Raw genomic sequence first — 120,521 nt, 5'->3', positions numbered from 1 at the left:
GACCCCAAAGAACTTCTCTGTTCATCCTAGGCAGGTGAAGCAGGAGTCAGGAGCAGAGCCATTCAGCACATTGTGAAATGAAATGCACAGAAACCCCATGTAACTACACTGGAAGGAGGAATTTTTTAAATAGCAACGTCCTTATAACTGGTTCCAAAGGAAGCAACACCAAACGCTTCAAGTACCAGCCCGAGAATACGTACTCACTCCACGCACTTTCTGCTTTTAAAAGCTTCTTCGATAGCTTCTGCTTCCACCACAGCTGTACTGACGCGACAAAACTCATTCTGCAAAGCTGTATTTAGATCATAAAAGAACAGATATGGATAAGAAGACAGAAATTAACAAAGTCTCTGCTGGGCTATTTTTGTTGATGTGTATACACACACATATAAATAATAAGTCTTGGGTTAAGTAAGGAGATTGGGGAGAGGGAAAGCCGACAAGAGTGCTGGAAGGGCTATCCAGGCAACTCCAGACACACCATTCTACAAAGAGACGTGACCAAAACCAGTGGCAGCGTGCACCCACCATCAACAGTAGCAGGAAGGGACGTAACGTGGGTAGACAAAGTGGGTACGTATCAAGGCAAGTTACACATGCATGAGACAAACATCAGCACAGAGGCAACAGACAGCATGAACCACAAGACCAAGTTGGTTTGCAGTACATACATCCTAAATTATTGATAGTTTTGGGACAACAAAATACAGCAGGGAAAAAAAAAATCTCGTTTCAATTTAGCTTAAAGTTTGAGACAAACCAGAATCTCCGGTGAAAGAGTTGTTTCCATGGCTGGGAGCATCTTCCTAAGTACTCCAGTACCTTCTGTTTTAAGGATGTAATTAGGACAAACAGCCAGGCAATTCAGAACTCAAAGGAAATCAGGGAGAAAAACCTCAGGTTTGCCATAAACACAGCCTTTCACATGAGCATTACAACTTGTTTAAGTGTATGGGAAGGTTTATGAGACAGAGTGCTAAATCTGATATAGTTTGAGTTCTGAAGAGACCTTAATCCATAGAAATCTCCCGAGGAACTCCAAGAACGTAGCTTCCAGAAGTCACAGTGGTCCCTACCATATGTCTTTCCCTAACAACACATCTCAGACTTTTTATGTTTTACTAAGTGGCAAATATGTGCCTTGTTAGCAAAACTAAGAATCTCCACCAACCCAACAGGGGCATCTCAATACACACAACAATAAATGCATTGTACAAACATACCATAGATAAAAATCTAGGCAGGTTTTATAAGGCATGAACATGAAATTGAAATCAGATTCTGTTTTGCACTAGAATCACTCCCTTTAAAACACTGGGATTTGAATCAATTTAAAATCATTGAAACAGATTGCACTTTTGAAATCAGAATCAGCCACGCTGAGTAAACATACAAAGTCACAACACGTAGAATGCCCTGAATACAAATGTATTTGCTGAAAACAACTGGTGAAAACTGTGCTACGCAAAGCTTCACTAAAAGTATTTTTAGACTGAAAATTTTAAAAACCTAGAAATAAGGGCTCTGTCTGGCCTGTCCTTTCTCTTTATTCAAAGTCAATGTTAATTTGGCCAAATCACTCGTAAGCTGGAACATCCATAACACTAAGTGTCTTGCATTACCAACCAATAAAAACATAAACTAAAATTCTAGCCTTCACATTTTCAACACAACCCTCGAGGTTTCCATACGGTTAAGGGCTATCACGTTCACTGTTTGCTTCCCCTGGACTCCCACCCTTTCACTTTCTCATCTGAAAAAGCCTTTGTCGCAGAGAATTGTTCCCCAAAATGGACACATTCTTCAAACACTGCAGCTTTTGTCCTTTGAAGTATCACATCTTCTAAAAGATTAGTCACCTTCCCTCTTGTACAGAAGAGAAAATGTTGTTATGATCCTTTGGAAACTTTGCTCCATCCTTTCCCTTTCCAAGTCAAGCTCAAATTTATCAATTTATTGCAATTAAAGCATTTTAGAGAACAATGCTTTACCTGGGAACCCACGGTGTAGATCATGCAAGGAAGATTACCCTTTACCAATGTGGAATATATTCCCCAAAATCTCTCTTACAGAGAACACAGGCAGAGAATGGAAAGTGAGGAAAGGCTTCAGGGAGCAGGACAGAGCAGCAGCAAGGAAATCACATTCATACACCTGCATTCAACTGATCTCTGTCTTGCACCAAGTGCTGTGACATTCTATCACGCTACGAAGGACACATACAGTACTTTGGGCAGAGAAGCGGCTGCTGGAGCCTGATTGAGCTTAATTCCCAAACCAGTGCTGGAAAAGCAGTCGGAGGTTGTGAAGTTCCTACATACAGAAACAAGTCACCGATATCATACCAGCCTCCAAATGCCTAAATCAAAGAACAGAGCTAAACATTGACTGATGTTAGATCTGAGAGCGTATCCTTGCTAACAGGAGAATACAGGAAGAGACAAAAAAGGGGCACTTTCCCTACAGCCATACACCAAGAGTGTCCTTGTGGATCCAGCTGCTGGACAAGGGGTTTGGTAAAAGGCTTGAGACGCCAGTCAAGGTCCCTTACGGCTTGAATGGATCCCATTTCTCCCCATAAACCTACTAACCCCTGTTTTCCCAAGACACAGGGCTCCCTCATCTGGGTCTTCTACTAATTGAAGTAACAGAGAAAGAGTGTTTGTGCACAGCCATCCATATCCAAATTAAAATAATTAGGCTTTGATTCGGGATCATTGATCGCAGTAGTTACACTGTGTGTACCTGGGAAAGGAAAGCCAGAAGGAACAGATCTCACACAAAGGGACAGACCTGCCCATCAATGCCAGCACATTAGGCAGGCAAACGTGCTTGTGAGTAGAGCACAAGGAGCTTCTTTTCAACAAGAAGGATCAAAATTAGAATTATGGGCTCTAAATTCAGCTTGAGAAGAATCCAAGAATGGTTGCCCAGATATTGTACCACTCTGTTCCTTTTTTTTGTTGAAATAACTTATGTCAAATAAATAAATACACCTCCTTTGCTAGCATCAATAAGCACAAACATCTTTCAAGCAGATTCTGCCCTGCCAAAAGCATTCAGAGAAACAGCAGGATACTTTCTAGAGGCACGGTACCTTGGGTGAGAGAGAAGAATGCGTAGAGAACTGATACAAGCAGACAGCTGACATGCACTCAAACAGAATGAATCCCCCTTTTCATTTGTTCATGCATAAGGACTGAAGGAGTCCTCTCTGCATGAGAAATGAGGACTACAGGGGAGAGAGGAGTCTTTTCAGAGCAGTGAGCAGCAAAAGAATGAGGGGTGGGTGTCAAAAGAGTGTAAAAGAAATCAGGAGAGAGACGGAGAAAGAAGAGAGAGAGGAGAAAATGGTAGAAAAGAAAGCAAAAACACGCAGGAGAGAAGGGGAAGGCAGACAGGCAGTTTGCAGGGGCTGTTTTGTTCTTCAAAAGCTGTCAACACATTTACAATGTGCTTTCCATCCCCCTCGTTATTTACTGGTCCGTGCACACAAAGGAGCTGGAAAGCAATCACACAGGGGCTGCCGAAGATTCGCTTAGACACAGAACAGAGGTGCCCTAAGAGAAAGGAAACTGCTTAGCGACCCGTGTACAACAAACCATGATGGGAGTGTTACAGCCCTAGAAAGTCTAGAGAGAGGGTTGGGAGAAAACCTGCAGAGAGCAGCCTCTTCCCACAGAGATCACGCTCAGGACTTACAGGCAGCACAAATACAGGAGAGGAGCGAGTCAAACTGCATGGGGATACAGCTGCATATAAAAACATACATATACATAAGCAGCTTGTCAGCGAATTCTTTAAAGGAAGAGCCCAAGTGATTCAGGCAGAGATAAAATTTTTGAAAGTATCAGTTGCAATTTGCACATAAACCGAGCATCTAAGGCTCAGGAGCTCAGCCACGTTACAGTGACTTAATATCCCCTCACGAGCCTGTACTAGAACAGTCCGTCTTGTGTCACGTTTCTGGCAGGTATCAAAGCTTGCCTGACGTACGCTCGCTCATTAAGCTGCACAATGGGATCACATCTGAGCCTACAGATTTCTAAATGCTGTCAAGGTTAAAGTAGTATTTACAGCCCGAGTAAGGTACCCCCAGCTTTGATTGAACTGTTTCAGTTTCTGCTTTTGTTTAAGACTATAGCAAGTCTGAAAATGGAAATTAGAGGCCAAAATAATTAAGGCATTGTTTTTAAATCTTAGTCTCTGCTATGCAGAGTTTTTATTCCTACAAGACAGTAAACTGAGAAGCAGAGAAATCATAGAAACACAGAATTGTTAAGTGTAAAAGACCTTAGAGTCTTTTTAAAAAAAGATAGAGTTGAACCATAAAGTGAATGAAACAGCATCACAATATGCCCTTTACCAAGCGTTGTTTATGTTCTTCAATACCTCCCTTGCCAGCTGTGCTTACTTAGGAGTCACTCACCCAGGTCTAACAGCTCCATGCAGATCTTGGGAATCTTGTGCCGAAAACCACATCACTACACGCTAAGAGCGTTGTAAAAGACCTTCTTAATCAAAAGCAAAGTTTGGTGAAATCAAACCATCATCAGACCAAAGTCATTACTTTTACTCTAAAAAGCAGATCCATAATGAAGGAAAGCCATCAGTACAACATAAATCATCTTTCCTGGAAGAAAATACTTAAAGACACCGTTCTTTCAAGGTACTCATCCTCCAGAGCAAGCTTGTTGCCAGTACCTTCTGTGCTTCACCCAGACTAGATGTGTCCTCTGACTAAAGAGCACATACAGAGCTTCCTCACACACTCTCTCAGGAGCCCCAGCGTTACAAATAAAAGCAGTCCAGTGTGTATTATTAATGACAAGTTATCAGAGGGTCTAGGACCACAGCTAGATTTTCACCATGCTGTGATTCTGCAGAGAAGGTGGACCCCTTAGCCAGATCAGATCCATCATTTTCCCTTATTCTTTTCTCCTCTGTGGAAAGATTCGTGATAAACCATTTTGTCACAGCAGCTGGGAGGCGATTGCCCTGACCCAAAGGGCTCATGACTGAGCTTTAACTACATGACAAAGGGAGCCAAGTGAGGAGGCAGCACTGGGCAGAGGCACAAAACCCAAACATTATATAAAAGGCACGAAGCAAATTTTATTTTGGTACCAGTTAAACGTTATTAGAAGAGTTCTGGAGTATGCCATTAGCAGTTATTAGAGCTGTAGTACAAGCCTCAGAGGTTCGGTTTTCTGAGTGGCTATGGCTTTACCACCTTCTAAATCCTTGGGTCCTGATTTATTCATAGCATCAGGAATGCAAAATGCAAGCATAGGGAAGTAGGCCAACAAGAGAATAGAAAGCAGGGACACAGAGGAACCAGTTACTTCATTCCAGCTGAAAACAGGTTGAAATCATTAACTCTTTCAGAGCAAGCTCTCTCCAAAAGAGCAACACTGCTCAATACACAAAAATGCATAAATAAGTCTCTCCTCACAAAATAAAATGATGATTAACAGAAACACAATGCACAGACGGCTTCAGAAAAAGAATTCGGTTTAACTCTAGCCCAAGGTATTTGCATTTTCAGATGCATTCAGGCCAATGTATCTGACAGGGGAGGGGTTACTGGCTTTGGCTGTGTAAACCGTGGACCAGATGTTCAGCTGGTGAGACTCAACATAGATCCGTTAGAAATTAGTAGAGCTATGCTTGCCTACCCTAGACAGGATTCTGGCCCTGTACTTTGAAATCCTATCTAATATCCCAACTCAGATTTTTCTAAAGGGAAAGGCTTCACTTTCTGGAAGCACATACCCAAGCTATTAGAAAAGCTGCCAAATGTGGTTGAGCTGGAGCAACTGCTGCCCTGACCTGCTGGTAATATCACAAATCCCCCAAACTGAAAGCATGTAGAAGCCTCCTGAGAAGGGAGGCCAGGCAGACATCAGAGCAAGTCATTGACTTTTACTCATGTGGAAACAGGAAACAAACTAGCATTCCCAAAGATCAACTGATACTAGAAATTTGGACACTGAAACAGCATCCTCTAGAATGGAAAAAAACACTCGAGCAGACTCAAGTGACACAAAAACAGGTTCACAGAATTACAGAATCACCAGGTTGGAAAGGACCCACTGGATCATCGAGTCCAACCATTCCTAACACTCCCTAAACCATGTCCCTAAGCACTTCATCCACCCTTTCCTTAAACACCTCCAGGGAAGGCGACTCGACCACCTCCCTGGGCAGCCTGTTCCAGTGCCCGATGACTCTTACAGTGAAGAATTTTTTTCTGATATCCAACCTGAACCTCCCCTGGCGGAGCTTCAGGCCATTCCCTCTTGTCCTGTCCTCTGTCACTTGGGAAAGTGGGCCAAGGAAGAAGGAAGAGGTACAGCAGCACATTCCTCCCCAAAGGGCCATTCTTCCATTGAAGTGGAACGTTAGTGAAGTCAGATATTTAGAGAAAAACAAAGAAAATGTGTCCAGATGCGAAAGAAGACAAGAACCACCAAGGCATATAAAGAAGCTAAAAGTCATCTCAAGTGGTCAGTAATACTAGGCATTTCCTTGCTGCATAGGAAGGAGTTTAAACAGCCATCTTGACCCACAAAACTGACATTAAAGGAAAGTTACTTGCCGTGTTACTTTACTTCTGCACCTCTAAGCACCCAGCGTGTGCATTTGAATGACAATTTGAATGACAATTTGTTTAAAGACTTTTTTAACCCAGGACATGAGACTTGTGATGCTGCAACAGCATAACATGATTCCATGTTTTCTCAACCAAATATCATCATCAAAGGAAAACTGATCTCAGGGACCAATAGCTATACAGCATTCAGTATATCCTGAAGGATTTTGCTATAAGCCTCTTTAAATACATTTACATACATCACACACACTCTCTTAAGAATCAAGGCACCTTTCACAACTGAAATTAAGTACTTTCCAGCCTGACAGGAATGTTACAGATCTCTGCTCCTTCCAAAAACTCCAAACAGTTAACACGAACTCTGTCTTTCTGGCTAGAACTAAATGCTTCTTTGAGATGTTCGGTATTTGCTGCCTTCCCTACTGAATAAGTCTGCCATAAAGAGATCTACATCCATGTCTTCACCTCATGTTTTCCTAGGGCTGTCAATCCCTCCAGACCTCTTCCTATCCAGAATCCCAGTGCAGCAATATGGAAGTACAAGTCTGGTCAACATCTGAAGACAATTGTATGGTGCAAGGACAAAAGGTAAGGATTAAGTTGTCCTTAAGGAATGCAGTACACAGGCTTTCCAGCATAAGTGCTGCCATTTCCAGTACCTTTTTAAAGGCAGCTTTATAGAAAAACTGCAAAACCAAACATCCCTTCTTGGGCCTTTAGACAAAACCTTTAATGAGTCTAACAAACAGTAGGCAGCACTAGGATAGGGATTTCCAGCCCGTGGTGTTGGGATAGTCCTCAGTCAACAAGCTGAGCTGGTCCAAAACAACAGTACCATCCTTTAAAGTAGATAACTAACTGGTTACATGTTAGGGCCACATCTTGAAACATCCACTTGGAGGCACTTGTAATTTAAGATTTCCCTCGTTGAGAAAATAGAATCAAAATTCTTGAAGATCTGATTCTCTTGACAGAAATTGGCAAGCAGCACTCGTGCTTGCTGGAATAAGGCAGCCAGACCAGAAAGGGCAACACTGTAGTCTAAGCGGATCTCTCCCAAACCTCCCTTTCAAAGTCTTCACTGAAAGATTTTATTATTCTCTGGACAGAATATATATACACATAAAAATATACAAATATAAATATATATTTACATATATTAACCAGATTGTCTATTTGAGTCGAGAAGTATAGTACCCAACCTGCAGTCAGTCTGATTTCAAGGGATGAAGAAGCCAAACATATCCTTAGTGGCTCTGGAATCACTCTCGTGACTGATTCCTTTACTGGTTCAAAGTACAGACTCACACTATAAAATTCAGTATACGCTTACTCATCTTTCAAGTGGTTACCATCTCATTTTACAGCAGCTCACTCAAATTTTAGAAACCCGATTTCAGCTCCTCCCAACTTGTACTCTGCTAAAATGAGGTGACAGGAGAATACATATTTTGTAGTGGAGTTCTTTTAAAATGGCATGTTGGAAACATTTTACAGAATATAAATTGTATCTATGTACACATATACAACACATACAGAGCTAGCAACATGAAAAGGAAAGCTACATTTGCACTTATAAATAGAAAATGGAAAGCTGGCAGTAACACTGTTCAAATGCTTAATTCATCAATAAACTATCAACAGAACAGCAAGTTTTCCAGCTACATTAGAATGTAAGAGATATTGGCAAAAAGTCTCTTTTGGAAGCTTCATAATGAAAATGAAGTTCAGGAAGGTCAGTTTGGTCAGCCTGTTAAAAGCCAGCATACTCACAGTACAACAGGCAACTGGGAAAACTCCCAGGGCTCCAGTCCAGCACGTCTACAGTATCCCTGAAGGGCTGATTAAATTGTTTCTCATTACCAGCTGTTGAGGAAGGGAAAGCAGGTCAGGGATCAACATTACTTATACACGAAGCCGCACTGCTCACTGCAGTTTTGAGATTGAGTTTTTGTTGCTCAGTCAAAGCAGATATTCCAACAGAGGAAAATGAGGATGAAAACTGTGGATGATACATAACAGATGAGCTCAGCAGCTTCAGACCAGAGAAGTTCAGCACGAACAAGAAGGGGTTTAGTGTTAGTGAACCAAGCCAGCCTAAGAATTCCTTCCATATATTCACTTTCCCAAAACAGATGTCAGTACAAAAATGCAAACGAGTAACTGCTTTGTTTCTTTACTCCGAGAAAGGAAGAATCAGCAAGAGTCTCCATTACATTCTGCCTTCCTGTTCCAGATGATAAAAAGGCTCCAATGAGAACTAGGGTCCTTCTTGCACATTCCCTGCTTTCCTGTGAGAGGCCTGGGAAACACGATTGATGCTGCTTTCAATAAAGAGCTTCAGGCCCTTTAAACCTTGTCCATAGAGATATTCCAGATACCAGTCCCACTTCTTTCCCTATAAAACCAGAAAGAATAGTCAGATGTGCAGGACACAGCCTTATCTCTTTCTTAGACCAATCTGAAAAGGTCTGCAAATATTGCCTTCCACACTTTGACAACATCCATCCATCTGTAAATACCCACAGGCATCCAGGGTTCAAAGAGAGAACAAAGCTACATCCATCTCAGAAATTTCATTTTAAAGTTCATTGATAAAAGAAATTCTGCTTCAAGGACACCAAAAAAAATAACGTTTTCTGGAGCCGGCAGAGGACAATAAATAGCTTCGTTCTGATACTGCACTGACTCATGAAGGAAATATATAAAAACCTCAGACCACTACCCACAGACGGCTAGGTACGCAAATTCTCAGGTGTTGATGTCTTCATGTTTGGCCCTGTTAAGAGATTGAACACAAGTCTACAGCTGGAATCTTCCTCCTTTCAAAGTTTTTATAGAGCATTTGTGGAATTGGTGAATATTAATGACCTCACCCTCTTCTACACACCTGCTGAAAACTGCCTGTTTTCACTTCACTAAAACAAGAAATCTTACCTTAATTAAACTGAAGTTGAAGCTGGTATCATCTGGCCAAGCCTTAGGGAAAGGAAATAAAAAATAGTATCAAGTCAAATAAAAAGTATGTCCAGAGTTACTGGGCCTCTGCTTAGTCCCCTACTAAACCAGGAATAGCAGGTGTGCAAAGAAATTCAGACACTTTTAATTATGCTCCAGAACAAGCTTCCAGCATCATACTATGTCCATGAGTGGCAAGGAAAAACAGAGACCCTTTTGCCCTGCACTGCAGCACTACTGGATAACATTATTTATAGGTATCTTTAACCATTGTCTCTCTACGGTGTGAAAGTTAACCCCCAAAACATCAGGCAGATAATTCCCAGCAATGAGAAAGAGCAAGAAGGGAGAACCTACTGACACTTAAGACTATTGTCTGTGCTACCAGGTGTGCTGCAGAGCAGTGCCCTCTGGTGCTCAGCACCAAAGTGGTTAAGAAAAGATGGCACTGCAGACTTTTTCCTGTCTTAAGACACACTTGTATCTTACGATAGCAAAATGTCTATCTTGGTTCTGCAGTAGGAAACCTCTTTACTCACAAAAGTTAAAGAAGAATCAGGAAGCCTCAGAATGGCAAAGACTTAAACAAAAGATATGAAAAACTACTCCTGCTAGAACCACAGAAAGACCAAGGAAAGAAGTTGTTTACAACAAAAATAAAAGAGCTTCCTCTGGCAAAGACAAGACTTGGGTTTAATCAGCAGTAAGATACAAACTACTTAGATTCAGGTCACTGAGTATATAAATGACGTCAAATTTGCGAAGAGTTCCTAACCTGCATTTGCTTTAACGTGAACCTTAGGTTGCCGTTGCTTCATCGCAGGAGCCACACTTACACATGCCTTCAGTCTGCAGCATTCCTCACCACAAAAAAGCACCCTTGTGCACCCCCTGGATAGGCTACAAAGCTGATTTCTCCAAGCAGCATCAACATCTTGGAACAATAACAATTCTGGCAAGCTGCTGCCTCCACTATTCAGCAGCAGCATTGAACACGGGATGGCACCCGCAATTCAAAACAGTACTAGCAGAACTCTCAGCAGACAATACGAGACAGCACTTTATTTTACTTGTGTACTTGAAGTAGCTGCTTGTATTTCATTAATAAAAGCCATTCCAAAAGCTACTGCGAGAGCCAGAAGGCACTGCTAGAAGTTCTATTGTGCACGCCTGTTTACAATTTAACTACACATTTCTTGACTTTCTGGAGTTTAAATATTCAGGTCTCACTTCATATTTTGTAGGGCAGGATGCAGTATTCAGAAGCTTTTACTGAATTAGTCATTTATTTCATTATCCTCAAAATGGTCATAAGTGTAAACGCACATCTAAACCTTTTACATTCATGCTTTCATACCATGCCAAGATTATTCATACTGAGCCACAGATAGGAAACAAACGGAATGCATTTCTTGCTTTTGAAAGCTCAGTTTGCTCTACAGGTCAGCCAGTACACCGAGACACTTCTCCAGAGACACTGTCAAGCTAGAATACCTGGTGCTGGCACAGGCCCAAAGGCTGGCCTGTAGCATTACCTGCTGCAGGAAGTGGATAGCATAGCCCAACATGGCTGGGTGGTGGACAATGTTCAAGCTGGTTTTGTATTCGTGCACTGTAGTTTTCTTCAGCAGTTCATCATCCATACGGAGACCTTGAGGATGAGCATCCTTCTGGAATGCATTGGATGTCCACAAACAGCCCACCATAGCCGACAGGTACTGGTTGTACTCCTGGTATGTCTGGCTACTGAACTTGAATTGTAGTATTTTCTAAGGGACAAAAAAAACAAACAAAAAAATAGCATCCTCAAAGCAGTCCCTTAATAGGATGCCCTCAGAACACCTCTCCTCCATTCAACCCAACTTCTTGCTCAGGTCAGTTCTATCTGTTCTATCACACAGATTTGTCCACGATACCTTTTTACTCAGCTCATTTTCCTTTGCAGCCACCAAGTTGGTTCGATACCTCAAAAAACAAACAAAAGCAAAAGTTAAGTGCCCATATGTAAAAGAGCTGGAGAGATGTATTAAGAAAGCTTATTTCCTCCACAAGAGATCAAACTTCACTGGTAAAAAAAAATACATTAAAAGAATCCAAAGGGATTTTATCTCTTGGCACAGACCCACCCTCTCCAGACAGAGTTGGAGGGCACTCAATAAATCCACCTCTTAAATAATTAAGACATGACCAGTTTGCCTGAAACAGTCACCTTCATGAAGGCAATATGCAAGAACTGAGGTACAGCCTTCAAATCAGCAGAAAAACACAGTGTTTTTTTAAGAAGAGAGACTTCCGTTCACTAAGCAGAGAAACAGAAGCCACTGGAAGTAATGCAACTTGACAGTTGTTCTATATAATAAGCACTAGCTCCTCTTATTTCCCAGAAACCATCCTGTCATGTTAATAACTCTGCAGACTCCTTAGAGAAAAAGCCACATGGAGAGCCCTGTGCCAGCTGTCAGCAATTGGGCACTCTTCTCAGATGCGGCCACTGGAAGTAACGAGGCCAAGAACAGCAGCCACATTGCTGGGTTCCACAGAGCTGAACAGAGCTGCCTTCAGACCTGCAGGCAGCACAAGGCAGTCCCAAATTCCCAGAGTTTGAACGTGGCAGAAGTGATTCCTCCTCAGCCCACCACAGAATTTCTAAGGAAAAGCTTGTCTAGTTGTCAAAGCACAGGAGTGAAAAGTTATATATTAACTACTAGCGATTCCAGCTGGCTTACTAAGTTCTTTCGAAACAATATAGGAACTCCTTCCTCCACATATCAAAAGGTATAATGCTAGGAAAGGGGTCAGAATCCTGCTATTTAGGATAACATACTGAAAAAAAGAACAGGAACTAAAGCTCTAAAATCATAGCACAGAATCATAAAGGTTGGAAAAGACCACTAAAATCATCTAGTCCAACTGTCAGCCCAACAAATCCTGTGTCATGAAAGCTGGGCACAACTCGAATTTTCACCTTTGCTTTGCATGGTAAGAAAAAGTAGACTTCAGATTTTACACCAAAGTGATTTCATTTCCAAAAGACTGAAAGAGAAGAGAGGAGTCCCTGCAACCCACACCATTTGTAGTACCTGTGCATAATGTAGCAGAGCTGATTCAAGTTGACAGAATCCATGCTGAGAAGCGCTGGGTAGAAAATTCCAGCAGGAGGCATTATCAGTAGAGGCAGACCATACCTCAGATAGATGTCACACACCTGCAGGAATGAAGCAAATCCAGGCAGATTATTACTGCCACTAACAAACCCCAAAGCATCTAAAAGCAAAAGAGAGCACAGCACTGCATTCCAGCCCGTTCCATCAACCTCACATAGGAGGGAAAGCCAGGGTAAAGCAATTCCATTTGTTGCCTTCTCAGTACAAGATATCAGTTCATATCTCCGCCACCGCTTCCACCAATTAGGTACACCATATGTTTTGACATGGGTACTCGTTGAGTCAAATCTACCCAGATGCCTGTAAAAAAGCAGCAACCATTTTCTTCTGATCTTTTTGATCATTCTGACATACACAGCTGGGATTGCACTAGTCCTGACCTTGTTCCTAGCCTGGTTTGCTCACACCAAACAAGTCATACATTTAACCGGGAAATTAAATCTTTCTGTTTGACCTTGCTAGAATTGCATGAACACACAATAAAGCTCTCCTCTAAGAAAAGAGAATATGGCCATATAAGATGGGTTTATTATCAGACCCACGTCTAGAATTTAACGTTGAGTTTCAACTAAAAAAAGACATTCTAAAATTTCCGCAAATTTAACCAGAACTTCCACTATGACAGCCTTAAAGCATGGATAAATACTTGGGAGCAATATTGCTGTAACTTAACACATTACTGTCCACTTCAGCTTAGCCATAGTAACTATTCCAAAAGTTACACTCTTTGGGAAGGTATGCACCATTGTCAGAAGAGCAGTGGTCTAAGATTACAAGTATCTAATTATCACAGCTCAGACCACAAACAATTAGACTGCGACAGCCTGCCATCCCAAGGGTGAATACCTTTTACATTTTGCTAAGTTAGGCACAACTACTGGTTTAGGACTCCTTTCCCTGATATCATAACAGACATTTCACTAAAGATTGTTTGGCAGACTTTCACCTTTCCTCTTGCCCTCAACACAGCTGTTAACATGTAAGGTACAGGCAGATACTTGTACATAACTGACTTACTGGGATTTTCAGAAATCTGAAGTCTTTTATCTCAGATGCATGATTTTAGAAATCTCTGGAGCTCTCAAAATGTAAGCAAAACACCAAGAAAAAAATTCAAATCCTAGTTGTCTGCTAGAGCCCCAATAATCGTCTATCAAAAGGTGCATGATTCTCTGTATATTCCCATAAAATGATCATTTACTTATTTTAAACACAGTCTTGTACAGCTGTGGTTGCCCATTAGTTTTGGACATTTTCAATGAATATTTTAGTTACAATTGGATCCCAGAACTATCTTTTTTTTCAACTCGACAATTTGTATAGATTGTGAAGGAGCAGCAACAGCATGGCTGGAGCTCACAAGGCAGTAAGCACATGTAGAGAGGAGGTTTAGGCCTGTCTGATGATGCTCATTTTGTCTGCAGGACAAACTGGGGAAAAACTCCTTCACTTAAGGAAAAATGTAAAGAAAAAAATATCAGGATTATTTTTCAAATTGAACTGAACATTGTTCTTTTCTATAAATTAGCATTAAAAAACTATGTTAGACTATCTTGTTACTTCTCTTTCCACAGTTCACCTCTGACATAAGAGCAACCACTTTCCAGTGGTGCTTAGTTCTGCCCATGGATGTAACACCTGTAGGATCTACCAGGTACTTGGAACATCCCTGCATTTAATCACAAAGTTCTGTAAACTCCTAATGAGGAAGGTGTTTTCATGCTCGAGCTTAAAAAAAAAGCAAATAGCCCGCGAGCACTAAGATTCTGAAAGCCAAAATGAATGGGATACATACGGTCTCATAGAAATTCAGGATGAAGTATAGTAATAACATAGAATTGTTTTCCAAACGCAACGCAACAGTGGAGATATGTCCAACAAAGTGGATCAGTTCAGCCACCGTGTCAACTACTCCAGAAAAGGTGGTGTTCCTGCAATGACACAGTGCAACATTCACACATACACCTTTTTGCAAACGATAGATAAGGAAAACTGGTGAAAAATAAATTGATGTTTATCCTTCTGCCTCACCAAACATTCCACAACATACTTTTGTTTTTCAATATACCCAGTATATCCTTCCCAATACTGTCAGTGTTACAGGTTTTGACTCTGGACATTTCAACTTTCAATACCAATAGAAACACTTTTAAAGAGAAAGAACAGGATTGACAAGGTAGCTTACAAACAGCAGAAACATTACAGCTGCATTAAACTTTTAGATGTCCTTTATGCTAAGTAGTAGGGCTAGAATACAAATCTAAATACACTAGCGAACAACACAGAGAACACTGTATTGCATTCATTTCAGATCAACTTACAAAAGATGGTCTTGAGAGTCAGACTCTGAAGCCAGATGAATCGCATGGCAATTTAACCAGTTCTGCAACAGTTCTTTCAGGCTCTCAAGAACACTGCACTGCGAGAGGCAAAGAGAAAACAGGCTGATGACAATTTATGTAAGTGAATAATACTAAAAAAAAAATGCCAGAAGAATTGATGTATACAGGGAAAGATATCACAAGTTTCTCGTGACCATAAATAATAGCAAGATAATGGCATGTCCCCTCGAACTGAACGTATGCATTATTACGTAGCTTTTCCTGGAGAATGAAAGTTTCAAATACTGAGTTAAAATTGCAATAAAACAAACCAAATATTGTCTTATGTGCTGTCCATTCCTTTTATTTCCAATGCCCAAGGTTAATTCCAGTCAAAAAGGCACTCAAATTCCCAAAGAGTTTACGTTGCAAGTATATGTTTCACCCTCATTCGTGCACAGACTTCCCCAAAAGAAGTCCCCTTTACAATCCCTCAGACTGCTACACTTGACATAAGTGCAGACAGCAATATCAACTAGAAGCAAACAGCCACAGTACTCACTTAAAATTACCTTAAAGTAAAGGGATGATGTGAGAAAGAGCTGTGCCAGCGGATCACAGAGACGCGATTTAATTTCTGAAACAAATTAGAAAACAGCATGACTGCACACAAATCCTATCCCACAAGAGAAGACACTGTCCAACCTCAGCCAGAGGATCTGCAACACATACCAGAGGAGCCTCTGAGGGGCATCCAGCTCAGAAGTCTGAGGACTTGTGACCGGCAGCATGAGCCATCCCAGAGAGGAAGGCTCCTATACAGGAATTCTTCACAGGAAGAAAACCCCTCCTACAAAGCAGAAGATGAACATTCAAAAACTCATCTCATAGGCCTGCACCTTGCCATGCTCTATTCACCCTGGAGAAAGAAAGAGGCTTACACCTCATTCTTGCCATACCATTCATCAGGACATTCAAATTATCAAACTATCTTCCCTGCAGAAAACAAGGCCATTGGCAGAATACTGACTCCTTATATACAGGAATATGTATATTTATTACTTGAGACATTATCACATCTCAGAGATACTACAAGAAACACGTAAGTCCCAAAAGCATTTTAAGGGAAGAATTCAGAAACTTTTGGCTTTCACAAAAAAAAAGAAGTTTCTTACCTGCAAGAGACACTCTGCCTTGTAGATAGATTCCAAGAAGTCCTTGAATTCTTCTTCATTTTGGTAATTATCAGCTACACACCAGGTGCATTCTAAACAGGAGAGAATACTGTATTCAGATTTGAGCACAGCAAGAACAAGCACAATCGGAAACTAAATTCAGTTCTCCAGTAGGTCTTTTAACACTGGTTATTGCTAAAAATCTGAACAACAAAGTACCATTATTGAAAGGTGAAAAGCCTCAGATATCCTTTAGTATTACCCTGCATGGTAGGGAAGCAAATTCCTACCTTCCTGAAGAGTCTGGCTCATCCAATAGTAGAGCCTCATGTGAACAGATTCATCTTTGATGTAATTCATATAGTGAAGCAATAAAGGGTTTGTTAGCACTGAACCCATCTGGGAAGGTAACTACAAGAGAAATCAAGAAAAAACTTATTCAGTATTTACATCAGCAAATTTTCAGACAATCTTTTATCAGGGTTGTCCAATCCTTTTACCAGCAAAAAGGCCACGTCCCAGACTCATCCATCACCCCCAGGTAGGACTAGATGCTGTCAGAAGTAGGTAGCCCACACAATATTCACAAATAATCAAGGCATAGAAGAATATCCTTTGACCTCTCAAAACATTCAGAGCTTACTGAGACCTTCCTGAAACTCACCTCTAGACGGTGGATATTTTCTAGGAGCTGAGAAAAGGTCTGCACCTGCTCCACTGGAAGAGACTCATTCGTACTGAACAGAGAAACACTGTTCTTTCCCCTGTCCTTTTCTAAAATATTTCTGCTTGCACTGCTTGCAGGTATAATCAACTGGCTATTCCATTTCTGCAGAAAAAAAAGACAGAAGAATTCACAATGGCTCGGTTTCCTATAAAAACCTTGTTTTGCCAAAAAGGAATCTAGGCTTTCATTATAATGGTAATGCTGCATTTCTGTAGAGTTACTCCACTCTTCCCAGTGCTGAAATAAAGTCTGACATCCTTTATTTGCCAATATTCATAATGAAAACAGCTGCTTGGCAACTTCTAGGGTCTACATTAGGCTCATAACCTACCCTTTTTCGTGACTGAGCTTGAGCTGTGCTTAGAAACAGTGGCCGTGACACTGCAGAGTTTTCCTGGTTTCTCTGCCTTACTGCGTTGATCGCTGCTTTCCACGGGCCATCTGGATTCTTGAAGTAAATCTGAAAACATCAATCAGACATCTAGGCAAGAAGTCGAACAAAGCAACTCAAATATCAGTTTCTACCCCAACATAGATCACATTGTTGATATTTATACACTCAAATTTGACCAAAAGACTACAAGGCCAGGTTTCACAGCACAGAACTCTTGTCATTAATCAGTTTTATTACCTGTTGACTATAGTTCAACAGTTATGCTTTTATTTCCTTCTGAAAGGCTGCCCCCTTTTTCAGATCTCCATCACTTCTGATTTATAACCCTTGTTCAGATTAATCAAAGACTAAATCTCAAGTATATACATTAAAATAAAATATGACGAAAGTATGTTTATCAAGTTACCAAGAAAGCTTTTCAAATTCAGCAAGAGTGATATCCACCAAAAAGAACAATGAGATGAGTAACTGAATTCTTAAGTTAATGTAGATACTACAGCTAAAAAGAAAACTGGAAAAAAATAAATCCAACACCTTTTCTGAACAAAACATTTTTTGTCACTTCAATTGCAATCAGTTCTTAAATCCTAATCAAGTGCCAAACAACTGCAAAAGTGTTCAGATTGGTTTGGGTCTAGGTCATCAAGCTTTTATGACAAAAATTAAACACAGTGTGTTCATAAAAACAGTTGAACATGTATTTGGGTTGCAAATTCTCCAACAGACTACTGTGTGGCACAATGCAAAGTGAAATGAAGCAAATTGTCTCTTTTTTTAGAAAAACAACTTGCCTACCTATAAATTAAATGGCTCCTATGAAAAAACAAATTCAAACCCCAAGTCTAGCCCACTGAAGTACAAAAAAAGAAAAAGCTGTTGCAGAATTTAGGTCTCGCCTGCTGCTGTTTTCTGTTATATATATTCCACTTGGTCAAAGAGCTAAGCATACACATACGCCTCTCTAAAGCAGTCATTTTTTTACCGTTACCCCGAGGTTCTGACAAATCAGCTTACCCATTTTTCCTCATTTTTTTTTCTTTCCTATGACAGACTTAACAAGTGGGGAAATTACTGATTTCGATTGTTACTTGTACTTGAAAAAGTCAGCAGTTTGGTCAATGCCTTGTACAAATAAGGAAGTTTGTTTCCTGAAGAACTTAAACTTGTGTGAAACAAGCAAAAAAACAGCAATAACACCAACAGGAGGATTAAAGTAAGCCTCTTAAAATAAAGACAGATGTCATTCCAAATCATCTCATTGCGCTGAAGAGAAAGCAAAATGCAAGGCAAGAATCCTCATCTAAACCTGATTTTACTCAGTGAAAAGTGGAAACAGACTTAATCTTCATCATTAAATCATCCTATCACTCAAATGGAAAGCTTAGTACAAATACTGTCATAAGCACTGGTTCCAAAGAGATTAAATCTAATTCCTTACCTTCGTTTTCCCAGGGAGAGTTATGGTTATCAGCTCAGGACAGAAGAATTTGTAAAGTGATAGTAAAGCCTGCAGATAAGGCTGCATTCCCTGGCAAACAGCAGACCAAGACAAAAAACATGTGAGGTTTGTTTTTAATACAAAAACTAAATACTGTATTCTAGAAGGAAAAAAACCCAGAGATTACTAAAAGTTTTCTAAAGCCACATGTCAGTAAGTAACCATAGATGATCAGCTGAAAATGAAAGGAAGAAGAGAAACTGTCAATGAAATACCATAGGAAGGGGATGGAAGGAACTTTCTGAAGTTATAATTCTAATAAAAAGGAATTTAACAATCAAAACTACGAAAAACGTCATCGGCTGTCTAAACACGCAAAGTGTAGAGCCACAGTTTTTTCTTACAAAAAAGGGAGCAAAATCCTCTACCGTTTCATATTTCCCAGTTGGTTTTCATACCACTTGAAAAAGGAAGATGAACAGAAAAATAAAGATGGTAATAGACAAACGAAGATGCCTGCTGCTTCAGAGATTTTACCACATTCAGCCATAAACTTACAGCTTTGTGCACGTCATTAAATGTACTCATGGAACAAAAATGGAAATTAGGGGTGCACAAGCACAACAGAGAAGCCTTGATGCTACAAAGACTACAACATACAATTCTAAGCCTAAGCCTGTCCTGAGACACTAGCCACTCTTCTCCATCCTGCAAGGACACAAGACTTAAACTGAAGTATTAACCACAGCTCAAGCCCTACAAGATTTGAAATAAACTCACCATTTTTGCTTGGAGATCAAGCAGTTTCCTAATCCGAAAAGGCTTGACTGGACATAAAAGAAGAACACAATGGATTTAAAAAAAACAATGTAGCAGGCACTTAAGCTAAAATACAATATCACTTTTATTAGAGAAAGCAAACAGGACCAATCAGTGACTTCTATGCTAACAGACAGCTTCCCATTCAGAAGGACATTATACAAATCAGGCTGAACTCTCATTTCCTTGCCTTAAAAGCTAAATATGGGCTAGTCGTTGTATCAGCTCCATCAAAACAAAAGGCAGTGCCAGCAAACAGTAAGAAACAGAACAGTATTCCACCTTGTAGCGGTGGGCAGACTCACCGTTTTCTCTCCTAGTCAGCAGGTAGAGCAGGTGGCAGGCGTACGGGCACTGCAAAGACAAGGCAGCAATGAACTATCCTGCTAACCAGGATACACCAAAAGCAATATACAGGCTTCAAAGCTAAGACTGTTTCTTTCAGCTGGCTGCCTCAAGTCACCACTCCATCCCCCCCGGGGGAGAGCAAACCTTCCTTCCCTTGGGAATTAGCACGTTTTTAATGTCACATATGAGAATCTTACTTCGAAACCATGTCTGTACTACGAGCAGTCCCCACAGTAGTCAGGCTATGTAACAAGCTTGGATCTTGCTTTTTGGAACATGGTTTAGATATTTCAGAAGCCAGCAGTAAAAAATACAACTACATTTTCAAAGCGAAAGCCATCTTTGAATCAAAATAATGGATTAGAATATCTAGCTGCAGCTGAGACTGTTCACACCAATGCTGCTGCACTTTCCAATTGGCCCATCATGCCTGAAAATGCTATTTAAACAGCAAGAACTTAAATCCAGTTTTAATAATAGATTGTACCTAATGTTAGCCCAAAACCATTAAAAACTTCGCAAGCAATGTAACTCAGAACTTTGGGAACTTTAAAAGCCTCAACCACAAAATATCCTAACCTGAAAGAACATTAATAATTTCATATCTAATACGACTGCCAAGATCATCTCAATATGGACTGGATCCAAAAACTTTAATATTCCAGCACCTGGATTTTAGCTGCCATGTAGCAGAAATCTCCTGACTGCTTGTTCCCATTCAAGCTACATTTCAAACCAACTAAATAGAAGAGCATTCCGAGCCTCCCACCTTTAAATAAACACTTGCGTGAAAGGTTTTTAATTTTTGCCCAAGATACACCCAGTCAGTTTCTCCCCGAGAGTGGGAGACTTCACCTGCCTGTATCTGACACCAAAGGCAATCCCAGAGACCGCATTGTCATAGTTATTCTACAGAATTTAGACAGAATGTACCATCAGTCATATGCAGAATAGCAACTCTTGGAAAGACGTTTGAACAGCCAGACCACAGCAGTGCAACTAAACTAAACCTAGAGTACTTCACTGTTCCTGAATCTGAATTATCCAGCAATCTTAGAACACAAAATTAAAAAAGAAACATTCCAGCTATCAGAAAGAGTTCTCTAACCAACAGCTACTCCAGATTCATTCTAGCATTACTATGCACACTACTAATAAACATTTAGGTTTATTTTGTCAGTTCCATGTATTTTTCAGCTCTTCTTACCATCCTTTCATATTGCAGGAGGAAAAAGAAGAAACCATAGAGGGCATGAATTTGTTCCTTGTGATCAATGAAGTCAAACACTGTGATCAGCCATTTTAAAAAAAGCATCTGCAGATAGGAGAAAAAGCCGTATTACATTAAAGAATGGGTAAAAGCAAGACAGAGCAGTTACCAGCCAATTTAAGAGAGATAGTCATTAAGGATACATGCCACTTTCAAGGACAAGGTGGCAGAACCATTCCTAAGGAATTCAGAGATACAAAACAAGCAGGAACTGTACAAATTTCCAGTCATATTTAGTGTCCCTCGGTTCCCATCGCCCTTCCTGCAGTGGGGTATCTCTGCCAATCTTTTTAAATTACAGTATCTTATGCAAGAACCTTGTATATGAAAATCCTAGGATCTTTGCTTCCTTAAAATAATCCGTCCTCATCATTCCTGTGCAGAAGCAGTAACTATTGTAAATATTTACTAAATTACCTGGACTTTGTCTGAGCATTTGCTGACACAAAGCCAAGATACAGATGAAACCACAGAAGTCTCTGGTATTACTGAGGCTGGAATCAGGCTCTTCAGTAAACGAGTATTCACTGTATCAGCTGGAAAACAAAATTTAAAGTAAGATGGTGCTTATGTACCAAGTTCCTTGATGTGGTCTTGCAGCTTAGGTCAAAATTCCCTCTGGACAAGATTATTCATAGCTTTGTGGCTCAAAGTACAAGTGCACAAGAATCTAGCGGGGACCTAAGTAGACTTCAAAAAAAAATGTGAGAAGTATTTCTTTCCAGCTTAAAGAAAGAAAATGGGTTATCAAGTATTTTAGTACTGAAATAACCCTCAGACTCTTGGCAAGACAACCAAAACTAACACAACTCTCTGATAATATTAAAGAGCCAACTCCTTCAGAAAATAGGTATACGACTGTCAGCCAAACACCAGCAGACTCATGTTTTGGAGATAAGCTAGTAATTTTAAATCAAGAAAAACACTTGCAGACTGGGGAAAGAATCCTGTGTGCTCCTCTTGGATTGGAGAGTGAAGAAAGCTTAGGGTTTTCTCATCAAATATTTCATTATTTAGAAGTATAAATGGTGGGTACCATCTCTAAAAAAGTATCAGGAAGGCTGCACTGATCCTGCTGAACTGATTGTTAAGATGATATTTTGATTTTAGCAAGTTTCACTAATACAACTATGTCAGCTTGTTCAATTATTTTGATCTTAGGGGAAAGAAACCTACGCAAAGTTACAACAATGGAAATACACAATGGTTGCTAAGGACACACTGTGAGCCTTTGAGAGACCTGCAAGTTCATACAAAGGAAATTAGCTTTTCAAAAAATATTTGTAACTACTCATAATATTTTTCTGGGTATCACTCTCCTATAGCAAGAACTGAGTTTTTTTAGTAGGAACTCAGAAATCACACTGAAGCATTCCAGAAAGATTAAATTAACGCTAAAGAACCCAACAATACTGTCACCAGAAATTCATTATCTCAAATTGGTTTGATCAGAGGGGAGAGAGACATTTACAGAAGACACGCTAGCGGTACATAAACATTTTACCAAGTTTGCCACTGAGTGCCACGTTTAGCAATATGTTGAATGCTTTGGGGGGTAACCCTCTCTGCAAGGCAATGGTTTCCACAGCAGTCAAGCTTTCCTGCAGAACACTGTTCTTTTTCAGCGAGACATGATCTTCAACTAGGAAAGAAGAGACAAACAGAAGGATGAAACAACATCTGAACTGAAAATAAACTATTCTAAACTTTTCTGAACTGTCCCTACATATACTCCTTTCTGTTGGGTTCTTTATATAGTAATAGAGAGGAAAAGCCTTTCAAGACATTAAAGAAATATTACAAAGCTCAGGCATTGAAGATGCAGGAAAACAGCAGGTAAAATTGGGTATTTTTAAAATTATTATCGTTAAGGATGCATTTGTCTTTTCAGTCCTAGGTAGCTTGCCTTAAAACTGTTCTTACCATTCTCGAAGTAGCTCAAAGCTTGTTCAAGGGAGTCCTGCTTGCTGTCATTTTTCTGGTTGATAGGAGTTTGATGACTTTTGACACTTTTTTCAGGATCAATTCTCACTCCTTTTCGCCATGCAGAGAGATCAGTTTGATTTTTATGCTGAACTAGCGGAGGCCTCTTTGGGGTCTTAGAATTTGATCTTCGCTCCATCTTTTCAGGCTCACGGTTGAGACTGGAGAATTTTACTCATTTGTGACGTAGGTTCCAATCCTTCTTTACAAAGGGGCAGGAAAATAGATCAGCTTCCAACAGCTCAAGAAACAGAGAGCCAGTTCCCTGACAGAAAAGAAAAACGTATTTTTCTGACAATCAGATTTTAGAGGGAACCCATATAACGTAACAGAGTAGCTTCAGAGGAAATCATTTAGAGCTGCCTGCACCCAGAAAGATCAGACAACAGTGCACAAAAAATCCATTTTTTTCATTAAAAAAGGGAAGAAAAAAAAAAATCACACCTAAAAATTTAAAAAATAGCTGATAAGATTTAGTATAGCATTCTGATCCAAAGCTCAACAGAACCAGAAAGTTAGCAAAACACAGTAGACGATTTCATTCTGAGCTTACATTGGTGTACAGAACGCAACTAATGAAACTGATAATACACTTATTTTGTGCATTACCAGTTTCATTAGTTACATCGTGTACTCCAATGTAATCAATCAACAAGTCATGCCTTCCTGCAAGGTAAGGCACAGATTTTGAAGGATCACAATGATACACTGTCTTCTTATTCTACAAGAACTTGATTTTGCCACAATTTCCTGCATTTTTTTTTAGCATATGCATGCATGTCCCTGGATTGCTGGAGCCTATCTTTTGCTTCCCAGTTTTCCTGACACAATAATTTTCAATTCATCCTCCATCTTCAGCCATTACTTCCTTAAGAGGTTAGAACCACTCCTATTTTCCCATAGGTTTGTTTGTCATCAGCTTCCCTGTGTAGCATCCCCAGAATAAAGCCCTGGCCAGCAGTGTCAGGACCCCTTCTGACCACACACAGGTGGACAGGATCTATACATTCACATTGAAAAACAGCTCTCCTGACCTCAGGTGAAATGCACCCCTCAGTGCAACTGAAAGGCAATACCAAGAACATCACAACTTCTGCGGAGATGCTCTGTATGACAGTGACCAACAATCATAGAACGGTATGGGTTGGAAGGGACCTTAAAGCCCACCCAGTTCCACCCTCCCTGCCATGGGCAGGGACACTTCCCACCAATCAGGCTGTTCAAGGTCTCATCCAAGTAGCCTTGAAGACTTCCAGAGAGGGAGCATCCACAACTTCCCTGGGCAAGTCTGAATCGCGGAGCGACTGCAAACAGCACTACAATGACCAAGATGCTTCAAAATGGTGACGATTCCCAACAGCAACAACAGACTGACAAGATCTGGACTGATGTGTAAGAGCTGCAGAACACCCCAAGAGATGTGGAACTCCACTTGTTGCCTCTGGCATCACCCGAGCAGGCTGCAAGCGGCTCAAAAAGCAGATGGAGCTGACAATCCTCAGCTACGACACTCCGGGGCACAACAGCAGCTTTCCCACAGATCCCTTAGCGTCTGCTCTACATGGCTTTGTTATTTTCTTTTATTCTGGTCTTGAGGAGTTCTACCAGAGAGGTTTGGTGGGGGAGGGGGTGCCACCAGCCCTGAGAGCAGAGCAGACAGATTGGGATCCCACCTTTACTCGCGGGGAGCCCTTCAGCACTGACCCATCTGTAGGGGCACGGGGCACATCGACCCCTACTTCCCCCCTACCACCATCTTTCCCTCTTCCCATCTTCCACTTTTCTCCCTTTCCACCTTTCCTTTTACCTTTCACCCTCTTCCCTTCCCTTTCACTTTCCCTTTCCTTCCCCACCTTAGATTCCCAAGGATTTTCCCCCCTTCCCCCTCCTCTTTCCCCACAGCTCTTTCCCCTCCCCTTCTCCTCTTCCCTTTCCCCCCTTCTCTTTCCCCCTTTCCTTTCCATTTCCACCTTCCCTTTTCCGCCTCTCCCCGTTACCTGCCCCCAGCACCGCCTCCGTTCCCGGCTCCAACTGCTGCGCGATTCAAACCCCCGCGCCCCGCCCGCGCATGCGCACTGAACGCCGCGCAACCCACGGACACCGCCCCCTGGCCTCCCCTGTGCATGCGCGTGGGAGACCCCGCCTCTGGTGCATGCGCTGACCTCATGGCCTATTGGCACCACCAACCCCCGCTCCTTCTGCGCATGCGCTGTCCGCAGCGACCCCGGGGCATCGCCCTTTCGCGCATGCGCACTGAGCGCCGCGCCGGGCAGCGGCCCCGCCTGCCGTACACGCGCAGCACTGCCCTGACGCCACTCGCCCCAGCACTTCCGCCCCGCCTCGAGCCGGGGGATGCTGGGGCGGCCTGTCAGGGAACCATAGGATGGTTTGAGTTGGAAGGGACCTTAAAGCCCATGCAGTTCCACACCTCCCACCAGACCAGGCTGCTCAAGGTCTCGCCCAGCCTATTCTTGAACACCTCCAGGGATGGGGCATCCACAGCTTCCCTGGGCAGTCTGTGCCAGGTCTTCCCCACCCTCAGCGCGAAGAATTTCTTCCTAATGTCTAATCTAAATCTTACCCCTCTAATTTAAAGCCATCCCCTTCATCGTATTGCTCCATGCCCTTGTAAAGTCCCTCTCCACTTTTCTTGTACTCCTTCCCCAGCCTTCGGGTACCAGAAGCTGCTCTAAGGTCTCCCCAGAGCCTTCTCCAGGCTGAACAACCCCAACTCTCTTAGCCTGTCCTCATAGCAGAGGTGCTCCAGCCCTCGGATCATCATTTGTAGCCTCCTCTGGACACGTTCCAACAGTTCCACATCCATACATTGGGAATTCCAGACTGGAAGAGAAGTTTTGACTAGCTATCAGGAAGAAATTCTTCATGTTGAGAGTGATAAAACACTTGCACAGATTGCCCAGAGAGGTGGTAAATGCCCCATCCATGGAAACATTCAAGGTTAGGTTGGATGGGGCTTTGAGCAAACTGATCCAGTTGAAGATGTCCCTGCTTACTACAGAAGAGTTGGACTGGATGACCTATAAAGGTCCTTTCCAACCCAAACCATTCTATGAGACTGATGGGAATTGAATTATGGGCTCAGAGATAAAAAGAAGAAAGAAAAGTGTGTGGGGGTTATGAATGATAGGAATGGAAAATTAGCATTGTCATCTTACAAAAGGACTAAATCTGTTCCTGGTGCCTTATCACCTCTAGAGATGACTGCTGGCCTCCAAAAATAGTTTGCTCATGCTGGGGGCAATGATGGAGGTCAACCCAATATAGATACACAGAGAATTATTCTTACTAGGCTCCAAGGAGTGTCTGGGCTTCCTCTGTGATTTAAAAATATGTAGCCACCTCTGCTAATCATAGATAATAGATCATAGAATGGTTTGGATTGGAAGACACCGTGAAAGTCATCTAGTCCAACCCCCCTGCAGTGAGCAGGGACATCTTCAACTCAATCAGGCGGCTCAGAACCCCGTCCAAGCTGACCTTGAATGTTTGCAGAGATGGGACTTCTCAGAATTCACACACACTCTGAAGTTTTTGCAGGGATAAGCTTTGCTATGTCAAATATTTTACATTTATTATTATGACATCTATACAGGTGTCAGTGAAGACCATTACAAAAGACAAACACAAACACTTGTTTCCAAAAGTTTACTGAGTTAGATGAACATGCGAGAGGCTGCTGAGCAAAAGTCTGCGGCAACGTAGTTGTGAGTACTTTGTGTAGGAACACACACCACCGTGTGGTTGTGAGTCAGTGGTACTTTTATTTGGTTTTGGATGAAAAAGTGATTAATAACTCCAGTCAGGGCATGGTAGATATCTTTAGGGGAGTAAAGCAAATACTATATACATTCAGGATGACCTTGGGTTAGTCTGTAAAGACAAGAGATTGTCTATCAGAGGTGGACTGTTGGTAATTTCCTTTGTTCAGGGCGCACATCTGATAATTAGGCACTCTTTGGGGCTCTGGGAGGAGGACTTTTCAGCATATATATATATACACGTATATACTTGGGACTGCACCTGTTTCAGCAGCAAACTTAACATAAGAAGAAAACTGGGTGTACTGCACATGAGTATCCCATCATTTTATTCTATGGAGAGAAAATACTGATATTTTACTGGAGTTTTAATATCTTCTTTCACTGTCGTGTTGTACTGACGCAGAAATTCATCTGAGACTGTTTCACAAAAATGTTCAAACACCTCTTTTAAATGCCTGTGGTTGTTAATATCTGGCCCAGCAGGGTTCAGATGGCTTCCATTGTGCATCACCTTGTCTTTCTCTGACATTCCCCTGACACCGTGCTGCCAATGTGAAGTGCAGTGTTTGAGCACAGGAAAAATATTTTCAGAGCCTTCTCTCAAGAAAGAAATTTGTTTCTGTCAAGACATTTTTCTCCAAATTTCAAAAAGTTTATTTTCATGAATAATTAAGAAAATAAGGAAAAGGTGAAAACAGACAAACATCAAGAAAAACAAACTCAGAGGTAACACGTGCTTCTTCTGATGCTCTGTAAGATTTCAAACACAACACACAGGGATTCAGGCTCTGGTGAGAGGACTTCCCCCAGCTCACCAAAGCCATATGCAGGATGAACAGTGAGGTACACGGACAAGTTGGGACCCTCATCTATCAGCAATAACTGACAATTCTATACAGTTTCAGTAGATACGGGAAAAGGGATTATTTTTTTTTTCCTTGCAAGGAAATAGGGAGCATGATGCTATTTGCCAACAGCAGACAGGTATTTTGGAGTTCTTTGGGCAGTTCTGCTCTCCATCCCCTCACCAGGGATCCTTACTCTCTGCCAAGAGGGGTAAGGAGATATTATTGCCTCTTGCGAAGCAGGCCACTGTCGCAGTTTTAGAGTCTCTGCAAAGTGTGGAAATCCAGGAAGGTGTAAATAGTTAAATCCCATGTTTTCCCTAGATAGCCACTCCAAAGAAAGGACTGGACACAGAGGCAGCAAAGGACAAAGGATCCCTCCCTCAAACACAACAAACCGCACTTTTATGCTCAGTAGGGTCCTTTCCCGCCTTAACTATGGAAAAGGAAACGTATATTCGTGGATGAGGCTGCACAAGCCAGCACAGGGACACTGGTTATGTTCTGCCCAGCTGCTGTTGCCAAGACTGCCATGTAGCAGAATTGCATCCAGGCTGGGTTTCAGCTGGCACAGGGCTTGGGGCTGATACTCTGGGACTAATCTCCCCACTGCACAGTGCTGAATTAGCATGACTGCCTGCCCAAATCTTTGCCGGTCCTCTCAGGTTGGTTTTGCAGCTCTCGCTGAGGCCAGCGCTACTCCAGCCAGGCTGCTAATTGCCTCCAAGCTGTCCTGCTGAAAGCTAGCTTGTATTTATCTACATGTCAGGGCACCAGCAAAAGCAAGACTACAGTGTAGACATACCATGTGTCTCTCAGACCCCAAGTGCAACTTTATTTAGACAGACAAAAAATATAAATAGGTAAATTAAAAAAAAAAAACAAACAACAAATTTTGCAGGTGATTTTGGAGAGAGATGCCTCGAGGGTCCGTATTTCTCATATGCACTCAACTAGGATACCTTCATTTTGCCTTTCTCAGGAGCTGCTTCGTGGATGAGTGGCTGCTCATCCCCGTTCACTGACAGGATCCTCTTTTCGGGGGGCTGCTCCTCAGGCTGGCGGGCAATCAGCAGACGACAGGTAAGCAGGATCCCAAAGACTAGAGCATGGGCATAACGCTTGAGTGGATCCCCTACTAGCTGGTGGAAAAAGAGCACAGCCAGCACGAGGAGAAGCAGAAGGAAGTTGGCCACGTCTTTGGGGCGACCAGGCACCAGTGTCATGACAATGCCACATGCCACTTCTAGGGCACCAATGCTCTTGCGGAGAAGGATGGAGCTGACTCCCATCTTCTTTAGCATGGGGAGGGCCCGCACATAGCTTTTGTATGCTCGTTTCTGAAATCAAACAGTAATAGTGAAGAACAACATAATGAGAGAATGTAAAAGCAAAGCTGACTTCCACTGGAACAGACTGATGCCCAGTATGACCTAAAGATCACTTCAGGCACCCTTCTGGCACAATATCCAATCTATACCCCTAAAGCTTCTGTTGGAGGAATATTAACACCAGCAACCTGCAATTCACCCTTTATAAGGTGTTGTCTCCCCACTCGAAAACAGTTCTGCAACCTAGCACCCATCTTTGGAGGTAAGACCTGGCCCAGTGCACCTTCTCCTGACATCCAAAATTATGACTGCTAGAATTAGCAATGCAGAACAATGTTGTTAAAAAGCAGTACCCCTCTCTAAGGACAGCTTGTCCTTTATAATCGAAACAGCTAGTCCCTGCAAAGCCAAGGCACAGCAAGTAAAAACACAAGTCTCTTTTTGCCTCAAAGCAACTTAGAATATCCCTATGTTTATGGGCAGTACAATCGTAGCATGGGACTGTACATCAGAGCTGAGATTCACCGACCCTATCCTATGCTTACATACCTTTATGATCCTTTCTTTCCTCAGATGAAAGCAAACTGACATTTCACATCCTTTGCTCCCTGATTTATGCTCGATTTACAAGCAGTTTAAGTTGCAAGACTCAGCCTCCTTACATGGCTGCCTCATTGTTTCAGGGAAGAAACAACCTCTGTCCTTATACTCGCTCCAGTTCTTGCGTTTGAGCATTAGGTGCTCATGGGCTTATTGTCTGTTAGGGTTTTTTTTTTCCAGTCAACTATTTCCTTCCTTTATATATTTTAATAAACCTCCTAGTTACTGGAGACACTGAAATTATTTCCACTCACACTTGAATGTTCTACCCCTGCAGCTATTTTTGCCATTGTGTTCTCTGCTTTCTGATCCGGGAGAGGGAAATGGAAGCCAAATCTCAGGTACAGAGTTCTTCAGCTCTCACAGGCACTAATCAGATTGTAGATTTTCTTCCATGTGATTTTGGAAACTGGCACCACAGGCACATAAAAATTCCCCACTTCTCTGTAAATTTTGCTGCTTCTTTCTAGGAGGAGGTGACACTTCGCATGTGATTAAAAAACACGCAGCATTGTCATTTTTACTACTAAATAACTGAAGATCTTATGGCGCATTTACTCTTAAGTGTATGCATTGTAAGGATGCATTTTAAACCTGTGAATAAAATCTCTCCTCGGTGCAGAGTGTTTTTAAATACTTGTGAGAAATACAGCTTTATAAAGGAACGTCCTATCAGCGTGTCCCAGAGTACTCCGGTATTTTAATAGACAAACTAGTGTGCCTGGGTTTTGATGAATGAAAACCTGCAAGTTTGGTGTTTGGTAGATAAAGGGAGGTTCTCGATTTGCTTGGGGCAAGAAGTCATGCGTATTGATTGGCAAGATCAGGTTTTCACTAACCCGTCTCCATTACATGACAGACCACCCGGGTACGCAGCACAGCACACGCAGGAAAGCCTAATGAGCCATGACCGTGTTACAATATGGGCTATTAGGAATGACGGTGCTCTGTAATATCCGAGTGCCTCTACTTTCTCTTCGGAAAAACGGAGATTATTCCTACCTGTAGGCCTGACTCTTAGTAAATCAGAGAGGGACAGAGAGGCGAAATACTTTACAGAGGAGGGATTTTGTAGTGCTTCTAATGTCTCAGTGCTTTTTTCTGTCCCTTACATAGCAGAAACTAAAGAGCTTTGTTTCACAGGCATTTTACCTCGGTCTCTTGCTCCTGAGCTACTTCTTGGCGATTCATCCCTGTGAGGTCCCTGTGCTGCAGACACACTGCGATTCAGATGTTATTTGAGAGCTAAGGAAAAGCAGCTGGGCAGGTGGAGCAAAGGGAGAGAACAGAATGTGCTGGAAACTTCCAGCAGTATTTTTTTTCAGTGCACAAAAATTATACCAACACTTTTCAGCCACTGCAATAAATATAACGGAGGGCGGGGACAGAATGACGGCAAGAGAATAAACAAACATAGCCAAGGAAGCCAAAGGTGGCAGGCGGTCAGCCGGCAGAGCTCTGCAGCAGGGCTGCTCCTGGGCACAGAGGAGCACAAACAGCTGAGAAATCCACACAGTGACTTCTCCTTCCTTTCCTCACCCCGTTCCCGTTAGGCAGGAGGAGGAAAGGCTCGTTTCCCACAATGAAAATAATAATAAAGGGACTATTAACAATACCTGCTTCTGCCAGCTAAGAATCTCAAAGCGTTTCACGGTCATGAATTAATCCCTGCACAAGTCTGGTGAGGTCGGGACAGGCTTTATCCTTGCTTTAAAGCACAGAATTTTGAGGATGATGGTCTGGCTGCCAAAGCAGGCATTTGCTTTTCCTTCCCCTGGTCCAGGGGCAGGTATTCACCCAGGAATCAGCTGTACCTTCCTGGCTCTTCTTCAGTCCTTGCTTTTCAGAAATCTTTGCATCCCCATCTTTTTGCGGGCATTGGTGTGCTGCGCTGCCTTCCCATCCCTATCCACATGGGATTTCTCCATGGATAGGCTCAGGATAGGGCTTCCAGGATGTCCTTAACACTGTGTATTATTTGCTTCCCTCCGTGCCCATCACAGAAGGAGACAGATAAGCGTCTTCCCTCTCCCTCCCATCGCTCAGGGCTCCGGAGCCGTTCCCTTCTGCGGATCCCGCTGCAAACAACGCTCCTGTTGCAAAGGTTGTGGGGAGAGAGCCCTAATGCGTCTTGGCTGTACTCACCATCTCGTTGTAGGCATCTCTGCTGAGCCGAGGGGTCAGTTTGATGGTCCCCATAAAGACGAAGAAGAGCCCCAGGGCCACCGAGAGGGCGATGATGGTGATGGTCCTGGGAGATGCCATCCCGGGAACCGGCCTAACGAGGCCTCCGCGCTCCGGCTGGGAGGTAGTCAGTCACCATTGAAGGAGATGAGGAATAAAGCTGCAGAGGATGGAGCGGGAGGGGATTCAGACTCCTCCACGCGGCGCCCGCCGGGTCCTAATGCCCCGCGGCAGCTCCAGCCCCCGCCGAGCCAGGAGCATCCTCGCCGGGGAGTCGCCCTCTCTTTCCTTGCACAGCTCCTAAAGGACACACGCAAAGCTGGAACCGAGCTGGCTGGAGGGAGGCAGGGTCGCAGCCAGGCCCCTTGCACAGGTGTTCATTAGTGGGAAAACAAAGACATGTTAGCAGAGGGCTAACAGAGTCTCCTGCTGCGGAGGAAAAGCGGTTGGTGGTCTCTTGTTGGTGGCCCCTGAAACGGGCCAAACTCAATAATCAACGCCAGTTTAATTATTAAGCAGGTATGGCTTTAAAAATACATAATGACACCGGAAACACGGGGAGTTATTTCACCTTATTTGTGTGTCCATTGAGGCAGGACTTTTATACCGGTTAAACATACACATCCATATAGATTGCAAGAAACATTGGTTAAACATACATAGAACTTACCATTGCATTGGTTAAAACATACATAAAACTCATGATCACATTGGTTAAACATACATAAAACTCATTATCACATCTTATCACCCCCTCTGTATGTGCATCACAGTTCCTTTGTGTTTTCAGAATCCTCTTATGCTCTTTATCTTATCTCCTTCCTCATTGTGTCCTCTTGGTGAGCTTGTTCTTTGCTTCTGCATTTTCCTCGGCTTGGAGCATCAGTCAGAGATAAGTTTCTTTAAGATACACAATACTTGATTTGTTGCTTGTTTCAACTCGTAAACAAGTTAAACTCCTATTACAATTATATTCTTTCTTACTGCAAGCTGGTCAAGACTTGATTCTTATTATTCTTATTATTGCTTAAGCTAATTCATTCTCTTAACATAATGATTTAGTCCTTCCTTCAGTAGGCAGCTTTCAGTTACAGATGCTAGAAGCTGATACACAGCAAACAACATAGTGCTTAATATATTTACCCCAGAAAAGCAAAAACAAAGATGTCTTGTTGCTGTGGCTCTCCTGGAACCTGATGCCAAAAAGGGACAGTGAGGCCATTTGTGCCACCCTTCCCCTTTGCAGGAAAAACCTGTCCTGTATGCTCAGCTCTCCAAAGGCTAGTGGAAAGGTTTTCTGATCCTCAGTTCCTTCCTGATTTAAAGTCATTATCTGTCCCCCTCTAATTGCAAGAAATTTCCTTTTGAGAAAAGCATAGCCCGGCCAAGCAAAAATCCATTCAGATCTCGCAGCAAGAAGCCAAGGTATAATTACACAAAACAGAAATGCTAAAAAAACACATCCCTCACTATAAACAGAAAACAAGAGGCTTTAACTGTGCAAAAATCTTACACTCCTGGCATAGTCTTAAGAGTGATACATCCTATGCCCATCAGAATCTCCCCATCACTTCCCTTTCTGGTGGTGTAGTAAGTCTCAAGTCCCAATGTATTTTAAGCCACTATGGCTTGAGAACTGGTGGTTGTTGTTATTATTCCAAGCTCAGGGTTCCTTAGGACTGGAAATAAAAGTCTGAAAAACACAGACAGCGCTGTCTGTTTCCTTGGGAGTTTATCAGCCTTGATTCACCCAAATCAGATAAGGAACTACTCTGTCACAAGAAAGAGTCAGTTTTAATACTCTGGGTGTAGAAATGTGTCCTGATACCGGTCTGGCCTATGCGATGAGGATAAACCAAAAGGTAACTTCAATACAACATAAAAGTTAAAATTCAAAAATAAGACAAACCCTCGAAACAAGTTGACAAAACACGAGGGAACTCCGCTCATTCAGACCCTCCTCCAGGTTGTAGCAGCTCCACCTTTGGAATTGCTGGAGGAAACTTCACATAGCATCAATATTTAAACTTGCCAGTCAGAGAGTATGGCAGGACAGATACAAAACACACCAAATTCTTTAATTAGTTGTTGCAGAGCAGCCTTATGAGGAAATAACTTGTTACTGCTGGCATTTTCTCAGGGCACTTCAGATTTATATATCAGCAACCATTAGCAAAGAAAGAGGAGGCAGGTGTGGAAGGAGAGACACTGAAATCGGGTCTTTGTTTTGTTTTATAGAAGAATTTTTCTTGTTGCCCCCAACTTATCCACATGACTCATTGCAACCGAATATTGGGTTTGGAAGTTTATACGTGAAATATTTCCCTGACCTCAAAAGTCACATTTTCCTAGTGCAGCATAAGTATTTCTAGTTCCTGGGGTTTCTTTGTAGTGAGTTTACTGTCAACTTGAAAACCACCTGAAATATCATTGAAACAAGCAGAGAACTAATGGCATGGCAGTATTAGAAAATACAGCGGATTTTAGTGCTTTGTATTTGCAGTTGATGGTAAAACCCCACAATACCAGGGAGACAGTATTTTCCAGGCTGCTTTAACCAGCAGCCCAAGAATAGGTTTGCAGGGGAGGGAAGGGTAATGAGATGCTACAGAGAGCCTTTTCACCCAAGAAATCCAAGTGTTTTCTTGCAGAGCAGTGTAGTTGGGCAACCCAAAGTAAGAGCGAAAGCAAAATTATTTATTTTTATACAACTTTCAAGAAAATAAGTTAAAATCGTAGCTACACTGGCTCCAGTCTTCAGGACAGTAGGCGTTTGCTTCCCGGGCTCTCAGAGCTGTCTCCTTGTCAGCGGGTGAACAGCAGCACCATCTCACAGTGAAGTGTATGGGGAAACATGTCAAAGGGTATAGCCAACGTGGGGGCAAATGGCTCTCCTGCCAGCTTCTTCCCTGGGTTGGGTGGGCAGCACAGCCTGTGGAAAGCAAAGAAAGCATCCTTTAGACCAGCAGCAGGAGCCTTCCCACCAGTATCAGTAGCACTGTAGCACAGACAATGCGCTAAGGAGGTCTTGTGTGTTTGGCTAACACCCCTCAGAGTCTGCAGCGGTCACTGGCTGAGGGCTGGAACCATCAACACCGAATCCCAAACCAGCTCTGAACCTCACAGACAAGCTGAAGAGCCAGTGGCAGGTTTAAAGCTCCCTTTCTCACAAGCCATCCCAGCTGAAAGATACTTAATACCTTTAGGAAATAATCCTCAGTTTCACACTACCTCTGTTGGTGACCTGTAGGCAGATTTGCCACCCACACGCAGGCCTGCCCCAAATAGACTTCACTCTGTGCTTAACCCTGGGCAGGTGACTAATCTCCTTGGCTTCACTTCACTGGCTGGGGGCCAGCCTTTCTCCAGTGAACCCACTGGACTCTGTATCCCACATCCAGATGTGCTGTTTTGCTGGAGAAGGATGTGTAATGCCATTATAGTATATTTGCATTGTTTTCTATTTCTTACTGATGCATTAAAGCATCCTGCTGGAACGTAAGCCCCGAAGAATACCTGCTACCTTAAAAAACCAGTGAGTGCAGCTTGCCGGTAAACCCAAAGTAACGCAGAAACATAAACTGCATCTGACCGTGCACTGCCCAGTCCTGGATCACCTCTGTAGAACTCACTCGGTGAAATTCAGTTGCAACAAAAACCTTCCTAAACCAAGGTCAGATTGTCTGGACAGAATAGGGTCTATCACTCAGGGCAGTGGTAAGGAAGAGAGGAGGCTGCTCACTCAAGAAAGTTCCTCATAGCTTCACCCTCTGGCTTGCAGGAGATGTAGAGCAGCCTTCGGATGGACTTGCAGTTTCGGATAGCTCGCACAACCCTGTAATCTGCAAAAAAAATAAAAGATACTGTGCTTTTCCAGTGATGCACCACCACCATGAGCTCTCCAGAATGAGTGATTGCACAGCAAGGACCACAGAACTGCATTGAACTGTTGAAAACACAGGGAAAAAAATCATATACACTTTTTTTCCATGTCCTGTCTCAGATGCAGGCTCTTAGGAGGCCAGGGATGCAACTCACGTTGCTAACAGCTCAGGGGATTTGGCAGAGAAGAGCAGCAGGAGAATCACTCTGCTTCCCAGGGGGATGAAGCATCAGAGAAAAAGTGTTACTTAATTAAGCAGAGGCACATAAAACCTTCTACACAGTTGTGAAACTGCATCCGAGCACCAGCACCAGTTTGGGACTTCCCAGTACACACTGGAGCAAGTCCATCAGAGTCCGCTAAGACAGTTAGAGGGCAGGCACATGGCATGCTCAAGGAGAGTGTGAGGGTTGGGATTGTTCACCCTTGGGAAGAGAAGGTAGGCAGGGATCTGTTTGATATCCTCAGGGGCTTCAGAGGGGATTACAAAGATGGAGTTAGAATCTTCTGAGAGAAGCATGAGAAGAAAATGAGAGTCAATAGATGCACTGCAGCAAGGGGAAATTTTGATTGAATATATTAGGGTAATCATTTTCAGGAGAGGTATCCACCCCTGGACACATTCTCAACTGGACTTTATAGCCCTGTGCAACCTTATGCAGCTCTGAAGTTGGCCTTGCTTTAGTTGGAAGGTTGCATCATAGACCCTCAGAGGCTCCTTCTCTCCTAAATAATTCTGTGCGCCTATGAAAGATAACAGAAAAGATTAAAGCTGTCTGTTTTAAAGAGAAAGCATGATAAAGATACTGAAAACACAGACTCTGGGAATGTAGCTGCTGTTAGAAAAAGGTGAGAAACTAAATACAGAGTGAGCAGAGGGTCTGGAGCCAGCGTAACAGGTGTCACAGAAAAGGTCTCTTTCTTGTTCAAAATTCTCTGTTTTCAAGATGAAAATAAATAACACATTCTCTTACGGAGCCCGGCTCGGGATGGGTTCACCACAGCAACAAGGGCTTGAGAATCCTCCCACGATGACAGGAGTTGTGGTAACACGGCCTCTGCCTTTCCACTGTGAAACTCACAGTTTGAAATTCCTGTGAAACAAAAAGCAACCAGATGAACCGAGTGGAGTCAGTCTTACCAGACCTAAGGCATAACGCAAAGCACCACCCTTTGCTATGCGGAGGTAACTCGTTAGGATCACTCTGCTCACTTCTGCCTCTGATTTTTCATCAGTTAGTTTGAAACTTTCTGCCACAGCAAACTTGAACTCACCATTGAATGCTGCGTTCCACCTGGCATCCTCTACTGCTTTCTCCACCACCTCAATACCAATAATCTTGGACACTTGGTGAGCCAGAGAGAGACCAATTGTGCCTGGAAACAAGGAATACAAAAATATTCCATACAGCCCTGCTGAAGAAACAAGCCTAGAGAAAGTGGTGCCCCTGCTCACCTGTTCCGCAGCAAATGTCGAGGAGGACAGTGTCCCCGCCAGCCTGACTCAGCTCCCTGACCGCCTGGTACAGAACTTCTGCTCCACCTGTGTTTACTTGGAAAAAGGCATCTGGAGAGATGCGAAACTTCAGGCCGAGCACTTCTTCAAAGATGTGCGGTTCTCCATGAAGGAGCTGGAAGGGGGACTGCTCGTGAGAGCAGCGTGTCATGGTGCTAGCAGAGCACACAAAAACCAGCTGTTAGAAGGCAGCAGAAAGACAGCCGATTTCCATTTCCACTCCCGGGATGCAAGGGAGGATGGTTTTCCCCCTACCAACTTTTATTTCATGTGAGCCTTTCAACAGGATCAAGGAATTTTGATTTTTTGTGAGAGTACTGTCTAGAAGCACAGCCTAGAATTCTTTAAAAGGATGAGAAGGACTTTGCAGAAGGCTGCGGGTCTAGGCTGTATTCCCCAGTTTTGCTGCTAATGCAATTTACTGTTGTGGGAAAATCATTGCAGGTTTTTTCCTTTAGTTTCCCAGGCTCAGAACTCCCATGAGGTAGAGCCATAGAGCAAGTATTGCAAGTCTGGAAAAACAAAAGCTGTGGCCATCTTAAAACCACTTCTGCGAGAGGCATCCAAACATCTGTCATCCTCTCCAAGCACTCTCTGGACTGGTAGAATTTGAATTTAATCAGAGCGGGAGAAGAAAAAGGAGATGGCTTTATTGCCACTCTTTCTCTATGTCAAGACATATACCTCTCTTGGAAATAAAGTGAAGTCAAGGCACAGACTGCTCCAGGTCCACACGTGAAGAACTCCTTCAGCAATGCTTTCTGAGTAGCCAGTGCCTCCTGTCAAGAGGAAGAAAGGAAGACCTGGCTGTTTGGATATTCTGATTAGACACCTCCCCAGTGACACAGCCAGCAAGCTCAGGTCAGCCAGACACCTTATTTGCCTCTTGCCCGGAGCCTTGTGCTGCACATTCTCACCTGGCCCAGCTCCTGGGGGTGGAAGGTGATGATAGCCATGGTGTGGCCACGGCTGGTGGTGCGTACCACGAGCTCCCGCCAGTGTCCACCTTCATGGAACAGGAGGCAGGGATCCAGGGGTGAGCAACGGATGAACTCCTCGTACCACTGAGCAGAGGGGAAACAGCACTTGTAGGGCAGTGGAGAACCTGGTCTGTGCATAACTCTGTGCTCCCCAAGCGGGTGGCCCTTCCACCAGTATCATCTGTTTTTTTCTGTTTGATTTCAATACACAGAGTGAAAGCTCTTTCCAAGTTCTTGGAAGACAAGGCATTTTAATAATTTCCATTTGTGATTCTGACGTATTTTAATAGATTGGCAGGAATTCATTGCCACTTGATTAATTTTGTTCTTTGGGACAGCTTAGAGGCTGCAACATTAACATGGAAGTTTTAAAACAATATATATTCATCAACCAGCATCAAGCCTGAAACTTTTCAGAAGATGAAAATGGACATGAAAACTCAGTGTGAATAAAATTACAATGTTCTCCCAAATAACAGCTATGGCAGTCCCCCTATTCCAGTACAGGAACAGACATGACTTATTTACCTGGGCTACTTCTTTGTGTTTTGGGGGTATGTTCTCCACGTGGTTGGCTTTCACGCAGACAATATTTCTTGCTGGAGAGGGACAGACAGGTATTTAATTGTTTTGTTCAGGGCACGTAAACCACTGTAGTATCTGACAGGATAAACTGTGGAAAGGCCTTTCCCCTGAATTCTCCCATAGTTTGTTTGGGTATTTTTTAAAAAAAAAGAAGAAAAAATAAAAACCTGGTGTCTAAGTGCCCCAGTAAATCCTGTAACATTCGGGGTACGTGCAGTCTGCAGGACCTGCCGGAATTCCCTTTGCCAGTGATTACTGTCACTAACTTCCATGAAGAAGTTGGAGCTCCAGGAGCTTTTTGAAATGAATCTATGGGATTATTTTCCAATGAGAAAAATACACAGCAACCACCCCAGCGGCTCTTGCTCTGGGTGCTGAGTAGCAGAACCTAGTATCAATGGTGTGAGCCAGTTCACCGCTGAGCAGCCTGCCAGGAGCACACAGCTCACATCTTCATTGCACCAACACAAACTGCCTCACATCCCAAATGCTCCAACATTGCTCTGCTACCTAGGAACGTCCACCACCACCACCACCACCCCTTGTGCCCTCCCTGCTCAGTACAGGCTCCCGGAACACACCAAAACCACAGGAACAGCGGAATTAAGGATAACAAAGCTAAATCCTGGAGGAGGTGCTGCTACAGCTGTTGTCCTTACTGCTGTATTTGGCAAATTAGAAGCTGGTGTTTCTTAAAAAGGTAATGAGCTGAAGTTCTCAAATTGTTGCCCTGGATGTGGCAGTGTTTCTGTTGGCATCCCCCAGCGTTCAGGTTTCTCAGAGCCGCATCACAACCCAGCCCATGCCAGCAGTTTTCTACCCAGCTCCTTGTCGTGTGCTGACCTCTGCCAGTTCCCACGTACAACCCCACAGTTTTGGGGTTCCCGTCCGGTCCTTGGTTCACGGAGAAAGTAGATTTGTTTCGGTAGCCATTAATGACGGGCTGAGGCAGAAAAGAAGGAAAAGTGAAGCCTTGGATCAAAAGAAAAACTAATGGAGGAAAGCCAAGTCCCCATCTGGTTGCTCTGTTTGTGGCATGGGAAGATACACGTGAATGTGCAAAGTGTGGAAATGAAGCTTTTGCATGAAACCCGCGGTTCTTCTCTACGGGAAGAAGAAATGGCTGTGACAGAATGGTGGCAGGTTTATCAGGGAAAGCTTGGGCACAAAAGTTTCACAATCTCTGGGCATATTTCACTCTGCAGCAGTCACAGGCTGCAAAGCAGAAGCCAGCAGGGGCTGCCACAGACACGTTCTCTGCAACCAGGTAATCCCACACTTTGGAAGTCAAGAGAGGGGCTGTGAGTGGCTCAGAGGGGACAGCATTCCCACAGGATTCTTACCGAAGGGACTACAGGCCGGAGAGGACAGCAGAGTCCATCAGGTTTCTGCGCATCTATTCCCAGCTCCTCAAGACGAGATGTCAGTGTCTGCAAAATCTTCCTCTGGCTTTCATATTTCACCTGCAGAGGCGTCCCAAACCAGATGACCACATGATGGTGGGCAGCTCTTCACCCCCCACCTCTGGGAAAGCCAACAGGAGGGAATACTGCAAGGGGAAATATAGCCCCAGAGGAACTCTGCCTTTCTCTGCAGCTGCTTGGAGCAACAAGGAGAGAGAGAAATCTTGTGTCCATGGTCCCCAAGTGCTGGCTTGGAGCACTTGGTCCAACCTGAAGCCCCAGTAAGCCAGCTGTCCCACGCTGGATGGGATCACTGCCCATCCTCTGCGCTGTTGGTGATCACACACACTACCCACAGGGACCCTCCCAGTTCTATCCTTCACTGTTGCTGAAGAATTAAAGCAGCAGTAAATGGCATCTGAAGACTTTACAGCGTTAAGCAACTGAGATGCTAGAGGCTGTTGCTAAAGGGCAGTAGGAGGTAGAGTTGGGGCAACACAGCAGAGAAAAGTCTAAGTAAGTACATCTTACCTGCAGCTGCTCTTGATAAGGAAGTCTCCACAGTGGAGTCACCGCATTTGCTAGCCTGGAAAGCACAACGTTGTATTTGTTAGCGCCCAGAGGCTCCTCACCTCATGGTACTTACAGCATAAGAATCCTGCCAGCTGCTTCATGGCCAGGACCATTCTAGTACAGGCTCTGCACCAGAGATGGCTATGAACATCTAAACTCCTTTTTCATGTACTTTCCTAGCGCTTAATGTTTGTGGCTGAAAGGAGGACCCAGAAACCACAGCAACCAGCTCTTCAGAGGACGGGCTCAGCCTTTGGCAGATTGACCAGTGACACCTGCACATCCTGGGTAATCCATATATCTTTCTGATCCCTCCCTTTAGAGGACAGGGCCAGGAACAGTGTTTTCTCCACACAGATCCAAAGAGGCCCCGCTGAGCCCTGAGCAAGATTACCAGACTCCATCTGGTAATGCCAGGGGGATGAATATTTGAACGTTACTCGGGTCAGAGGGAAATAAAAAACCCAAAGTGTGAGAAGAGAAGGGGGAAAAAAAAGAGATCACGTTGTAGCTTCATATGGGGTTTGTTGTTTTCTCCCACTGAATCAGAGGCTTTGGCCATTTGTTGCTGCTCTGGGACACACCAAGTCCTGCCTCCTGGGAGTTTTCCCCTAAAAAAGTAAGGTGCTTCTCTCATCACTCAATGCATCCATCCCACACTATCTCCCTGCTCACATCTCCACACATTACTACATCTTTCTTGTTAATGCTTTCTTGCTGTGCTAGATTAAATCCACCATGGTGAAATGCACAGTTTGTGTGTCGATGGCCAGGAATTACAGGCTGTCCCCTCTCCCTGACCCAGCCACCCAGCAGCAGCAATTTAGATAAACCTCAGCAGTTGCTGCTACTCTGACCTGAGGCCAGGCAAGCAAGAACAAAACACATGAAATCTCATTTAAAAAAAAAACAAAAACAACAAACCCACAAAAAACAAAAGCACAGAAAAGACAGAATAAGGGGAGAGGTGGATCTGATCCAAATCGTCATAACCATCCATCAGCTACTGACTCACTGAGCCCATGGAGAACCCCACCCCACAGAGGAATAAGCTGCTGTTATTGCTTACTGCGTTTCTTGGAGCTGCCTCCAAAGCACCTGCTGCCAACTACTTTCAAGCACAGAACTGAAACTCAAATGGACTATTCCTTTTTGCTTGCCAGCACGTCAGCTGCTGTTTCTGATCCTTTCCTCTTCAACCTTTACATTTGTCTTTTCCATTATTCCTGCCCACAGGCCAAGCTCCAGAGAAGCCAGCTGAGCCCTGGCTCTTCTCTTCCATCCGGGGAAAGAGAGCTGGGTAGAAGCAAAATGCCAAAGCCACTGCTTTAACCACCTCACACACACACTGTGCTTTGCTAGAGTGTTTGGTCATTTTGGAAGATCCGTACCTCTCCTCCCAGGAGGAACCTGGTAGGCTGCAGCCCTCCCTGACCTTTTTCTTCTCCTTCCACTTTGCTGCTATCTTCTTATTGTTCAGCACACCACGGTCCTGACCAGGCAGGCTGCTCAGGGGAGCATTCGATGGGCGAAGGTGCCAGTGCAGTAGCCTCAATGCACAGGAGAGAGCCATGGTGGGAAGAAAAGGGGCTGCACCCCTGTGAGCAGCACAGCGAGTCCACTGCCGGCCTCCCAGAGAGCAGCACATCACCTGTGCACCTTGAGAAGAACAGCACGCTGGTAGCCAGCTCTGCTCCAGGAGGTAAACCACTGTATTTGAAAATGCCTACAGCCGCCTGGCACAGTGGATGCCGTTGGACTTTGCTTGGAGACCCCGGCTGGTGCCTGCAGAGCTGTGAGTGCCCCTGCCCAGGGCTGGGAGAGGAGCGCGGCGGAAGTGACAGCAAACAGCGGAGCGTCCTTCCTTGGCCGTGGAGCAAACAGTGGAGCGTCCTTCCTTGGCCGTGGCCGGCGGGCTGCCAGCAGCCAGCACGCTGGGACTCGCTCTGCAGAGCCCGCTGCCAGCCCAGCATGCCCTGGGCTCTGCCGCTGCTTTCGTAGCGTGGCTCTGCTCTCGCGTGATGAAAAGCTCGCTCCTTCCGCTCGCAGCCAATGGCCTCCCCAAGCCTTTGGGCCTCCTGTGGTGGGATAAGCCGTGTTTCCACCGCCTTGGGCAGCTCAGAGCTGGCTCCCGCCACCCTACGGGTGCCTCTGCTCGGTGGTGAGCCCCACTACACTCTGGGGGCTGGTGCCTTACTTCCTAGTGTAGACTAATGAAATACTAGAAGAAAACGAGCACCAGAAACACTTCTGGAATGAGTATGATATTTACTTTAGAAATAAGAAAGATAAGACCTAAGGGATTACTCAGACTTTGTGAGATAACACTGAAAAAAAAGAAACAGGGCGGCACCGTGAAGCCACCAAGCAAGGACATAAACAATATAAGCACAAGGGATCAAATAAAATGACTAATGAAGCTAGAAATTTTGGTGAATTATCCTCATTAACATGTAATTAAAATAGAAGAAAACACCTCCCTGGGAAAAATTACCTGCCTCCTCAAAAAGACTCTCATGCACTGAGCATGCAGACAGAAATTTTTGTGTGGAGGCTCCTTTAAATCGAAGCGAGGAAAGAAACGACCAATAAGAACCTTAGGAAGGGGTAATCTAATTGAATATTCATGTTTCATCAACATAAATACCGCACTAACACTAGCACCCATCCTCTGTTCTACAGAAAAGGTAGCCAGCCCTCACCACCGGTCCCAGACAAACATTTGCAGGTCAGTGACCAACTCCTTTTGTCCTCCACAAGAACCAAATGCATGGCCACATGTTGGCTGCAGAGTCTTTTGTTTTCCAAAAGCAAACAAACTCCAAAAGCAGCCTAGTTACTGATAACACCCCCACCAGGCTGCTCTCACCAATGCAGTTAATTCAGCCCCTTGGGAACTTACCAGGAGTTGTAGAGGTTCTGCTTCAAGTACTTCTAAGTTTCTCACCACTGCATAGCCTGTGTGTCATTTTCCACTCATATAAGATGATGATCCATGGGTGAAAATGGATAGATCCGAGTTCTCTAGAGGCTGATCCACACATCTTCCCGTAGGCAGTTGCAGCCTGACACTACCTTAGCACCATCAGGATGCAGCTCACTGTCAGAGGGAGCAGGCAGTGAAGTTGCCAGATTCCAAACATTGCCCCTTTTTAAAGCAATATCTGCATTTAAAATCATTAATTCATAATGAGGTGCTCCTGGTGGGGACAATGCTTATGTAGCACAGTGCTTTAAGAATCAGTTCTAATTCACGCAGGACATACCTGGTTGTTGGGTGACCCAGGACTAATGATCTGCCTCTTTTTATGACAGTGTCTTTCGCTGCTACTACTCACACAGGAGTTATTCCCTGCCTGTACAGGATCCAGCTGGGCTGAGCAAAAACCGCAGGGCGGCAGTGCATAACCAGCTTTTGAGAAAGGACTCTGCTGGCTGCTCTTTTGTTCTTAGTCACAAATAACCCCCGCCAGTCCATGTGCTGGAGCAGAAGCTAAAGCTCCTTTTAAAGCTTGGAAAGCCTTTTCTCTCCCTGGACCCCACTGCACGGGCTCCCCTGCCTAGGCAGCTCTTCTCAACAGCCAAACCTGCAATCCCGGAGGTTTTGGGGTTTCCTTACACTGCACTTCCACGCTGCTGCTAGAGGAGCTCCCCAGGCTGCCCAAGGCTGAAGTTGCCCTAAGTAATAGAAGAAAAAAGAGGGTGTAAATCCCTTGAGAAAGGAAACAGGAAAGCAGGGGAATAAGAGGAGAAAAAGAGAAGAAAGATCCATCACGTTCTAACAGCAAGTTTCTCCTGCCTGTGGGAATAAAACTGCCCCTGACTCAGAAAGCCCTGAGTGCTGTAGAGATGTGGGAAAGAGATGTGGGAGCTGCAGGAACTGCCAGGAGGAAAGAGCCCCAGCATCCCAGCCTGGGCAGGGAGTGAGGGGAGAGCTCTGCTGCAGCGAGGCAGCCCATGGTTGTTGGGTGACCCAGGACTAATGGTCTGCTTTTTCTAAGTTTCTACAGCGGTCTTCAGCCCAGGGCTGCCCCGTCAAGCTAGCAGTCCACTCCCTTCTCCTCCACAGCAGATACACCAAGTGGATGGGGATTAAGAGGCAGAAACCCATGGATCTGCTGCTCAGGGGTGGCTGGAGGGGGCAGTCAGGGAGGTCTGGCTCTTTCCACTAGTCTCTCTTCTGTACCAGGTATTGCTCACTTAGGTGGGAGCATGTGGCTCAAGTGTTCTACATCATCCACATCTAGCTCCAGATCCACTTCCTGCCTCCTACTGCCCAGCTGGGAGGTGTCCTGAGGCTTTTTTGAGGTAACTGTGCCACCATCAACAGCGCTGAGTAAACCAGTGGTTTATTTACCGACACACAGAGCAGCTCGAGGTGGAGGCTCTCCAGAGAGGGACCCTGAACACAGAAATCCCTGGGCGCTTGTACCCTCACAATCTGAACTCCCCACCCCTCACACAACAGTTCCCACCAGCAGCAAGTCAGGTCTGGAGTCTCCCCATTGTTCAGCGGGTCCCTTTGTTGTCTCTAGGCCAGCTTCGCTCCGAGGTCGCTTCCTCCAGGGCCTTCTTTACAGAAACAGGGAAAAGTTGAGCACATCTGGGTGATAGTTCACAGCTGGCAGCCTCAGGATCCAGCAAATTCAGTTAAGCAACTTCTGTAGAAGCAGCATCACAAAGAGCACAACAGGCTCGTGGGGACGAGAGCAGATCAGGGCCTTCGGCACCAGGAGCCTGCCCGCAGCCCCTCCCCAGTCCTCTCGCTCGCTCAGCCCTCTGCCGTGCCTGCGATGCTCCTCTGCGCTGGTGTCCAGAGGCTGCAGCCAGCAGTCCTCGGGCAGCACTGGGCTTGGGAGAGATGTCGTTGCCTTGGAGCTGAGGAAGGTTGACTTGGGAAGGGCCAAGGGTGGCAGGTTTGGCCCTCCCGGGCTGAAGGCTACCCTGCCTCAGGCAGGGCTCTTCCCCTCTGAGAAGCCTCTGGTCCCTGCTCAGCCTCTCTCTTCCACAAGCTGCCTGTCACAGGCTGCCAACTTCTTCCAAGACTGCTGTCCGTCTGCAACACCTGAATCCACCCCCTCTCTGGCTCAGGTGGGGCTGCACACTGGGGCTCTCCAGCCAGCACAGGAGAAGATGGATTCAGCCGCAGTCCTGAACCACAGCTGATCTGCCTGGGACCCAGCACTGAAGCACCTCACACGCTTGGCACTGCAAAATTATCTCTGCCTGGCCCGTACTAGAATGTGATGGCAGAGACGGGCTTGGTCCTCCGGGAGACAGCAGCCCAGGCAATCCTCACAGCTGAGCGGCGAGAGCAACATCCCCGGTGTCTGGCAGGATTTGGCCAGTGCCTTTGCTGCCACGGGGGGCTCAGGGCATCAGCCAAGAGGGAGAGGGCTTTGTGCCTAACCCTAAGCCTTCCCTGATGCAACTCAGATCCGCATCGCACTGGAGGAAACGGTGTCTGCTCTCCATTCCCCACAGCGTCAATATCCAGAGATGCTTCCAGCGAGGACGCTAGAGCTCAACCGGCTCCAACCCAGCGCGGCCCCTTCCCTGCACCCTCGCTCCCTTCCCTGCTTCCCGCGTGGCTGCAGAACATCCCGGAGCTGCTCAGAGAAAGCGGCGCAGTCGCCGACCCCTCGGAGAGCCTCGCGCACGGCACCTCTCGCGTTCGGGAGGGAAAGAACTGAACGCCCTCGCTTCAAGGCGTGTTTCGCCCGTGCTCCGAGAGGCGTCAAGCCTTCGACGCCGGCTGCTCGGGGCACGGCCCGGTGCCCCCGCTCACAGCCCCTGCCCAGCGGGCGCCAGCGTCTCCTGCAGCACCAAGTGCAGCAGATGGTTCTGCTCGGCGCCCAGCAGCGGCCACAGCTCGGCCTGCAGCGCCCGCAGCGCCCGCGCGTCCTTCTCCTGGCACGCCAGCACGGCCGACTGCAGCAGCAGGAAGAGCTCCGGCGGCAGCGGCCCGCCCGCCGCCCCCGCGCCGCTCCCGGGCCCCGGCCCCGCGCCGCCCCCGCCCCAGCAGTAGCGCTCCAGCGTGCGGGCGTGCTCGGGCGGCAGCTTGGCGGGCGGCGGTTGCAGCAGCAGCAGCAGCAGCACCCGCGACACCTCGCAGCGCGCCAGCAGCTCCGGGCAGGCGCCGCCCGCCGCCCCGGCCCCCGCCAGCGCCTGCGCCCGCGTCAGCGCCGCCAGCGCGCCCGCGTAGTCGCGGCCGAGCAGCAGGCAGGAGGCGCGCTCGGCCTGGCAGCGCAGCGCCTCCAGCGGCAGCCGCGCCGCCGCCAGCAGCTCGGCCGCCCGCTGCAGGGGCGCGGCGGCGCGGGCGGGCCGGCCCGTGTCGCGCAGCGCCGCCGCCAGCTCCAGGCACGGCCCGGCGGCCGGCGCCGGCTGCCCGCGCTCCAGGTGCAGGCGGGCGGCGAAGGCGCCGCAGCTCTGCGCCGCCGCCACGTGCTCGCCGAAGCCGCCGCGCAGCGCCAGCCGCTGCCGCAGGTCCCGCTCCTGCCGCAGGAAGAGCCGCGCCGCCTCGGCCAGCGCGGCCGCCTCGGCGGGGCCGTGGAAGAGGCTCTGGGCGCAGCGCGCCACGGCCAGCTGGCACCACGCCGCGTAGGGCAGGCTCTCCTGGGCGCGCAGCTCCCGCGCCAGCGCCGCGAACTGCTCGGCCGCCTCCGCCACGTTGGGCTTCCGCAGGAACCGCCGCCGCAGCTTGGCCGACACCAGGCGGTACCGCGACAGGAAGTCTCCGCCGTCGCCGCCGAGCCCCGTCCCGGAGGCGCCCGCCCCGCCGGGGCCGGTCCCGGAGCCGCCGGCGCTCGACAGCATCGCGGACACCGAGCGGAGCGGCCGGCCGGCCGGGCACCCCTGCTTCGGGTCACGTGGGCGGGGTCGGGGACGAGGGGGCGTGGTAGATATATGGGCGTGGCCAATCAGCGGGAGTATGCTGTATGTGGGCGTGGTCAGTATAGGGCTTGGCCAATCAATGAGCGTGATCAGTATGTGGGCGTGGTTACATGCGGAACTGGCCAGTTAGTGGGCGTGTACAATAGATGGGCGTGGTAAAAAGCAGACGTGGCCAATCAGCGACCGTGTTCGCTGTGTGGGCGTGGTCAATAGTGGCTGTGTTTGATCAATAGGTGCCCGCCCGGTGGCCATGGACACTGCCGTGCTGCGGCCTCGCTCGTGACCCCACGAGCGGAGCTGTCGGTCCACCCTGGGCAGAGCCTGGCTGTGCAGTTCCTGCGTCCCCTGAGAGAGCTGGCGGCCGGGGCCGCTCGGCGTGGCGGCAGCGGGGAGAGTTCATTCCAACGGGGCAGGAGGAGGGTGAGGGCCTGGCGCGAAGGATTTGCGGGGCAGGGGTTTTAGGTGAGCTCGACGATGGCAGATAAACACTCTGACGAGAGAGCTCTTGGGGTTGCTCTGTACATCAACCACATCTGGGTCCGGAAAGCCACAGCGCTGACAATATTTGGTGCTGGAGAGCGAGGGGGTGGGGGAAGCAGCATGTGCGCCTGCCCGGTTCTTGCTGTTCCCTGCACTGCCCTGGTCTGGCTGAGAGGGGCTGTGCTACGGGAACCCCTGTGCTACGGGAACACACACCAAACAGCAGCCACCAGGAGCTGAGGAGCCCTGTGAGGTCCAGTGCCACCAGACATCCTCCTGTTCTCTTCCCCTGAATGTCATCTCACACGGACTTGCCAAAGGCAGTGCTCAGCTTTCTGCTTGTCCCAAACTACCTCAGAGCAGCCCTGTGGTTGCTCTTAACGGGCACTTTCCTACCCATGTCGCATTGGTGTGTTGTGAAAAGCTGAGTCCCAAAGGACAGCGTGGGTGTCAATGCCTGAATCTGTAATTCAAGTTCAGTACTTCTCTTTGACTCTTAGAATTCAATTCATAGAATAAAACCCCCAAACACAGTTATAAGAAAAACCCACTCTGACCTATGCTTTCAGCCCACAAAAGGTACTGTAAAGCTGGCAAGCGAAACTGGAGTGTGATTGATAATGCAGCTTATCCCTCTGTGACCCCTCAGAATGAGTAAAATGTTCCCCAAGCAAGGGATGATGCTACGGCATAACAATGCCCACGAAACACCAACTCACAACAACCGCAGAGATTTCAAGCTGTCAGCATCTCGCAGTGCTGTGAGCAGCCTGCTAGCGGTGGGGCATTCTGCTTCCTGAGCGTGAAGCCGAGCTCAGGCAGTAACCACTGGTCCTCAGGACTAAAGACCTTATTCTTGCTTTCAGTTCCAACAGAGTCCTCTGCTCTGCCAGCCTCTACTCTGGACTGCCTGTCCAGGATGGTGCCATCCAAGTGGTACCAGTCAAATAGAAGATGTCCCTCCCCACAAAACTGACCTTGCTTCTCTCCTTTACACCCTCATGACTCGCACCCAGCATAGCCAGAACTGGGACCTCTGTCCCTGGACTCTTTCAGGAGCCGGATCACTGCAGAAGGGCTGGGCAGGAACACGGGGGTCACAAGTGTAGCGGTGTGCTTATCCGTATGGATGTATTTGGAAGGGACTGACACCAGCCAGCTGATGCTGTAGGAATACACTTTCAAATCTCCTGGCCTTTCTCAGCTTACAGTTACTTCTCTGCCTGCCGGCTGGCAAGTCTTCTTAAATTTATCCTAATTACTCAGCGGGGGCTTGGAGATGAAGCTGAAGCAGCACAAAATGCCAGGACAAGCTGGAAAAATCTGTGGTTTGACTGCCTCTAGCCTCTGTTCTTGAGGCTTTAGGATTTCCATGGCTGGAGCAAACCAACCTCTGTTACTCATGTACGCTTGCCCTGCAGGGAATCAGTGGTTTCCTTCTGGAGGGAAGAGCACCTTCAGCTTACCCAGGGTTGGGGTGCTGTTGAGGTGTGAGAAGCACAGCCAAGATGTTTCAAATCAAACCACAATGCACCTGCTGGTAAAGCACCCCGTGGGTCTGGATTTCATTCCTGTTTCTCAGACCTGCTAAGCTAGCATATGGCAGTGCCTTCCGTGGAACAGAGGATGACTCAGGTGACCCAGCCCACCCCCAGGTCTGGGTTAGGCTTCAGGATCAAGCCTGAGGCTGGTGTGATACAGGGAAAGCAGCCTGTGGGCTGGGGGGCCCCCGCCAAAGGGATGAGCAGCAGATTTCCGCTGGTCTGGGAGAAGGGTAGCTGGTGCCGACAGAAGCCCCAGCCATGCAGCGCCTGCCCATGGGCTTTGTGCGCAAATCCCTGCCAAGGGGTAAGAGCACAGGCAGGTACAGGCAGGGGTTTCTCTCTAGCCCACATGACTGGTGACTTCACCTACTTTTGTGGGGTCTGAATGCAGCTGAATATAAAGCCTCTCACAAGGCAGCGGCAGGATGGGAATCAGGAGGGTAGGATGTAGACGCCTCCTTTCCCTGAGAGCTTTAGACCTCCACAGCCCCCAGGAGCTGCCTGGCAGCCCCCAAGCTGGGGTCACAGCAGGGATTTCTGGTGCCAAGGGCTCTGCACTGCCGACGCTGCTGAAAGAGATTTCACAGTGCTGACATTCAGACATACACGGATGGATGACTGACTCGCTCCTCAGGACCTGCCTCATTTAATGCCCTTTGGGACTCACACTGGGCCATGAGTTGCAGATGAAGAGATCCTGAGTTCAGGTCCCTCCAGTGGGCATGAAGAGCTGTCTGAGCAGCTGGAGATGGCTGTATTTGCAAAGACGGACTGCAGAGCTTGCTGTGGGGCTGGGAGGATGCTGGGCTCAACCCTAAGCTCTACCCAGCTCTGCCCAGTGCTTTTCAGCTCTTGGTGCCTCCTCTTCCCTGAGTGTAGAGTAGTGCTGACAGCATGGAGGGTGCTGCCCCGTCTTTGGTCAAGACAGCTGTGTGCAGCTCCGTTTTCTCTCTCAGCCCCGGCCAGATCCTGCTGCATCAGCCAGTGGAGAGCAGCATGTGAAAGGATTTCTTCTTTCCACTGCTGTCACCTGCCCATTCCTCCCCTGCCTGCTGGGTTATTTGCATCTGTGTGGGTGCACCTCACGCTGCTCCATGAGCTAAATCCGGTACTGTGGAAACAGTTTGAAGAATGATCTGTTCCGTGCATATGGCTGTTCTGGTTTCGGTGTCTGGAATGAGGGCTGGGGGACAAACCAGCTGGCCCTCTCTGTGCAGTTCTCATGCTGGGTGGAGCTGCCCTGGCAGCTCTGGTCTGTCTCCATGCCACCCCGGCCAGACGCTTGACACAGACAATGCTGGGAATATAATTGAGCGGGGCTGCAGTAGGCGCAGGATCAGGCCAGGAGTCTCTAAGAAAGTGGGTGATTTAAGGATTTCAAGCTGAATCACTTTCCCCTCGGTGTGGGCAAAAGCTGGGAGAACTCCCTTCTGCCAGAACAGACCCATGCTCACAGCCTCAACGCTGTGGGGTAGCTGTGAGCAGTGGCACAGTGCTGTGCCCCATCTCCCCATGGCTGAACTCTACCCTAAGTGCCTGAGATCCCTCGCGGTCCACAAGGGCAGTGGGTGATGCATCATGGGGTGCTTTCACAAGGCACATCAGGTTCAGATTGCAGTTTGACTCATTCTGGTACAAACTGGTTTGAAGAGAGCAGCACCCAAAGGTGGATGGTTGATCTCTCCAAACTGGCTCGTTCATGTGAGCTGCTGCAGTGGCCAGCGCTTGCTTCGTGAAGGGGGTGTATGGGGTGCATTGAAGAGCCTACCTCAGGACAAACACCTGGAAAATGCACCCCCTCTCCAGGGCCAGAAGGGGAAAAACCCATCAAGCCCACATGGGAGGAGCAGGGAAACCGTGGAGGATGTTTGTCATGGTGAGAGATGTCATCAGCAACCAAGGGCTTATAGGGCCCCAACAAGAGCAGGAACCGCTGTCACAGCAGGGGAAGGTGCAGAAGAGGGGTACCGAGAGAGGTAGGTGATTCTGGGGTGTCTTTTCTTCTTGCTATGGGTCACTGGGATGTTTTTGTCATGGGGGTGAGTGTTGGGGGAAAGAGGGAGCCGGGGGCTACTGAAGCTAGCTAACTCAGCTTGGGGCTACAGCTGGTGGGAAAAGCTGGGCTGGGTCTGGGCAGGGAGAGTCATGGGCTCAGATGTCCCAGGACAGGCAGGGGCATCCACCATACACCATACACATGGGCTCCAGCATGGCTGGAGTGACATACAGGTTTGTCACAGCTGTGCGCACTCAGGCAAACTGTCACAGCCAGGTAATAGTCACACATGTGCAGACACCCACAAAATGTGTGTATCGCGGTACCAACTCTGACTCACATATGAAGGTGATGTTGCTGTGTGATCGCACACACAGGCACATACCCTCCCAGAGCTGTACATACATGCATGAGCCCCTGCACACCACACACACAGCTCTCTACGTGCTTGTATCGATAGTCAGGCTGTGCACACATATGAGGGTCAGTGCCTGCACTTGGAGGGACCTGCTCAGCCCCCCCAGGTCAGAGGCACCGTGGTGGGTGCATATGCAGGTGCACATAGATGCTGCAAAGATCCAGCTCGAAGCAATCAGGTGCCTGTGGCATCACCACTGTGCAGCAAGCCAGAACTGTGAATTCGAGACATTCAACCTGTGGTGTCACAAGCTCTGTGTGTCAAATCTAGATAGCTCTGCTGCCTGTGTCCTAAAGCACTCAGGACTGGCTCTGCCCTGCAGTCTGTGCTGGGGACCAGAGAAATCTCTTAGAGAAATTGTGGCAGGTGGGAAGGAAATTTGAGGTTTTTGCAGCTACGGGTCATTCGACATCATGGAAAGTAGGAAGGGAAGTGAAGGGTGAGGGGCTGGAAGGAGACAGGTCTCGCATCACTGCCCAGGTGAAACAAGAGCTCATGGGCATGTGGAGTGCTTCTGGAGTCTGGCTGGGTAGGGCTGGGCAGAGCCAGGCCACCACAGCTGCAGGGCCTCCATGGATGTGGGCTTGCTCCCTGCCTTTCCTCGCTGGCAGGGGAGCCCCGTGGCCTTGCAGAAGAGCAGCTGTGGGTTTTGGCTGACCAAACACATGCAGGCACACACATGCACACAGCATCCAGAGTCAGCCTAAACACCAGGATCAGTAGCGTGAGCACACCCCCTGCACCATCACCGGTGGTGAAGAGCTGCACCCCGACACACCACTCTGCACTTTGCAAGCACCAGGATCAGCCTGGGGGGAAGGATGGGCATTAGAGAGAGCTGGGCAGGGGTGAGGGGTCCGGTGGAGGGGGGCTGGGTTCTGAGGCAGCTCAGGAATCTGACGTGAGAGCAGCAGAATGTTGAGGGAGGAACAGCCAGGTGTGGGATGTACATACATCCATATGTATCATGCTGCATGTTGTCTGAATTCATCTTTGCTATACCCATGTGGTTCATCACGTACAATCTAAAAGGTATTTTTTGCCTGCTGAGGAAACCCAGCTGTTTAGTAGGGTGTGCTCACCTAGCACACAGCAGCCAACTCCACCACTCCAGCCTCACATCTCTCCTTAGCAGAGGGTATCACAGCACAGCATGAGAGAAGCCAGAAGAAAAGCTGGTTACCACGCCTGGGGTAGCAGAGTGCTGCTGAGCACCCAGTCCAGCCTGTGGCAGGGGTGCAGTGGCCTGTTCGCCACTGTTGAAGGGGCAGATCCTCTGTGGAGGTTTCCCTGCAGCTCTGTGTCCCATGGAAGAAAAGGCATTGCCAGAAAGCCAGCATGAGCCTGGCAGACTCAGGCTCCTGAGTCTCCAGTCCAGTTTTCCATTTGCTGCACGAGCTGCTGGCCTTCACATAACAGTTTGGGGGACTGTCAAAAGTTGCAAAAATGCCTTTGCAGTGACGTGAGGCACTGGGGAACCACAAAGGTACCACAGGGGTCTTCCATACCTACAAGAACAATGCCTGTACAGAGCCAGCTCATGCAGATGTCCGCTCCAGCTCCTCCTGCATTTTCCTTTCCAGATCTGTGGTCCTAATGATGGACCCCCCAAGCACCTCCCTTCCTGCCAGCCAGCTCACAGACCACAGACTCAACAATTCCTGCCGCCAGATCCAAGATGAGTTCCTCTCTGTGACACTCCCTGTGATGTACTCCCTCATCTTCATTATCGGGCTGCTCAGCAACACCCTAGCGCTCTGGGTGTTTTCAGGCAGTGTGCAGCGCAGGACCTCCATCACCGTGTACATGAGGAACCTGGCACTCTCTGACCTGCTGCTCTCTCTCTGTCTGCCCTTCCGCATCACCTTTCAAAGCAAGAGCGAGCCTCTGATCTTCTGCAACATCATTGGGAGCTTCTTCTACCTCAACATGTATGTCAGCATCTCATTCCTCAGCCTGATCAGCCTTGATCGCTACCTGAAGATCATCTGGCCCTTGCAGAAATTTAGGATTCACACTGTGTCCTGTAGCACCATGGCCTCTGCAGTGGTTTGGTTGGTGCACATAGCATTCATGCTGCCTTTCTTTTTTGAGACAAGAGGAAAAGAGCCTTGTGACCACAAATGCTTCCACTTCAGGAGCAAAAGCACCACAGCAGCAGCTTTTAACATGGTCGCAGTAGTCACTTTCTTCATCCTGCTCTTGCTCTTCCTCTACTTCTACAGCAAGATATTTGCCAGGCTCCAAAGAGTCTCCTCGGTGAAAGCTCAGCACCTGAACAAGAGGACCAGCATGAGAACGATTGCCAAGACCTTCATAGTCCTGATCATCTTCATTGTATGCTTCACCCCCTATCACGTTGTCCGCATTCCTTACATCCTCGCACAAGTGGAGGTCATTTCTAGTCTGCCCTGGAAGCAGGGTCTCCACCTTGCTAATGAGCTTGTGCTCTGCATCTCAGCCCTCAACAGCTGCCTTGACCCAGTCATCTTCTTCTTCTTGTCCAGCAGCTTCCGGAGGGCTGTGCTCTGCACCATCCAGGGCAGGCTGAGGAGAGCTCTCGTAAGGAACCAGGGCAGGCTGAGCCACAATAGGTCTGTGACAGAGATATAGGCTTTCCATTTAGTCCTGGGACCTTCCTCAAGGATTTGCTTTGACTGCTATTACTTACCAGACAGGACTTGTTGGGAGAAAGAAATTAAAACCACTCCATATTTCTTTCACTGGCATCATCAGGTCTAGCGCTTCCTTGGGAGGGATGGGGTGGTGGTAAATGAAGAGAGAAGAACTGGGACCTTACTTTTTTCTGAACCACCTCTGCTGACACAGCTGAAGAATGTATTTCCCAGGAAGAAGGAAGGCTCAAAGTATCGAAGGAGATATAGCCTTGGCCTAGGGTCTCCTGGGGAAGGGCAGGTACAGAGCCCAGGATTCGGACAGGCTCTTGCAATGGGAGGAAAAGGAAGAGGAATAGGAATCCTCTGTGAGCACTTTCTAAGTACCTCATCACCGCCACACCAGAGAAAACAGGAAAAGGGAGATGATGAGTGCAGAAGCATTGGGAAAAGAAGAGGGAGACACCAATCAGAACATTACCTGGGGAGTGGGTGAATATTTTGCTCCATGATGGAGCCCAGAAACGTGCACTGCAGGGCTTGGAGGACAAGCGTGCTGAGCAGCACTGCTCAGCTGTCACCCTAAACCAGGACCACGATAACTTGACCTCTCCTGTTGTTACCACAGTCTTTGTAACTCCAGGTCAGCCTCACTTTTCTGTGTATTCAAACAGACAGCTCTGGGCTTCCTTTAATGATTTTCCTTCGCTCATTTCACTGGCACGTTCACCCAAGACCAGCAGCTTTGCCTGGTGTACTGGTCTGAGATAAAGCAGAATTGATTTCCTAACTTTTCAGTTAAGCCTTTTCTAAGTAACTTCATTTTCTGAAAGTTATCTACATGTTTTTCAATCAGTGTCTGTCTCTAGGAGTGATAACACTTAAAATTTATGATTATCACCAAGCTAATGGGGCATTGGTATGCAGAAAGGCCATTGTATATATTTATTTTTATGGAAGCCAAGGTTAGTCTGAAGTTGGTGGAATGCTTAAGTAAAGGAGGTGAAAAAGGGTCGCACCTGCAGGGAGCAGTGGACAGGACAGGTGACCCCAAACTGACCAACAGAGTATTCCATTCCACAGATGCTATACTCAGTATAAAACCTGCTCTGCAGCATCACTGGTGACAGGGCAGTCTTCGGAGAGTTTGATTTTGTATATTTGTGTATATATACATTATTTTCTTATTAGTGTTATTTTACTTATTATTATTGTTTCATTAAAGCTGGTTAAGTTGTAGTATCCAACACACAAGTCTCTCTCTCACTTTCCTTTCCCGAGGGGTATTGTGGAACTCCTTGTGTTTAGCTGGCGATCAAGCTGGGAATTTGGGCGAAACTGTGACACCTGCCCACTGCACAGCACTTGCTTTGCACTTGGACCACGCCAAAAATACCCAGCAAGAGACCTAGCAGCCAAAGGGAAACCACCACAGGAGGGCCTAGAAAGATTTTCTGAGTTTCTTATTCTTTGGTGCTCATCCTGTCCCTGCAGAAGAGAACATTTTCCTGTTTGTGTTTTTCCTATTTCATACACTCATCTGTTTGCTGATTTTATAAGACCACAGCGCAGGAGAAGCTGCGCGAGCCCCTCACACACCAGGCAAACGCAGCCTGGGCCATGAGGAGGAGGGAGGATGTTTATTCAGACTGCGAACTGTTCTAGAAACTCCTTATCTCAAAGATTCCATTAATACTTGGGAGAATAAAATGTTTGATTAAAGACTGAATCCTCTGATCTCTCCAGTTAAAGCCCGAGCAAACCCACACCCCCAAACCCCACTACAGAGCTTGAAGGAGATACACGGGGAGCTACTGACCATGCCCACACAGGGAACACGGTCGCTGATTGGCCATCTCCGCTACTGACCACGCCCACATGCTAATCAGGCTCAATGCTTAGACACGCCTATTTGTTGACCACGCCCACACAGTGACCGCGTTCTGATTGGCCTCGTCCGTACTGACCACGCCCCCTCACCGGCCACTCCCTCTGATTGCCACGCCCATATATCGACCACGCCCTCGACCACGCCCACGTGACCCGAAGCAGGGGTGTCCGCCCGGCCGGCGGCTCCGCTCGGTGCCCGTGATGCTGTCGAGCGCCGGCGGCTCCGGGACCGGCCCCGGCGGGGCGGGCGCCTCCGGGACGGGGCTCGGCGGCGACGGCGGAGACTTCCTGTCGCGGTACCGCCTGGTGTCGGCCAAGCTGCGGCGGCGGTTCCTGCGGAAGCCCAACGTGGCGGAGGCGGCCGAGCAGTTCGCGGCGCTGGCGCGGGAGCTGCGCGCCCAGGAGAGCCTGCCCTACGCGGCGTGGTGCCAGCTGGCCGTGGCGCGCTGCGCCCAGAGCCTCTTCCACGGCCCCGCCGAGGCGGCCGCGCTGGCCGAGGCGGCGCGGCTCTTCCTGCGGCAGGAGCGGGACCTGCGGCAGCGGCTGGCGCTGCGCGGCGGCTTCGGCGAGCACGTGGCGGCGGCGCAGAGCTGCGGCGCCTTCGCCGCCCGCCTGCACCTGGAGCGCGGGCAGCCGGCGCCGGCCGCCGGGCCGTGCCTGGAGCTGGCGGCGGCGCTGCGCGACACGGGCCGGCCCGCCCGCGCCGCCGCGCCCCTGCAGCGGGCGGCCGAGCTGCTGGCGGCGGCGCGGCTGCCGCTGGAGGCGCTGCGCTGCCAGGCCGAGCGCGCCTCCTGCCTGCTGCTCGGCCGCGACTACGCGGGCGCGCTGGCGGCGCTGACGCGGGCGCAGGCGCTGGCGGGGGCCGGGGCGGCGGGCGGCGCCTGTCCGGAGCTGCTGGCGCGCTGCGAGGTGTCGCGGGTGCTGCTGCTGCTGCTGCTGCAGCCGCCGCCCGCCAAGCTGCCGCCCGAGCACGCCCGCACGCTGGAGCGCTACTGCTGGGGCGGGAGTGGCGCGGGGCCGGGGCCCGGGGGCGGCGCGGGGGCGGCGGGCGGGCCGCTGCCGCCGGAGCTCTTCCTGCTGCTGCAGTCGGCCGTGCTGGCGTGCCAGGAGAAGGATGCGCGGGCGCTGCGGGCGCTGCAGGCCGAGCTGTGGCCGCTGCTGGGCGCCGAGCAGAACCATCTGCTGCACTTGGTGCTGCAGGAGACGTTGGCGCCCGCCGGGCAGGGGCTGTGAGCGGGGAGACCGGGCCGTGTCCCGAGCAGCCGGCGTCGAAGGCTTGACGCCTCTCGGAGCAGGGGCGAAACACGCCTTGAAGCGAGGGGGTTCGGTTCTTGCCCTCCCGAACGCGAGAGGTGCCGTGCGCGAGGCTCTCCGAGGGGTCGGCAACCAAGCCCTTTCGCCGAGTAGCTCCGGGATGTTCTGCAGCCACGCAGGAAGCAGGGAAGGGAGCGAGGGTGCAAGGAAGGGGCCACTCTGGGTTAGAGCCAGTCGAGCTCTAGCGTCCTCGCTGGAAGCATCTCCGGATATTGACGCCATGGGGAATGGAGACCAGACACCGTTTCCTCCAGTGCGATGCGGATCTGAGGTGCATCAGCCCCTCCCGCAAGCCGCGGGTCTTTCAGTGCAGGGAAGGCTTAGGGTTAGGCACAAAACCCTCTCCCTCTTGGCCGATGCCCTGAGCCCCCCGTGGCAGCAAAGGCACTGGCCAAATCCTTCCAGACACCGGGGATGTTGCTCTCGCCGCTCAGCTGTGAGGATTGCCTGGGCTGCTGTCTCCCGGAGGACCAAGCCCGTCTCTGCCATCACATTCTAGTACGGGCCAGGCAGAGATAATTTTGCAGTGCCAAGCGTGTGAGGTGCTTCAGTGCTGGGTCCCAGGCAGATCAGCTGTGGTTCAGGACTGCTGCTGAATCCATCTTCTCCCCTGCTGGCTGGAGAGCCCCAGCGTGCAGCGCAACTGAGCCAGAGAGGGGGTGGATTCAGGTGTTGCAGACGGACAGCAGTCTTGGAAGAAGCTGGCAGCCTGTGACAAACAGGCAGCTTGTGGAAGAGAGAGGCTGAGCAGGGGAAGAGCCCTGCCTGAGGCAGGGTAGCCTTCAGCCCGGGAGGGCCGAATCTGCCACCCTTGGCCCTTCCCAAGTCAACCTTCCTCAGCTCCAAGGCAACGACATCTCTCCCGAGCCCAGTGCTGCCCGAGGACTGCTGGCTGCGGCCTCTGGACACCAGCGCAGAGGAGCATCGCAGGCACGGCAGAGGGCTGAGCGAGCGAGAGGACTGGGGAGGGGCTGCGGGCAGGCTCCTGGTGCCAAAGGCCCTGATCTGCTCTCGTCCCCGCGAGCCTGTTGTGCTGTTTGTGATGCTGCTTCTACAGAAGTTGCTTAACTGAATTTGCTGGATCCTGAGGCTGCCAGCTGTGAACTGTCACCCAGATGTGCTCAACTTTTCCCTGTTTCTGTAAAGAAGGCCCTGGAGCTGGTCTGAGCTGGGAGATAAGGATGCAAGGAGGGCTGCCTCCATCACCAGCTGAGGAAGCGACCTCGGAGCGAAGCTGGCCTAGAGACAACAAAGGGACCCGCTGAACAATGGGGAGACTCCAGACCTGACTATTGCTGCTGGTGGGAACTGTTGTGTGAGGGGTGGGGAGTTCAGATTGTGAGGGTACAAGCACCCAGGGATTTCTGTGTTCAGGGTCCCTCTCTGGAGGGCCCCCACCTCGAGCTGCTCTGCGTGTCAGGTAAATAAACTGATTAAGTCAGCGTTTGGCAACTCGACTTCTTCAAGCAGGAACTGAGGGCTAAGCCCTGTTGATGGTGATATAATTCCCTCAAGAAAGCCCAAGGTCACCTCCCAACTGGAGGTCTTGTGCACATTTCTGTTTTGACGTTTTGCCCATTCATATTTATTTTCCTGTGTCACAAACAAAACCAGAGTGAGTTCGGGCTTTCCTCCATTAGTTTTTCTATTAATCCAATGCTTTGTTTTACTTTCTTCTTTTCCCTCTGCCCATCATTAATGCGACCAAACCAACTCTTTCTCAGCAAAAATTGGATGGGATCAAATTTCATGTGTTTTGTTCTTGCTTGCCTGGCCTCAGGTTGGAGCAAGTGCTGAGGTTTATCTAAACTGCATCTACTGGGTGGCTGGGTCAGGGAGAGAGGGCAGTCTGTAATTCCTGCCCATCAACACACAAACTGCATTTCACCATGGTGGGTTTAATCTAGCACAGCATTAACAGGGAAGATGTAATAATGTGTGGAGATGTGAGCAGGGAGGTCGTACAGGACAGATGCATGATGAGAGTAGCATCTTGCTGTTTTAGGGGAAAACTCCCAGGAGATGGGACTTGGGCTTGTCCTGGTGATACCGAAAATGCTGGCAAATAAACTCTCTAGGACTCGTTTTGGAGTTTTAGAAAGCGAGCAGCCTTTATCGGGCCTGGGCGACACAAGGCAGTGATCTCCATCGCTGTGTGCAGCCAGACCAGAGCTGGGACAGAATGGATTTCCCACTCAGAGGCATATGGATTAATTTTCCCAGAGATCTTATGCGCATTCTATGACTTTCCCAAGTTTAATGTTATTATGAACTTCACAACAGTCCAAACTTGATGATTTTGAGTTTTGGCTCCAATTCTTGCATTTGGGATGGGGGGAGACTGCAGACAGAGGGGATTGCAGGGGAGACACTTGTTCAGCTCAGATTACACTGAGCACAATGCGTTCTCGCCTCAAAAGCATGGACAGGGTCTGGAAAAAACACTGTTGGAAAGAAAATCTCTGTCAGAGGGACATTCTGTTGAACTTAATACAATTACTCAGATGTAAACTAGCTCTGCTTTAGCTTAAATAAAAAATATTCCACTTTTTGTAATGGTAGCGATTTCTGGTATCACTGGGGCAGCAATGGATGGGCCGAAGCCTCAGATCGATGCAGCAAGATGCATCGTTGTGGGGTGGGGATCACGTGTCACGGGGAGGGGCCGAGGTCACGTGGCGGCGCGTGGCCTGTCGGGACGTAGGCGGTGCTTCCGGTCTCTGCGCGGCGCGGCTCCACGCGGCGCGGTCATGGCGGAGGGGGACGGTGCGCGCCGGGCGGGAACGGCCGGGTGCTCCCGGCTTGTGCCGAGCGGGGAGGGGAGGCCTCAGGGCTGCTTCCGCGCGGGGTTCGGAGCTCGGGGCCGCCGCGGCGCCACGTGGGGAGGGCACGCGTTGGGCCCGGGGTGGGGGAGCTGCGGGCGCCGTCCTGGGCCTGCCCCGCTCCCGGCTCCGAGGGCCGTCTCAGCGTGTCGCTCCCGCAGGTTCCACCGTGAAGAAGCGGCGGAAGAAGGAGAAGAGGGCACTCGCCGACGAGGATGTAGCGGTGAGTGCGGAAGGCGCTCCCTGGGGCTGGCGGTGCCTTGCAGCAACTCCCCCGTGGCCGGCGGGAGCGGGGCCGCCGCTTAAGGGCGGCTCACACGCAGCGGGAGGGAGGGAGCGTGGTCGCCGGGTTTCCCTGCTCTCATCCCGTATTTCTTCCTCCTCCCGCAGGACATCCAGCACACGGAGGAGTTCTTCATCAAGCCCGAGTCCCGCGTGGCCCAGCTGGACACGTCCCAGTGGCCCTTACTGCTGAAGGTAGGGCGCGTTGTGGGCCGCCGCGTGCGCCGGCCCGGCTCCCCCTGCCGTCCCGGTGCCATCCCCGTGCTGTCCTCCCGCTCCCCCTGCTCCCCCTGCCGTCCTCCAGCAGCGCAGCCCTCGCTCTGTGTGATCCTATTGCTAATAAAGCATCGCTGTTGCTCGCATCAGAGGCAAACCCTCTGCGTGTAGAAATCGTGTTACAGATTTTTCCAGCAGGATCGTTTCTGGGGCTGCTTTGTGAATTTAAAGTCTCCTGTAAAGAGTCAAACAAATATTTTCATCTATTTATTTTGGTTTGTCGATGGCCTGTGGTCTGTATAGACCTGAGTTACATGTGCTGAGTTTCTAGGGTTCCCTGTATTTATACTGCCTTGATCTAACCTAAAGGTTGATATTCTGCCACTTTCCCATTTCTTTCAGTGCAGGAGTTAAATTTCTTTCTCTTTTTGTAAGAGTTTGTTGTGCTTTAGTTGTTGGGTCGTTTTGGAAGAGGCTCTTTCACTTAAATGTATAAATCTGATGTTGTGTAACTGGGGAGATGCACTGGGGCAAAGCAGTGCTGAAACCAAGGTGAGTCCAAGTTCCCTTGTGACTTTTGCTTGTATTTTGTAGAACTTTGACAAGTTAAATGTGATGACGGCGCACTACACACCTCTTCCTTCTGGCGCTAATCCCCTCAAGAGAGAGATTTCTGACTATGTTAGGTGAGTGCAGCAAGTGCCAGAATGGTTTATTTCTGTTTCACAGTTAATGTTTCCAAAACACTTTCTGTTCTGGATTCGCCTTGTATCTTTGCCCTGGACTCTGCCTTGCTACTAACCAGTAAATGTCTAGATCAGACCCACTGGTCACTTATTCTGGGTTTGTGGCTGGTTTGGGGACAGGCATGCAAACACTTAAGGAGTTCTGTGGGGTGAAATAGAACGTCCCTTGCCGTGCTGGTCTTTGTGACAGCTTGCAGTTTGTTTGTAGTGTTTGGTTTAAGTGACAGGTAGTGATGAGCAGCCTGGGGAGAAGAGAATTTTTTGTGGAGTATATCACCTGCTGTGTGCAGAGCAGCTCGACCTATGTAAGACTAATTGCTTATTTGGCTGCACAGATACACATTTCTTTGTAGCCACATCAAATATTGTCCGAGTGCTTGCACCCTTACTGTGTTTGCTCTGATGCTTAGCTCCTGCTCTCTGTCATTTTTCGCTACAGGTCCGGCTTTATTAACCTTGACAAACCTTCCAATCCGTCTTCCCATGAAGTGGTTGCATGGATCCGACGCATCTTGCGAGTAGAGAAGACGGGGCACAGCGGTACTCTGGATCCGAAGGTCACTGGATGCCTCATTGTATGTATTGAGAGGGCAACACGACTGGTCAAATCGCAGCAGAGTGCAGGTATGTTTGACTGGAACCATTAACAATCTAAATGACTGGGGAGGTGTGGAGTTAATTTTGGAGACACAATGGAGGTTTCCAATCTTTGAAAGGTCTTCAGTATCTTGAGCTGAAGGATTGCCTATCCTTCTCACTGTGCTAGTCAGGGTGCATCCCTGCCGTCACATGCGTTTTGTGATTGCTTTTCTGGGGCTTGTGCTGTTTCAGTGAAAACGCTTCTGAGAGACTGGTCTCATGTACTAACTGAACTTACAGCCTCAGTCTCCAGCAGACCAGTGAAATAAAATTTGGTGAAGAAATAAATGTAGCTTAAATTTATTTTGTTGGAAGAATAACCAGCTCTGTGGTAAACAGGGTGCACTTCCTAGGGGGAGGTGGTTGTGAAAATTTCAGGGCTCCATGGATGTGTGGCTGTGAATCAGTGTGGACCTTGAGGTCAACAGTAAATGTAAGTGGCCACTCCTGACTACTCTTGTCGTTCTTTCAGGCAAAGAGTATGTGGGAATTATTCGGCTGCACAATGCAATTGAAAGTGAGGCGCAGCTTGCCAGGGTAAGTCTCGGCATGCTTTTAGCTGTGCTGGCACTTGGCATACAAAGTGTTCAGCATTGGTGGGAGATGAGAGGGCAGGAGTGGAGCTCAGGTGTGCTCTGTGTGTGAGGTGATGACGAAGTTTATCCATTCTCTGAGTGCAGTGTGCTGCCCTCCTGCAGCACCCCGATTCCTGTTCTAGGGTCTGGGTGCTGTGCAGCCTCCAGAGACCCTCCAGTTTCCCAGTGTCCTACTGGGGGCTGCTGTGGTGTGTGGCTGGCTGCCTGCGGGAGGAAGTGGTGCTGGCAGGGTTGGAGCCCCTCTTGGGGGCTCTGTCCTCATCAAGATGAGGGATGATGTCTGATCACATACTGCCACCTGATGAAAAAGCCCAGCTATGCTCATTGGCAGCTTGCATACCGTTTTGCCCACATCACCTTTTCATATCTGCTTTATTAAATGTGACACCACCAAATTATGAATCTTGCAGTTTCTCACTTATGGAAATGTTTGTAGTTAATGGAAACCCCAGGGTGCTCCTACGCTATAGAATATATGTGACATGTCACTTTTGCTTCTACCTTCAGGCAATAGAAACTTTGACAGGCGCGCTGTTTCAGCGACCACCCCTTATTGCTGCTGTGAAACGACAGCTGAGAGTCAGAACCATCTATGAGAGCAAGCTGGTGGAGTACGATCCTGAGAGGAGATTAGGTAAGACGAGGCTTTCATCCTTTCTTCCTATATTAAGCTGATAAAATTTTCTGTGTTGTGGGCTGCTTCCTGTTCTTGGCAAATGGCTTAAGACAAGTCCTCAGCACCATCAAGCAGTAACTGCTTCATGTGGTACTTTGGCGTGCTGAGAAGCAAACCCCATCTATTTTTTGTGCTGCTGCATCCTTTGTTGAAGAGCCAAATGATGTCAATTAGATGGCATTAGCACTCAGTGCAAAGATGACCTTCATCTATCACCCCAGGCTGATGGCTCTGTGAAGGGTTGGACCTACAGGTTCTCTAGGAGGGAGCGCTTCAAGATGTATTTCATTTCTAGATATTTATTTAAATGCTCTTCTGTCCTGTGTTCTAGGTATCTTCTGGGTCAGCTGTGAAGCAGGCACATACATCCGAACACTCTGCGTTCACCTTGGTTTGCTGCTTGGTGTAGGGGGCCAGATGCAAGAGCTCCGCAGAGTGCGCTCAGGCATCCTCGGAGAGAAGGTAGAGTGGTAGCTCTGACTATAACCAGCAAATCCAAAATTGTCAGACTCACAAGAGTTCCTTGGAACTGCGTTAGTTTTACAGCATGAGAAGGTATGGGTGCATGTGGCTGGGAGGAGCTTTGCAAATAGCCCCAAAAACATGGGATGCCATAGGTGGTCTGTAACCAAAGTGTTGAGTTCAGTTCAGGGTGTTGCCCCTGCTCTGGTAATTAAACTTTGGGACAGTGAGTGACTGGGATGTGCACCATGGTGACTGAAAGTTTGTTTTATGCCACCTGTGTTTCTCAGCCTACAAACCACACAAGTGCCACGAGTTCCTGCATGCGTGCTGTGCTTAGCAATCTGTGACCGCTTGGTGTCAGGGCACAATGCAGGGAATATGCTGCTTTGAAATGAGTCTGGGACATAGAGCCTAGTGTGGTCTTGAACGCTTGTATAGACTTTTCAGTCTGGTCAGAGCTGGATCCTGCTGCCAGTCTAAACTCCACAGCTACTTTTTTTCTTTACGAAGGAGGAAAACCGTTGCGAGTGCTTCCTCACCCATCTGTGCCCTTAACCGCTGCTGTGATTGCGGGCAATCATTCCTGAATTCCAGATGTTGGGTGCTTACAGCTGCCTCAAGAGTTTATTCCGTGAGGAGCTGGTTAATTTAGACTTCTACTCACTAATCTTTACCTAGAAATCCCAGGTATTTGTTTTAAGTTTGGTCATATTAAAAAATTTTATATAGGCTGCCCTTATACACTAGATCCAAGTGCTGAGATTCAGAAGGTCTGTGGTAGCACAAATCAGGCTGACCTCAAGCTGTTGATAGAAAGCAATCCTGCCTCTTTCAGGCTTATTTTCTGATGCTTTTGAGTTGGGCATCAGTTTTTCCCTCCCTTTGAGCACACTACTTGCTGTTGGACTTCCGCTGTTTGCTTGTGTGTGTTTTGAGTTGGTGGCTAGTAGAGTTTAGAGGAATTGTGTCTCTGCAGGACAACATGGTGACTATGCACGATGTACTGGATGCACAGTGGCAGTACGACAACAACAAGGATGACAGCTACCTGAGGAGAGTTATCCTGCCATTAGAGAAACTGCTGACTTCACACAAGCGGCTCGTCATGAAAGACAGTGCGGTGAGTTCCTGAGATAGTGCCAGGTGGCAGCCAGAGACTGCAAAGTGTCCTCCTAACTGGTACAGCTGATATAATAACTGAGGGATCAGGATTCACGTGTTGGCCAGAGCTGTCATGATTGTGAGTTATGTAGGACCCAGTATGGGCCACTGCCAGATGAGCATTAAGATGCAAAAGCCAAGAATGGAGTGGCAGAGCAGCTGCTCTCCTCACTTTAGGAGGATGCTGAGAAGTTATCTGCCTTGCATGTTGTTTGCTATGATAGGTGCTTTGCTTGCTCTTTCCAAACCCCAAAGTTTTATGGAGCGGACACTAAGAAGTGGAAATGTGGCAATGTTATTGCTGGGACAGTAATGGCAATGGGAGGCTAAAATATTAGAGGCACTTCTTACCTTGTTCTTATTCTCTAATACCTTATAAGACTTCCTGTTCCCTACGTTTTCAGGTTAATGCTATTTGCTATGGGGCCAAGATCATGCTGCCTGGTGTCCTGAGGTATGAAGATGGTATTGAGCTTAATCAGGAGATTGTTGTCATCACCACAAAAGGAGAAGCTATCTGCCTAGGTATGAAACTCTTTGTTCTTCTTGTGCCCAACTGACTGCAGAAATATCAGACTGTGTTCCAGTGAATGCACAGCAAATGAGTCCTTATGCATGAAAGGTTTAGCTAGTGCTCCCTGATGGGGATTGTGATTATGGCCCAAGGCAGCTGGTGTTGGGCAGGGTGTTAAGAAACAGTGGCTACATCAGTCCTTGGCAAGGCGTGAAAGTTCCTCGGCCTGGTTTCAGGTGTGCTCTGTGTGTGAGGTGATGACAAAGTTTATCCATTCCCTGAGTGCAGTGTGCTGCCCTCCTGCAGCACCCCGATTCCTGTTCTAGGGTCTGGGTGCTGTGCAGCCTCCAGAGACCCCTCAGTTTCCCAGTGTCCTACTGGGGGCTGCTGTGGTGTGTGGGGGGCTGCCTGCAGGAGGGAAGTGGTGCCGGCGAGGTTGGAGCCACTCTTTTGGGGGCTACATCCCCACTGAGATGAGGGATGATGTCTGATCACACACTGCTACCTGGCACGCTTCTGATCCTGAGCAGATCAGGAAAGTAAAGGTGAAAGGACTTGAGCAACTACCAGCTTCTGTGAAGTGACTCAAAAGGGTGCTCTGTTCTAGCCAAGGTCTTCAGAGAAGCCGTGTAGGTGGGAGGTGCTGGCATACTGTACAGATCATCTGTCATGGTGCTCAGTGCTGCACAGCTTCATGCTCTGTCCAGACCCACGGAACTGAGGAGTTTTGGAAGTGTGACACAGCCAAGCTGTTCCACCTTGTTGTCTCTACTGCTGGCGCTCTTGTCACCTCATGGACCTGGCAAGAAAAATCTAATTTATTGGTAGGATTAGTCTCCTCTCATTTGGCTCTGCAAGATTTTGGGAGCTGACAAAGGAGCAGCACCACTCTTTTCTTTAGTGGCATGGCTCTTAAAGCTGCCTGGAAGTGTTCCAGCAGGTGCTTGGAGAGCTCTTTCCCATCCAGTGGTGGTGTTGATGCTGCTCTGGGAAATGGTTGCTCTTAATTGTGTTCACTGATCCAGGACCCGTGTTCTGGTGTAAGCTGGAGAGGCCTGTGCTTATGGTGTGGTTAATCCATGGCTGATACACTTCCTGGCTTTGAGCAGGGCAGCTCTCCAGCATGTTAGGCCAGCACTTGCCTCCAGTGAGGTTTTGGGGTGAAACAGCACAGGGGCAGGGGGTCGAGGTGGTGTTGCTCCTCCTCTTTGTGTTGTTAGAGGAAGAACAGGCTGCATGCAGCAGGCTCCTGTTGCAGTTCTGCCGTTAAAGAGTTAATGAACTCTGCCTGCTTTTGCAGCCATTGCCTTGATGACCACAGCAGTCATTTCTACCTGCGACCACGGCATTGTGGCGAAGATCAAGAGAGTGATCATGGAGAGAGACACATATCCCCGCAAATGGGGTCTCGGTCCCAAGGTTAGTGGCGCGGGGCTGTGGTCAGTCCCAGGGCGATGGTGGGTCACTTGGGCAGAGCTGTACTTTTGTCTTCTTCAGGGCCTCAGTGTAATTCTGCTGTGCTCTTCTGGAGCTGTCAATGGTGACGCTGCCCAGTACTGGCGGGAGCGAGGCTTTGCCTCCCCGTGGAGCCTGGACAGCAATACCTGAGGCCAAACGGGCTGCTGCTGGTGCTCAGCTGTGGTCTTCTGAGGTCTGTGCAGCACCAACCCTCCTCTGGTAAAGAGCCAAATGATGTGAAGTGGACGGCATTAGCACTCTGTGCAAAGATGACCTTCATCTATCACCCTATTCTGATGGCTCTGGAGGGCTGGGCAAGGAGCTGCTTTTTCTTATGATGCAACTGCAACAGAGCTGCAATGCAAACTGTCTTGTGAGACAGTAAGTTGTGCCTGAAAGGCAGGAGCAGTGGGAAGCTCCATTGTTGGGTTCCTCTCCTGTGTCAAGCATGTGGTAGTCATTGAAATGAGCGGGTCGGCAGTGCTAACTTTAAAGCAGCCAGACAGACATTTCACTGTGGCGAGTGATGCAGCTCAGACTTAAAACTCAGTGTCGTGTTGCTGTGCCTTGGTCCATACCTGTGGCTCAGGGGAAACGTAGAAAGCTGTAGGGTTGCAAGCACATTTATCTTGCAGTGAATATGAGGTAATGTGGGCCAGTTCAAGTATCTTGGAATCTTTAGCAAAGCCTTGCATTTGCAGCTGGAGTGGTGCAGCTGAAATGTGGCAAAGCATTAAGCTGGAGAAGCCCAAAGATCAGAGGTCTGTGATATGCTAAGTCATCTTATTTTGCTGCTATTCTCCCACAAAATTGCCATTATTACTAATAAAGATGCTTCCTGTCTGAGATTTGTAGGCTGCTGTGCAGAGAATGTTTTGTGTGATTCGTTAGAAAGTCCTCGGAGAAGTATTAAATGAGTAATGCTACAGTTGTTGGCTTGTTCCTGGATTACCTTCTCTTAGGCCAAGTGGCTAAAGCCCCACAGAGGGTTCTTACTTCCTGGAGCTGCAGTCTGACTTCTTGCACGTTGCTTTCAGGCCAGTCAAAAGAAGATGATGATCCAGAGGGGTCTGCTGGACAAGCATGGGAAGCCCAACGAGAGCACACCGGATTCCTGGAAGAAGGAGTATGTAGATTACAGGTGGGTACGGCTCCCACACGGTGGGCAGAGCAGAGCCCTGAGCACCAGGGGCTGAACCCTGTGCTGCTGTTTGTGCTTGGAACACATTAGGCCTGGCCCAAGGCTGTCTGGGCCCATGGAGCACAGTGGCATTTCTCACAGACACAGGGAATATGTCGCTAGTTGGCAGTGCCAGAGGAGAAGGCCCATAGCAGACGGTTATCCCTTTCTAGCCTGTGCTTGTGGTTTTAGAGGGAGTCAGTCTGCTAAATTAAATGGGGGAGGCCTTGCTGTTGCCCAGCTCAGCTGGCCCTGGTGCTGGCTACAGGTCTTCCCCACACCAGTGCCTGGCGCAGGTTATGGAGCCCCTGTGAGGGGGACAGGGCTTTGTACTCTCAGAGAGCAGTGCGAGGCAGTGGCTGTCCTGCTCAGCCTGGGGATCTTCTTTTTCAGGGATGCTTCCAAGAAAGAGGCAGCTGCTGTCCCCCAACCTGTTTCACAGCTGGAGAAGGCTCCAAAAGTGAGTATCATTAGTGCTCTCTGGCTCTGAAGTTGTTTGTGCCCCGATGAAGAGTGGATACAGACCTGATCCTTTAGGCAGCTGGTATCAAGTGCTGAGTTGTGTGCTGCTTTTGTTGGTTGTTTACAGGGGAAAGGGTTTGATACTTTGGGAGCTTAGTGCCCCAGTGTGTGTTGTAGGGGTGACTTTGCTGTAGAGTGACTTGCTTAGGGCCTTGCTCCTGAGTGTTGGTCTCTGGGATGTTGTACTTTGGGCGTGAGTCCTGTAACAGAGCTCCTCGTTCTCGTGCTGTGACTTGTGGTGTACAAGCTGCAGCATCCAAGGAAATAGGTTGTATGGAGCCACATTGGGAGTTTGTTGTGCCAGGCATTTTTTCTGGAGATTACAGACAGTTGCAGAAATGTCCATGCGAGAGTTGCATCTAATGCTCCATAAGTCACGACTTGTGCATGCGTTTGCAAAGGTGCAGCAGTGTTTCAAACTCTAGAGCATTCGGGGTACAGGAAACACTGAAAAATACAGAGTGCAATTGTGGCAGGAGCAAATCCTACTAGACAGTGTATGCTGGAGGGGACCACGTGCAGTTTGCAGCTCACCCTCCTGCTCAAAAGCATCCATACACTGTGAAATTTGATTGAAACAGATTGATGTTTGCAATGAAATTCCAAAGTTTTCCCATCCCTTGAGCTCCTTTGGAAGATGGAATATCTGATGTGTTCCCCTAACAGAGAAAACGAGAGTCGGAGAGTGAAAGTGAAGAGGCTGTGACCCCACCATCCCCTGCCACCCCACCACCAGAGGAGCTGAGCAAAAAGGAGAAGAAAAAGAAGAAGAAAGAGAAGAAGGCCAGAGAGGCAGCTGAGAGTGGGGGAGAGCAAATAGAAATGGTATGTAACTGGGTGCTACCGTGGTATGGTTCAAGCATGGGAGACATTGCTGTCTCTCAATAATACCTCCAGGATGAACACATGGACATCCTGCTGTGCATGTCCCCAGAGTGCCAGGCTCCCCACGGACAGAGAAGGATGTCTGCATAGGTTTATTTGTAAACTGAACTGATTAAGAGTGGTGGGAGATGGGATGGGTGAGGCATGTGGGAGTGGATCTACTGTGGGGCAGGGATGGGGTGAGCCACTGCCTGTGCCCCAGGACAGTTGATGGGTGCATGTTCCTGCCAGGCAACCTCTGTACTCCAGTGCCCTGAAATGGGCCATGGTGGGAGGATGGTGCTGGCATTCAGTCAGCGTGCTCAAGGCTTGTGTGGTGGTGAGGGAGGACTGCAGCCATGGGGAACCTGCACTGTGTCTGGAGTTGGGGCTGTTCCTCCTGAAATAAGCAGTGTATATTCCTTTTTGATTCCTTCCTGATATCTCCAACCTATTCACAGACCACTGAGACCAGCACCAAGAAGAAGAAAAAGAAGAAACAAAAGGAGGTAGAAGAGAGCTCGGAGTAAGCGACTGGATCTGTCCAAAGCAGGCGACCTCGTTGGTAGGGAGGGAGGAGACTGAGGCCTCAAGAAAAAGATGACTGGCTGTGTGGCAGAGGGGACAATGAGACAAGTCCCTTGTCTGCTGTGTATACAAGTGAGCAGGTGTGTTTGCTCAGGATATGCACTGCTCAGGGACCCCTCCTCATCCTGTTTTAAGGGTTGCTAGAGGAGTGGAGTGCCCGACTGCCCCTGCACTGGATTGCTCTCTAAAGCTGAACACCGTGATGCCAATAGAAGTGGTATCTTCAGGGAGGCGGTAGCTCCTGGCTCTTACTTGGTGTCTCCGTTTTCACCTTCAGAGGGAGGAATAACATTTCTCCCCCACGTCTTGTCCTGCCTCTTTCTTCCTTTTCTTCCAAGGTTGTAGCTCTTACCCAACAGTCACAGAATGTGTTGATGTCTGGAGGACTGCCTTTGTCATGGCCCATTGGAGTGAGTTTGGATTGATTATTTAAAGGGCTTTGGTTTGTTTTAACCTGGCCATATGCTTGGCTTGCCCCTCAGCTAGATGAGATCAAATAGTCCACCTAGGTACATTTCAGTACTTTTTTTATCATAAAAGGATCAGAACGGTAAATTGTTGTTTTTCTGCTTTATAGTGTGGGGACCTGCCTACTAGTTTATCTGCTGATCCCCCAGACCCAGTGCCTCAGTTTGTACTTCTGCTGGCTCTTTGCTTTTCTCTACCCAGTTGCTGGAATGGGACTGTAGTGTTTGCAGCTGCTTTCCTTGGTTTTGATATCTGTGTGCTCTGAATGCGGGAAGTGGGGATGCTTCTGAGGGGCAGAAGCGGAAGTGACCAGAAGGCAGCTGACCAGTATGCTTTTATAAAGGGCTGTTGAGGATGAGTCCTTGTAAGGAAAAGCTTGGCCAGAGGCAGCTCTGCAATGGGCACCGAGTGTGGGGCTTCAGCAGCTTCAGTAAGACTTGTCACGATTTCCCTAATCTGGAGTGACTCGCTGGGGCAAGAGGTCTCTTCTCTGTCACGGTGGTAGTTCTGAGCCAGGATTTTAGTCCATTGGGATGGGGAGGGATCCAGGCTGCTTTGTTCTGAACTTCATCCCTGCAGAGATCTGTAATGTTAGTCTTGTGCATCGCTTGTGTCTTAACCACCTAATTTTATCTCCTCCAATGCTAGAGAGACATGTGGGCAGTGGGGCCAACAGCTGGTGGCTGTCAGAACCTGGGCAGAAAAAAGTCCATTTTTATTTACACTTTTTTACATAAAAATAAAAGCCCTATTTTTGAACGGGTCATTTTCTTGCTCATCTGGCTCCTAGAAGAGGTCAGTGGTCTGTTCATGGGAGGGGAAGCAGCTTTTAATGCCTGTGTGTGCTGCAGCTGGGCAGGAGAGTGGCAGCAAGGCTGAGCTGAGGGCAGCCTGAAGCAGCTGCTGGTGCAGAGAAGTGGCTGTGTTGATATGGACCATCACTAGAGAGGCCTTTGTCAGCACTTCACAGGTTCTTTGACGCCACCCTCTACTTCGCTAAGACCCAGTGGGCCATAGGCCTGGAAGCTGGGCGTTCTTCTTCTGTTGCCTGTGTTGCAGTGAGCAGCTGGAAGGGTCTGATGGTGGCTAGAGGGACTGTTTGGTCCTTGCCTGCCTGACCTTGAGTGTGGTTAGGTCAGGAAGGTGGGAACGTGTTTCCAGCCATGTTCACCCTAAGCTAAAACACCAGTCACAGCAATGTTTCAGCACACATTTATTGCTGCTCATTGTTTCCCTGCAGTGGATCAGAACAAAGGTCCCTATTGCACATCAATGGATTTTATTTTTGGCATCCTTAAAAAATTGCACAAGACTTCTTGACACCTTCCCCTTTCCCCTAGCTGACTGCTGAACACATAGATGAGATTTTCACCTAAACGATGGCTGTAGTTTGCCCAGGAGCCTTGGTGATGCTTCCCAGACATGGTCATGGTAGGGCTTGTGCGTCAGTACACTTCTGCAGAAGTAACCCCTTTGTGGGGGTGGCTTTTAAGTTGGCAGACAGTGAGACACCCTAGACTCTAGAAAACATGCCTGGATGATCTTTGTAGAGACACTGTTTCTACTGCATGCAACACATACTTGTGGCTGGATCTAATTTACCCATTGAACTGTCCCTCTGGGCTTTAGTCCCTTGGACTTCCTCAGCTGCTGCAGTTTCTCTGGCCAGGCGGTAACAATGCAAGCTGCACTGTGAGAATTTAAATACAGTGAGTTTCTACAACTATGGTTGCACAGGGTGAATCAGAAAACTGACTTCAGAACACATGGTGAGACCTGCCTGGGGGTAGCAAGTTCCACATCACCTTTGGCAAATCCACACTTGCCTTTTTTTTGCTCTTCCCCCGTTTGTAAGAGAAAACGCTTGGGTGTAGGAGCTCACGTGGTCTCTGTGAAGCCTCCTAAGCTGTGGGCTTCCTTGAAGCCTCACGGACACCAGCCAGGCTTTGGAGGTGTTTGTGGTGGACATGCACTCCTGCAACGGCAGGGACATCCGCCTGGAAAGCCCCTGCTCTATCACTTACCCAGGCAATGATGCAAAGATCAGCTGTGTGCTACAACAGGACTGTGCTTTTCCTTGGCTGGTGAGGTGAGGAGCTGTGCTCTGAGCTAACGGAATGCCCTGGGCTCTGCTGTAGCCACTAACTTAACACTTTTGCAGCACTGTGGGATGCAGCCGTCCCCGGGCAGCCTCTGTCCTGCATTTCTGGGGCCCTGTGTGTATGTGAACCAATTGAGACCATGTCCGTAGAGCAGCAGAGGAAAGGAGTTGTGCTGGGCTGTGTGTGGATCTGAGGAAGCTGAGGATAAGGTGGTTAATGGGAAGCAGCTGCCATCAGATGCCTTCTCAGTAGACCCAGGAGACAGGCACCCACTGTGGAGAGCTGCAGGCCTGCTCAAAGGCTTCCTGCAGCAGCTGAAGGCTTTCTTCCACGCCATTGTTGACCAGCGAGAGATCAAAGTAGTGTGCGTATCGGCTCCGGATGCTCTCTGACTCCTTCCGGAGCTGCTGCAAAGCCTCTGACTGCAAGAAACGGGGAAGAATGCTCAGGATGCTAGGGAGGAGGGAAATTTCCCAGCCCCCCTCAAGAGGCAAACTCCCCTCCCTCCTACCACCAAAATAACTCTGTGTTGCCACGTATTTGAGCACAGAGCACCCCTGCAGCTTGTCTGACAAGCTAGGAGCTGTTGTGTGAGCTCTGAAGCGTGTGTCAGGGGCAGGAGGGTGTTGCTGGACTTCTGTGCAATGCAGGGAGCATCAGGTCATCTGCTGGAGTGAAGCCAGACCAGCTTGGTCTCATATTTATCTTGAAAATGCTTTGTGGCAGTTCTGTAGGAGGAGAGGGTTCACTGAACAGCATGCAACCCATTGCTATGTTATGCAGTGTAGCCAGCTCAAAGCCTAAGGCTGGTCACAAGGTCGGATCCCTGCAGGATGGTTCGTCCCCACTGGCTCTTGACCAGAACTGCATGGCTGGTAGACCTTTATTAGCCTCCCTCCACTGGTTTTGGCTGGGACAGAGTTAAATTTCTTCACAGGAAAAGCAAAGCTGCCTGCCCTCTCCTGCTAGTGTGGTAAGTCTACACCATACAGCAAGCAGCTGTGTCCTCACCAGCAAGGTCCAGACCCATTTCCCTGTATCTCCCTAACAGAGCTCAAAATGGATGTGGCTTCCCGTGCCTTGGGAAGGGATGAGCTCAGGGTGCTGTGCTTGCTGCAGCTCTGCTGGGTGTTGCTTGGCACCTCCTGGAGGCAGGAGGGAGAGCAAGGAACAGTTTGTCTGGGTCATGTGAGTTCTGCTGGGTCGCAGTGTGGCTCTGCTGCATCCCTGGTAGCAAGCAGGTACCTGAGCTGCGGCAGCTGGCTATATATAGTGCCTGCAGCAGCAGGGCTGGCCCTGCCTACTGCAGCAGGAGTTAATTCCCCTGTCTGAGGCAGCACTGGGGCATGGAAGTGAGGGCAGCAGGCTGCCATCTGCCCTTTCCGCCCCGCACTTGCCCTCTTCTCCCAGCTGCATCTGGCTTTACGACCCTCTGCAGGTCAACGTGCCTCTAAAAGCCTGGGTAGTTTATGCTTGCAAGGCTGCATAAATACTCTCCCTGCACGCTATCTGTATCCTAAGCTTTACAAACACCAAATTAACAAGTTGGGAGAGGTGGCCTTGGCTGGCCACGAGTCCAGGAGGAGCACAGCTCTGTGGTTTTCCCTGTTCTTCCCTGGTTTCCATCTCCCTGTGGAGGTTAGCCCTCCCGGCAGCTGCTCCAGGCTGGGCAGGGCATGAAGCGCTGCTGCTTGTGTCGGAGGCTTCCTGGGCACATAGCTGCCTTGTGGTGTTCGGTGCTGTGTGAGTTAACTGCAGCATCAGTGCTGCTCTCATCCTAATTTTGGAGGGATAAGCATCTTAATGAGGCAGAGAACGAAAGCGGTTGCTGTTCGTGTGTTCCATTTGAATAGCTGATGGCAGGGGAACCATTCCTGCTCTGCAGCACTGCTGCAGCTGGAGGTGGCCCTGGGTGCGAGGCTGTGCACCCCACTACATGAGAGCAGCTGCTGATGCTGCAGGGATGATTCTTGCTGGGGGGTGTCAATCCAGGAGAGCATCTACGCCTGCAGGAAACACCTATTCCTATTTCTCAGGGCTAAAGAAGTTGCCCTGCTCTCCTGGACCACAAAAATGAATGCAGAGAGAAAGAAGCTGATGTGGAGCAGCGAGAGCCCTGGGCTGCTGCAGTCAGCTCCTTGTCCCCCTGCCATGGCCAGACGAGCTTGGCCAGAGGGGGCCTCTGCCTTGACACCCCGCCACTCACCTGCTCTGCCTTGTCTGTTGGAGCGATGAAGACTATGAACGGGGAGAGCTCAGCCGTGCGGACAATCTTCAGGGTCTGTGGAGAGAGTGTTGGAGTTACCAAGAGTGTGACTGTTCCTCAGGGTGGGAGCCAGCGTAGCCAGCTGCGATGGTGCCCACGATGCAGTGATGAACTAAAGGGGCCGCCCCTACTCTGGGGCCATGGGCTCTCTGGGTGGACTCCTGAGCCTGGAGGTAGTCTGTGGGGACAGTGGAGTGGCTTCCCCTGCACCTCATGCATGTCATGGGAACGGAACCACCACCCCGGCATTCCCTAGCACCTTCCTTTGGGAAGGGTGTGTGGGCAGTGTGCCAGGGAATGCAGGGACAGGTACAACCAGCACACAGGTCGTTCAATCTGTAGCAGCCCCCATCCTGCCCACCCGTTGCCTCTCTCCCTACCTGGGGCTCAATGTCCAAAATAGCAACTTTGTCCTGCTGGTGGATCTTGTGCACTGTTTCAAACTTGGTGCCAAACATGTTTCCCTGGTAGCTTCCAAACTCCAGGAACTCATTGGCTGAGATGTCCCGGGTCATCTCCTCGGTGGAGACAAAGTAGTAGTCCTTCCCATCCACCTCATTCTTCTTCTGGGGACGTGTGGTGTCTGGAGAAAGAGGGAGATGGTGAGTGCTGCCACCGAGGAGTGGGGAACAGCACAGAGCAGACAGCCTCTGCTCTGGGTGACACTGGTGTCTTCCCTTTTAAAGCATGGAGCTAGGGCATGGAGAAACTATGTACCTCAAGACTAGGCCATACTAATCCTTTCAACTCCTTCCTGCTTTGAACAAGTAGGGGACTCAGCTAGTCTGAGGAGAGCCTCTGGGAAGAGAGAGTGAGGTGTGTCTGCAGTGTGGGTGGTAGCAGCCCTCTGTGGGTTCTTCAGCCTGGAAGAGCAGGCAGGGAAGGCCTACAGTGCCCTGTGAGGTGGCCTCAGACATCGGGGGCTTGGTGGCACTGGATAAACATCTCCCCACCTCCCATCTACTGTCAGAAAGTCCTGGCTCAAGGAGGTGAGAGGAAATGCGTCCTGTGCTGTGCCCTCCATCCTGGCTGGGTACTTACATGGGGGTGGGTACATGAACTTCTCTGGGTTGTTGCTGAGGAGAGCATTCTTGATGTGGCTACGGCCCACGCCACTGGCCCCTGTGGAGGAAGAAAGGATGGACACTGGAGCTAGGCTCAAAGAAGCCTGGCAAGAGAGGCTAGGACCCCTCTGCAGCTCTAGATCTCAGAAAAGGTGCAGATCTCCTGAGGCATGGCCCAGGATCTGCTTTCTGAACTGCTCTGTGCTGTCTTCCAGCCCTAGAAGCTTTCTCTGTGCTGGGCATGCTCACCTCTAGCCTCAGCTGGAGATGGGACCAAGTGCCTACTGAGCAGCCAGCTGGGCTGCTCATGCCTGAGGGGTCCACCGGAAAGCACTCAGCACCCCCAGCATGGGAGCACTTGCTTTGGTGCAGCTACACAGACCAGAACTGCTTTTAACACAAAATATCCATAAAGATTACTTAGGAGCTGGAAGCTCCTCTGCCTCAGCCTTGAGTGCAGGTGCCAGACCACGCACCGCATGGAGGAGATGAGCCTGCTTGATGACTGTTGGAGGTGGGAGAAATGCTCCCAAGAGATTGCCAGGTTTTGAAGGGCAGTGGTTCCTCAGCCCCTGCCCAGTCCTGGTTCCCCCAGCACCCACCCCATGCAGCCCCTGGGACAGGACCTACCGATGAGCACCAGAGTCTTCCTCTTGAAGGCAGGCAGCCTCACCACTTCCTCATATGAAACCACATCCAGCTGGTCAAAAACTGGGGTGGAGGAGAAACAAGAGTGGTCAGAGCTGGCTCAGCTGCAGCAACACGACTGTGTACGCATCAGACCAAAGCCAGGTCCCTGGGCAAGATGGACTCGGCTGAGAGCTCAGCCTTGTGTGGCTGATTGGGGAAAAGGGCAGCAGCCTCAGCAGCACGGGAAGTGTGAAGGGGGAGCTGGACCAGCAGCCACTGAAGGAGAAGCCGGAGCTGCTTTCACTCAGTGATCCTACTCAGGACAGTAGGACCTAGAAGCAGGGTGAGCAGCCAGCAGGACACTGCAGGGAGTTTGTTGCTGGGGGAGCTCTATTTATCTTGCTGATTTATGGCCTTGTTTGTTGCTGGTTGGAGCTACAAGCCAGGCTAAGGGCCAGGACGTCCTCGAAGACCCGCTTTGCCAGGCCAGGGCATGCTTAACATGGGGTGTTTGCAGGGGCCACTGAGGGACAAGCATCCTGCCCCCACCAGGAACACAGCTTGGCAGCTGCAGGGAGCAGTTTGGGTTGCTCCCCAATTGCTGAGCAGCAGCAAGGCCACCGCCTGCCCTGCCTTCAGCAGCCTGCGGGGTTTGAGGCCCTGGAAGCCCAACCTCCCAAGAAGGTTGGGGCCAGTAATGCCAGAGATTGTCACTGCAGGTGACAGTGCCTGGCTCCATGTGAGCCAGCTCTGGCCATGTGCGCTGCAGAACGGTGCGGGGATACAGCTGTGGCCACCTGAGGGGGTGGAGAAGGACTTTGGAGAAGGGCCTTAAAGGAAGCTGATAGCTGTGGGGTATCCTCCCAAGGTCCCACTGCCAACACAGCTGGGCCATTTGGTCTGACTTCCTTAGAGGACAGACCTGCCCCTGCCCCAAAGCAGGAGTGTCAACCAGGGCTGGGGATGGAGCCCACTGCCCTGCGTACACTTACTTGAGCTGTGCTTGGCCAGGTATTTATCTTTGCATTTCTTCTTCTTCCCAAAAGGACTACAGCTCGGGGATTCACTCTGACTGGACTGGGTAACACTTGCCACACGCCTGCCGAGAGAAGAGGACACCACCATGGACCGGCTGTCACCCCAAGCCCTGGGTGAGCAGCAGGATTGTCCCTCAGACATGCAAGGGCAAGAGAAGCAGGGTTGCTGCTGGGACAGGTAATGGCTCACCCTGCGGCAGATGAAGGGGACATTTGCCTCCTTTTCCCAGCAGTGACAGTGGTGTTAGCCTACACAGTCACAGTGCTGGAAGCCCACGGTCACCGTTCCCATCTCCACTCCCAGATTCAACCCTTCTGTCCAATTCTAGGGACCTACCACTCCTGCAGCTCTGGAGAAGGTATAAGTCCTGCTGACTCAGTGCAGGAGCCCTCCACTCGGCCCTGCCACCAGTTACTGTCGTCCTTGTTTATGATTTGAATCACGTCACCAGTCTGAAACTTCAGCCCTGCTTCCTTGCAGGGGATCAGGTTGTCTTTTTGGGGGTCGTAGTCAAACTGCGCCCTCATAAACATCTGCAAAAGAGAGAGAGGGCTGGAGTGAGCATGGCCATGCAGGGTGGCTGAATTTGCTTTATGTCCATCTCCCAGCCCCACACTGCATCCCCTGGCAGAGCCAGCTCAGGGACAAGGTCCCTGCTCCAGGAGAGACCCCATCCCCTGCTGCCTTCCAGGCCCCACAAGGTGAGGTGTGGAGAAAGGAGATGCACAGAGCCTTGGGGGAAGCTCTTGGGCATGGAGTGGCAGTGAGATGTGCCAGTGGGTGAGGGAGGGAGGATCACCCAAACCAACAGTTGTGTCACTAGCAGGACATCCTTCTACAGGGGAAGCAGGGCTCTCAGACCCAGCCTCACACTTGCGCTAATGCAGGCTTTCCTGAGCACAACCCTATCAAATTATTTATCCCAGAAACCCAGCATGTAGTAAGTGAGTAAAGGGATTCTTGTGGGGTGATGCCTATGTCCTGTCCTCAGACGTGATAGGCAGGGCCTTGAAAGTCATCCTCTCTGGGTGGGGTAGAGCATGCAGTCCTTGTTTCACATTAAACAATTTCCCACAGTACACGTCCTCACCCAGCAGTGCTGCTGGAGGCACAGGGCCAGCAGCACATGAACACTGTTCCCTTTCACTGCCAGAAATGCAGAGCATATGGATCAAGCTGTGACATGAGATCTCTCACAATGAAAGACAACAGAAGTGGAATCTCCTTTCAGGATGAGGACTTATGCTTGCTTACAAACATTCACTGGCACTAAGAAGGTGGACATCAACACAGACACACAAGAGACACAGAGCAAGCCCTGCCCAGGCACCTACCCTCTGGTCCCACAGCCCTGGTACCCAAACCAGACAGGCAGATGACTTTTGGAAAAGCCCTCCCTTACACCAGTTAAGAGTTACCATCAGAGAGCTCTGGACATTACCCACAGACCACAAAGGTCCAGCTGCAATCACGAGCTATTTGCCTGCCTGCTGCCAGCCCCCCTCACTGGGGCTGGAGGCTCAGGTACCAAGCAGGCTCCAGCACGAGAAGCCCTGGTCTTCATAGTCAAGAGGCTGCAGTTTGTGCCTGGGAACAGGTTGGAGCTGAGTGAGTGCTCAGAGCTGCTGCTCATTAGGATCCTCCCAAGCAGACCTGCCCCAAGAGACACCCAACTGGCCTTAAAAGTTGCTTGCTGCCAGGCTGTGGGGCAAGCCAGGGCAGGGGGGCATCATGATCTTCACTGTTCTGCCTGCCAGGCCCCAAAATGAAGGTGATCATGGGGATCCAGGAGTCAAAATAAAATTGGGAAGTCGACTCTTGGTGGTGGACTGCAACAAGCAGAGAAACGGGCAACTCATGAGCTGCAGTTCTTGAGAGCAGACAGGACGAAGGCCCTGGACATAGCTAGAGGGAGGACAACTGTTTCTTGGGAGTTTGTCTCTGTGTCCTTCCCTGAGCTCCAGCCAGCCTTGGATGAGCCAGCAACTGTGTTTTCTTCTTGGAGGTAACTTTTTCTCCTGGCACTGAGCTGGCCTGGCTGACTGGAGCTGGCTGGGTCAGGCCAGGGAGGGCAGATGGACAGCAGGGAAGGGCAGACACGGGCCAGTGCTTAACAAACAAACACATGCAAGGCTGGCTGAGCTGGAATGGGGACAGCATGGGCTGAACAAGAAACAGAGTTTTTACCTGCCACCATGTTCGCAGATTTCGGCTTCTTCAGGCAAGAAAGGAGGGCGATGTGGGCTCCCCCAGCCTATCCCAGCACCATCCAGCCCCCACCCTCTGCCTCTGAGCTCCTCTCCCACTCCTGCCTATTCATGAGGGTGGAGCTGCACTGAAATTGTCTTCTGCACCCAGAGACAGGTCAGCATCCCAGCCGCCACGCACTGAAGTCTTGGCAGAGGAGCCATCCCTTCCCCCTGAGTAGTTCGGCCACAGCAGGACTTCAAAGGCAAAGCCAGTGGGTGTCACACCCCCGGCCACAGCAGTCACCCCACCCTGGCAGTGGCAGCAGGCATAAGGAGCTGCCACCTTCTCCCTCAACGCTTCCTTCCTCCCACTCACTGCTCACAAGCGTGCTGACGGCATCTGGACTTACATCACCCTCCTTGCGACCAGTGCACCAGGCATCGGCCACAGCGGGGAAGAGCTAGAGTCGGGTCCTGCACCTGGAAGTGCTGCTGTGTCCCCATAACAAGGATGTGGCTCTAACAGCCACAGCTCTGGGGGTGGCAGGAAGCTCTCCTGCACTCCCTGGTGTGCACACGCTGCTGCTTTCCCATCTCCAAACACTGTGCACATCAACCACTGTGGCTCAGGCATCCCAGGCCCATATTTCTACATACACATTGGGTAAAGACATCCACATACAGCCAAAATCTGCTTGTTTGCAGCAATGCAAGCACAGGACAGGGCCCTTCATCCTCCAGCAGCTCAGGCCAGGTGACCGAGCAACCACCCCTTTGTCCTTCCACTGGATTAGCACAGCAGTCTCCCCAGCACTGGTCCCCCACAGTTTGCTCTGGTCCCCCTTGGCCCCACGGCCATATCCCAGCACAGCCCGCAGGTCTGGAGGCTGTACTTACCTGGAGAGCAGGGAGACGGCTTTGCTGGTTGGGAATGACTTTTATTGAGACCATCCCCTTGGTTTCTTTCTAGTGAACAAAGGAAGGGGAGAAAGAAGAGTTGGAGAATACGGAGCCTGGAGGCAGCCTGACAACAACAACCTGTGCAAGATGATGCTGAGTGCCAGGACTCACAAAGGCAAGGCTCCCAGGTGCTCCCAGCCATGCTGTGATGCTGGGGGGACACCAGCTAAGAGCCATGGCAGCAGAGCTTTGCCACGCTTGTCCCATTCCCATGGGGGGACACCAGCACCCTCACAAGGGGCTTGTATCACCTCCAGCCTGGCTGCCCCAGTGAGGAGCCTGGGAGGAGAGGCTGGTTCTGCCATGTCGCTTCAACCTGTCCTCTCCATGCTGGCCTCTCACTTCTGCCCTCCTGGTGACTTTAGAGGCACCGCACTCCCTTGCCTGCCACAGGCCAGATGCACAGTTGCCCAATGTGCTTCACAAGACCTACATGGTCCTGTAGGGACAACCGCATTTGGAGGCTTGAAGGGGCCTCCTGGGCCAACCACCCTTCTCATGAGGCAGACAAAGACAAGCTCCTCCTTGGTCCTGCTGCCTAGAGCAGGGACATCCCACCACCAGGCAGGAGAGGACCATGGCACTGCAGCAAAGTGAGCCCTCCTGCTTAAGCACCACCACCTCCCTCCGGCCAAGTCTGCGTGTTGGGTATGGATCAGGATGGCCTCAGTGTGTGAACCCAAGGCAGGGCTAAGACACTGTCCAAAGAGCAGAGCACAGCAGCTCTGGCTGCATCACACCGCTGTGGACAGCTGTGTGTTGGCTTTGGTATCTAGGAGAAGCTGAGTGCTCAGCCAGCATGCACATCTGCAGGCAAGAGGCCTCCTTCCTGGGCAACAGCACTGCCAAAAACAAATACCTACCAGCATCTTCTGCAGCTGGTCAACTGAGTGGTTGCTCACGCTCTGCCCATTGATTTCTATGATTTCATCACCCACATGAAGGGAGCCTGCCAGCAACAGGAGAAACGTGAAAATGCAGCACCGGGCCAGAGCCGCTTACCAAACCCAAACTACATAGCTCCACCAGCCTTCTGACTCCCTGGGCAAGCTCTGGGCAGGACACCACAGTGTTTGCCTGGGCAACGCTTGTGGAGACACAGGTGTCCACTAAGCATATGGGACTAAAGCACAAGGTGAACAAATTCTTCTCCCTCCACCCAATACATACACTTCGTCCAGTCTGAAGGTCATCAGCTTGCTTTCCACTGTGTGTCCTTCAGTGCTTTAGACTGGTCAAAGCACCTGTTTCAGAGTTACTCAAACCCAACCCCAGGTATCTCACCTGAAGCCAAATTACAGCCTCCTTACAAGGCCCTTAACGCAAGCATTCTTGACTGTTCTTAGTTTATACATCCAGCCTCAGATACACTGCTTTAAATCAGGCTCCAGCAGCGTTACTGGAATGGCTCCTGGGTTATTTTGGCAGGGGTAAGCTCACACTTCCCACTTGGGTCCAAGACTGGAAAAGAGGCCTCCTTTTCTAAGTACAGAACATCTAATTTCCATGGCCCCTTGGCAAGACCCAAAACCAGAAAATAGCATGTGTTTATTTCTTTTGGCACCATCTTTTGGTCTGTAGAGCCAATCCACAGCAAGCCTGTCCCACCTATGCACTTCAGGAATGGGAAGAGCTTCCCCCACAGTCTCTGGAGTATGATCCATATCTCATTACAGTGACCCCATCACAAGACAGATGGTCTCTGGTTCCTTTTTGGGAGAGCCCTTCCCCCAACCCTTCATTTCTCCCTAAAGCCTCCAGTGTGTTAACAAGAAAGCCTTGCAGAGAGACCAGCAAATCCTGAGTTCCTGACATACTCCTAGTGGAGGAACAGACACAGATGTCCACGTCACAGTGCTGGGGGGCTACCTTATCTCTACATGGAAAGAAACCAGCTGCAGACATGCACCCCATACACTGCCTCTATGAGGGCCTTGTTACCTTGTCTGTGAATCATGCCCCCATGGAAGATCCTGGCCACCATGCAGCTCTGCTTTTCATTGAGCTTCAGCGTGATTCCCTGGAAGACAGGAAAATCCATGACACTCTGCTGGAGGGGAGAGCTCCCACGCTCTCAGCAAAGTCCTCTCCAGGCCCGTGGCTGGGGGGAAGCCCACTTCTTAGTCAGCCCAGTCTCCTGCAGCTCCTCTTGGCACAAGTGTTCCCACCCTTTGATGGGGTTCGCTCCAGGTCCCCAGGCAGGTGGCAGGATCCAGCACCCTCTTGCCATGGCTGAGCTCTCCAGCAATCTCCTACCTCCCCCAAGGCCAGCCCATGGGCAGAGCTCTACCTGCCCCCTCTGCCCCCCTGGACACCACTAGGCTTTGGGTCTTGCCATCTCTCACCATGGGCTCCTCCGTGACCTTCTCAAACTGGACAAGGCGTATCTTCCGCACCTCACGGCCGTTGCTGTGGGAGGGGCTGCCCAGAGTCGCTGAGCCATTGGTATAAATGTCCTCAGTTATGGCGTTCGGGGACTGAGTGATGGCCTGTCGGGCAAAACAAAGATCGGGGTTTAGGGGCTCCACCTGAATGGGGCCTGGGAGTGCTGCCTCCCCGCTGTAGGGCTGCTCCACCCTATTGGGGTGCCTGGGGCACCAGTAGGGCACAGGGGAAGGAGAGACCCGTGTGCTGGAGGGGAGGACAGTAAGAGCAAGAAGAGAAAAAGAGCAAAAGAGCTTCACCCTTGAAGATGTGAATGTGGGCTTGATACGCAGTTTTCCAGGCTGGAAAACACAGGAGGAAATAAAACTTCAGAAAAGCTACAGGTAGCAGAAGCCAAAAGAGTCCACAGCTGATCATCTTCTGCAGCAGCGAGTCCCAAACACTACTTGTGTGTTGCAGCAGCCCTTGGCCCACAGCTGGCATGTGGCAGAACAAAAAGCCCAGGACAGCTTCACTGAGTGAAGGAAGCAATTTAGGACTCGCCCTTGAGAACTGGGGCCATGCTCTGCTTTTGCCCAGTGTGCAAGTTCAACCCTTCCTTATCCTGGTCAATGGGCAGCTGACACGGTGCAGAGCCATATGCACATCCAGACACTGAAAGCAACGAGACAACCAGAAACTCTCCGGTGCCTCCCCAGCTCCCAGCTACAGGTCAGTTGGTGCTGGCCGGCACTGAGAAGCCCAGCAGGGGCTTTCATCCATGGCGGAACCTCCATTCTTTGACTCCAGCAGGCACCGGCGCTGTGGCAGGTGGAGGGTCCATGGGGTCCTGGTCAGACACCTGCAAACTACTCCACAGGGACACTGCAAAGTGAGCTGCCACCTCCCAGTCTGAGAAAGCCTAGCATAGTGCTGTTAAAGCCCTCAGCACAGCTCACAAACATGCTGGTTTGGCCCCAGGTGCCATAGACTTCCCTTGAGTCTCTCCCAACCAGTGCTGGCCCAGCAAAACCGAGGCCAGCTATGACCTGCAGTCCCTTCCTGCCTGGTCAGCACGCTCAAATCCCCACTTGTCCTGCGAGGCAAAGGAAACCCTCCAGGTGCCCCACTCCACACCAGGCTGCAGCTTTGCTGCCTAATTTGCAGCTTGAACCCTCCCTCCCTGCAGCAGCACCTGGGTTGGGATCCACAGCCAGCAAACCTGCGAGGACACCCAGCAAGGTCCTCATCGGCTTTAGTCCCACATCAGCAACGCGGTGCACCAAACCCAGCCAGGCAGAGCCAACTCCTCTCCCTGCCACGCGCCGATGCCAACACCCAACCGAGCGCCAGGAGCTGGGGAAGCATCAGCTGGACCCCACCGTCCTGGCTCACTCTCATCCACCACAGGCACCCGGCGCAGAGCAGAAAACAGGTTGCACCCCTGTTCCACCAAGGGGTGAGATCTGGCCAGGCCATGAGGAGTTTTGTGCGGGTGCAGCTGTGGTGAAGACCCTTTGCTGGTGGGGTGCAGTTCCAGCGCTAGATCACAACAAAATTAGCGTTGGTAGGGATGTGCCAGAGTGCTGCTGTGCTGAGACAGCAGCCCGGCCTTGTGCAATGGCCAAAAGCAGGGAGGGAGGCAAAGGCAGGGGTGGCAGAGCCAGAGCTGGCTGGGCCAGCAGGATAGGCACTGGCAGAGAGGGACGGAGCAGCATCGAGGAATGGACCAGCATCGAGGAATGGACCAGCATTCAGGAACGTGCACTGTTGCCGCTCTAACAAAAGGGCACTGGCAGGGCCAGGCCAGGGCAGGAAGGGCGCAGGGAGCCGTGTGCCCACACAGCAATGACAGGGAAGATCATAGAATGGTTTGGGGTGGAAGAGACCTTAAAGATCGTCCAATCCCACCCCCCCCGCCATGTGCAGGGACACCTTCCACTGGATCAGGCTGCTGAAAGCCTCATCCAACCTGGCCTTGAACATCTCCAGGGATGGGGCATCTACAGCGTCTCTGGACAACCTGTGCCAGTGCCTCAACACCCTCACAGGAAAAAAATTCTTCCTAACATCTACTCTAAATCTCCCATCTTTCAACTTAAAACCATTCCCCCTCGTCCTATCATTGCACTCCCTGATGAAGAGCCCTTCCCCAGCTTTCATGCATGATTTATTTTTAAGCCAACTACTTCTAAAAGAGCCAACCAACCTCCTCCTCAGAGGAAAAAGGTGGCTCTGTGGGCTCTGGCTGCCAACAGCTTAGACATGGAGGAGGAGACTGAATCTCAGCCCAGAGTAACACCCGGGCCAAGGGCTCACGGGGTGGAAGGAAGAGCAACTCGCAGCGTGCCAGCCCCAGTAGGGCATGCTGCTACTGTGCAGTTCGCAGGGCAGAGGGACACATCCAGCAGCGCAGGTGCTTAGAGCTGGCCCTCAGCTCTCTGCTGGCTGTCTCTGCTCTGCCGAGCCAGCACATGGGAAGAAGAAGAGGACAAGAAACCTCTCCAACCCTGACAGAGGCCAAAGTGCTCATAAGGTGGTTTGAGTCAGCACAGATCATACTTATCTTGGTCATGTGTTGAGAAAGTGTTACACCACGCAAACCTTGACTTCAAACTTCTAGGCTCAGCAGAACCTGATTACCCAGGACACAGCAGTCTGCTCCAGGAACTGGGATTTCCCATCTCCTCCATCCCCACCAGCTGAGCCTCCTGGCCCCGACCTCTGCATTTTGCTGAGAGCTGGAGAAAACACCCAGCCCTTGCTGCTGACGCAGCACCAGTGTCACCCTGGTGACTCCCAGAGACCAAGCTTTGCCACCAGAGACTCGCTGCTGTGCCTGGGGATGGCCACCAGTCACCCTGAACCCAGCAGGGTCCTCCGGCAGCTCTCTCTGCCCCAAAGAGAGCCACACTGGGATGGTGGGGGCTTTTGCAGACCACACTGGACAGCCAGTGGATGGGGATGAGAACATGCCCAGCTCACAAGGAGGACTTGGACCCATGGGGTGGCAGACTCCAGCTCCAGTGCTGAGCAACCAGAAGCCAGAGAAAGGAGATGTGCACAGCTCTCACACTCCACGAGCAAGCTGGCTGGATCGCTTACGCTGCACTCTCCTGGAAGCCGCCACGCTCTTGGCCAGCTTGGCCTGGTGTAGCCTGTGACCTCAAGAGCCTTTCGAGTCAAGCTGGCGGCAGGCCAGACCCTGCCACTCATGCACTGCTCCGCAGGAAACATCTGCAAGTGCTGCTAAGAGTCGGCTCTGCGGCCACAGCCCCGGGCACAGTCAGCACTGGGCCAGCTTGGGGCAGACGCGGGGCAAGGAATTTGGGGAGCTGAGCTGTGCAACAGGGATACTGGGTGCCTTACAGCCAGTTGACGAGGGTGCAAATCCTCACACGCAACTCCTGCTCCAGGTGGCAATGCTCAGAGGAGCCACCAGCTCCACAGGCCAAGGAGATGAACCAAGCCTGCACTTTTCTCAAGACCTGATTTCTGCCCTGTATCCCAGGGTGGAAGGAAGGGCACCGGCTCCCCAGGCAATGGAGCAATCTTTGGCAAGGACCCCAGGGCTTAGCATCCTGTCCCCAGCAGGGTCAGCATCATCTGCCAGGGTTGCTCCTGCTGCTGCACTGGCTCAGCCAGGCTGTACGCCACCAGGTAAATCAAACATTAACCGGGCAGCTTGTTTGCAGGAGGCTGAAGCAGCACTTGGGGAAAGCAGCACCTTAGTGCAAAGGGCGCATTTGGTGGTTCAGTTCCTGGGCTCTCCTTGCTCCTCTAGCCAAGAGACTTCGATATTGGGTGCCCTTTGGAAGAGCAGGGTTCCCTGGCAAGCACATGGAGAAAGGTCAGATGCTGCTGGCTTTGCCAAGCAGGCCCCTAAAGTACAGCAGCTCAGATGCAGGAGGAAACCCTGGAGCTGGGATCCCCAGGACTGCCCTCTTGGTTAGCAGGTAGATATGCTCAACTATCCACAGCGAGCATCCAAATCCCAGCTCTGTCCAGGAATCATCACATTATAATCATCGTGGGCGTGTGCAGGGAGGCTGGGGCACTGTTTGGTGTGGAGATGTCCTGGCCCAGCAACCACTTTCCCACCCTCTAATGCTCAAACCTCACCCCCCCACCATCCAGCAGACGCGTGCATCGCAGTCTCCACACAGCTTAAAAAACATAGCAGTGTGTAAAAAGAGCAAAACAGAAAAAAAAAAAAGGCACTTGGGAGTTGTTTTTAGGCTGTTCCAGCAGGCAGGGGAGCAACAGCCACGTGGACATTTAGAAGCAATTCATCCCTGCCTTCTGCTGGGGTCTACTGCTGTCTCAGGTCTGCCAGAACAACTGCCAGAGCAGCCCCACCCCAGACCCCTTCCAGCAATATGATCCAGGTTTGTTTGTTTGTTTAAAACAGCGTTTAAACCAAACAGGATTACATTGCTGACACTGGGAAAAGGCCTGGCAACACCAACAGGTCACAGCAGGAAAGGGAACAGAGAAATAGGAGGGATATAATAAGTCTTGGGAGGCCAGAAGATGCTGCCGGCTCTGCATCCCCTCACACTGACTCCAGATCATGGAATGCTGCAATGGAGAAGGGCCAGATTTTCAAAGGAGCACAGTCAATTTTGCTGAGACACCATCTTCCCACCAGGAAAAGCTAATGCAGCCTTCCAGATGTGTCCATGAAACCGGTCACCTCCAAGACAGAGTCAGTAAAACCACAACACTGACAGAAGAAAACTTCAGGAGCTTCCCAGCCACTCCATCCCTACCTTCCAGAACAAGCTCTGCAAAACGGCTTTTTCCCTGCAGCCATCACAAACTGGAATGTGGCAAAATGCAATTTGAGATGAAACCAGCCCTCACCACTTCATTTCAGTCAAGCCCAAAAGTTTTGCTTTGTTCCCAGCCACTAGTTTTGCCCACAATTATTTCAGGATTTGGTCCCTGGGGACTGTGGCCTCGGAGTGCTCTGGAGCTGGTGCCTGCTGGATGCTGGGAACCACTGCCCACAGGGAAGCACAGCGTCCCCTCTGCACCCTCAGGCTCGGTGCTCTCCAGAAGCCCTCCTTCTCTCTACTGGACTCCCAAAGGTCATATTCATTGCCCATTTTACAGCTGGGGAACTGAGTCACGGCTGATAAGGTCACCCATGCCCAAGGTCACCCTGCCAACCAGGTACACAGCTGGGAATAAAGTCTACACCTCTTTGGTAAATCTGCATTTGCCAGCTAGAAGATAAGGAGAAGATAAGGAGAAGATAAGGAAAAGATATGCAGGCATGTGGTGGAGTCAAAGGAAGAGGGTATGAGGCTTTGCTCGGTTTGGCTTGTTTACTAGTAATGACATGGCTTCCCCTCGCCAATGGCTTGCATGCCACCACAGCAGGAACGCAAGACAGCACTTCCCAGCACACAGCTCTGCCAGAGGAAACAGAGAAGAGAAACCTCCCAACCACCTTGTTTGACTCCAGCAGGGAGCAGCCAGCAGGACCCAGCACCCCTCTGAAAGCTGCTGCTGGGCGATGCCTTCCTGTCCCACAGAGGGGCCAGCACTGTCCCTGCGCGCAAGTGACACCGGGATGAGCACACCAGCACAAGCTCAGAATACGTAACCTCAGCCGAGTGCCAGACCTACAGAGCTCCTTTTAAAAGGCTGGAGGCAGATCCCATTTCATCATCTCTCTCTTTATCCCTACAGGAATAAACATACTGCTAACGCCAGGGAGCTCCAGGCCAGGTCCTACATTTTCCATGCCCTGTCACTGGCGATTCATCCCTGCTCTGCCACAGCCAGGCAGGGCCTCTGCCTGGATCCTGCAGGCAGAGGGATGGGAAAGCTCCTCAGTAGCTCACTTTGCTTTGAAAGCTTTTTTTCTTTTTTTTAAGCACCCTGCCAGCGTCGAGCCATGAAAATCACACAGATCACTGGTGTGGGACAGACCTGAGAAGCCTCTTTGGGAAGCTGTATGTCCAACAGGATGAGCCAAGGACAGTGCTTCAAGAAAATTTCCTCCCTGCTCTCAGAGGCTCCTCAGAGGGACAGAGAAACCTCAGCCAGGCACGTTCTGCCATGGCTCCATCACGGACTCTTGTTCCAAGTGGAAAATCTCTGCTGGGAGAAAAGCACCAGCTGCTTAGCAATGGCAACCGTTGACCTTCTCCCGGTTGCACCCAAGCTGCCCCAAATGACACTGGCTGGGGAAGGAGCCCTCCCAGCACAACCAAGACAGCTGGTGCATGCTCTCCTGTGGGAGGTGGGGTGTGCATGGCACCCCCCAGCCTACCCCCTGCCCTGGGGTAGGTGTGAGAAGTGCTGGTTGCACCCTCCTTCTCTGTGTCCCAGACCCACCGCCACCACCGCTGCAGCCCACGCCGTGGACCTGGAGGTTGCTCAGCAGCTGAATCAGCACATGTGGCAAGCGGTTCCAGTTCAGACCAGCTACAACTTTGCAGCAAAACAAGCACAAGCTCCTCCGGGGCAGGATGCTGAAACCTTCCTCCCCTCCACCCAGCTCCCTCTTCCCTGCCTGCCCCAAGGCTGGCTGACCCTTCCCCGCACCAGGAGCTCAGGGGCGCTGGGGACCATGGGTGCCCACCTCGGGGTCTCTGCCCTGGGGCTGGGGTCTCTGCCTCCCAGGAGGGGGGAGGCACGGAAAAAGGGGGATGGAGGAGCAGAGGGAGGAGGGATGGAACGGGAAAGGCGTCCAGAGGGGCAGAGGAAAGGGGGATGGAGCAGGAAAGGGGTGCGGAGGGTCAGAGGTATGGGGGATGGAGCAGAAAAAGGGTGCGGAGGGGCAAAGGGAACGGGGATGGAGCGAGAAAGGGGTCCGGAGGGGCAGAGGGAAGCGGAGATGGAGCAGGAAAGGGATCCAGAGGGGCAGAGGGATGGAGTATGGAACGGGAAAGGGGTCCGGAGGGGCAGAGGAAAGGGGAATGGAGCAGGAAAGAGATCCGGAGGGGCAGAGGGAGGGGGATGGAGGAGAAAAGGTGTCCGCAGGGGCAGAGGAAAGGGAGATGGAAAGGGAAAGGGGTCCGGAGGGGCAAAGGGAAGGGGGATGGAGAGTCCGGAGGCGCCGCTCACCTCGGGCTTGGCGCGGTTCTGCAGGAGGTGCTCCAGGTAGAGGTCGGAGAGCGCCGTCCTCATGCTGCCCGCGCTGGCGCTGCGCCCCGACTTGAGCGTCATCCCGGCCCGGCCGCGCCGCAGGAGCCGCTCCGCCCGCTGCTGCCGGGGGGCGGGGCCGGGGCGGCACCGGGGGCAGCGCCGCCGCGCGGAGCCTGCGGGCGGCACCGGGGCCAGCGGCACCGCAGCACCGCCCCCGGCCTGCGGAGACGGGTCCAGCCGTGTCCCCGAGGGGAGCAGCCCCAGACCCTGCAGACTCTGCCCCTGCAGCCCCTGTCCTTGCAGCTCCCTCAACCCCAGACCCTTACAGCCCCTTTCCCTGCAGCCCCGGCCCCAGGCAGGGCTCTTCCCCTTTGAGAAGCTTCTGTCTCCAGTTCCTCTCTTCAAGCCGGCACTTGCCGGGCCCCCTCTGCTCAGATCCGTGTCTGGTTACTGTCAGAATGTAATTAAGCTAAAGAGCGATTGCATCTCCTCCTTGGGGCTGTCGTGTAAAGCCGTTCCAGGGCCACAGCTCGAGCTCTCCAACAGCCCCGCGGAGCCCGGCAGCGGCTCGAGGCTTGCTCAGCCCTGCTTCTGGTCTCTGCTGGGTGTGGGTTCCCGGGCGGGTCACACAACGGGGCTGATCAGCCCGTGCTCCTCCAGGCACAGGCTGTGGGGGGAATGTCCATGTGCACCAGAGCCAGCCCAAAGCATCCAAGGGCAGGCAGGATCTGGGGGCTCAGAGCAGCCCAGCCAGGCACAGCCACTCTAGTGCCCTGGGGTCCCCGGCACCACCCTGGTGCTGCCAGCAAAGCTCTCCTCCGAGCTGCGTCTGTTCCAGGTGTGAGCAGAGACTTCCTGGCTCTGATAGGGCACCGAGGGCATCCACAATCCCACCCCTGGTAGTAGCTGGGCTGGCACTGACCCTGTCCATCCCACTGGGATGGTGGCCACACTCTCCAAAGCCCCCTCAGAACCCTACTTCCCACCCCACACTAATTGCCAGAGGTGTTTGTGGGGCCACCTGGCTGCCCTGCCACAGAGGGAGGACTCGCAGCACTGGGGATGGGTTGGAGCAGGTCTGATGAGCCACCAGTGATGACAATGCTGCCACTGCCATGGAGAATTGCCTGGCCGGCATGACCCCATGCCTCCTCTACTGACTGCTCAGTGAGGCAGTCATTGTCCTGGAAGATCAGGAGAGGCAGGAGCCAGTTTTATCCTGCTCATCACCATTCCTGGCCAAGGAAACATCTGCCACTGTGCGGGGCCTGAGTCAGGGAAGGGGAGAGCCAGCAGTGGTGGGAAGATGGCTCCAGGCCATGACACACCTTGCTGGGGGTCATGGCAAGGTGGCAGCTCGTTCAGCATCCCACCAGAAGCCCTGGGAGCCACAGACTCCTACAGAACTCCTCCAGTGAGTGGGCAAGAAGGGCTCACACAAAGCAGCCACAGAAAGCAGGATAGTGGCACCCAGCCATGGCAGCCAGAGCATTATGGGATGAAGATGAAGGGAAGCAGTGCTGAGTCAGGTTGAGCAAGCTCAGCCTCCCTCAAGCCACCGATCCTGACCGATTGTGAAACGGGTGCTGCGGCCCGGAGCAGGGCTGCCTCCTCCAGCCCTTATCTTTGCTGCTTCCTCCTCCTTCTCCAGGTCTGTGCCTGGGCAAAAGGAAGCTGAGGAGCTCTGGGGCTAATTAATTACGAGCTGCTGGTAATGCTGACAGCCCCTGGGGACTTTGAGTCTGGAGAAGAGGAGAAAGTGCAAAGAGATACTGGAAAATTACTATTTAATTCTTCAGCATTACACTGGAAAATTACTGTTTAATTCTTCAGCATTAGGTCTGACTATATGGCATCTGGTAGATGAGCGACGGGAAGAGGCTGATAATGAACCAGCTACCACAACAGCTCTGCAGGCCTTCTCCTTCCGGGCACAAGGGGTGGCCAGGGCTCTGGAGAGCTGCCTCCCACCCTGATGAAAGTTCAGTGTCTGGTTGGGTGTGGGTCCTCGGGCTGGTGCTACATGTGCCTGGCCTTGCAGCTGTCAGTACTCCTGCTGAGTGTCGCAGCCAAGGAACTCTATCCGCAGTGCAATGTGGTTGTGCCATTGGCGGGGGTGTATCCTCACATAGCGGGCATAGAGCGGGGGCTCCAGCGTATTCACCACTGTGCTGGTGTGGTCTTGGTTGGCCTTGAAAATCTGGAGATGAGAGAGAAATCAGGGGTGCACTCTCCTCTGCTGGTGTAGTGAGCCCATGATTTGAGGACACCATCAACCCAGACAAGCACAGCTTGGGAAAGCTTAAGGGAGGAAAAAGCACAGTCCTTGCAAAAAATACTGTGAGTATTTTTGCTGCCAAGGGCTGTGCTTGCTCTCCTGGGCATGACCATGGGCTGCCTCTGGTGATGGAGCTGCTCTGCCTACCTTCTCCTTGCCATCCTGCAGAACTGGGCTCCAGTGTACGCCGTTCTGGCTGCTGGAGACAGCAAACTCCTTCACAAACATGTGGGTGAAGACAGCTTTGGCACCTTGGGTTATGATTGCAGTCACCTTCTTGGTTACTTCGAAGTCCACCTGCAACCACTCACTAGGGCTGTTGCTCTGCGAAAGGACAGACTGCCTTCAACCCTTCAGCAGCAATAAGAAAGACACGTTTGTTGCATCTGAAGCCAAGCTAGCCCTACACATAGTCATGGGCTTCACCTGCCCTACCAGGCATCCGGTTGGAGCTCCCCGGTGCTAAATCAGTGCAGCAACTTTCTTGCCTGTGTGCTTGCACAGTGCATGTGACTGTACACACTCCTCATGCCACCTTGGCTAGGAGAGGTCGTGAGCACCCAGCCTGCCTGCTGGGGATCTCCTCACATGGCCTACCTTTGGCCTCCAGGCATTGGTCCTCCCCTGCAAGTTCAGCCGGGCTCGGGAGGGTGACCAGCTGGAGAAGACATTGCTGCTGTAGGAAGATGCAGAGATGCGCTGGTCAGGGATCCCTCTGTTCTCCATTCCTAGGGGTATGGAGCAGCCTGGAAGAGAGGAGTGATGCTCGTCAAAGAGGGGAACAGACCCATCGTGGAGATGCCTTTTCAATGGCTGCTCACTGCTCCAGCCACCCTCCTTGTTACAGGAACCTGGTTACAGGTTCTCCTATGCCTTGCTGCAGCATCACGGTCCCTGCACTGCTCAGAGCCCTTGCGTGTGGCACGGCTCTGGCTGGGGAGTGCTAAACTGCACCTGCCACTAGTCCCACCTTCTTTTCTCTCTAGAGATTTTATCTAGGAGGAATGTGATGAATTTGTGCATTTGCCAGGACATAAAAAGAACCTGTTTCCAGGGGCAGAACAAGAATACCTAGCAGGTAGACACCCTGCACATGGTGTGATCAGATCTGCATGAGCACAGCTGCCACAGAGCCAGCCAGCAGGCTTGTGGCATCAGGTGACAGCACAGCTGCTGCTGCTTTTAGCTGCTGGAGAGTCCACCTTGCTGGTGTCCAAAGCTAAAGAGAGGATCCCAGAGCACCACTGTCCCAGGTCACACTGTAGGCCACAGCAGTCTCACCTTGGCATGGCAAAACCAGAGAAAAAGCCAATAGCATCCACCTTTGCTTGTTCCCTGCTTCCCCTGACTGAGGCAGCAGCTTCCCAGCTATCAGCTTAGCTGCTGCTACAGGTTTGTGGTAGTTCAGGAAAAAGTTGTGGTGGATAGCTGGCGCCATGCTCTGTCTGGTATTGCTGCCCCTAAGACCATAATGACAGTTTCCAGCTTGTTCCCCCAACATCTCAATCCCATCTCCAGCCTCCTCCTTCCCCCTCCACAATTGCCCGGGGAGCCCTGAAACACGTGGAGTTGGTGGTCAGCATCCCAGCGGATCAGGCCCCAGCTTTGCTGCTTGGTATCTGGAGATGGAACATACTGTTCAGATCACAGCCGACGAGCTCCATGCGCAGTGTGGTCCGGATGTTGTAGTGAGTGGGGTTAATGCGGATGTACCGGGCTATAATTGGAGGGTTGAAGCGATTTTCTTTCACTCCAGTTGCATCTACGTTTGCAAAGAACAGCTGCGAGGAAAGGGAGCAAAAGGATTATTGTACCAGTGAAAAGGGAGCTAGACAGGACAAGGATTAGTGAGGAGAAAAACACTTCTGTCTGATGCTTCTGTATTTTATCACCACCCTTACAAGAGAATGGCAACTCAGGGAAGAGATCTGAGATGTGATTCAGACCATAGAAGTGTGAATGGGCCAGATCAGGGTGAACCACTGAGAAACAGGAGGAGGAGAAACATAGGGTCTGTGCAAATGAACAGATTTTTATATTTTCATCAAACAGACAGGAGAAAAGAAATTAAAAAAAGTCAGTCTTGGGACTTTTGAACCTGGGAAAAGTTTTGGCCACAGCTGGTGTACGTGATGGAGGCTTTCCTGGATACTTTTCTTCTCCCACTGGAATGATCAGCTAATGCCTATTTAGGTTGTGGTTTTTTGCTAATGAGCAGAGATCTTCCAAATCATCTGCATCTGCACAAAGCTTTTAGAATGCCAGCTTTGCCTTTGAGGTTAAAAAAGATATTCAGGCAAAACCTTTTGCCTAACTCTAAGAAATATGCAACATAACATTAAGCAGTGAATCTCACCGCCACCTGGGAGCGTGGAAAGAAATAGTTCATCAATTTAAAATGAGGCAGATGGACACAGACAGCAAGTTCCTTGTAGATCTGTGATATGCAGTTCAGTCATCCTGGCAGTGAATACTCACTGTTCCTGCCCTAATCAAATATTTCAGTGGCTCAGCCTCTCTGCCTTGTGTACAGAGCTCCCTTGCCCTCAGGACCCCAGGAGACCCCATTCTGGAAAGACACTCTCCTCAAGATCCATTCACCTTACCATCTGTGTGCTGGTGGCATTCCCCTTGTATTGCCTCCACCTTTGCCCATCGAGGCTGTAGAAGACAACAAACTGAGAGATGTAAAGGCTGGAGAATTTCTGTCGGGCCCCTTGGGTTTTTATGCCATGAATAATCATGAGATGCAAAAGGTCCACCTGAGAACAAAAGTTAGGGATTCATTTCTGATGGAAAACCAAGCCACGTTCAGGCAACGCCCTGTAAACCTGTGGCAATCGCTTCCTTGTGATGTAGCTGAGTACAGGTTATGAAACTACCTAAAATAGTCATTGACACGGCACAAGTCAGCCAAGAGTTGGGAGAGGACAGGGAGAGCTGCTTGGAGAGGTGAGCTGATCTCACTGGGTCTTTCAGGTACTTTTCCACAGTCCAATGCTGCAGCCAGGCCATAAAGTAGATTCCTCTGCTGCACTGAAGATGGATCTGTGGGTCAAGCATGTCCAGACCTGCTGCCATTAGGATCTAAGAGTTCCCATTCCAGAGGGGAAATAGAGGAAATAGCAGGATGTAGCTGGGGAGACTGGCAATCTGCGCAGGTCCTTCTGGACACTGCATCAGCCATGAGCGTGTCCTGCAAGGACATGCAAATGCCCTCAGCAGTGTCTCCAGCCACAGGGCCCCTCTTACCTGGATCCAGGCATTGCTGCGTTCCGTGCTCCAAGCATTGATGGAGCCAGCGTTATCCAGCCTGGCCAGGTACGGAGCCCACTGCCCTGCGAGAAGAGTGCAGAGATATGAGGGTGCAGCTGGCACCTGGTGCTGCCCAGCCTGAAGCAGTGAGAAGTACACCTGCAGGATGGGGCCCAAGGATCACCCTAGGGTTTAGTAGCCATGTAGAGGGTGGCAGAGCAGTGCCACGATGAGCCAGACATGTGGGAAGTGTGGGACACTGACATGGGATGGGCATGGATGGAAGAGCGACTGTGTCCAGATATAGCAGAGCCTTGGGCAGGCGAGCAGATGTGTTGTTGTTGGTTAAAGCTGCCCCAACCTCAGCTGCCTTTCTTGCAGTGACAGTCCCCACTCACCATACTGCCCCGAGTGACAGTCCCCACTCACCGTACTGCCCCGACGCTGTGATCTGAGAGTCTGCAATCTGGCCCGAGGCCAGGCCAAGGGCATTCCGGCAGTCTGCAGCCAAACAGGGAGAAGAAGGGTGAAAACAGGAGAGCTGATGAGATAACAAGGCTTTTGAAGGAAAAGCCTAGGCAGGGTAGCAGCTTCCAGGCTCAGGGAGGTTGTCTCAAACCTCCAGGAACCCCAAGGGTTGTTTATCTCACACCAAGCAGTGGGTTTCAGATGCCTTCACATTAATTCATGAATTTTAGGGGTGCTGGAAGTTCTTACTCCCAGGCCCCCTGTCAGCAGCAGAAGAGTTGTCGGCATCAGCCACAACCATCTCTTGCCAAACTCCTGCCCCCGAGTCCCCCGACCTCTCATTCCTATGTCTTGATCTCCCAGCAATGCTGACAAGTGTCTCTTCCTTTATACCCCTGTCTTGCTCCTGAGCCTTTTTGTTGCTAGGCAGCATCTTTTAAAAACAAATATCACGTCGCTAAAGGGAAATCTGCCTGACACCCCTGCCTCTCTCTGTCTTTCTTCTGTTCTGCTGAGAACCAGGCTGTTTGTCCCTTATAATAACCATTATTATTAGTGACTTGTCACATTTTGTCTTCTCTGCTGCATGGCAAATGCTTCTGGGGAAAATGTGAATTTGAAATCTTAAGCAGATTTTTGCTTATGGAAACAATTTCTAGCTGGTATTTAATACTCCTCTAGGAAAAGGACAGAGCCTGTCACTGTGTGACAAAATACTACTCTCAAGAACCACTTCCCCCAGTGCTTAGTTATGGTGAGGTAGAAACGTGTTGTTCTGCAGTGAATGGAGTCAAGAGGTTTCCCGTGGACTTTGCAGTTGATCTTGGGCCTGTTTCTATCAGAGCAACCTGCAGTCAGGCAGTGTCGCTTGCTGCCCCCTGCCATCACTCTGTGCCTCAGTTTACCTCTTGACATGCAGTTAGGCAGCTGGGCACTGTACCTTCCCAAAACTGCAGGCAGCCACCAGCACATCCATGCTGCTGAGAGGTAAGTGCATTCGACAAGAGGCCCAGGAGCCTCAATTTTGGGAAACAAAAGAACTGGGAGAAAATATTTGCAGGCAAATGAAGCTGGTCTTCCAGCCTTCACCCAACCATGTCCCTGAGACTGTGCTTTTTGCCAGGCTGTGTAGGGTGGCAAGGGCTGAACTCCTCCTGACTTCCTTTCAGAGTGAAACCCAGAAGACCCAACTTGGACCACCCCAGGGGAGATGCTGAGAGCCTTAAGGTGCGGGGATTTAAAAAACATGCTCTCTATGGCCACGGCAACAAGTGGACCAAGCCACAAAGAGGACCACTCACTCAGGTTGTACACGAGGAAGAGAGCACTCATCCCAGCTTGCTGGTGCTCTCCCACTTTGCACTCTACCCGCCAGATCCCAGCATGTGAGGGTGACATCTCCACCGTCCTGAATACACCTGGGCAAGAATGGAGAGCAGAGCAGAGAGAAGTTACTGGCTGTAACAGGATGCCAAGTGCTAAACAAAACCAGAACCGCACTCTTTCAGATTCATTCCCCTTCCTTGCTATCCCCCTACAAGCTTGGCACTTCTTAATGGACATGGAGAATAAAGCCCCAGCAGCTGGCACATGCACAGCCCCAGCGTGGCATCTCACCAGGATAAAGGTTGTAGACTCCCATGCGATACTCCTGGCTAGTCCTGACGCTGAACAGCTGCCCATGAAAGTGGACGGAGTGGATATCCTCAGTGCTGCCCATGTTCAGGAGGTGCCATCGGACCCGTTGCTGCTGAGCCATCACCAGCCCAGGCAGTGTGTCATTCACGTAGCCGTTGATGGCTGGGGAAGGCAGCGGTCAGGAGTGGCTCAAGGCTCCAGGGTTTTTCCATTCCACTATAGATTGTGGGATGGAAAGGGCAAGGGTCCTCACCGTGGAAGGAATGGTTTCGCTTAAAGTCAGGGTTGTCCTGTTGGATGCGACAGGGAGGGCGGCAGTTCCTCTCCATGTTCTCCAGGAAGTACCAGCTTTTGGTCTCATCAAAGATGGTGAAGAGCAGGGAGAACTCCTGCACAGCCAGCTGGCGCCTGAAAACGAAGCTCAGCACCCCATGGCGGCAGATGATCAGTGGCCCAATGAGGCCTGAGTGCAGATCCTTCTCCTGCCAGGAAGCCAGGAAAGAAGGGTTTGCCTCAGAGGACGAGGCAGCGCTAATGCCCACAAAAGGCACAGCAATGAGGAAAGCAGTGGCCCTGTGTGCATCCCTGGCCTGGCGCACACTCATGAGCAGGGCACGAGAGTGGGAAGGACCTGCTGGTATCACTGGGGTGTCCCCACTCTGTGCCTGGCTAAGAAAGGCAGTGCAGCAAGTGTTTGCACATGCTTTCAAAAGAAGCAGTATTTGTTTGTCCAACTGTTCAACAGTCCCTGCCCCACCAACACGGGACCCCTTGGGACAAATTGAGCTGGATTTGGCACAGTGGTAAGGGACTGCAGTATGCTAGTATCCTACAAGTCTCATAAACTGGTACAACTGGAGAAAGGAGGAAAAAAACGAATTAAGGGGACGGAAGGGAAAAGGAAGCACCAGCATGGATTCACCACTGTATTAGACACCTGAGAACCTACACAGCCATAGGCTGCTTTCAGCACAGCACCATAGGAAAAGTCTTGACCTCACAGCCAGGACCCAGGTGTGCTGCCCATCTCTCCTTCCTGGAATTATCCATGGAGCAGGCTCCAAACCTACCAGGTCCACGTTGGAGAAGTAAGCCCAAGCCTTGCAGTCAAACTCCTGTGTGGTGGGTGCCATCTGGGGCAGAACTTTCCAGGAGTACTTCCGGAGCTCGCCGGGCTGCACCAATTCTCCACTCTGCATTGCACCCTGTGTCTTCTCATAGGCTTGCAGCGTGGAGTGAAAGGAGAAGGGCCTTGAAGCCAGATTCTTGAACATAACCTGCACCAGAGGGAAGGCAAAGCAAAAGGAGTGAGAGAGAGGGCTAGGTGCAGTGCTGAGAGAGCCCTGGACCCTAGGGCTGGATCCGGCCAGCTGGTGGGAAGGAGGCAGCTACGTCCCTGATGCCCACATCTCCAGCTGGGCCCCATGCAGTGGCCAACCCCTGCTGAACCACAAGGTGTGGCTATGCAGTGTGATCTCCAGTAGGAGGTACACACCAGTCATGTCAGCAGGATGAAGATCTCTCACTTCTCAACAGGAGCAAGGTCAGCCACTCTACTGTCTCTGCACCCCAAAGGTGCTGAATCCATCCTGGTGAAGATTTCATTGAAAACTGGGCAACTTCTCCAGGCATATGTGTTCCGCACCTGGAGAACGGCCTTTCATCTCCTCCTCAGGTGGGTGCTGAAGGACCTTTGGTGGTGACAGAAGCCCAAGCCTGCCCTCACAGCATCCAAAAATGCGGTACTGAACCCTACTTATCTCATTACCCTTCAGCAATCCCTTTGCCCAAAAGGCTCCTCGTGTAGCCCAGGAGCTGCTCGTGCTGTGCTGTTACGGGGGTTGGCTCTGTCTCAGGTTCAGGGCTTTGCACCTGAACACTCTGAGGTTCCTGATGGCTCCTTCCTCTAGCCACTGAGGTCCTCTGAATGGTGGCTCTGGTTCTCAGCCTGGTGCTATCTGAATGCCACACAGGGTTCCAATGGAGCAGCAGCTCCTGCCGCTGAGCCCCGAAGTGAACCCACAAGCATTACAGAGGATGCAGGCCCATCTCAGCGCTCCCTCTGGCAGAGCACAGACAGCAATGGGGAGATTTCAAGTTTTATAGAAAATGGGAACTTTCAATTCACCATGATCACATCTTCAACTTCTGCCCTGATGTATGGCCCGAGGATGCCCAAGTGCTCATCCAGCTCTCCTCGCAGCAGTGGCTGTGTGAAGGTATCGTCCATGTACTCTCGGAAAACCACCTTGCGGTACTGTTGGAAAGGCTTCCTCCTGCCGCTCCAGGGGTCCCTGCTGGCATGTTAAGCAAGTCAGGTGACACTGTCCCATAGAAGTGACAGCCATGGCAGGGCTGCTGCAGGGCAGGGGTGGTGCAGAGCCTAAAGCATCCCTGACCCACTTGCAAAGAAGCTCAAGGTTGTTGGAGATACGAAACTCCCCAGGTGGAGGGGAAGCGCTGGGCACATCCTTTCCACCTGGGCTGCTTGGCTGGGTTGTACAGTCTTAGACAGTCAAACCTGCATGTCGGGACAGGCCAACTCATGCATCAAGCCATGCCATGCAGTGCAGGAGGAACGCGAGGGACAGTTACACTTACGCGGCTTTTAAGAAGTGCTGGGGTCTCTGGTTCCTATAGTCCCACATCACCTCCACCGCTGCAATGAAGTATTGCCGTATTTCCCCTTGGAAGGAGCGTGGGTCGTGCTCTTCTTCTCCATAGATGTCAAAATCCTCCATGGTTTGCTCCGTGTCACCATACTCATCATAGTCCTGCTTGTCAGCATTTGGCCTTGAGGGGCTGGAATGGGTCCCGTTGTTCGGAGCTGATCTCTCCCCATTTCCTGGGGTATGGTTCCTCTTCCCAGATGTGCTGTTGCTTTCCCCATCCTCCTTGGGCTCTCTTAGGCCCTGGCCCTCTATCTTCCCAGTTTCTTTGAGGACGTCTTCCCCACCAAGCACCTGCCAAACATCTGGACTGGCTTGCACATATTTTGCTGGTTTTTCGGTAGCGCTGTTGTTGTGAGCGGGACTGCTTGGAGACATGGAATAGTTCTCTTTGGAGTCTGGTTTCACAGGGATCTTTTCTGAGCTTTGCTCAGACATGTTCCCAGGGATGTAGTTCCCCATGGCATTGGCCTCGAGCTGCTGAGGCTGAGGACTGAACTGACCCAGCTGCTCCACAGAGTTTGTCTCCTCCTCCATCTGGCTTCTCCCCTGAGCTTGCTTGCTCCCAGGAACCCCCCAGACAGCACTTCTGCCTGGCTGCAGCTTGGCCAGTGCTGGACTCTGCAAGTCCCCAGTGTGTCCCGCTGTCCCTAGGGAGACTGGGTCCCAGTTTGAGGCCAGGTCTGCAGCCAGAGCAGCATCCTGTGTTTCTGAGCTGTTTGCTGCCACCACCGCCTCACTGCCCAGAGCTCCCTGTATGGAGAAGGAGCGTCCGCTGCGCTGGACCCCCTCACTGCTGCTCTGTACAGCCCCATCTGTGCTTGGCCCCCCCTCAGAATGCATTTTGTCAGCACTATCTCCAAGCAGAGCCTTTGGAGCATCCCTGCCCTGGTGTAGTCTCCCCTCAACCATGTTTGATTTTTCTTCTAGGCTTTGCTGGGCCACCATCACCTCAGGCGAAGTGTCACTTGATATCAGCGACCTCTTTCTGAAGCGAGCACTGCAAAAAGGGGAATGAGGTCCACACACTTTTGGGGCTTTCCTGTTCACTGTTGTTTCAGGGGTCTGGCTGGCCAGACTCTGCTCTGCTCTGCTACCCTCAGCTAGGAGCTCCCCGCTGCCAGGCCAACTGGTGTTGGGAAGACCCAGACCATGCATCAAGCCTCTACTCTCCAGTGACCTGGCTTGTTTAGGCCTCCAGTTGGGGCCACTCACAGTTGGGGCTGAAGGTCTTTGTCTCAGAGACTGCTCAGGGCTGTTTAAGAAAGCATTTGGGAACTGCCTCGTGTCATTGGGCACAATGTTTGATTCAGGAAAGGCAAGGCTGTCCATCTCTGGCAATTCCTTAGTGGCTGTCACATCCTGAAACACTGTCTCCAAGATTAATTCATCCCTCTCTTCTGTCATTATATAGCTAGGAAGCCCAAGGTCATTGTTGTATGCAAAGGTGTTTTCCAGAAGGCTTGTGCCTTCACTGGCTTCTTGTTCTGTGCCACTTTTTGCAGGCAAGGAGTTACTTTCCTCTGAGAGGTTTTGTTCTTGTACAGGCTTGCTGGGTCTTGGGGCTGAGAAAGAAAAATTTTTTCCTGCAAAAGATTCATAAAAGCCTTGTGAAACCACTTTGCGAGGTCTTTTTTCCAGACTAGTATCTAGTTCATTTGATGAATAATTACTTTCTCTGGTGTGACTGTGATCCACAGCATGAGAAGTCCTTGTGTCTTCTGTCTCATCTGAAGATGCAGAAGGATTGTCCAGTGTGGAGGAAGAGTTATGATCAGTACTTAAAGCTGATTCTGTGGGAATTGTCTCCTTTGACTTGTATAGATTTAAGGATATTTTATCAGCCTCTCTTAGCAACTTGTCCTCGGCACCCCGTGAAGATGCATCTGGAAGTCCTAGATTGTGCTCTAAGTCATTCTGGTGAAACAACCTCTTGTTCTCCTGAAGAGGAGCTTTGCTACCAGTATAGGCAATTGAGTCCCTTGAGCTTGCTGCATGAGTCTTCTTTTGAGTCTCTGCTTCCAGGATCTCTAATGTACCACCAGACAGAACCATTGTTGTATTTACTGGCTCCTGCACCTCTGAGATTTTTGTCACCTTCTTTCCTGCCAGAGTACCTTTTGGAGCTAGAGTGGCTTGGTGCAACCATTGCTTATCTTTTGAGGTCACATGGACCCTTCCACTGACACTCGCTAAGTGTTCTCCAGGTGGACCCCCAAACCCTTTATCCTGGCTGATGATTTTTGACAACTCTTCTTCATCTTCCAGGAAGGATTCATAGGACACTGGCTCATAGTTTGTCTCTGGCAGAGAAGACGTGGAAATATCAGGTGGATGTGAGATTGTTCCTAAAAGTATTGATGTGTCATTGGAAGGGGGATCAGAAATTCTGCCATTGCTCAGGAGAGCCTCATATCCGGGTTCTGTCAAGCACAATCTTGGCTTTTGTGTCTCATTTCTGGAAGAGGTGACATTGTTCAGTTGCTCATTCACACATGGTCTGTGCCATCTCTTTCTTTTAGAGAAGCCCCTGGGTTGGAAGTCAAAGGCACCATCCTCATTCTCATAATCAACGTATTCATCCTCGTCAGAGTATTGTTCATGCTGGCACTGTGAAACTGTGAACTTGGCATGCATCCCTCGGTCTCTGAAATCAGGATTCAGGCACCCCAGCGTCCAGATGCCTGTCTCAAGAGACAACAAGAGGATTCCATTAGCCCATCACAGTGGGAAATCAGAACAGCTGCCACTCTCTTGCTAGTGCAACTCACATTTTCAGGCAGCCTCTGGTTCATAGTGGTGATTTCATGGTTTCATAATCCCTAGAATATCTTACAGCTGGACTCGAAAGACATCAGAGCAGTCTGATGTTGCTGGCCACATCAGAGCCAGTCCTGACACGGACCGTTAGTACGGCCAGTGTTTCCTGCCAGAGCTCAGTGAGCTACATACACCCATGTGGCCCAAACAATAGCTTAGCGAGAACAGTTAATGCACTGAGAACCCACAGAGCCTCCAGGATTATTACCAGTGGCCAAGTAATCATTGCAATCCACCCACAAAAACATGCTGGTGCTGTCAAATACACCTCTCTTCCAGACACAGTCGTCACATCTCTCCCACTCAAGGAGAAAGAAATGGAAAAGCTGCCTCTTGCTCACATCTCTGGCCAACGCATTCGCTCCCCGCAGTGAGCATCCCTTCTCCAAGCACCGTGAGTGGGTGAGGAGGTGTGTAATTACCGGGCTCTGACGCTGGAGAGAGCTGTCATCTGCTGCTGGCTGAGCTCCTTGCATGCTTCACATCAGCAAGCAAATATCAGAGCACTAACAGATGCAATGTTTGGGTGAGTTTTCAAAAGCTTCCTGGGGTATCTAGAAACCCTGTCAACTTGGCTCAGGGTGCAGCGCTTGTGACTATCATATCAGTGTTCATAATCATGTGGTAAATTGTGTTTCCTCTGTCAGAGAGGAAATGGTGAACGGAACCACTTTTGTAAATGCTGAGTGCGGGGAAATAAAACCAAACTCCGAAGCAAATCCTTTCTAGGACTTCTCCACGGCTGTAATTTCTGTCCCTGCAAAGTGGTGGAGATCAATGGGATGCCACAATCAGTGGCTGAACACGCAACACGGACAACACTGACGCTCCCCTTGATTTCCAAGCTTGGAGCCAAAGGTGCAGGTGCAAGGTCTGGGGCTCATGTTTCTGCAGCCAGTTTACTCCCTGGGCAACATATGTGACCTTAACGCATCCTATTAATGAAGTAAAATACAGTAATTTAATTTCTTTGATTTAAGCTTTGGAAGGATTTACTCTTTGTTCCTCACTTTGCTGTTACAGCCCATTGTGCATCCCTTTGCTCTCAGGGCTGCCAAAATGCAGTTGGACACCAGAGATCTGTCTGGAGATGCTCACTTATCTCTGTTCTGATTCCAAGCCCATGGGTTATAAAATAGTCCTTGTTACTAACATAGTTCTGGTTACTAACCTGGCTTTTCCAAACTCATGAAGACTGTTTCTCCAGAAAATGGGAAAAGAGTAAGCACATCCTCAAAGACCATGTTGCGCTTGAATGTATTTCCAGAGAAGAAGATGGAGAGGAAATCTGTTTGAGCCCCAACACTCAGGACATACCAGTACACAACTTCATGCAGGCAGAGTTCTAATTGTAGGTTGTCAAACATAAAGCCATTAATAGCTGGAAGAGAGCAAGAGCGAAACATTTCATTAGGACTTGATTCCCCCATGGCCGCTGAGCTGCTGCATGTTCTCTGTTTATTCCCTGGGGCAGGGATGAGCCTGTGTCTGCCAGGGCTTAGCAGGGAGCCCCTGGCCGAGTACTTACTGTGCATCACGTTGGAGGCATAAAACTGAGGGTCCTGGGTATTCACATGGGCTGCATCAGTGCAGAACCGCCTGATGTTCTCCTCCAAATACCAGCTGTGGTTCTCATCAAAGACTGAAAACAGCACCAACTTTGTCTTGTCTGACATTATCTGGAAGGTGGAGAGGGAAGAGGTTATTCCTGGTCTGATCAGAGCAGCTCCTGTCAGCCAGTGCTGCTGGCAGGTCTTAGCCTCGGTGCATGGGGAACATTTTACTGTGATTTCACAGGAGTTGGGGTCCAGGTTGGCGGGAAGAGAGCACACAAGGGAAGGCAGGGACATTGGGGCTGATGGTAGGGTTGAAGAGAACAGGACAGACAAATTTGGTTTTACTGATATAGTTCACCCACCACAGTTATTCCAGCCTTTTAGCAGTTGAAGCAACAAAGGAAGAACCCACCTGGTTTCCCCTCTGATCCATGGTCTTCTTAAAGCAGATCAGGAGGGGCCCAATCAGGCCTGAGGCCGTGTCTCGGATGGGGTCAATGGAGCTGTAGTAGAAACGGGTGAGGCAGCGAGGATCTGCCTGCGTTGGGCCATCCTCGGTGGTGACCCTCCAGCTGTAGGTGAATGACTGGCCAGGGGGGATAGGAATGTCCTTCACATCCTTATCTGACAACACACAGCCCAAGGGCAGAGCAGTTAGGTCTGGGCAGTTCCTGCAAGGAGTGACTCTGCTTTTCAAAAAAGCTCAGAAAGGAAGTTTTCTGACCACACTAATTGCACAGAAAACTACCCAAATGCATGCCCACCCCAGGATGGCACACTGGCTGCTAGCGTGCACTTGCATGGAAAGTCGATCTGGACAAAAGCAGCCCCGGGGACCAAGTAAGGATGGAGAGCCATACGTCTAATTTTGAAAGCACTTGAAACTCCAGTCTCAGCTGTATCTGGGCTCTGGGCTGTCTAGAGGAGTTTGCAGGTGTCGGTACAATGCTGGGCAGGGTTGAAATGAGTGGAAAACAAAGCAAGAAAAGGTAGCACATGCAGCCAGACCATGAAAAAAAGCAAGGAGGAGATCTCAAAGAAACATAAGAAAAACCCAAATGCAAACAAATCCTCTGAGCATCCAGCAGGATCTTGCACTCGTGTAGCCTTAGGAAAAGATCTTTGCTCCAAGTGCCCAGCTGAGCTGCTGTAAGAGCATGGTTTGCAAAGCTTATGTGTCAGTGAGGGTAGGAATAGCTGGTTTTATTTATACTCCCCTAAAGAGCATCATCCCTGTGGCTCCAGGACCACAACTTGCTCGCTTTCACAGAGTTGAATCATTGGCAAAGCTGGTGAGCCATGTCTGACCCGTGATGTTGACAGAAAGGCAGGGACAGGGCTCCCAGCTCCCTTGTGTGTCTTGAACCCTTTAATCCTGCCAGCTGATGGCTACTTTGCTCTTTTGATTCTCCTGAAGGAAAACCTTAATTTAGATCGTAACAGGTCAAAAAGCTGATTGAGTTCGCTGAATTCCTTAGCAGCTGCTCTGCTACTTCTGCCACCTCTGCTCCAGCCTCTGCAATTGCTTCCACTGTTGTGATGCACCCAAAAGGGCAGAGAGGAGATGGGGGGCATAGATGGGGCACGATTTTGCCCTGGTGGATGGCCTTGCACAAGCCATGATCTCAGAAGCATGCTGATGAGGGATGAAAGCAGTTCTGGAAAAGGGACCTGGTAACTCAACAAACTCGGAGCAAAACCCACGAAGATGTGAGAGGGAGAGTCTGAATCATAATGAACATCCCACATTAGTGCAGGGCAGGGGAAGTCCAGGAAACGAGGGTTGTACGAAAATTGGCAAACACAGGCAGGACCATCAGAGCGGTTCCTGCCTCATCAGAAAGTGGAGGCCTCCAGGATGGCCCCACCTCCCTGGTTGACAACCTCCCTTCTTCCAGCCATCATCCAAGTCTTCCTTAAAGACAGAGTTACATGGCTCCAAAGGACACATAAACCAAGAATCATCCCTGTCTCTGGGATTGCAGGACTCAGGTGCTTGGATGGAGGGGATCAACAACCAGTCTTGGGCAGTCATGGGCTGCAGGAAGCTCTCCTGGCCCAGAAGTATGGCAGTGGCCAAGTGATGTCCCGAATTCTCATGGCCTTTCTTACCTTGAGAGGGCTTCAGAGCATGGTATGGCCTTACAGTGGTGAGGCCATGAGGGTAGATGTTGTACGGTCGGCTTGCCAGGTTCTTGAACACAATCTGAAATGAGGAGAGCCAGCAGGAATGCTTAATGCTTTCTCAACACTGTGACCCCTCAAGGGTGCCTTAAGTGTCCTCACAGGGAGGGAAGCACTGGGCTGTAGTCTCTGGCTACCTGCCAGTGTCCAGTGGGGAGGAACACAGACGTGTCTGGGGCCACAAAGTGGGAGTTAGAATAGAAGAAATGACTGTTTATTTCTTGACCAGTCTACACTGTCCATCTTTCCAGGAGACGCCCAGTTTAAGGAGGGCATGAAAATATCAGGGTTATTAAAAGGAAAGCTGCTGTCTTTAGTCTCAATTTGCATATGAGACAGAAAAGGTTTGTAAATCCAGGAGGCCTCAGAGGACCAGGACACTAAATATGCACAACAGTGAACAGCTTCAAAGTGCTCCCTGCTTTGCTGCATGAAGCACTTCATTTATTTCCCTAAATAACTCTGTCAGGGCTTTGCTACAAGCATTACCTTCAGCTTCATGCCCGCAACTGCACAGGGAACCCCAGGCAGGGAGCAGAAATGTGAAGCTCCTGGAAACCATCCCATCCCTCCTAGCAGCAAACAAGTCAAGTGGTCAGCAGAGGCACTTGGGGAGATACAACCGAGAGTCTCCAATAATGTATGGTAAGAGCACACAGATGGAGAAGAGTGGAGGATGAGAGGGATGCTCCTGCCTCAGACAAAGGTGCTGAATGCTATGTGTCATGGATTAGTTCACAATTCCCAAGATGCCCACAATAGAGTAAAATGAAAGGGACTGGGCCATATCCTGTGCATGTCTGCTGATCTCACTGAGAGTATTTAACTTTCGCTTTCAGTAACATCTGCCTTTCTGGTGAACTCTGGACATTACCAAACACTGATAGAGCACCTCAACGACTTATGTCAGACCTTAGCCACAAATCAAGAGCTATCAGGAGGAAGAGCATTAAGCTTTGAAGTTTCCCATTCCAGTATCTTTTTGTGGAAAGCAATCACTCTCTTACCTTAAACTGATCTCCAACCTCCCCCTTAATGACAGGCCCCAAAATTCCCTTGTCTAGTTGATCTGACACCTTGCGCTTCTTGAAGGTGGCATCCTCGTACTCCACAAACATCACTTTCTTATATATTGAACCAATCCGCTGAGGACCAGCCTCCAGGAACAGGCTTGTGATGTTTCTGCAGGCAAGGCAGAGAAAGAGCAAATGGTCACATGCAGAACACTCTCAGAACCAGAGCAGGACCTTCCATCGTCCAAGGACCTACACAGCTGCCCAGGAACTGCTAATGTACAGTGGGGACACCCCATCCCTGCAATCACAATATGCTTCCTGGGGAATAACATTTTAAGTGATTTAGTGGTTCTTTAATGGAGAAAGCTTCAACCAGGTTGCACAGTAGCAACCTTGGGCTGACACTGCCCTGTCTCAGAGGGAAGTGGTGACTGTGAGAGGTGACAGCATGGCAGGTTGTCCTGTGTTAGGGAACACCACCAGTATGCAGGCATAAGGCAACAGAGAAGCTGGATTTCTTGATCACCTCAGCTCCTTCCCAGGAGCAAGGTGAGTCTAAAGCTGGAGGACACCTCCTCTGGCTTATCCTGCAAGGGGCTGTGTGGGGGGATTTCTGCTCTAGCAGCCACTGGCTGGAATTCCCACCTAGGGCAGAACCAGTGACTTCACTTCCAAGCAAGCCCCAACCCACACTGCCCGTACAAGCAGAGTGATGTTAGGACTGGCGACAAGCATCATCACCACGCAGTGCTGACTGAGGTACTTCTGCTGAGATATCTCACTTGCATCACCTCTCCCCAGAGGAAGTGGGGTAGCCTTTGCTATCTAGAGCAGATCCTTCGAAACAGTGGAAGGACAGCCACACACTGTGGGGCTGTGGGCACTTGTCTTGGCTGTGCAGGGCCTCCTGGCCAGAGGGTGAAAAGGATCACCAAGTGTTGCTGCCTGCTCAGTATGGGCTTACTCTGGAGACCTGGGTGACAGAGGGAAAAATGCCCTGGAGAAAAATGCCTTTGTGGGGTATTTAGTAAAAGGGAGCAAAGCCAGGTCCTGCCTTCCCATGGTCTAGCCAAGACCATCTTTGTCCTGCATCCACATTGTCCAGGCTGAGTAGAAAGAAAATTAATTTCTGGGCAAAAGCGAAAGAGCTGGCAGGACTGCCTCAAAGAGCATCCTCATGGGCACACGTGCCCACTCTCACCTGTCCAGAGACACAGGCTTCATGGGGGCATAGTTCCAATCCATTTCCTCAGCTGCAATGTAGTGAGTCCACGTCAAAGGCTTCTCTTTGGCAAAAGAGCGCACTTGGATAACATGAAAAGATTCCTCATCTTCTTCAGGGTAATCCACGTACTCTGGCTCGTCTGACAGCTTAGCCATCTTCATCAGGCGCTCCTCCTGACACTCCTCCACCTTCACAATGGCCTCCATGCCAGCTGGGTTCAGACAAAAAAGACAGAAAGGGTCACACTGACATGCCAGCACAGGCATCCATTCCTCCAGGCTCTGTTTGGGAGACGTCATCTCCACTACTGTCCCCATCAAATGGACCATCACATAGGTCAACCTATGCCACTCTGGTCATGGGCCAGATTGCACCTGCATGTAACACTATGGAGAAGGAGGTGCCTTGGAGCTTCAGCACTGCATAGAAGCCTGAGCCTGGGCCAGTCATTCAGCTTCTTTTCCCCAGAAATCTTGCAGAATAAGGTTACCTTGATGATGGGATGGTATTTGGCAGAACATTCGAAACCAGCCAGCTGTTTCTGGCATGGTCTGGGCTGTGAGATATGTGGCAGGGGAGATCTCTAGGCTGCTGAGACGGTGGCTTCTCACAAGGAACGTGTGGGCTTCAAAGAAGATAGAATGGACTTCTGGCCCAGTGCCCAACCCAATCACATGCCAGTGGACCTGCTTCTTGAGACACAGTGTGAGACCTGCCAGGAGAGAAGGAAAGTACCCAGGAGTAAGTACTTTATTCATGTGTCATGGACTCAGAGCAGAGTACCCTGACCCACAAGGTGGTGGCTTCAAGCTGAAGAAGTTGCATGTGAACATGGACTGTCTGAGCAAAACAGAGTCACAGGCCACATCATCCCCTTGAGAAAAGAGTAGATTTACAGAGTGGGGGGTCTTCTAGCAAGGGCTTTGGAAGGTGTGCTGATGGGAGATCACAGGGGGATGCAGTGGCAAAAGAGGTAGATGTGCTCCTTGACTCTAAAAATAGCAGAATCGGGAACTGGAAAGGGAATCATTTATCTGATTACAACACTCGCAAGCCTGAAACTAAAACATCGCATCTGGCGCAGGGCTCCTGCACGTCCTCAGCAGTAGCTGAAACACTCCGAAAAGGGCAGAGAGAGGTCACCAGGACTAGTTGAAGGCTGGAGAAAATTCCTTCCTTGGAGGACTCACATTGCTCAGAGTGCGTAGGAAATGGGAGAGGACTTGACTGCATTGTAAAAGTATTTTCCTGGGGAAAAATTAATGCGTGCTGAAGGGCTCTGTAATCTAGCAGGGAAGTGAATAACAAGAACATGTTCTTGGAAGCTGAAGCCAAACAAAGTCAAATACAGAGTCAAGCACTTGGTTTTGGCACTGAGTGCAATAGGTGACTGGAACAGATCCCAAGAGCCTCAGAGGAGACAGGGTGGAAGCTCTGATCTGAGGCTCTCAGCTCTCCATTGCCATGTCTCAGGTGCCCAGCCAGGCAGGGGTTTCCTGGGCAGTGGTGGATAGTTTCTCAAGGGGAAACCCATGGTGCAGGCACAGCAGCTGACCATGAGGTTTACTTGGCTATTAAGCTCCATGGATGTACCAGAACAGGGAATTCAGGAGAGTTTTGCTTTTGTCTTGTATTGGAGAAAGACCAGACCCAGCAGGGAGGTTTCAGGGTGTGGTTCACCAAGGTTGCTGATGGTAGTGAACCTCCTGACTGTTAGTCTATTTGCCTTAGAGATTCTTCACTCTCAAGCAGCTCTGGACCTTCCCCAAGAAGAGTATCAGAAAATGCCAACTTTTGTCTTCACTGAGACTACATACAGCCTTTTGTTTTGCTTTTCTGGAGAAAAGAAGGCTGAGGGGAAACCTTATCACTCTCTACAACCACCTGAAAAGAGGTTCTGTCAAGATAGGTGGTGTTCTCTTCTCCCAAGTAATAGGTGATAAGACATGAAGAAATGGAAAAAGGGGAGGTTTAGACTGGATATTAGGAAAAATTTCTTCACCAAAATGGTTGTCAAACACTGGCAGAGGCTGCCCGGGAAAGTGGTTGAGTCACCATCCCAGCAGGTATTTAAAAGAGGTGTAGATGTGGTGTTTGGGGACATGGCTTACTGGTGGAGTTAGCATTGTTAGGTTTATGGCTGGGCTTAATGATCTATGAATCTGTTCCTGAAATCCTACAGACGTGTGTTGTCAGATCCAGGCTAGCAAGATCCGAATTTTCCCCTCGACACTACCTCCAGCCTAGTTCACAGGGCTACAAGAGATGCAACTCTTTGCAATCCATACTATTCCTGGAGACCTCCAAGGAGGTCAGCTGCACTTGGTAACACAGACAGCCAGAAATGGATCCTGCTCCACTGTAAATGGGCAAGATGACTTGAGATGTGATAGTCGCTCTGGGTTGAACACAGCCTAACAGATCCATCACTTGGAAACTCCTCTTGATGTCCCTTCTCACATCCTCCCACAAGGAATTTACAGACCTGGCTACACTCCTGTTTGTAGCCCTGCTCCACCACCCATTCCCAGCACGTCGGTACTCACCAGGCAGCGAGCCGTTGATGTAGCCATTGATGGTGTGCAGCTCCGTGCCGTTGTGAGGAGCTGCTAGGGAGCCAGGCTCAGAATACCAGCTTCGCCCTGTGGGGAGAAGAGGGTGCACTCAAGTTTTCACTTGAAAGCATTTCAAAGAAAAAGGAAACCTTCTCACTGGGGTGAAACAGTATGAAAGGCGTATGTCTGCTGCCTGTTGGAAATCCACAGCAGATCTGGCCACAGCTCTGCATGAATGTGGTGGTCAGCATAACACATAACAGGGCATTCATCACTCCTCAGCAGCTTGTGAGATGGGAACAAGGCCAGGCCATGGGATTGCAGAGCTGGGGGGGCTGCAAGCTGCCTGCACCTGAGGCACAAAAGAAGGAATGGAGGACTGCTCCAGGAGCACCTTGGTTGAGGGTGGTTGTACAAGGCAATGTCAGAGCTGAGCAGCTGCACTCACACTGTGGCCAAAGCATGCATCCTGCACCAGGCTGAGTCCAGGGTCTGACCTGACACCAGTCAACAGGGTAGTTACCTTCATCAAACACTGCAAAGAGCATCACAAACTCTTGCTGTGCGTTCTGGTTCCCATCGCTCGCCAAGGTCCCTGCAAGATGCCATGAGAAGGATCTCTTTAAAGGTCAGTAAGTACAGTGCCCGTCTTCCCAAGGAATTCCCTTTGTACCCTCCAAGAACTCGTAAATCAAAGCCAGGCTGTGGATTGCTTCCATCGCACCTCATGACTGGCACAACCCTGTTTCCAGTGTTGCAGTCCCTAAAAGCCCATGGCTGAGAAGGAGCTGCCCCCAGATGACATCAAAAGGTCAGTTTGTGCTGCTTTCCCCTCTCGGGATCCACTTAGTCACCTAGAAGAGCCCATTTTATCTAGCCCTCTCATTAGCACCATTGTTCTCCTTGTCTAGACTTTGCTCTGTCAGTGGAGAAACTGCTCCTGGCGAGTCACCGGAGCCTCCAGACAGTGCCCTGGCAGGAGGTGACTCATGCCCATTCCTCTCTAGTGACTACAGAGGGGTCTGGACAACTACCTCCAGGAGATGGCTCAGTGAGGGGTGACCAACCCCACCCTAGGTACACCTCCTTCTGCCTTGCACCTAACAAGTACTAACAGTCAAGATTTCACCACCTCTGTGTTTACAGAAGGAAGGAGAGCAGACACAGGTACTGTGCCCCAGGTGTCCTGCCTTCCTCCTGCCTGACCCTTAACCCTTGCGGATGCCAACTTCCCTCTAGTTCTTCTCACAAACTCCTGCTTGACAAAGCACCCTGGCTGACGCTCAATGATCACAGCTTGGTGAAGCTCTGAAGGAGAAACACTTATGCCTCCACAGCAATTCACCTTAAGGATAGATAAGGTTCACACACACAGCAGAGGATTTTATCTGTGGTCTGAAATCCTGCGAAGGAAAGAAGCAACCAATTTCTCTCCAGCAGGAAAATTCAAAGCGTGTTTGGGTCTTACACTGAGAAAGGACTCAGGAAAGGGCCAGACCTCAAAAGTGCTGTTGTTGGCCACAGTTTACTGAGTCTACTGCCATGTTCAGCCTCTAGAAGACATCTTTGGTTTTTCTGCTTTTCACGACTGCGTGTGACCTGTTCCCATCCTGTGCTGTCCTTACCAGGTCGGCAAACGAGCAGGGCCCCAACCAAACCAGAGTTGATGTCCTTCACGCTGTCAATGTTGGAGGAATAGGAGTGGGTCAGGCATGGCGAGTCACCATCCGTTGGGCCCTGGTTTTGCTGGATTTCCCAGATGTATGTGTGTGTCTTCCCTGGATCCACCCTGTCACCCTTCTTCTCTGGCTGGCTGCTTTCATCCTCATATCCTGCACCTAAAGCCAGAGGAACAAATGTCAATGAAGGTTCATCCCCAGCACACCACGGCTAGAGAAACACCTGTTCGCCCAACCCAGAGCACCGTGTCTCTCCACCCCAGCCCCCGGGGTCAGCTTGACTCCCATCAGCAATGATTGGTCTCAGAGTAGTGAGTCTTTGGCACAGCTCTGCTCACTTGTTGGGCTGGGCACCCACCACCTACCCTGACAGGAAGGCACAATCTTCCTGGCCCTAAGCATCCAGCCTCAGGTTTAACATGTGTGTTACCTCTAGAACTCATACAAGTTTTCTCCGGGCTGCTTGGTCATCTCAGCTTATTTCTGGGCTGCACATGGTCTTGTTATTGCCTCAGGCTAAGCCAACTCTGTGACCATCAGTCCTCATAGAGGGAGGTGAACATCAGGGTCAGGGAGGGATGTGGTTCCTCCTGGCAGGCAAGCGGCAGAGCAGGAGGTGCTGTGAAAGGGCTTGCAGCACCTGGCTATCACCTGACTCACCCTCTGATGCCTTCCAGTATGACACTCCAACAGCATGGAGGTTGTATGGGCGGGAGGCCAGGTTCTTAAACGTGATGACCACCGTGTCATAGACTTCTGCTCGGATGGTGGGGCCCAGGAGACCTGAAGAGTGGAATAAAACAGGATCAGGCAGCTGAGGTCAGGCAGCTTACGTCCAGCCTAGGGCCCAAAAGGACCTGCACTTTCCACCTGTACAATTAGCTGTTGTCCTTCACGTAGCATGGCAGTATCAACTGCTCCAGGACCAGAAAGGGCCACTGCATCCCCAGCATCTCTTCTGTGCTGGGACTCTATCCAGGTGCCTTCCCACTCCTGGCTGCCAGCACCAACCCAGGATGAGTTTGGCCACCGTTAAGGAGTGCTCGGGCTCACCATGCTGTGGGCGTTTCTTACCCATCCATGCTGGCTTCGACTTGGGCTGTGTGAATGAAGCATCGGAGTACTCCACAAACACGGCCTTCCTGTACTGGTGAGGGACACCAATCATGGGAGACCGTGGGCCCGGGTGCCCTGACAGGCTGCAGGAGGAAAAAAAAGCCAAGACTGATTGCATAGCTCCATCCATGGATGGGCAGCAGCCATCCTCTTCCTCTCCTCCCTGCCAGCTCATCTGTGCCATGCCAGTCACGGGGATTATAGACTTAGTTATGCCCTCCACGTTTCCCAACTACACCCAGGTGCGTTTGGAAATGTTTTGCTCACCTTACAGATGAGAATGTAGCAGTGATTAACATCATAGTGTTAGTCACAATAGAAGAAGACACAAGGGCAAGAGGCACAGAGCTGTACCCAGCTGCAGCTGGGAATGGGCACAGTCATAGGCATTGCTGCCAGCCTCTGCCTCATGCCCTGTCCAGCTTCGTGCTTCCCTGCTAGCAGAGACCGAGGGCACTGGGAATGCTATGACAGCAGTTCCACAGTGGCCTCTGCCCAACAGCTGCCCCCCACCCCATCTCCAGCACCTTCAGGTGTGGCAGACACATCACGTCACGTATGAGCCTTCTCCTCAGCTCCCCTGTGAACAAGACTGTGTTGGGCTGCATGGCAGGTGGCAGCAGTTTGCTCTGCAGTCTGAGCAACATCCCCACATTCATTCCTTCTCTGACCAAACTGGGATTTACAGCCAGCCACTAAAAAAACTACTCCTTGCAGCAGGAGGATAAAGGAGCTTGAATGTATTTCACACCACACTTATCTCTAGTGGCCACTTTCTATCTGTAAACAGCTTAACAAATTCATTTCCCAGAAGGAATTTACCAGAATAACAAAGAATTAATTTCTCCAATGATTTTAAAGGCTGTCTTATCAGCCTCAGGACTGAGACCATTTCCAGTAAACCAGACAGACTGCTTCCAGCCTTATTTTCTTTGGAGCAAAAAACAGGTAGCATTTTCTTCCCTCTGAAGAATCAGAGAGGATTGTTCTCCCCCTCTGACAAAGCCTTCATTCAAGCAGTCTTTCCTTTTGCTACCCCTCCTCAAGAGGAAGGAGCCAGAGTGATTCAAATTTAGGAGAGGGTGACACACACTTTTCCCCATGCCACAAGCTGGGAGCCACCTGTAGCTGGAGGATGGAGTGGGGAGAGCAGGGCTCACACTCCTGGCAGCAGAGCAAGATAAGCACCCACAGAAACCCCAGAGCTCTTAGCTCCTGCCTTTCCCACCACAGCTCTAGCCCCATCTTCAGGCTGGCAAGGAGCCCCCAGCAGACACAGCCCCAATGAGCAGGGCCACTGCCTTCAGATGACTTTGTCTTTCTCGTTCCTGGCTTGATGGCAGTAAGGTCTGGACCAAGCTTTGCTCTCCAGGGTGACCCCATGCTGAGAAGTGGTATGAGGGTCTGGAACTGCTAATTCTGCAGTAAAAGAAGCAGAAATCCTCTGGAGCCAGGGGGGGTCTTGCTGGCACGTGGAAGCATGGCTGATGACACCAGGGTCTCAGCACCAGATCCCAGCTGGTGCGGCATAAACAGCCTTTGTAGGAGGCAGAGTTCAGCACATGAACATCTGATCCAAGTGCTTCTGGACAGTCCTCTGCACTTGGGGTCCTCATGGACTTCCTACCCCAAGGGCAGCTGAAGCTGAGGCAGGGAGATAAGTTCCTGGCGCCTTCGGTCAGCATTGTTAGCCACTCTAGCTGTTCATCTCTTGGAGCTGGGAGATGGCCAGGGTAAACACACTGCACTGCTGAAGCGCTCACACATAGGCTGCTCTCAGCTCCAAGCAGGAACTGAGACCTTTGGGGCTGTTGCAGGACATGCTACTCTTGGCTCTGACCCTGCCAGTAGGGTTGTGTTTGGGAGAGAGGGAAAGTGAAATCACAAGGAAGGCATAAACAGCTCTGGCTTGGTGTGCCATAATCCATTCATTTGGCAGAGCTTTACACAAACATGGTAAAGAAACCACGGGACACGGGGAAGGGGGAGAGCATTAGTAAACTGGAGGGGTGCTGGATGTAATTTTCCTACTGAAGTAACTGAAGGTTGGGGGAAAACACCATAACTCTGACACTGCTGCTCGTCAGGCCAACTTGGCTTGTCATTGGAGCCTGGTTTCCAGTAGACCACTGCTCAAGCCAGCATGGTTCTGAGATGGAGCTCCAGGCTGATACTGCCCCAGTACAGAGGGCAGGGATACAGTTTAATCCACAGTGGATGCAGTCCTCCAACTCTGCCCCCTATGCTGAGCTCAGAACAGCCCATTCTCAGCCACGTGTGTCCAAACCAGCTGGGTCTCCAGACAACACCATCCTGATGCCTGAACAATGCAACTGCCAGTTCTCTTTCCTATTCCAAAGCATTTGGGCAAAATCCACCATACTTTCCTCCCTCTGGTCACTGTATACAAACACCATCCTTTGCCCAAACACTAAAAATGTAACATACACAAAGATGTAAATAAATAAAGCTAGGTTTTACCAAGGCAGACACAGTGGAGAGCCTTTGCTTCTCTGAGTTTCATCAGGGGGGCACAGCCAACCTCCCTCTGCAGCCCCCAGGCAGGGAAGCACAGGATTCTGTCTGCCTTGTATCCCCCCAAAGCTCCCAGGATGTAGAGCAGAAGCACAGGCTGGAGAACCAGCTCTTGGCTCCAGGCACAGACTTTAAAGGATCACAGGCAAATGGCATTAGGACAAAGCAGTGAAGAACAGCAGAGAAGGTCTGCATCTCTCCCTGAAGGTTTATTCCACCTGTGCATTATCAGGGGGTTGCATTTAGTGACTCCTCTCCACACAGAAGCACCCGTTACCAGCTGTACAGCAGCTCAGTGCCCCCCACCCTGCCAGGTCCCCCATGCACCTGCCTGCTTGGCCGCAAGCTCACAGTGCTCTGCATGCCAGGGTGGGAGAACAGCCAGAGCAGGGTGCTGGAATTGCAATAGGAAGAGCTTTACCCTGCAGGCGTTTGCAGCATAAAAAGCAAGTCGCTGTGTATGTAGTCCCAGGTGGTTTCCACTGCACCAATGTAGTATCTTCTGACTTTGCTGATGCCCTCCTCAACCAAGCAGAGGAGCAAGAGGCTGTACAAGGCTCCCACCATCATCGTGCCCGCTGGCTGGAAACTGTTCTGGCTTCAGCAGAAAAAGTGAAGCTTTTATCTTCTCATCCAGCTGTTGTAATCCACTGGAGATGATGATTTAAAGCCGGCACACACGGGCTCGGTCAGAGCACTGGAGAGTTTCCCAAAGACATCAGGAGAGGAATCGCTCTAGCAGGTTAGTGCGAAGAGGAGCATGTCAGCAATGGACTCTCTTTTCCTCTGGGGTGGTAGTGACAGGAGGAGAGGAAAAAACAAAAGGAAAGGGAGGGTAAATGCAGCAGTGAGTTCCACTGCAGGACTCAGTTGGCTCTGTGTCCCGGCCGGTGTCTGGGAGAGAGGTGAGGAAAGGGAGGGTTGCAAAGGAAGGGGAATTTAGGTGTGGTCTCTGCCTGGTCCCACCTTCCCTCTCACCACAAAGGGGAAGGAGGAGAGTGGCTCGCAGGCCAGTGCCCTGCTGGTGCCCAGGCTACGGGAGCCTTCATTCCCCCTAGAGATCAGTCTGGGCTTGCACCTGGGGCTGCAACACCCACCACCCCAGGGAGCCGGCAACTGCCTTCTGTACCTGCTAGCCCACATAGCTTGAGGAAATGGCAATTTAGAGGAAAACCTGGCTTCAGGATGCAGATGGCTTATTTACTGCAAAGCAGGAGAGGCTGTTCCATGCTCTCCAGTGCTGGGAGCCTGCAGGGCGCTTTGTATCTGCAGGGGCAGGAGGAGGCGAGGAAATAGCCAGGAATGCACAAATGCAAGCACATATGTGGGGTGTATCCCTTTCCCCTGGGTGCTTGCACCCCGAGAAGTGATGATTTAGCCACACGATCTCACTTCGAGACACATGGGAGGGAGAGGGTTGGGGTGATCCCTGGGAGTCCCCCTCCTGCCAGCTGCTCCTCACCCTTCCCTTCTCCCAGGGTCCTGCAGAACAACCCAGAGAAGATGCACTGAAATACTTTTTCAAATTTCTTCCATTTGAAACTCACAAATTTCCAATATCTCTTTTCTTAAAGCCCAGAAAATCCCCTGCAACCCTCCCAAGTGCACACACGTGCTCACATGCACACTCCGGCACATGGTTTTCCCTCTGCTCACGAAGGCAGGAAGATGAGGAGGAACGCCCTGCATGGTCCTGGCGTCCGCTGGGCGAGTGAGGTGGGAAAACTTCCCGTATATCATGCTGTAGGGCAGCAGAAGCACAACGAGGCCTGTGTCCCCTTAGTGACAGTCCCAGTGCGTGCAGAAGCACCCATGTGATAAGTCTTCATGCCTGGGCAACAGAAAGAAGCAGTGTGAATGTGAGTGGATGGGTGGTTTTGAGTCCTGGATGTGAATCCTTAGCCTGGGGAAGGTGGAACTGGTAGGGATGGGTCAGGAGATTCAGAGCTGAGCCCCTGAATTGCTGGACAATTCCAGCAGATGCAGGAACACGTTCTCTGATGTCCCCATGTCCCATGTAACCCAGCACAGCCTGGGTTACCTTGAGCATCCCAGCCCCACAGGCTCACCATGCAATAGCACCCCAAGTCCATGGGGTTGGTGACAGCTCCCTGTGTCCTTCCCTCAGAGAGAGGCCAGGGGGACACTCCCTCTCTTTCCACCCCTCTCCTTACGGCAGCCCAGAGCCTGAGAGGGAAAACCGTCCCAGGCAGCTGTGTCCAGCTGGGGCTCCCACAGCAGCAGCAAGGAGAACTGGCGGGGTTCCCCCTCAGGCTGTGTAAAACCCAAACCCGCCCGGGAGCTGCCCACTCCTTCCTGCACTTGCCCAGGGTTGACGCTGCAGGAGCTGGGGCAGAAAGTGCTCCCCCCACATCACCCAGTCTGCTCCCAGAGAGGCAAAAAGCCAGCAAGAAACACATTTCCTCCAACTCATACGCTGACGGCTGGCTCTGCGCCTGGGCTGGGGCTCCTTTTCTTTGTGAGGAAGATGAGCAACAACTCGCCTCACATTTCCCAGCAAGTATTTTGGGGCAAAACAAGCGGTGTGACACATTTGGGATGCC

At 50.0% G+C, this 120,521-nt stretch overlaps 9 protein-coding genes and 5 non-coding genes across 16 annotated transcripts; 8 read left to right on the top strand and 6 right to left on the bottom strand.

Annotated features, from left to right (window-relative positions):
• Positions 1 to 4,444: 4,444 nt before the first annotated feature.
• On the bottom strand, positions 4,445 to 25,283 carry CENPI (centromere protein I). The gene is made up of 21 exons (XM_054076000.1): positions 25,214 to 25,283; positions 23,157 to 23,481; positions 22,738 to 22,875; positions 21,651 to 21,769; positions 21,171 to 21,278; positions 19,921 to 19,969; positions 19,577 to 19,623; positions 18,797 to 18,886; positions 17,296 to 17,424; positions 16,902 to 17,066; positions 16,528 to 16,648; positions 16,238 to 16,329; positions 15,795 to 15,912; positions 15,635 to 15,699; positions 15,063 to 15,160; positions 14,537 to 14,672; positions 12,658 to 12,782; positions 11,494 to 11,542; positions 11,113 to 11,346; positions 9,557 to 9,598; positions 4,445 to 9,017 (listed from the first exon to the last, which is right to left on the bottom strand). The coding sequence occupies exons 2-21, from the start codon at positions 23,353 to 23,355 to the stop codon at positions 8,880 to 8,882; spliced, it is 2,262 nt and encodes a 753-aa protein (XP_053931975.1). The 5' UTR covers positions 23,356 to 23,481; positions 25,214 to 25,283; the 3' UTR covers positions 4,445 to 8,879.
• A 1,608-nt stretch (positions 25,284 to 26,891) lies between these two features.
• TMEM35A (transmembrane protein 35A) lies at positions 26,892 to 32,252 on the bottom strand. Its single transcript, XM_009571981.2, has 2 exons — positions 31,920 to 32,252; positions 26,892 to 29,183 (listed from the first exon to the last, which is right to left on the bottom strand). Exons 1-2 carry the CDS (start codon positions 32,037 to 32,039, stop codon positions 28,797 to 28,799), a joined length of 507 nt encoding a protein of 168 aa, XP_009570276.1. The 5' UTR covers positions 32,040 to 32,252; the 3' UTR covers positions 26,892 to 28,796.
• A 2,382-nt stretch (positions 32,253 to 34,634) lies between these two features.
• On the bottom strand, positions 34,635 to 43,161 carry TRMT2B (tRNA methyltransferase 2 homolog B). 2 transcript variants are annotated; one of them, XM_054075804.1, is made up of 12 exons: positions 42,290 to 43,156; positions 40,857 to 40,911; positions 40,266 to 40,385; positions 39,766 to 39,865; positions 38,866 to 38,936; positions 38,275 to 38,421; positions 38,042 to 38,136; positions 37,298 to 37,512; positions 37,117 to 37,218; positions 36,816 to 36,935; positions 35,701 to 35,800; positions 34,635 to 34,890 (listed from the first exon to the last, which is right to left on the bottom strand). In XM_054075804.1, exons 1-12 carry the CDS (start codon positions 42,544 to 42,546, stop codon positions 34,764 to 34,766), a joined length of 1,509 nt encoding a protein of 502 aa, XP_053931779.1. In that variant the 5' UTR covers positions 42,547 to 43,156; the 3' UTR covers positions 34,635 to 34,763. The 2 variants fall into 2 exon arrangements, with proteins under 2 accessions (XP_053931779.1, XP_053931780.1); XM_054075805.1 differs by lacking the exons at positions 38,866 to 38,936; positions 39,766 to 39,865 and having other exon boundaries at positions 42,290 to 43,161.
• Positions 43,162 to 46,545: 3,384 nt separating this feature from the next.
• LOC128853179 (40-kDa huntingtin-associated protein-like) lies at positions 46,546 to 47,800 on the bottom strand. Its single transcript, XM_054075806.1, has one exon. The coding sequence runs from the start codon at positions 47,712 to 47,714 to the stop codon at positions 46,683 to 46,685; it is 1,032 nt and encodes a 343-aa protein (XP_053931781.1). The 5' UTR covers positions 47,715 to 47,800; the 3' UTR covers positions 46,546 to 46,682.
• Positions 47,801 to 51,454: 3,654 nt separating this feature from the next.
• LOC104069047 (probable G-protein coupled receptor 34) lies at positions 51,455 to 56,277 on the top strand. The gene is made up of 2 exons (XM_054075691.1): positions 51,455 to 51,792; positions 53,814 to 56,277. The coding sequence occupies exon 2, from the start codon at positions 53,827 to 53,829 to the stop codon at positions 54,841 to 54,843; it is 1,017 nt and encodes a 338-aa protein (XP_053931666.1). The 5' UTR covers positions 51,455 to 51,792; positions 53,814 to 53,826; the 3' UTR covers positions 54,844 to 56,277.
• A 571-nt stretch (positions 56,278 to 56,848) lies between these two features.
• Positions 56,849 to 58,116, top strand: LOC128853166 (40-kDa huntingtin-associated protein-like). Its single transcript, XM_054075709.1, has one exon. The coding sequence runs from the start codon at positions 56,937 to 56,939 to the stop codon at positions 57,966 to 57,968; it is 1,032 nt and encodes a 343-aa protein (XP_053931684.1). The 5' UTR covers positions 56,849 to 56,936; the 3' UTR covers positions 57,969 to 58,116.
• A 2,616-nt stretch (positions 58,117 to 60,732) lies between these two features.
• On the top strand, positions 60,733 to 71,941 carry DKC1 (dyskerin pseudouridine synthase 1). The gene is made up of 15 exons (XM_054075585.1): positions 60,733 to 60,815; positions 61,033 to 61,094; positions 61,262 to 61,348; positions 61,964 to 62,055; positions 62,555 to 62,739; positions 63,227 to 63,291; positions 63,858 to 63,984; positions 64,358 to 64,488; positions 65,468 to 65,611; positions 66,057 to 66,177; positions 67,467 to 67,585; positions 68,662 to 68,765; positions 69,198 to 69,264; positions 69,993 to 70,151; positions 70,652 to 71,941. Exons 1-15 carry the CDS (start codon positions 60,800 to 60,802, stop codon positions 70,718 to 70,720), a joined length of 1,548 nt encoding a protein of 515 aa, XP_053931560.1. The 5' UTR covers positions 60,733 to 60,799; the 3' UTR covers positions 70,721 to 71,941.
• LOC128853225 (small nucleolar RNA SNORD17) lies at positions 63,396 to 63,638 on the top strand. Its single transcript, XR_008451573.1, has one exon. It is a non-coding gene; the product is annotated as a small nucleolar RNA SNORD17 (small nucleolar RNA).
• Positions 64,182 to 64,257, top strand: LOC128853228 (small nucleolar RNA SNORD83). Its single transcript, XR_008451576.1, has one exon. It is a non-coding gene; the product is annotated as a small nucleolar RNA SNORD83 (small nucleolar RNA).
• On the top strand, positions 64,653 to 64,787 carry LOC128853224 (small nucleolar RNA SNORA36 family). Its single transcript, XR_008451572.1, has one exon. It is a non-coding gene; the product is annotated as a small nucleolar RNA SNORA36 family (small nucleolar RNA).
• On the top strand, positions 66,416 to 66,661 carry LOC128853226 (small nucleolar RNA SNORD17). The gene has a single exon (XR_008451574.1). It is a non-coding gene; the product is annotated as a small nucleolar RNA SNORD17 (small nucleolar RNA).
• Positions 67,851 to 67,926, top strand: LOC128853229 (small nucleolar RNA SNORD83). Its single transcript, XR_008451577.1, has one exon. It is a non-coding gene; the product is annotated as a small nucleolar RNA SNORD83 (small nucleolar RNA).
• Positions 71,942 to 72,485: 544 nt separating the features above from the next.
• On the bottom strand, positions 72,486 to 91,100 carry MPP1 (MAGUK p55 scaffold protein 1). Its single transcript, XM_009571976.2, has 12 exons — positions 90,943 to 91,100; positions 83,841 to 83,984; positions 83,437 to 83,515; positions 82,359 to 82,444; positions 81,433 to 81,501; positions 78,683 to 78,879; positions 78,301 to 78,407; positions 77,309 to 77,389; positions 76,656 to 76,736; positions 75,995 to 76,197; positions 75,555 to 75,629; positions 72,486 to 73,770 (listed from the first exon to the last, which is right to left on the bottom strand). The coding sequence occupies exons 1-12, from the start codon at positions 91,042 to 91,044 to the stop codon at positions 73,594 to 73,596; spliced, it is 1,401 nt and encodes a 466-aa protein (XP_009570271.1). The 5' UTR covers positions 91,045 to 91,100; the 3' UTR covers positions 72,486 to 73,593.
• A 1,661-nt stretch (positions 91,101 to 92,761) lies between these two features.
• On the bottom strand, positions 92,762 to 118,848 carry F8 (coagulation factor VIII). 2 transcript variants are annotated; one of them, XM_054075963.1, is made up of 26 exons: positions 118,379 to 118,848; positions 115,381 to 115,505; positions 114,967 to 115,089; positions 114,253 to 114,465; positions 113,151 to 113,222; positions 112,619 to 112,714; positions 110,563 to 110,784; positions 110,049 to 110,283; positions 108,839 to 109,013; positions 107,760 to 107,853; positions 106,060 to 106,271; positions 105,620 to 105,770; positions 105,263 to 105,472; positions 101,204 to 103,955; positions 100,731 to 100,899; positions 99,673 to 99,879; positions 98,856 to 99,084; positions 98,582 to 98,764; positions 98,266 to 98,382; positions 96,926 to 96,997; positions 96,494 to 96,579; positions 95,848 to 96,003; positions 94,878 to 95,022; positions 93,839 to 93,987; positions 93,389 to 93,565; positions 92,762 to 93,163 (listed from the first exon to the last, which is right to left on the bottom strand). In XM_054075963.1, the coding sequence occupies exons 1-26, from the start codon at positions 118,525 to 118,527 to the stop codon at positions 93,008 to 93,010; spliced, it is 6,675 nt and encodes a 2,224-aa protein (XP_053931938.1). In that variant the 5' UTR covers positions 118,528 to 118,848; the 3' UTR covers positions 92,762 to 93,007. The 2 variants fall into 2 exon arrangements, with proteins under 2 accessions (XP_053931938.1, XP_009570310.2); XM_009572015.2 differs by having other exon boundaries at positions 100,731 to 100,896.
• Between the last annotated feature and the right edge of the window lie 1,673 nt (positions 118,849 to 120,521).

Source organism: Cuculus canorus, chromosome 10 (assembly GCF_017976375.1).
Source record: "Cuculus canorus isolate bCucCan1 chromosome 10, bCucCan1.pri, whole genome shotgun sequence".
NCBI classification, from domain to species: domain Eukaryota; kingdom Metazoa; phylum Chordata; class Aves; order Cuculiformes; family Cuculidae; genus Cuculus; species Cuculus canorus.
This window is presented reverse-complemented; position numbering and strand designations above follow the sequence as displayed.

Coding starts and splice junctions, on each gene's coding strand:
- LOC128853166 (XM_054075709.1), top strand. CDS start 56,937: ATGCTGTCGAGCGCCGGCGGCTCCGGGACCGGCCCCGGCGGGGCGGGC.
- MPP1 (XM_009571976.2), bottom strand. CDS start 91,044: ATGACGCTCAAGTCGGGGCGCAGCGCCAGCGCGGGCAGCATGAGGACG. Junction 82,445..83,436: donor GGGCATGATTCACAGACAAG/GTAACAAGGCCC, acceptor TGTTGCTGGCAG/GCTCCCTTCATGTGGGTGAT. Junction 76,198..76,655: donor GTTCATGTACCCACCCCCAT/GTAAGTACCCAG, acceptor CTCTTTCTCCAG/ACACCACACGTCCCCAGAAG.
- TRMT2B (XM_054075804.1), bottom strand. CDS start 42,546: ATGTGCTGCTCTCTGGGAGGCCGGCAGTGGACTCGCTGTGCTGCTCAC. Junction 38,422..38,865: donor AACACAAAGAAGTAGCCCAG/GTAAATAAGTCA, acceptor CCCTCTGCTCAG/TGGTACGAGGAGTTCATCCG. Junction 34,891..35,700: donor GCTATGAGGAACTTTCTTGA/GTGAGCAGCCTC, acceptor TGCTTTCCACAG/GCTGTGCTGCCCACCCAACC.
- CENPI (XM_054076000.1), bottom strand. CDS start 23,355: ATGGAGCGAAGATCAAATTCTAAGACCCCAAAGAGGCCTCCGCTAGTT. Junction 12,783..14,536: donor TCCTGAATTTCTATGAGACC/GTATGTATCCCA, acceptor TCATTCCTGCAG/GTGTGTGACATCTATCTGAG. Junction 9,018..9,556: donor TCAACTTCAGTTTAATTAAG/GTAAGATTTCTT, acceptor CTGGTTTTATAG/GGAAAGAAGTGGGACTGGTA.
- LOC104069047 (XM_054075691.1), top strand. CDS start 53,827: ATGATGGACCCCCCAAGCACCTCCCTTCCTGCCAGCCAGCTCACAGAC.
- F8 (XM_054075963.1), bottom strand. CDS start 118,527: ATGATGGTGGGAGCCTTGTACAGCCTCTTGCTCCTCTGCTTGGTTGAG. Junction 115,090..115,380: donor GTCGAAGCCAGCATGGATGG/GTAAGAAACGCC, acceptor TCCACTCTTCAG/GTCTCCTGGGCCCCACCATC. Junction 99,880..100,730: donor AAGTTGAAGATGTGATCATG/GTGAATTGAAAG, acceptor CCTCTGGTGCAG/GTTATGTTCAAGAATCTGGC.
- TMEM35A (XM_009571981.2), bottom strand. CDS start 32,039: ATGGCATCTCCCAGGACCATCACCATCATCGCCCTCTCGGTGGCCCTG. Junction 29,184..31,919: donor GAGATGCCTACAACGAGATG/GTGAGTACAGCC, acceptor GTTTGATTTCAG/AAACGAGCATACAAAAGCTA.
- LOC128853179 (XM_054075806.1), bottom strand. CDS start 47,714: ATGCTGTCGAGCGCCGGCGGCTCCGGGACCGGCCCCGGCGGGGCGGGC.
- DKC1 (XM_054075585.1), top strand. Junction 61,095..61,261: donor TCGCCGACGAGGATGTAGCG/GTGAGTGCGGAA, acceptor CTCCTCCCGCAG/GACATCCAGCACACGGAGGA. Junction 61,349..61,963: donor AGTGGCCCTTACTGCTGAAG/GTAGGGCGCGTT, acceptor TGTATTTTGTAG/AACTTTGACAAGTTAAATGT.